We start from the raw sequence: 144,179 nt of genomic DNA, 5'->3' as shown, positions 1-144,179 counted from the left end.
CTCTTAATTCACTCCCTGGTCATCTCTCGCTTTGATTACTGCAACTCCCTTCTCATTGGCTTACCGCTGCATACTCTATCCCCCCTTCAATCCATCATGAATGCTGCGGCCAGACTTATCTACCTTACCAGCCGTTCTGTCTCTGCTGTTCCTCTCTGTCAATCCCTCCACTGGCTTCCTCTCGCCCAACTAATTAAATTCAAAATACTAACTACGACCTACAAAGCCATCCACAATTCTGCCCCCAGCTACATCACTGACCTAGTCTCTAAATACCAACCTAATCATTCTCTTCGTTCTTCTCAAGACCTCCTGCTCTCTAGCTCTCTCATCACTTCCTCCCATGCCCGTCTACAGGACTTTTCCAGAGCCTCTCCAAGCCTATGGAACTCCTTACCCCAAACTATCCGTCTATCTCCTTCTCTATTAGCTTTTAGAGGATCCTCTTCAGAGAAGCCTATCCTACCCACATCTAACTGTATTTTAATTTTGTCCATCTGATCACCCCCCACATCTACTACCCTCTGTTCCACTCGACCCTCCCTTCTAGATTGTAAGCTCTAACGAGCAGGGCCCTCTGATCCTTCCTGCATTGAATTGTATTGTAACTATAATGTCTTCCATGATGTTGTAAAGCGCTGCGTAAACTGTTGGCGCTATATAAATCCTGTATAATAATAATAATAATAATAATAATACAGTCCATTTAAGGTGGTTTCCCATGGGGACACAGTAACATCTATTCTTTTTTCAGCTACTGCATTTTTGGAAAGGGTCAGGGACTTTTTTTAAAAGCAAAACTGCGTGTTTTTGGTTCAATAGACTTCAATGTAGAAGCTGCAAAAAAGCATGTAGTGCGTTTTTGCCGTGCTTTTGCAGCGATTTGCATTTTTTAATCCACCCAACAACAAATTGGCCAAAAAAAACAAAAAAACATAAGAAATGCAAAACACATCAAAAAAAGCACCAAGAATGCAAGATGCATCGCAAAAAAATCACTGCAGAAATGGATCAAAAGCAAACTGCATACGTGTGAACCAAGCCTAATCAAAGTAATGCTGTGCAGAGAATTACAGGAGGATTATATTAGGGCAAATTCAGTTACATACTCTTGTTATATTTTTTTTTACCCACTTGAGGACCGGCTAACGCCGTTATACGTCGGCAGAATGGCACGGCTGGACACAGGCACGTACAGGTACGTTGCCCTTTGAGTGCCCAGCCGTGGGTCACGCGCGCGCCGCCGGCAGCGTGCTCGCAACCCGGTCCGAAGCTCCATGACCACGGGACCTGCGGACCCGATCGCCACCGGTGTCCTGCGATCGGGTCACAGGAGCTGAAGAACGGGGAGAGTTGTTTGTAAACAAACCTTCCCCGTTCTTCTCTGTGGCTTGTCACTGTTATAGGGAACGACAATCGGTGACGTGACACGTCCAGCCATTCCCCTCCTACAGTAAGAATCACTCCCTTAGGGCACTCTTAACCCCTTGGTGCCCCCTAGTGGTTAACCCCTTCACTGCCATTGTCATTTTCACAGTAATCAGTGCATTTTTATAGCACTTTTCACTGTGAAAATGACAATGATCCCAAAAATGTGTCAAAAGTGTCCGATGTGTCCGCCATAATGTCACATTCACAAAAAAATCGCTGGGCGCGACCATTACTAGTAAAAAAAAAAAAAAAAAAAATTATAAAAATGCCATAAAACTATCCCCTATTTTGTAAACGCTATAACTTTTGTGCAAACCAATCAATAAACGCTTATTGAGATATTTTTTTGTTTACCAAAATAATGTAGGAGAATGCGTATTGGCCTAAACTGAGGAAAATGTATTTTTATATATTTTTTGGGGATATTTATTATAGCAAAAAGTAAAAAATATTGAATTTTTTTCGAAATTGTCGCTCTATTTTTGTTTATAGCGCAAAAAATAAAAACCGCAGAGGTGATCAAATACCACCAAAAGAAAGCTCTATTTTGTTTGGGAGCCACGTCGCATGACCGCGCAATTGTCAGTTAAAGCGACGCAGTGCCGAATCGCAAAAAGGGGCCAGGTCCTTTACCTGCATAATGGCCGGGTCTTAAGTGGTTAACAACCAGAATTGGTCTCTCCTGAAAAAATTTCATACACTCAGATTACATGACAAATCAGCACAATGTGATGAGGTAGTAATTAGAAAACAATATCGAACAGGCAAATTACAGGGATGTATATAGCGAACATGAATCCAAAATACAAGCATTTACCAAGGGGGGCCCTCAACAGGAACACTAAACGCAGCCAAGAATCTGCACCAAGGACCCATCATTGCTCTGTCCAAGGCTGCCAAACCCTATCATATATCCTACAGCACCCCCACTGATGTATTACTAGTAAAAAAAAAAAAAAAAAAAATTATAAAAATGCCATAAAACTATCCCCTATTTTGTAAACGCTATAACTTTTGTGCAAACCAATCAATAAACGCTTATTGAGATATTTTTTTGTTTACCAAAATAATGTAGGAGAATGCGTATTGGCCTAAACTGAGGAAAATGTATTTTTATATATTTTTTGGGGATATTTATTATAGCAAAAAGTAAAAAATATTGAATTTTTTTCGAAATTGTCGCTCTATTTTTGTTTATAGCGCAAAAAATAAAAACCGCAGAGGTGATCAAATACCACCAAAAGAAAGCTCTATTTTGTTTGGGAGCCACGTCGCACGACCGCGCAATTGTCAGTTAAAGCGACGCAGTGCCGAATCGCAAAAAGGGGCCAGGTCCTTTACCTGCATAATGGCCGGGTCTTAAGTGGTTAACAACCAGAATTGGTCTCTCCTGAAAAAATTTCATACACTCAGATTACATGACAAATCAGCACAATGTGATGAGGTAGTAATTAGAAAACAATATCGAACAGGCAAATTACAGGGATGTATATAGCGAACATGAATCCAAAATACAAGCATTTACCAAGGGGGGCCCTCAACAGGAACACTAAACGCAGCCAAGAATCTGCACCAAGGACCCATCATTGCTCTGTCCAAGGCTGCCAAACCCTATCATATATCCTACAGCACCCCCACTGATGTATGTCAACTTGTACATGGGTAACACTGCATCAATAGAGGATTCCCACAATGCCACCATGGGGGGGGGGATCCATCTACTAAGTATTTCCTTTTTGACATAATACAATAGGAATGCAAGTCGGAATTTGGTATAATGAGGCCTTTGCTCATCGTCCTTAATGCACAATAATGCTAATTCAGGTGACAACGACAGGGTTAACTGTAGGTGGGCATTAATACACTCAAATACCTTCTCCCAGAACTGTGCCACTCTAGGACGGGACCAAAACATATAATTATAGGTACCTTGAGTGGAATACATCGGGGGAAATCCGAGGAGTGCCCCCATTCTGTGCAGTCTCTGAGGCGTATAATACATTTTATGTAAAAACTTAGTTTGAATCAATTTGTCACAGGACGAAATTACTTTCAAAATAGATTTAATTATTTTAATAAATACATAGCTGCATTAAACATTTTTTTTAATATATATATATATATATATATATATATATATATATATATATATATGTTCGGAGTTTAGCTTGAAAACTAAACTTAAAATTAAAAAATAAATGTTAGCATGTAGATTTGTATGTGTGTATCTCTGCTTCTAAAAAGCTTATTTCCCTTTCTTCTAGCAATTGTATTTTTATTAATACGCCAGACTTGGAAGCAGTGGCGTTGCTAGGGGGTGGCTACTAGGGCTACATCCCCGAATCTGGGGCCCATAGCTCAGAGACTCTTACCTAGGGTTGGCTCTATGCTCCATCTGCTCAGCTGGTGGCCAGGGGAGGAACATAGTTAATGTTATCAGACACGAGTTATTATCTATATTCAGCAGTTCCAACAATTCTGCTGGGCAATGTAATTGTCAGGAACCGCAGCACAAGGATTACTCTGCCGGTAATATTTGATCATTTTCGGGCTCAGGCAGAGTACTCCTTGTGTTGTGGCTCCTGGCAAATACTTTGCCTGGCAGATCGGTATAGAAGTGGACATCAGGACAGTGATTAAATTGTCAGAACTGCTGAATATAGATAACAACTTGTGCCTGATAACATTAACTAGTTATGTTCCTCCCTCAGCCACCAGTTTATTGATGGAGATGGAACACAGAGCCCAGTTCGGTCTGGATCACCACAAGCAGTAAGCACTTGAGCTGAGGGGTTAAACAGTCCTGTTGCTTCCCCTTGCCCCCAGCTAAGCAGACGTTTTTTTTAAATAATTGCTGCAGACAAGGGGAGGCTCTGGGGACTCTGATTTAAAGGGGGAGGTGGGCTTTCTGGAGACCCTGATGTAAAGGGGGCTCTCTGGGGACCCTAAAGTAATGGGAGGCTCTCTGGGGACCCTGATGTAAGGGGGGGGGGGGCTCTCTGGGGACCCTAATGTAAGGGAGGGGCTTTCTGGGAACCCTGATGTAAGGAGAGGCAGAGAGCCTCTCCTTACATCAATTTGGAGATTCTGATGCAAGGGGGAGACTCTCCGGGGGCCCTGATGTATGGAAGGGGCTCTCTGGGGACCCTGGTGTATGGTGAGACTCTCTGGGGACCCTGATGTAAGGGGGGCTCTCTGGGGACCCTGATGTAAAGGGAGGCTCTCTGGGGACCCAAATCGAAGGAGGGGCTCCCTGGGGACCCTAATGTAAGGGAAGGCTCTCTGGGAACCCTGATGTAAAAAAGGGTCTCTCTTGGGACCCTGCTGTAAGGGGAGGCTCTGGGGACCCTGATGTAAGGAAGCGGCTCTCTTGGGACCCTGATGTAAGGGGAGGCTCTCTGGGGACCCCAATGTAAGGAAGAGGCTCTCTGGGGACCCGGATGTATTGTGGTGGGCTCTGGGGACCCTGATGTAAGGGGAGGCTCTCTGGGGACCCTGATGTAAGGGGAGGCTCTCTGGGGACCCTGATGTAAGGGGAGGCTCTCTGGGGACCCTGATGTAAGGGGGGTGCTCTCTGGGGATCCTGATGTAAGGAGGTGCACTCTGGAGACCCCGATATACAGTGATGAAAATAAGTATTTGAACACCCTGCTATTTTGCAAGTTCTCCCACTTGGAAATCATGGAGGGGTCTGAAATTGTTATCGTAGGTGCATGTCCACTGTGAGAGACATAATAAAAAATAAAAAAATCCAGAAATCACAATGTATGATTTTTTTTAACTATTTATTTGTATGATACAGCTGCAAATAAGTATTTGAACACCTGAGAAAATCAATGTTAATATTTGGTACAGTAGCCTTTGTTTGCAATTCCAGAGGTCAAACGTTTCTTGTAGTTTTTCACCAGGTTTGCACACACTGGAGGAGGGATTTTGGCCCACTCCTCCACACAGATCTTCTCTAGATCAGTCAGGTTTCTGGGCTGTCGCTGAGAAACACAGAGTTTGAGCTCCCTCCAAAGATTCTCTATTGGGTTTAGGTCTGGAGACTGGCTAGGCCACGCCAGAACCTTGATATGCTTCTTACAGAGCCACTCCTTGGTTATCCTGGCTGTGTGCTTCGGGTCATTGTCATGTTGGAAGACCCAGCCTCGACCCATCTTCAAAGCTCTAACTGAGGGAAGGAGGTTGTTGCCCAAAATCTTGCAATACATGGCCCCGGTCATACTCTCCTTAATACAGTGCAGTCGCCCTGTCCCATGTGCAGAAAAACACCCCCAAAGCATGATGCTACCACCCCCATGCTTCACAGTAGGGATGGTGTTCTTGGGATGGTACTCATCATTCTTCTTCCTCCAAACACGGTTAGTGGAATTATGACCAAAAAGTTATATTTTGGTCTCATCTGACCACATGACTTTCTCCCATGACTCCTCTGGATCATCCAAATGGTCATTGGCAAACTTAAGACGGGCCTTGACATGTGCTGGTTTAAGCAGGGGAACCTTCCGTGCCATGCATGATTTCAAACCATGACGTCTTAGTGTATTACCAACAGTAACCTTGGAAACGGTGGTCCCAGCTCTTTTCAGGTCATTGACCAGCTCCTCCCGTGTAGTCCTGGGCTGATTTCTCACCTTTCTTAGGATCATTGAGACCCCACGAGGTGAGATTTTGCATGGAGCCCCAGTCCGAGGGAGATTGACAGTCATGTTTAGCTTCTTCCATTTTCTAATGATTGCTCCAACAGTGGACCTTTTTTCACCAAGCTGCTTGGCAATTTCCCCGTAGCCCTTTCCAGCCTTGTTGAGGTGTACAATTTTGTCTCTAGTGTCTTTGGACAGCTCTTTGGTCTTGGCCATGTTAGTAGTTGGATTCTTACTGATTGTATGGGGTGGACAGGTGTCTTTATGCAGCTAATGACCTCAAACAGGTGCATCTAATATAGGATAATAAATGGAGTGGAGGTGGACATTTTAAAGGCAGACTAACAGGTCTTTGAGGGTCAGAATTCTAGCTGATAGACAGGTGTTCAAATACTTATTTGCAGCTGTATCATACAAATAAATAGTTAAAAAATCATAAATTGTGATTTCTCTAATTTTTTTTTTGATTATGTCTCTCACAGTGGACATGCACCTACGATGACAATTTCAGACCCCTCCATGATTTTCAAGTGGGAGAACTTGCAAAATAGCAGGGTGTTCTAATACTTATTTTCCTCACTATATATATATATATATATATATATATATATATATATATATACGCACATATATACACACACACACACACACGTATATGGGTATGCCCACCCAAGCATATGACTTTCTTTACTTTGCTGCTATGGGCTCAAGCCCCAGATCTTTTGTAGACCTAGCAACGCCTCTGCTTGGTAGAAAAACAGGAGATGGCAACGGTGGCATCAGAGCGACCATGAGGAATGCAGACCTTGCATCCAGGGCAGGACTTAGAGCGATGGGGGCCCCTGGGCTTCATAATCGAAGGGGCCCCCTGAAGCAGAGAATCTGGGGGGGGGGGGGGGGTGGGTTGTTACCGCCGACCAATCATAGTTGTTAATGGGGGTGGGGGGCTGGATCCGCCTACCGACCTATTGAAGTTGTTAAGTGGGGGGGCCGCTGGACGGACTAACCTCTTCCCAGGGCCGCCTTCAGTAATTTTGGGGCTCCTTACACAGCTGCAGTGAAGGGACCCCCTGGAGCAGGGGCTCCTTACACAGCTGCAGTGAAGGGACCTCTATCCGCAGAAATTTTTGAGCGGGGGGGGGGGGGCCGAAATAGCCGCGATTGCCGCGAAATTGCGGGAGGGTTTTTTTTTTATATATTTTTATTTTTTTGAGCCCAGTCAAGCCCAATGGTAAGTCCAGCCCTGCTTGCATCACTGATGGAGAACAGACTAGGAGGTAAGTCTGCCATGTTTCCACAATGTGTTAACCCTGTGGACAGTATGCAGATTCAGTTCCTCTTCAATATGTTTTTCTCATTTACACAAGGAATCTTAATTAACTGCTAAATTCACTGCTGTAGGCTTCTACACTGGACGATATTTCCCACGAATATTTAGATAATGTATTTTTTGTTTACTAACATATATTTGCCAAAAAGGCTAAGAACTTAATTTACTTTTATTTTTGGGAGCGCTAGTCTGTGTATTTCATTCAATTACTAGTTAATATAAGAATATTTGCATCTAGAAAATCAAAGATGACATACTGAGGGTACCAACTAAACAGCTTTTCCAAAGTTATTTAGAATATTGTGAAATGCCTGCAGATATTAACTTACAGAAATGTTCATGTTTGGTAGTTGTTGTAAAGTCTATGGGCACTGAGAGACAGACGTAAAGCTTTTGATAGGTGACATGACCAGACGGGTTGGAAGATTTGGTCTAATAATCACTATTATTTTCCTTTTGATAAGCTGGTACTAGAGGTGTCTGCAATGGGCCTCCACCACCTCTCCCCAGGATACTGTATAAAGCATGCAGTTGCAAAATATCTTGTTTAAATGTAGGTAAGCACTAAAGAATTAATATGCCTGAGGTAGGCTAGATCATGACTGCATGTCTGACCACCCTTTAGTGTCTATAGCCACATGCCAAAAGAAGATGTACTATATTTTAGCTTCTGATTTCAGAAAGATCCTGTATCTGGAACTCACAATTTGCAATACACAGTTAAACAAAATACAGTTTAGATAACTCATTTATTAATATGAGAAAATGTATCCTGAAAGCGGCTACAGCATTATTACATTTATTAGGTGATATATACTGTATATATTTATAGGATTAAATATATGGCTTACTCACCTTGATGTCAGACTTGACTTCGTCTCTAGGCTATCTGGTCAAACTCTGTGACTAGAATGCTGCGTATACTTATGCTAACACAGAAATACATTAATCATTTATTATGCTCCCGAGTCCTCCTGAAACCTGCTTAAAGGAAGAGTTTTATTTTTAGCCAATGAAACCATCTGTTTGCTTTGCTCCTTGGCAGAAGGCAGAATGAAGAAATGTATTTCAACAGATCATGGTTTCAAGGCTGGAGAGATTAAACCTGAAGGCATTCAGGGATCACTGTTCCTCACTGATGGTATTTTTTTCTATGCAACATGGCACGACACCAGAAACTGGTTTTAACCTTCATCTATTATAATGTAAAATATAGGAACCTTATTTAACCCCAAAGGTTGATTTACATTCTGTGCAGCTGTAAACAGGTCCACTTTACACTGACTTATACAACGCTACACTATCTAAAAGGGTAAGGCCATTGTCCATGGGTTTGCAATGACGGATGGTGCTCCACTAGTCCATTTGTAAATAGGGGGCTAGTACCCCTTTAAGGGAAGTCCCGCCCATGGGTGTAACTAGTAGGTTGGGCTGCCTTTTTTCCTTATAAATCAGGAGTCAGGTGGGTTGGAGCCAGAAGGTTGATGGGAAATTGTAACCTGCAGGGAGCCATCCTGTAGAATGCAGACTAGTGAAAATGCACACTTTGAGGTAGGCCTGGAGCAAGCAAAGGGAACATACAGAGGAGGGAATGTGAAACAGCTAGTCAGTATCCTTTTTTTAGACTTGAATTTGTAAAGGACAGTGCCACAAGTGTCTCATGAGAAGGAGGTTTTTATGTTTATGTATGTAAAATATTTAAAGTGACCGACTGCATGAACAATCATGCAGTGAAGAAAGTCATGTGACGCAACGCTTCGGGGGGAGTCTGACAGTGCTTGATTGTGCTGGATGTGGAGTGAGGAGGAACTTGCTGTTTGCAACTGACCACTTTATGTGCGTTTGTCTATTGAAACAAATGTGAGTGGAAATAGCCGAACCCTATACAGGCATACCCCACTTGGTATACAATGGGACCGGGGCATGTATGTAAAATGAAAATGTACTTAAAGTGAAGCAATACATTTTTTCACTTCTAGGCTGTAGTGTGGGTGCCAGGGGCTGTAGTGTGGGCACCAGGGGATGTAATGTGGGCGCCAGGGGAACACTCACATGTAAATAAGCTCATTGAATGCATGGGGGGCCGCTCCAATCCATCCCCCGGACATCGGGCTGTGCACAGAGGATAGTGCTATGGAGAGGCTGGATGGCATTCTGTGGCTGACAGGGAAGCCGGAAGAACCACTGAGTGGATGTGATATCACTGGAGGTGGGGACGCAGCCAGGATACAGGAAGAGCACACTGGAACAGGGCAGGCTACGTGCTTAGAGCTTCAGTTCTGTCTAGTGCGGGTGCATGGAGCGGGAATATTTGTACTTGTGAGGCACTTTACGTACACTCGCGGGTATGTCCGTACTCGCCAGTGAACGTAAAGTGAGTGTCCGTAAAGCGGGGTATGCCTGTACTTAATATTACAGTATTATTGCGCAATGATGATTGTTTTTATTTGAGAATCATCCTACATGGAGGATAGCTATATTTGGAAATTGCTCTACGGACTAATTGAAATAAGGATAGGTGTCTCCAGATTGAACGGCATTGATTATTAATTTAGGTGAGCAGGCAACTCACAAAGTGGTTGTGGTTTATACATGATCTATGTCTGCACATTGGAACATTATCACGGTCTAAAGATGTCCTACTAATCTATATATTCACAATTTATTCCAGATTAGATTTTTATAATAATTTCCACATTTATTATACATTGGGTTTGTAATATAGGTTTGTGCAATGTTAGGAGGTTGATTTTAGCGCACTGTTGCTATATTATTACAGTACTATTGGTGATGTATTGGGCGGTTTAGCGTTAAAAATAGCGCCTACATACCGCCTGAAAAACTCCTGCCCTGCAGTCTCAATGTGAAAGCCTGAGGGCTTTCAGACTGAGGTGATGCGCTGGCGGGACCGCTCAAAGTCCTGCCAGCAGCATATTTGGAGCGGTGAGAAGAGCGGTGCGTTTACTGCTCCTTCACCGCTCCCTCCCATTGAAAGCAATTGGAAACCGCAGTAATACCGCCCGCAATGCGCCTCTGCAGAGGCGCATTGCGGGCGGTATTAACCCTTTTTCGGCCGTTAGCAGAGGTTAATACCGCACCGCTAGCGGCCGAATACCGCCGCAATTCCGCAAGAAATTCAGAAGGTATATCGCCGCTAAAAATAGCGGCGCTATACTGCAACCGCACATCCCGCCCCAGTGTGAAAGGGGCCTAAGAGCCCTTTTACACTGAGGCACTGCAAAAACACTTTAAGCGCTATTACCGCGTTTTTAGGGGGCGTGTGGTAAAATTAATGCAGCGCTGCGGGCGTTTTAACAGAGTTTTTCAAGCGTTATTGAAGCATGGGCAATTTCAGTCTTGCTGTTGTAGATTCTCTTTTTTTAGCTTGCATGTTTAAATTTTTGGGAGATCATGTGACTTTTCTACAGCTCAGAGCGGATTATAGGCGCTATTCAGGCATTTTTACAGCGCTTTCAATTCATTTCAATGGAGAGGGGCATTTTTGTTTTTTTTCAGCGCCCAAAAGCTGCTCCAATGATGCTGCTTGCAGGACTTTTCTCAACGCCTCCTGCCAGCGCCACGCCTCAGTGTGAAAGGGTCCATTGAGATGCATGGAGAGCGTTTTAATAGCGCTATTTTTAATGCTAAAACGCTGTTAAAACGATCCAGTATGAAAGGGGTCTAAAAAAAAAAAAATCGACTTTTTCTGAAAAGTTAATTTAAAAAAAAAAAAATATATATATATATATATATATATATATATATATATATATATATATATATATATATATATATATATATATATATATATATATATATATATATATATATATTTCCCATGGCTTTAAAATTTCTGTAAACTTTACATCTCTACTTAGCAGGCAGGGTCTCAGCAGGTTGCGGTGAAGTTGCCTCTTAATGGGGTATTGACTAGGGATGAGCTTTATGTTCGGGTCGAACATGAGTTTGACTCGAACATTGGCTGTTCACCTGTTTGCCGAACAGCGAACAATTTGGGGTGTTCGCAGCAAATTCGAAAAGCCGCAGAACACCCTTTAAAAGTCTATGGGAGAAATCTAAAGTGCTAATTTTAAAGGTTAATATGCAAGTTGTCATAAAAAGTGTTTGGGGACTGCCCCCTCTGACGCAACGCAGGTTTCCCGTTGTATCAGAGGGGGGCGGGGTCACCCGTTCATGTCACTGGGTAACCCCGGTGATTCCCCTTGCGTCTCTGGCCCCACCCTCAGCTATATAAGCGTGGAGGCAGGATCGTCATATCATCGCTGGAGCTCGAGAATGGATTACATGGCTGGAGATCGAGAATGGATTACATCGCTGGAATCTTTTTTTTATTTTTTAATTTTTAATAAAGCCGTCTCCTGTCGTTTTTAACATTTTGATCATTTTTTTTTGTGAAATGGTAGGGGTACCCCTTACCAATTCACATGGGGGGGCGGAATCTGGGGGTCCCCTTTGTTAAAAGGGGCTTCCAGATTCCGATAAGCCCCCCGCTTGCAGACCCCCACAACCACTGTTTAAGGGTTGTGGGGATGAGGCCCTTGTCCCCATCAACATGGGGACATCCCCCCCATGTTGAGGGCATGTGGCCTGGTACGGTTCAGGGGGGCACTCTCTCGTCCCCCCTCTTTTCCTGCGGCCTACCAGGTTGCGTGCTCGGATAAGGGTCTGGTATGGATTTTTGGGGGGAACCCCACGCCATTTTTTTTTTATTTGGCGCAGGGTTCCCCTTAATATCCATACCAGACCTGAAGAGCATTTTTTTTTTCAATGACTTTCAACGACTTTTATCTGTATTGCCGGGACCCGACAAGTCATTATAGCCGATAGTAGTTTTAAATTACTTTTTTTCCTTTAGAAATGTCATTCTTATATAGTTGTAGTTATAAACACGGGAAACATGCGCTACTTTACAGACATACTATAGACACCCCCAGGTACAAAATGTAAAGGAATATTTCACTTTTATTGTTTCACTTTAAGCATTATTAAAATCACTGATGTACCCTGGGGCAGGACTGATTGTTCATGTTTGTTTCCCATAGACTTTAACGGTGTTCGCATGTTTGAACACATTTTTTGCCTGTTCGCTTGTTCTGGTGCGAACCGAACCGGGGGGGTGTTCCGCTCATCCCTAGTTGTGACCCTCCAAGACCACATTGTATACTGGAGCTGGATGAAAGGACTGCTTCTCTACCCGATATGGGGTGGGTTCCCACTTGGGATCCAGCTTACTGCCTCTTTTGATTTTAGTGTTCTTCTCCAACACTCAGCTCCCTGGTCACAACAGCAGTTCCTCTAGGGCGGAATCCTTGGCCAAGTCCTTGTGTCTTTGCCACGACACTTGCTTGGCTCTCTGTAAACAATCCCAGTGTTTCTGCACCCCAGTGCGGTGCATGTGGGATGGAGAGCCCAGTAAGAGACCTGCAGGTAAGTAGCCATAGCATCTGAGGTTCAGGAAGAACGAAGTGTGGCCCGTGGCTCTGTGTACTGTGTTATTGTAGGCCTCCACGTGGTGCCATCGATCTCTATGACCCTGATCAAGAGTCAGCAGCATGCCTAACAGGGTTCAATTAAACCGTTCACTAGCTCCATTGTCCTGTGGGTGGTAAGAGGTGGTATGCGGCTTCCAGGTACAACTAAGGTGCTCAAAAAAAAATTAAAGATTGAACCATGAAAGTGTTCTCCATATCAACATAATGTAGCACGGCCCCCTTGAGGACTGCTGGGAATTACCTGCTCATCTGCACGGCAATGACCAAGTGAACCTTCAAATCCAACTGACACTTTGGGTTTAGACACCTAGTAACACTGTGTGGCAAGAATCAAACAACTCCGTATTGGTTCTGAAATATTTTACTTGAACCAAAAGAAAGGAAAAATTATTTTACAAAAGAGGTAATAAATCTGCTGAGCTAAGTTAACAGCGCCAACCCCGCAGACAAATTCCTCCTAGAGACACAAACAATGATTCAGCAGCAGACAATGTTATTCACATATATGTACACTATATTTACACCCCCTAGTGGATTTTTTAGTTAACTGCATATAAATAGTCTGCCTATGCTATCCCAATAAAGAGCAAGTTCTACAGAAGGGGAGATTATATATATATATAATCAGGCTGATGGGTAATAACGGTAGTGCCCTTTTTTTAGAATGATGGGTAATTACGATAGTGCCCTTTTTTCAGACTGATGGGTAATTACGGTAGTGCCCTTTTTTTAGGCTGATGGGTAATTACGGCAGTGCCCTTTTTTCAGACTGATGGATAATTACGGTAGTGCCCTATTTTTAGGCTGATGAGTAATTACGGTAGTGCCCTTTTTTTAGGCTGATGGGTAATTACGGTAGGGCCCTTTTTTAGGCTGATGAGTAATTACGGTAGTGCCCAATTTTAAGATGATGGGTAATTACGTAGTGCCCTTATTAAAGATGATGGGTAATTACGGTAGTGCCCTTTTTTTAGGCTGATGAGTAATTACGGTAGTGCCCAATTTTAAGATGATGGGTAATTACGTAGTGCCCTTATTAAAGATGATGGGTAATTACTGTAGTGCCCTTTTTTAGGCCGATAAGTAATTATTTCAGTGCCCTTTTTTCAGACTGATGGGTAATTACGGTGGTGCCCTTTTTTCAGACCGATGGGTAATTACGGTAGTGCCCTTTTTTTTAGGCTGATGGGTAATTACGGTAGTGCCCTTTTTTCAGACTGATGGGTAATTACGGTAGTGCCCATTTTTTAGGCTGATGGGTAATTATGGTAGTGCCATTGTGTAGGCTGACAGGAAATTACAGTAGTGCCAATTATTTAAGATATGTAATTATGGTAGTTCCCTTTTTTAGGCTAATGGATAATTATGATGGGTAACTACGGTAGTGCCCTTTTTTTAGGCTGATGGGTAATTACGGTAGTGCCCTTTTTTAGAATGATGCGTAATTACGGTAGTGCCCTTTTTTAGGCTGATGAGTAATTACGGTAGTGCCCTTTTTCAGACTGATGGGTAATTACGGTAGTGCCCTTTTTTTAGGCTGATGAGTAATTACGGTAGTGCCCTTTTTTAGGCTGATGGGTAATTAGGGTAGCGCCCTTTTTTTAGGCTGATGAGTAATTACGGTAGTGCCCTTTTTTCAGACTGATGGGTAATTACGGTAGTGCCCTTTTTTCAGACTGATGGGTAATTACGGTAGTGCCCTTTTTTTAGGCTGATGGGTAATTACGGTAGTGCCCTTTTTTTTAGGCTGATGGGTAATTACGGTAGTGCCCTTTTTTTAGGCTGATGAGTAATTACGGTAGTTCCCTTTTTTAGAATGATGGGTAATTACGATAGTGCCCTTTTTTTAGGCTGATGGGTAATTACGGTAGTGCCCTTTTTTCAGGCTGATGGGTAATTACGGCAGTGCCCTTTTTTTAGGCTGATGAGTAATTACGGTTGTGCCCTTTTTTAGGCTGATGGGTAATTACGGTAGTGCCCTTTTTTTAGGCTGATGAGTAATTACGGTAGTGCCCTTTTTTAGAATGATGGGTAATTACGATAGTGCCCTTTTTTTAGGCTGATAGGTAATTACGGTAGTGCCCTTTTTTCAGACTGATTGGTAATTACGGTAGTGCCCTTTTTTTAGGCTGATGAGTAATTACGGTTGTGCCCTTTTTAGGCTGATGGGTAATTACGGTAGTGCCCTTTTTTAGGCTGATGAGTAATTACGGTAGTGCCCTTTTTTAGAATGATGGGTAATTACGATAGTGCCCTTTTTTTAGGCTGATAGGTAATTACGGTAGTGCCCTTTTTTCAGATTGATTGGTAATTACGGTAGTGCCCTTGTTTAGGCTGACAGGAAATTATGGTAGTGCCAATTATTTAAGATAGGTAATTATGGTAGTTCCCTTTTGTAGGCTAATGGATAATTATGATGGGTAATTATGATGGGTAATTACGGTAGTGCCCTTTTTTAGGCTGATGGGTAATTACGTTAGTGCCCTTTTTTTAGGCTGATGAGTAATTACGGTTGTGCCCTTTTTTAGGCTGATGGGTAATTACGGTAGTGCCCTTTTTTCAGACTGATGGGTAATTACGGTAGTGCCCTTTTTTTAGGCTGATGAGTAATTACGATAGTGCCCTTTTTTCAGACTGATGGGTAATTACAGTAGTGCCCTTTTTTTAGGCTGATGGGTAATTACGGTAGTGCCCTTTTTTCAGACTAATGGGTAATTACGGTAGTGCCCTTTTTTTAGGCTGATGAGTAATTACGCTATTTCCCAATTTTAAGATGATGGGTAATTACGTAGTGCCCTTATTAAAGATGATGGGTAATTACGGTAGTGCCCTTTTTTTTGGCTGATGAGTAATTACGGTAGTGCCCAATTTTAAGATGATAGGTAATTACGTAGTGCCCTTATTAAAGATGATGGGTAATTACGGTAGTGCCCTTTTTTAGGTTGATGAGTAATTACAGTAGTGCCCAATTTTAAGATGATAGGTAATTACGGTAGTGCTCTTATTAAAGATGATGGCTAATTACTGTAGTGCCCTTTTTTAGGCTGATGAGTAATTATGATAGTGCCCTTTTTTCAGACTGATGGGTAATTACGGTAGTGCCCTTTTTTAGGCTGATGGGTAATTACGGTAGTGCCCTTTATTTAGGCTGATGGGTAATTATGATAGTGCCCTTTTTTCAGACTGATGGGTAATTACGGTAGTGCCCTTTTTTAGGCTGATGGGTAATTACGGTAGTGCCCTTTATTTAGGCTGATGGGTAATTATGGTAGTGCCCTTTTTTCAGACTGATGGGTAATTACGGTAATGCCTTTTTTTTAGGCTGATGGGTAATTACGGTAGTGCCCTTTTTTTAGGCTGATGAGTAATTACGGTAGTGCTCTTTTTTTAGGCTGATGAGTAATTACGGTAGTGCCCTTTTTTCAGACTGATGGGTAATTACGGTAGTGCCCTTTTTTTAGGCTGATGAGTAATTACGGTAGTGCCCTTTTTTCAGACTGATGGGTAATTACGGTAGTGCCCTTTTTTCAGACTGATGGGTAATTACGGTAGTGCCCTTTTTTTAGGCTGACTAGTAATTACGGTAGTGCCCTTTTTTTAGGCTGATGGGTAATTACGGTAGTGCCCTTTTTTTAGGCTGATGAGTAATTACGGTAGTTCCCTTTTTTAGAATGATGGGTAATTACGGTAGTGCCCTTTTTTTAGGCTGATGAGTAATTACGGTTGTGCCCTTTTTTAGGCTGATGGGTAATTACGGTAGTGCCCTTTTTTTAGGCTGATGAGTAATTACGGTAGTGCCCTTTTTTAGAATGATGGGTAATTACGATAGTGCCCTTTTTTTAGGCTGATAGGTAATTACGGTAGTGCCCTTTTTTCAGACTGATTGGTAATTACGGTAGTGCCCTTTTTTTAGGCTGATGAGTAATTACGATAGTGCCCTTTTTTCAGACTGATGGGTAATTACGGTAGTGCCCTTTTTTTAGGCTGATGGGTAATTACGGTAGTGCCCTTTTTTCAGACTGATGGGTAATTACGGGAGTGCCCTTTTTTTAGGCTGATGAATAATTACGGTATTGCCCAATTTTAAGATGATGGGTAATTACGCAGTGCCCTTATTAAAGATGATGGGTAATTACGGTAGTGCCCTTTTTTTTGGCTGATGAGTAATTACGGTAGTGCCCAATTTTAAGATGATAGGTAATTACGGTAGTGCTCTTATTAAAGATGATGGGTAATTACTGTAGTGCCCTTTTTTAGGCTGATGAGTAATTACGATAGTGCCCTTTTTTCAGACTGATGGGTAATTACGGTAGTGCCCTTTTTTTAGGCTGATGGGTAATTACGGTAGTGCCCTTTATTTAGGCTGATGGGTAATTATGGTAGTGCCCTTTTTTCAGACTGATGGGTAATTACGATAATGCCCTTTTTTTAGGCTGTTGGGTAATTACGGTAGTGCCCTTTTTTTAGGTTGATGAGTAATTACGGTAGTGCTCTTTTTTTAGGCTGATGAGTAATTACGGTAGTGCACTTTTTTCAGACTGATGGGTAATTACGGTAGTGCCCTTTTTTCAGACTGATGGGTAATTACGGTAGTGCCCTTTTTTCAGACTGATGGGTAATTACGGTAGTGCCCTTTTTTTAGGCTGACTAGTAATTACGGTAGTGCCCTTTTTTTAGGCTGATGGGTAATTACGGTAGTGCCCTTTTTTTAGGCTGATGAGTAATTACGGTAGTTCCCTTTTTTAGAATGATGGGTAATTACGATAGTGCCCTTTTTGTAGGCTGATGGGTAATTACGGTAGTGCCCTTTTTTCAGGCTGATGGGTAATTACGGTAGTGCCCTTTTTTTAGGCTGATGAGTAATTACGGTTGTGCCCTTTTTTAGGCTGATGGGTAATTACGGTAGTGCCCTTTTTTTAGGCTGATGAGTAATTACGGTAGTGCCCTTTTTTAGAATGATGGGTAATTACGATAGTGCCCTTTTTTTAGGCTGATAGGTAATAACGGTAGTGCCCTTTTTTCAGACTGATGGGTAATTATGGTAGTGCCCTTTTTTTAGGCTGATGGGTAATTACGGTAGTGCCCTTTTTTCAGACTGATGGGTAATTACGGTAGTGCCCTTTTTTAGGCTGATGAGTAATTACGGTATTGCCCAATTTTAAGATGATGGGTAATTACGCAGTGCCCTTATTAAAGATGATGGGTAATTACGGTAGTGCCCTTTTTTTTGGCTGATGAGTAATTACGGTAGTGCCCAATTTTAAGATGATAGGTAATTACGTAGTGCCCTTATTAAAGATGATGGGTAATTACGGTAGTGCCCTTTTTAAGGCTGATGAGTAATTACGGTAGTTCCCAATTTTAAGATGATAGGTAATTACGGTAGTGCCCTTTTTCCAGACTGATTGGTAATTACGGTAGTGCCCTTTTTTTAGGCTGATGAGTAATTATGATAGTGCCCTTTTTTCAGACTGATGGGTAATTACGGTAGTGCCCTTTTTTTAGGTTGATGGGTAATTACGGTAGTGCCCTTTATTTAGGCTGATGGGTAATTATGGTAGTGCCCTTTTTTCAGACTGATGGGTAAATACGGTAATGCCCTTTTTTTAGGCTGATTAGTAATTACGGTAGTGCCCTTTTTTTAGGCTGATGGGTAATTACGGTAGTGCATTGTTTACTGTGGAAATTACAGTTGCAGTTTGGGAGTTAACCACAGGGGGCGCTGATGGGGTTATGAGTAACCTAATGTGTGTTTACAAATGTAGGGGGGTGTGGCTGTAAGTGTGACGTCATCGATTGTGGATCCCTATAAAAGAGATCGTACGATCGATGACACCGCCACAGTGAAGAACGGGGAAGCCGTGTTTACACACGGCTCTCCCCGATCTTCAGCTCCGGGGACCGTTCGCGGGACTCCAGCGGCGATCGGGTCCGCTGGTCCTGCGGTCCCGGTCACTGAACTTCGTATTGGGTCGCGGGCCACGGCTGGGCTTAAAGATCAACGTACATATACGTACATGTGCCCTGCCGTGCCATTCTGCTGACGTATATGTGCAGGAGGCGGTCCTTAAGTGGTTAAACTCCCTTTCATAAAAGAGTTGTATCCCTATTGTGGGGTCACCGGTACGGTTTTTTTAAATCTAAATCATATCCCCTCTCAAGCGTCTCTCCCCCAGAGAGAATAAGTTCAGTGCTCGCAACCTTTCCTCATAACGAATATCTTCCAGACCCTTTATTAGCTTTGTTGCCCTTGTACTCGCTCTATTTCCAGTACATCCTTCCTGAGGGGTGGTGCCCAAAACTGGATAGCATACTCTAGGTGTGGTGATACACAGAGATGAAACAAATCCTCATACATAAGCTGTACTTGTTTATCTGCAGTCTTCCGTTCTCTACAGCCAAAGTCCATAATTTATAAAGCTTGTCTGAGCTGTCAGAAAATGGGAAGGAGAGCGGAAGTTACACTGCAGAGCTCAGTAAGAGCTAATTGGACGGAAGGGACATGCCCCCTTCACACAGCACACAGCAACAGAGCCAAGGCTGTCAATCAGCTGGAGATCCCTCCCTGTCACCTTTTTTCTCTTGGTGTCTGGAAAACTTGTCAGAAGTGATTCATGCTGATAGCAGAAGAATGAAGCAGCAAACAAAAATGAAACAGAGTGACCTTATTTGAGACAAGTACACACTTAGGGCCAGATTCAGATAGAATCGCCTATCTTTAGGTGGGCGTAGCGTATCTCAGATACACTACGCCGCCGTAACTTAGTGAGGCAAGTCCCGTATTCATAAAGAACTTGCGCCCTAAGTTACGGCGGCGTAGTGTAAACGGGTCGGCGTAAGTCCGCGTAATTCAAAGTAGGCTGGTAGTGGGCGTGTTGTATGTAAATGACTCGTGACCCCACGTAATTGACGCATGCGCCATCCGTGAACGTATCCCAGTGCGCATGCTCAAAATCACGTCACAAATAGTCAATGCTTTTGACGTGAACGTAACTTATGCACAGCCCTATTCGCGTACGACTTACGCAAACGACGTAAACCACATAAAATTCTACGCTGTTCCGACGTCCATACTTACCATTGGCTACGCCTCATATAGCAGGAGTAACTTTACGCCGACAAAAGTCTTACGTAAACGACGTATATCAATGCGCCGGGCGCACGTACCTTTCTGAATCTGCGTATCTAGCTCATTTGCATATTCTATGCATAAATCTACGGAAGCGCCCCTAGTGGCCAGCGTAAATATGCAACTAAGATACGACAGCGTAGGAGACTTACGCCGGTCGTATCTTAGACAAATTCTGGCGTATCTGATTCTTTGAATCAGGCTCCAAGATACGACGCCTCACACTCAGAGTTACAACGGCGTATCTGGAGATACGCCGTCGTAACTCCTTTCTGAATCTGGCCCTATAGAGGGATATGCTTTGTTCATATTTCATGTCTGAGGTCTACAACCACTTTAAAGGGTTTGTAAACCCTTGTGGGGCAGTGACCGGCCCCCCAGCCCCTCGTTTTACTTACCTGAGCCCCTTAATTCCCTCGGCGGAGACACACTCTCCCTCTCTGCACGGGGTCCCGTCTCTTGATTGGATAGATTGATAGCAGCGCAGCCATTGGCTCCCGCTGCTGTCAATCAAATCCAATGATGCGGGCGCCTGGGGGCGGGGCCGAGTCCGACATTCGTGTCTATGGACGCAAATGCTGGACTCGGGTACACGCCCGCGCGGTAACCCCCTGGGAGAGCGCTTCTCCTAGGGGGTTATCTGATGCGAGGAGGAGCCACGAGAGCCGCAGGGGGGGCCCAAAAGAGGAGGATTGGGGCCACTCTGTACAAAACGAGTTGCACAGTGGAGGTAAGTATGACATGTTTGTTGTTTATGTAGCGCTCACCCCCGAAGAAGCCGCTGATTGATTTGGGATTGGCAAATTAAGTTACCCTGACATGGCTCCAGGGGTGCGGTGGCAGAACAAACAGTGAGCGAAGGTCCAGACAGTAATTGAAGGGTTTTCAATGCTTTATTTCCAGGCCAACACGGCCAACATCAACATCAATTTGGAAGGACAAGGTTGATGAAAGGATAGGAGGAGAGAACCTTGCAGTATCAGGCTTGGATAACAATGGAGCAGTCAGTACTACTCTGTATAGCACCAACTTCTATAACTCGTCGCCACTCTACTCGGAGTGGGTAAAGTGCCCCCAGACAGACCCCTATAATAGGCCTGGCAGCCGAAGTGTCACTCTGAACTGTCTGGGAGGAACAGGTCTGTCTCACAGACCCGGCTCTAGGCCCTCTGCTACAGGCCAATTTCAATAAAGGACTTTGGTGAATAAAGAGAAACTCCTCCCAGCAGACTTTTTCCTAAACAGGTCCCCGGATGACAGCAATCATACCTGCCAGTGATCCGAACACCCGATCCCAGACTGGGATCCTCTCAATAGATCCTGGAATCCAGCGAAACACTGAAGTCCACCTTTTCCTCCCGATGAGGTTTAAGGCAGTATTGAGCCTTGGCTAGGTGGGCCGCGCTGGCGGGGTCCATGGATGCGCGTACCCTGAAGGTGGGTACCGCACCTGGAACGGGGGCCCCGCGAAAGTTTTAGAACACATGACCCCCGTCACAGATATACTCTCCCCCAGCATGCCTTGCAAGGGAAAACTCCTCTAATTGGCTGCTGGGAAAGCTTGCTCTGCCAGAACCCCTCTAGCGCCAACTGCTGGCCAGGGATGGCACTGCATCCCTGGACCACAGACTGACCCAGTGGACAATTCTGGAATGACAGACGTCCGGAATTTGAACAAATCTTGAATGGGAGCAAAGTAACTCTCCCATTCCCCGCTAACTTTAGCGTAGTGCCCATGTTAAAAGCAAAGGGGGCGCTACATTTAAAAAAAATAAAACCCAATAGTTTACAATCACTTTAAATTGAATCTCCCTTCAGCTGTCGCTCGCAATCGACTTGGTAGTATGGATCCAGCCATGCTGCATACCGTACTGCCAAGTTACCTCTGTCAGTAGAGAGGTTGCCCATTTGTGAACAAAGCCTGTTGTTAAATAGGTGCCCTTGAATAAGGTTTGATAAAACCAGGACAATGTACATTTTTGGAAGCATGTTATATTGCAGCTTACCAATTCTTAGATGACATACCGTATTTATCGGCGTATACCGCACACTTTTTTGCCCTGAAAATCAGGGCAAAATTGTGGGTGTGCGCTATATACGCCGATACCCGCTTTCCCGCGCCGAGTTTGAACACACTTTTGAACACCAGGATGTGAGCGCAAGGGGAGCCAAGCCTGCCCGACTATACACGATGCCGACGCAGTGTTCAAACTCGGAGGAGGAAAGCAGGGAACAAGCGGGAGGACACCGCAGGAGGACGCCGGACCCGACGAAGAGGACACCCGAAGCCACAGACGGACGCCGGACCCGACGAGGCCGCCGCGCAAGACACCAAAACTGTAAGTACTAAAATGTTTTTTTTTACAGGAATGCGGGTCCACTTTAGGGGTGCGCGCTATACGCCGGAGCGCGCAATACCCCGATAAATACGGTAACTGAATTCATTTTCGTTTCTTCCCCTTATTTTAATATGTTGATCTGACCAGTAAGTCTGTTGTTTTTCCAAAGAACAAGCTTTCTTGTAGATGTAGCAGTTAGAAGGCTGTGACAAACCATTTACCAATGAAGGGGTGCTTACAATGATTAGCTTTCAACAATTCATGTACAACCTTTATCCCATAAAAACGGTTGATGTGATTAGTTTTAATTTGTTAGTGTATCAAAATCTGCTAGTACTGCTAAACGAACACTCCCCAGATTAACAATGTTGCTGTCCAAAGGTTCCCCCTGTGCTCCTTCATCCAGAGTGGAGGCTTCAATACAGGAGGTGTGTTAATGGTCACATCATCAGGTGAAAACACAGGGGGAAAACCTAAAAAAAGACAATAAATGGAGCCACAACATTTAATGATTGGTAATCTGCAATATATTACATTATTGTTTAATACCGATTTAAAACCTTCGTGTTTTTTCACTTTAATGCATCCTACGCATTAAGGTGAAAAATCACCTTGCAGTGTCTGGCCCCCCAGCCCCTCCGTTTTTCCCTACCTGAGCCCCAAATTTCCGTGGGCGTGTCCCCGCCGTCCCTCTCTCCACAGGTTCCTGGCTATTGATTGATAGCAGCGCAGCCATTGGCTCCCACAATCAAATCCAATGACGCGCCCCCCCTGGCATTTGCCATTGGGCGCCGAATGCTGGACTCGGGAGCACGCCCGCAAGGTAACCCCCTCGGGAGAGCGCTTCCCAGAGGGGGTTATCAAATGCGGGGAGAAGCCGCAGGAGCCGCTGTGGCTTCCAGAAGAGGAGGACCGGGGACACTCTGTGCAAAACAAGCTGCACAGTGAAGGTAAAAATGACATGTTTGTTATTTAAAGCGGATGTGCCATGGGAACAAAATATTAAAAGCCAGCAGCTACAAATACTGCAGCTGCTGACTTTTAATATTAGGACACTTACCTGTCCTGGAGTCCAGCGCCGATCGCAGCAGAGCACGAGCGATCGCTCGTCTCTCTGCTGCTCCCCCCGCCATCCACGCTGAGGGAACCAGGAAGTGAAGCGCTGCGGCTTCACTGCCCGGTTCCCTACGGCGCATGCACGAGTCGCGCTGCGCCCGCCGATTGGCTCACACGCTGTGTGCTGGGAGCCGAGTGTTCCCAGCACACAACGGGCGACAGACGGGATGTGACGGAATGCCCGTCTTTCGCCCGTAGCGTGTGGCCGGAAGTGGGTGCAAATACCTGTCTTTAGACAGGTGTCTGCACCCCCCTCCCCCCTGAAAGGTGTCAAATGTGACACCGGAGGGGGGGAGGGTTCCGATCAGCGGGACTCCACTTTAGGGTGGAGGACCGCTTTAAAAAATAAATAAAAAATTAGACTTTACAACCCTTTTAACTCAGACAGCAGATATATAAAGAACCCACAAGGTGGCAGTGCATTCATATATTTTATTCTGCCTTACTTTGTAGCTGTGCATGACAGTTTATGAGACAATTGATACATACATTGGGCCGGATTCAGATATGAGATACGACGGTGTATCTCCTGATACGCCATCGTATCTCTGAGTCCGGCCGTCGTATCTATGCGCCTGATTCATAGAATCAGTTACGCATAGATATGCCTAAGATCCGACAGGTGTAAGTGTTTTACACCGTCGGATCTTAGGCTGCAATTTCAGTCCGGCCGCTAGGTGGCGCTTCCGTATGTTTTACGCGAGTCACGCCGATTCAGAAACGAACGACCGCCCGGCGCTTTTTTTTTACGTCGTTTGCGTTCGGCTTTTTCCGGCGTATAGTTACCCCTGCTATATGAGGGGTAGCTAATGTTAAGTATGGCCGTCGTTCCCGCGCCGAGTTTGGAAATTTTACGTTGTTTGCGTAAGTCGTTCGCGAATACGGATGGACGTAATTTACGTTCACATCGAAAGCATGCCGATTTGCCGACGTCATTTGGAGCATGCACATTGGGTATCCATCGCGGCCGGCGCATGCGCAGTTCGTTTGGCGCGGGGACACGCTTGATTTAAATGTTACACGCCCCCTACCCGCGGAATTTGAATTCCGCATGGGGGATTTACGCTACGCCGGCTCAACTTTACAGGCAAGTGCTTTGTGAATAAAGCATTTGCCTGAAAAACTTGCGCCAGCGTAATGTAAATGAGATACGTTACGCCAGCGGAAAGATCCGCTGATCTTTCTGAATCTGGCCCATTGTTGATATTTTATTATATTTTATGTGATTCCGTAGACTCAGGAAGCAGTGTATTAGCAAATGCTCAGCTTCATTACAGCACAGATAAAGAACCATGCTACTACATCATATATAATTAGGCGAGATCTATAGAGCTCTTATAAGTAAAGTAAGCTTATCTGTCGCCTGATATCTGGTGGTGGTTCATAGACTGGTTGCTTGTCTGTGGTGCAGTCAGGCAGATGGCTAAAAGTTTGTCATCTGCTAAATGTTTGCCATCTGCTTGTCTGCATTCTGCTTGCTTGTTTGCTTGAAGCCACCTTGTCTGTTGGGTCTGTTCCTGACGCTTTTTCTGAGCTACTGTCTAACACACACTGACAATATGGCTGTTGTGTCCCACCCATAATCACTTATATACGGCATTAAAGTTGGGTGACCAGCAGGGCTCAAGTCCTGTGGGAACGCGTCAGAAAGGAGTTCCTGCACTTTTTTCACAGCAGGAACTCAGGGCCTGATCCACAAAAAGCCGGCGTAACTTAATTTTTCCCGTTTAAGTTACACCACCGCAAAATCTCTACCTAAGTGCCCGATCCACAAAGCACTTACCTAGAAATTTTGAGCGGTGTAACTTAAATCCGTCCGGCGCAAGGCGTTCCTAATCTAATGGGGCGAGTCCCATTTAAATTAGGCGGGCTCCCGCGCCGGACGTACTGCGCATGCTCCCGACGTTCATTGCGCGAAATTACGTTACGCCGAGTTTTGTGAATCGCGCCGGGTCAAAAAAGTTGCGTTGGGAAAAAAAAGAGATGCGGCGGGAAAAAAAAATAAAAAATAAAATTTGACAGCGTCGCGGGAAAGAAGGGTCTACTTTTACATGGTTTACCAACTTTACACTTTGTAAAAGCAGCCCTAATTTTGCGACGGCAAACTAATACTTACGGAGAAAAAACGAAGCGTAAAAGCTTTGTGGATCTCCGTAAGTGCTAATTTGCATACCCGACGCTGGATTTCGACGAGAAATGCCCCCAGCGGCGGCTGCGGTACTGCATCCTAAGATCCGACAGTGTAAGTCCCTTACACATGTCGGATCTTCTGCCTATCTATGAGAAACTGATTCTGTGGATCAGTTCCATAGATAGAAACAGGGATCTTCCTCCGCTCCCACCCAGTAGTAGCCAGGGCCCGGAGAGTAAGACTTAAGAGGCGGGCGGTGGTGGCGTCGGGCAGTGAGTTGCTGATTGCCGCCATTACTAGTAAAAAAAAATATGCCCCCGGATTTCATTTAAAAAAATCTGGTCACCTTATGCCGCGTACACATGATCGGAAATTCCAAAAAGAAAACCTTGGATTTTTTCTGACGGAATGTTGGCTCGAACTTGTGTTGCATACACACGGTCACACAAATCTTGTCGGAAATTTCAAACGTCAAGCCGAGACCAATGAAGTTCAATAGGCAGTTCGGCTCTTCTGCTTGATTCTGAGCATGTGTGTTTTTTTGCACGTTGGAATTGCATACAGAAGAGCGGACTTTCATATAGGAATTTTTTCCGTCGGAAAATTTGAGAACCAACTCTCAATCTTTTGTTGGCAGAAATTCCAACAGCAAAAGTCCGATGGAGCATACACACGGTCGAAATTTCCAACCAAAAGCTCACATCGGACTTTTTCTGTCGGAATTTCCGATCATGTGTACGGGGTATTCGTTTAGAGGATTTTAGAGGCACCTAAGGAAAGGACAAAAAATGCACAAAAACGCCTAAACGCACATTAGCGCTATGCACACTTATGCCCCTTCCTGCCTTAATGCATTCTAATGGCCAGAACATTCAATGTAGCCAATAGAATGCATTAACGTCAGCCATGGGAACGTGTATGATTTACACGTGAACACGCATGCAAAAGGGGTGCTTTTTACTGCGTTTTTCCTGCTGCTAAACTGTAGGAGAAAAAAAAAGTCTAGAAAATACAGTGCAGAACATCTTGGGAGAACACAGGAGGTTAAAGAGTTTGTAAAGGTTTGTTTTTTATTTTCTAAATAGCTTCCTTTAAGCTACTGCATTGTTGGTTCACTTACCTTTTCCTTCCATTTCCCTTCTAAATGTTTTTTTTTCTTTGTCTGAATTTCTCACTTCCTGTTCCTCCTCAGTAAGTTGTTCTGCCTGACTAACCACCGATCGGATGATGGTGGAAAGCTTACTGAGGAGGAACAGGAAATGAGAAATTCAGACAAAGAAAAATAACATTCAGAAGGGAAATCGAAGGAAAAGGTAATGCCCTGTACACACGATCGGTTCATTTAAAACCAGTGGCGGCTGGTGCTCAAAATTTTTGGGGGGGCGCAAAGGAAAAAAAAAATTGCAGTCTCACTGTGCCCAAACGCAGCCACTGTTACATGCCATCAAATGCAGCCACTGTGCCATCAATTCGCACCACTGTGCCATGCCATTAAACGCAGTCACTGTGCCATGCCATCAAATGCAGTCACTGTGCCATCAATTCGCACCACTGTGCCATCAATTCGCACCACTGTGCCATGCCATTAAACGCAGTCACTGTGCCATGCCATCAAATGCAGTCACTGTGCCATGCCATCAAATGCAGTCACTGTGCCATCAATTCGCACCACTGTGCCATCAATTCGCACCACTGTGCCATGCCATTAAACACAGTCACTGTGCCATGCCATCAAATGCAGTCACTGTGCCATCAATTCGCACCACTGTGCCATCAATTCGCACCACTGTGCCATGCCATTAAACGCAGTCACTGTGCCATCCATTGTCACCACTGTGCCATGCCATTAAACGCAGCCACTGTGCCATACATTGTCACCACTGTGCCATGCCATTAAACGCAGCCACTGTGCCATACATTGTCACCACTGTGCCATGCCATTAAACGCAGCCACTGTGCCATACATTGTCACCACTGTGCCATGCCATTAAACGCAGTCACTGTGCCATCCATTGTCACCACTGTGCCATGCCATTAAACGCAGCCACTGTGCCATACATTGTCACCACTGTGCCATGCCATTAAACGCAGCCCCTGTGCCATACATTGTCACCACTGTGCCATGCCATTAAACGCAGCCCCTGTGCCATACATTGTCACCACTGTGCCATGCCATTAAACGCAGCCACTGTGCCATCCATTGTCACCACTGTGCCATGCCATTAAACGCAGCCACTGTGCCCTTTAATGGTCGCCGCTGTGCCAATTGTCCCCACTGTGCCCTGTAAATTGCGTTCTCCCCCCCCCCCCGCCCGGCACTTACCTTTACTGGAGTCAGGCATCCACGTCCCACGATGTCTTCTCCCGCCCTCGATGACTGACAGGCGTCTCAGCCAATCAGGTTACAGGTAGCCAGAACCGGCCAACGTGATTGGCTGAGACGCCTGTCATCTTATTCAAGGGGCGTACAGTCTGTGCGCTCCGAGAATAAGCTTCCGGGACCCGAGGGCTGTATTGGGAAAGCCTATCAGAGCCGTTGGCTTTGATAGACATTTCCCTACAGCCAACTAGCTGGCGTTATTCAGATGGCCGGACATTGAGCGCCGACCATCTGAATAACAGCGGCAGCGGCGAAAATAACATAGATTCGTGCAATGCATGAATCTATGTTATTTCACTCAGTGGCGGTGAGAGCCACAGGGGGCGGCGCTCCAGCGCCCTCTATGGACGAACCGCCACTGTTTAAAACAGGTTCTATTTTTTTTCACCGATGGGAAAAAAAACTATGGGGCCCACACACGATGATAAAAACGGTCCATTGGTCCGTTTTCATCAGACGAACCGATTGTGTGTACAGGGCATAAGTGAATCAACAATGCACTAGCTTAAAGGAACCTATTTAGAAAATAAAAAACTAACCTTTACAACCCATTTAAGCAAGAAGGGGGTTCAGCTGCTGCAGAACATCTTGGGAGAACATGGAAGGGTAAGTAAGGAGGGGGTTCAGCTGCTGCGGAACATCTTGGAATAACATGGGAACATCTCGAGCCCCCTCCTTGGAGAAAAGGACTCTATGGGCTAGATTCACATAGATCAGTGGATCTTTAGATCCGCGTGATCTATGTGATTTAAGATCCACTGCCGCAAGTTTGAGAGGCAAGTGGCAAATTCACTAAACACTTACCTCCAAACTTGCGGCGGCGGATCGTAAATCCCCCGGCGGAATTCAAATTCCGCGGCTAGGGGGAGTGTACTATTTAAATCAGGCGCGTCCCCGCGCCAATTTAAATGAGCATGCGCTGTCCGCAAAATTTTCCGGAGTGCATTGCTCCCACTGACGTCGCTAGGACCTCAGTGGTTTCGGCGTGAGCGTAACTTGCGGCGCGCGGGTTTCTGAATCGGCGTACGCAAACGACGTAAAAAAAAAAAAAAAACTGACCCGGGAACGACGGCTATACTTAACATTGGCTGCGCCTCATAGAAGCAGGGGTAAGTATACGCCGGGAAAACCGCTACGGAAACGTCGTAACAACACTGCATCGGGTCCGCGTACGTTCTGTGAATTGCCGTATCTCTCTGATTTACATATTTCTTAGTGTAAATCAGCGAGAACGCCCCCCGCGGCCATTTTTAAATTGCAGTTAAGATCCGACGGTGTAACACAGTTACACCTGTCGGATCTTAGGCATATCTATGCGTAACTGATTCTATGAATCAGGCGCATAGATACGACCAGCATAAGTCAGAGATACGACAACGTATCAGGAGATACACCGTCGTATCTCTCTGTGAATCTAGCCCTATAACAGAGGAGAAACTGAGCAGCTAAGATTTAGGAAGGGCTCAGCTGCTTCAGCGCCTCTTTTGCTGACAATGCTTGGAAATAGTGAGATTCAGCTACTGTGGAAAACATTGGGAGGAAAAGGCTCTATACCAGAGCTGGAATAGGGAAGGGGTTCAGCTGTTGTCTTGGGCTGACTATCCTTTGTTGTGGAAAATTTTATATATGTGGACATTTTATTCTAGGATGTGTGTTTTATAGATTGTCATCTGTCTCTCTGTGTCTGATGTTTAATCGAGGAGCGCTCTAGTAGAGCGCACTTGGGTTGAATCAAGACCAGCAGTAAAACGGTCAGTATGAAAACCTTCTTATGGGATTGATACGTGTTCTCTGTGTGTGTGGGCATTTATTGGTTTGTAAATATCAAGCGCAATGCGCTGGACTGCTTGCTTTCCAATGACTATACACATTAGAGAAGCGAAGTCTGCATAACGAGAGGAACCTATTATATCTCTCTTGCGGACTTCGTTATCCTTTATGGATACATATCTGTGTGAGAGGACATTAATATCTGCCTTGTTGGTGTACTTGTACCGTATATTGACAACAGCAGTAGCAGTGTCCCCGCAGATTGTCTGAAGCCTATATGAACAATTAGAATGATCTTTATTCAGATATTGTTTTACTTTGAACAGTGTCTGAATAGGTTCCATGCTGACTAAGATGGGGTGTGTGCACTTCCTTTGCCCTGCCTTTCTTTGAGTGCCCTCCCCTTTTTGTTTGTCATTTCCTGCCATGTGATTTTGTATTAAGGGAAGTGATTCGCTGTTGGGGCCATCACTTCCTGCTTTGTTATTCTTTTGTTTGCAATGAATAAAGGATTTGGAGTTTCCTGTGCTCTAGGCAGAAACTTGAGATTCCAGCTAGAAGCAGCATTGTTTTCTGACTCTTCCTGGTGCCATGAAGTGACTTCACATTCCTTGTACAAAGAGCTTGATACAAACGTGCTTTTAAGCACGAAGGAATTGTTTGGTGCTTTGTGCGCATTGAGACGCTGGAAGTTCACAATTTGGCGCGGTGTGGATTTGCGTACAAAGCCCGAGGGAATTCTTCCACGACACCTTGGAAATAGAAGAGTGTTCTAGCTATTAGACAAACTTTTGTAACTTTGTTGACAAAAATAATCAAATAAATTAACACTATTTTAGTCAGCTAAAATATGGCGAAAACTAAAACAATTCAATTTACTAAAATACGACTATAACTAAAATTGCATTTTAGTCAAACGATTATGACTAAAACTTTTTATTTGATGTCAAAATTAACACTGTTGGGAGGAATTCTAATCTTTTAATTTGTATTAAGTTGTTCAGATGCTGCAGAAGCTCTTGGAAACAGAAAAGGGACGTGGCTGCTGCAGAACCTCTGATATCAGGAAACAGGGAAGGAAACTGAACTGCTGTAGAAACATTAAAAAGAAAAGTTAGGGAACACAATGAGCTGCTACACAACCTCTTGCGGAGACATGACTTGCAGTAGGGATTTGGAAGTCATCGCTATGATCCAGGTGTCAAAAAGTTGTAAAGTAAACTGCTGTCGGACTTGAAAGGCAAGACTTACCTGTGGAGATGCCTGAAGATCTGTCCATAAACAAGGACTATTAGATCGACTGCAAGGAGAGAAAATATTCAAAAGTTATTTAAAATTGTATAACAAAAATGTTTTACACAGAGAAGTACAATGAAAATCATGTAAAATGAGGGTACAACATTTCATACTGGGGTATTACAACTTGCCTGTGTGGACAAAAAGTAAATAAATAAAAATACACAAGATTCTTCACTAACAGAGGACGGGTCCAGAAAATGTACATACCTTGTAACATCATGGGGGTTATTTACTAAAGGCAAATCAACTATGCGCTTGAAAGTGCACTGAATGTGCACTTGGAAATAAAGTTGTTGTAGATCCGAGGGGGACATGCAAGGAAGAAAATAATTTTTTTAGCTCGCAAATGATTGGATGATAAAATCAGCAGAGCTTCCCCTCATTTCAGATCTACCCCTTATGGCTCGTACAGACGAGCAAACATGTACGATGAAACCGGTCCGCCGGACCGTTTTCACCGTACATGTCTGCCCGGGGATTTCTGTATGATGGCTGTACTCACCATCATACAGAAATCCGCGCGTAAACAATACGCGGGGCGTGGCCGCGACGATGACGCGGCGACGTGGGCGGCCCTGCCAGTTCAATGCTTCCACGCATGCGTCGAAGTCATTCAACGCATGCGAGGGATGGCGGGCGCTCGGACATGTACGGTAGGTCTGCTCAGACCAGGATTCCCGAGCGGGCAGGATTCCAGCGGGCTGTTTCTAAACAAGTTTGGAAATATTTGCCCGCTGGAAAAAGGCCCGGCGGGCAAATGTACGCTGGAATCCTGTCCGCTCGGGCCTACACACGACCGAACATGTCTGCTGAAACTGGTCCGCGGACCAGTTTCAGCAGACATGTTCGGTCGTCTGTACGGGGCCTTAGATTTAGAGCGACTGCACTTTCAAATGCACTTTTTGTAGTGCAAAGTGCCATTCGTAAATAACCCCCATGTCACATAATGCAAATCAGTAAGGAAATGTATTGGCAGTAAAAATTTACACCCCAAGGAAAAAAAGGGGGGGGAGTGGGAAAGTGGCTCTTATACCTGGGGTAGGGGGCTGAAAGCTAGAGAAAAAAGGAAGGGTTATAGGAGGGGCCACCAACCAGCTTAAGTGGCCTGAGGAGGGAAGGGCGGAGGGGAACCAGGGGGGAAGGGGACTTGCCTGGGGGGAAAGATGAAAATAAAGGAGGGGGGAATATCCAGTGCAGTTCAATCAATCATGCCATCCTAGGACGGGTTGTGAAAATGGTCATATAGTATGGAGCGGTCCAGACCTAATTGGTCATTGAAGGTAATCCAAGGTTCCCAAACCCTCAGGAGCTTGGAATGGGTGTCTGTGAGGCCTCGTACACACGACAGAGTTTCTCGGCAGAATTCGGCGAGAAACTCGGTCAGAGCCGGATTCTGCCGAGAATCTCTGTCGTCTGTACACTTTCGGCCCGTTGGAGCCGCTGAGGAACTCGTCGAGAAAATAGAGAACATGTTCTCTATTTTCTCGTTGTTCTATGGGAGCTCTCGGCCCGCCGAGCTCCTCGGCGGCTTCAGGGCTGAACTCGACGAGGAACTCGACCGTGTGTACGAGGCCTGACAGGCCTTTTTTCCCCACAAATAGACCTTTCTTTTGGTGGTATTTGATCACATCTGCGGTTTTTAGTTTTTGCGCTATAAACAAAAATAGAGCGACAATTTTGAAAAAAATGCAATATTTTTTACTTTTTGCTATAATAAATATCCCCCAAAAACATATATAATTTTTTTTCCCTCAGTTTAGGCCGATACGTATTCTTCTACCTATTTTTGGTAAAAAAAATCGCAATAATCGTTTATCGGTTGGTTTGCGCAAAATTTATAGCGTTTACAAAATAGGGGATAGTTTTATTGCATTTTTTTTTTTACTACTAATGGCGGCGATCAGCGATTTTTTTCGTGACTGCGACATTATGGCGGACACTTCGGACAATTTTGACACATTTTTGGGACCATTGTCATTTTCACAGCAAAAAATGCATTTAAATTGCATTGTTTATTGTGAAAATGACAGTTGCAGTTTGGGAGTTAACCACAGGGGGCGCTGTAGGAGTTAGGGTTCACTGTGTGAGTGTTTACAACTGTAGGGGGGTGTGGCTGTAGGTATGACGTCATCGATCGTGTCTCCCCTATAAAGGGGATGACGCGATCGATACGCCGCCACAGTGAAGCACGGGGAAGCCGTGTTTACACACGGCTCTCCCCGTTCTTCAGCTCCGGGGACCGATCGCCGCACTCGAGCGGCGATCGGGTCCGCGGCACCCGCGGTCCCGGAGCTTCGGACCGGGCCGCGGGCGCGCGCCCGCGACCCACGGCTGGGTACAATTACAGGACGTATATATACGTGCTTGTGCCCAGCCGTGCCATTCTGCCGACGTATATGTGCAGGAGGCGGTCCTTAAGTGGTTAAAGCCCCATCGCCAGAGAGTAAAAAACATGAAATGGTGTCAAAGGTTTCGAGAACAACAAGGGACAGGAGTGTAACGGAATGACCCGGGACAAACAGAGACTTTGGAAGGATGAGGGGTACTCAGGCCCGTTGGAACAGGAGAGGCAATGCAAGCAATTGCTTGGGGCCCCCAGTTGGAAGGGGGCCCCCAACTAGGGTGCCCACGTTCATTGTCCCTGAATAAAAAGAACACTGGGAACATGATTCAGGAAATCATGGGACTGAGCCACCATAGCTTTGGGTCTGGCTCCGCCTCCACCTGACTATACACCAAATCACTGGTTGCTATAGCCGCCTAGCGTCTGGCAACCAGTGACGTCACTGCCCTGCTTGAAGGTGGAGGAGGATTTCACTTCCTCCTCCTCTGCGGCGCGCTAGTGCTTGGTTTTGAATCTGCTCGAGACCCGATCAAATAGTGGCAGCCCTGTAGCACCAATCCTCCTCTCCCTTACTATCAGCTTTCACAGCTTTGACCAATAAGGGAAGGGGGCACATATTTCTCCCCGCCTCCACCCTCCCCCTTGTGCAGAGCCCGGGATCGTTTGTCCACACTTGGTGAAGGGAGAGAAGAAGTTTCAGCAGCATGGAGAACACAGACAGAGGCAGCAGTGACAGCCCAGAGCTGCAGACATCGGAGCTGTGCAGGAATTCTTCCTCCTCATCTTACTGTGAGTCCCCCCCCCCCTCCTCCCCCTCTGGGGCTGCTGTGTGTATAATGACTTTCTGCATCTGTTCACAGTCACACACTATTCACCTTCTGGGGTCTGCAGTCTTCCTGGCCAGTGCTCTTTTTTTCTATTAGAGGGGGTGAGCAGGGTCCTCACATCACCCCCCTGCAGTTCTCCAAGCTGGGGGTCTTTTTTAACTGGTGGGGGAGGGAGGGGAGTTCCTGGATGGGGGTCCCCTAATATCACCCCCTGCAATCCTCATAACTGGAGGGGGAAGAGAGGGGGATTCCTTTATTAGGGACCCCCTTATCACCCCCCCCACACACACACAGTCCTCCTAGCTGGGGGTCTTGTTTATCTAGAGGCAGTGTGTCCATAAGGGCGCCACCCCCTCTCTCCAACCACCCCCTCTATCAGACAGGGGGGGCACAGTAGGAGCATTTGATGGAACAGTGACAGCGTTTGTCAGTGTAGGGATCAGGTAGGTTAGTGTAGGGATCAGGTAGGTTAGTGTAGGGATCAGTGTAGGGATCAGGTTGGTCAGTGTAGGGGTCAGGTAGGTCATGCTGGCATCTTTATGCTTCCCACATTGCTTTTATTTATATTTTACCATTGTGTGATCACTTTTTTTGGCCATATTTACACTGATTTGTAAGATATTTTTATAAATAAAATTCATTGGTTGATCTACACCAGTGTTTCTCAACTCCAGTCCTCAAGGCGCCCCAACAGGTCATGTTTTCAGGCTTTCCATTATTTTTCACAGGTGATTTGATCAGTTTCACTGCCCTAGTAATTACCACAGCCATTTCATCTGAGGGAAAACCTGAAAACATGACCTGTTGGGGCGCCTTGAGGACTGGAGTTGAGAAACCCTGATCTACACCATATGCAGCCCTCTTTTATATGTCATGCTATGCTGGGGCACTAGTGATTCATCTTGCCCCACCATCACCCCTTCCATCCACCCGGCTGTTGGTTTTCTGCTTGCTGTGGTTCTGCGCTGTGTGTGCGGGGGGGGGCCCTCCATGTCCATTTTGCTTGGGGCCCCCTAATTCCTTCAAACGGCCCTGGGGGTACTCCTGTGCCAGCATCATTAATAACTCTTATGTCTAGGGTCACCTTATGCTCGATAGGGCCATAGGGTGACTGAGAAATTATATCCTAAATTACAGGACAGGGGACATTACTGATAGCTCATATTGCAGGAGATTGCAAAGTGTTGGTTTATTCTATGACTCATCTCTCTGTGTAGACTGTTGACATGTTAAATAAGGCTGGCTCTTGAAAGGCCTTTCATTGTGTGATAACACTGTTTAAAGCCTATTGATGCTCAGAGGTGTGAATACCTTTCTGTCGGAGACGGACCGTCTGTCTAAAGATGTGGATTGAGGGGGATTTATTGTGTGATGGTGTTTTGTTTGAATTCTGTTAATGAAGGAATGTGACTTCTCAGGTGCAGTGATAATTATAGCCCGGCGCCAAGATGTCTGGAATGTTTAGCAATTAGCCATCTGAAGGTGTATTGAAGCCCCCCCCCCAGGGTGTGAGGTGTGGGTGGACAGTGTGATTGTTCCTTTCATGCTTAAACTGTATATAACCTTGAGAGCTAACCATTAAAGTTGTCTTGCATTTGAAACCAGAACAGAGCTGTGTGTCTCGTGTCTGGGGGGAATTCTTATGGGTCGTGTTCGTTTGCCTGATTGTGGAGTGTCGATAAGCTGTCGTGGGTTGATGGAAGGTCGTAAACGGTGGTGACCGTTACAAGGAGCATAGCAGGAGCAATTTTTGGTTAAGTGTATGAGCTGTTCCGCCCTACTAATATTGTCACCGGTGCTCCGAAGGGGAACTAACCCTACTTGGTCCTCATGGATCAACCGACCTAGAAAAGAGTTCAAACTAGAGGCCAAAATGTTGGCCAAGATCCTAATTTCTATATTCAGTAACAAGATTAGGCGATAACGTGTGGGGGTCAGTGTTAGGCTTAGGAATCATAACGACCGCTGCCTGCAAAGATTTAGACAATAGCGTCTGGCCACTCTTTACAAGATTACATTTAAAAAGCCACTGACCAGGAAAATCCAACCAGTCTGGGAAAGAAAGGAGCCAACACTAGGAGGGTCAGCTGCTGCAGAACCAGGGGCATACCTATAGGGGTTGCTGGGTTTGCAGTTGCAACCAGGCCCCTATGCTCCAGGTGGCCCATGCAACTCCCCAATACACCTGAATAGGAGGGGCAGTGGCATATAGAGGAACTAATGCCCTCTATTTTCCTCCTGAAGCTGCTGAAACTAAGACTGCTTCTCCTCCTTCTCCCTCCTGCGGGCATTCAGCAGCTGCACAGGGAAAACTGAGAGGATCAGTTCTCTTCCATGTCGCCCCACCACCCCATCTATCTAGGTCCTGCTGTTCCCGGGCCCCTGTATGCTCTTCTGTCCACTCCTTGTCCCCCTGCAGCTCTGCCGGCTTCCCCTCTCCAGGCACATCTAAGTATGCAAGCATCTGGGGTAAAGCTGTTCACATAGACCATCCTCTGCATTGTCATTGATGTCATCCCTTCCACGCTGTGCTCCACGAGCGATTCAAGCCTACCTTTCAAATCGCTCTACTGCAGGGAAGTCTTTCTGGTCACGATTGCAGACTGATAGCGGTGAGAACAGGTGGTGTGAAGATCTATGTGGACATCTTTACCCCAGATGCCTGCATACTTGGATGTGCATCTTTTAATCATAAACTATGTGAGTTGCTAAATGTTGTACCTTCATTACAGTAACTGTAAATGTAACCATATTGCTACACTTAGAGGTGCCTCTTTTATACTCTGTAGCGCCTTCTGGATTTTGCTTCTTCTTTTTTTTTTTTTAAGTATATTTTGTGCGTGTACTCGAGAGAGGAGCCGGACTGCAGGAGTTGGGAGTAGGCAGGCCTCCCCCAGAGGCAATCTGCCACCTTTCTCCATGCCCCGGGTGGCAATGGCGGGTGTGTGAGGGGGTCCTCCCACACAGCCCGCCCTACCTGCTCCGCTTTGAAGCCCAACAGGGCAGAGGGACTCCCTATAAGGGAGTGAGAGGGTTTGCCTGCTCAACCAGCCCAGTTAGTCCTCCGCCCCCTCATCCCGGATCGCTCGGACAGCCACGGGAACCGCCGCATGTACCGGGGGGGGGTCCCGATCGGACCCCCGACCCACGTCTAGGCAGGGACGTACAGGTACGCCAATGTGCCTGTACGTGCCATTCTGCCGACGTAAATGTACATGCGGCGGTCCGGAAGTGGTTAAAGGGTCACTAAAGGAAAAAAATGTTTTTGCTGAAATTACTGTTTACAGGGTATAGAGACATAAAAGTTAACTGATTTATTTTAAAAATGATTAAAAATAGATTAAATTCAATCATATAATGTGCCTGCAGTTTCACTTTCATTTTTAAACTGGTTTCATGTTTCTGTGAAGTAAAGAGACCCACAGAACAAAAACAAACATATCCAGGGCAGTGTTTTGTTTTTAAAATTAATCTGATTGGTTCTGAGGAGTTTTAGACACACAGCTTGGACCACAGTGAAAAGCTGCCATGAGATTTTTCATAAGGAGCCAGACAAGCAGGAAGTGTGGAGATCACAGCAGAATTACAGCAACTTCAAAGCAAAAACGAACAATGAGGACATGAAACCAGTACTGCAGTAAGGTAAAGGAAGCTATTTAGCTAAAAAAAAAAAAATCCTTTAGTGATCCTTTAACTCTATTAGTCCAGGATTATACTACATAGAGAGAAAAGATTTGACATTATAGAGAGAAAAGATTCGACATTATAGAGAGGAAAGATTCGACATAATAGAGAGGAAAGATTCGATATTATAGAGAGGAAAGATTCGACATAGAGAGAAAAGATCGCTGCTGGAATTGGGTGGGGGAAGTAAAATAAAAATAATGATGATGATGATGAATGTTATTGGCTGATTGTAACCAAAGAGGAGGAGCAGTAAAATAGCTAGAACTAACTTGACAATTCAACATGAACGACAAAGATTCGACAAAGCATTGAAAAACTTTGAATCTGTCATTGAAGGCTTATGGTGTCTGTTGATAGTTCTAAGGCCTCGTACACACGACTGAACATGTCCGCTGAAACTGGTCCGGCAGACCAGTTTCCTCGGACATGTTCGGTCGTCTGTACGGCAGACCGGACAATTTTCCGGCGGATCGGACAGGTTTCCAGCGGACAAATGTTTCTTAGCATTTGAGCCTGTACGACTCACCGGACATGTCCGCTCGGCCGAAATCCCTCGCATGCGTCGAAGTGATTCGACGCATGCGTGGAAGCATTGACCTTCCAGGGTCAAGCACGTCACCGCGTCATCGTCGCGGCGACGGCGCGGCCACGTCACCGCGTTCGCTGTCCGCGGGAAATTTGGTCTGATGGTGTGTACAGCCATCAGACCAAAATCCGCCAGCGGACATGTCAGATGAAAACGGTCCGCGGACCGTTTTCATCGGACATGTCCCGTCGTGTGTACGAGGCCTAAGAAGATTCGACGGAGCAGCTAAACTGTACGACGCTGCAATCATACATTTCCGGTCAAATGCTCGGCCCATAGGCTATAGAAAAATTCTATTGTTGGTTGACTAGTAATAATAATTAATAAATATAATTATTACTAGTCATACAACATTAGAATTCTACTACAGCTTCAAGAAAAATCATAATCGTAATAGAGCCAGGGTCATAAACGGGAGATCAGCAGAGGGAGCTGGGAACCAGACAGGACAGGGAGAGGGTAACAGGAGATGGAGTAAGCAGGTAGGAAGGGAGCAGGGTCCAGGAAAAGGAAACAAGTTGCAGGATACAGGTAAAAATGGAACGCAGGTCTGGGGCACATGGAGACAATACCAAGGCAGTGAGGAATAGCAGGTATAGGGTATAAATGCACTTCCTGCAATCAGCATTATATGATGATTGATTGTAGGAGATGATGTCAGCTTCTGACTGCTGAGAGACACCTGCTGGTGGACACCGTAACTGCAGACTATAGATCTGGAAGCCACAGTGCCAACAGCAGGTAATCTCTTTCCTGACAGTACCCCCCCCCCCCCTCTAAGGAGCAGCCTCTGGATGCTCCAAACAGCCATAGTCCATAAACAGTCAGCTGCTTTTACACTAGAGTGGTGGGGGCATCAGCGGTATATATATATTTAGCGACGATTTACCGTAGTTTTTGCGGTGCTATTCAGCCACTAGCTGGTCGATTTTACACCCGCTAGCGACCGGAAAAGGGTTAAAACCGCTGCAGTGGTGCTTTGCCGGAAGTCCGGCGGTGCTGCCCATTGATTTCAGCCTCAAAGATTCAGTTAGCAGGACTTAATTTGTCCTGCCAGTGCACTGCTCGGGCTTTCACATTGGAGTGAAAGGAGAGGCTCTTTCCAGGCACTTTGCAGGCACTATTTTTAGCGCTATATCGCCTGCAAAGAACCTCAGTGTGAAAGCAGCCTAACAGACGACCAGAGTAAAAGTTCCTCATAGAGTGAAGAAGTGCTGGGTTTCAAGAGACAAGATCCAAGATTCAACAATAAGGTAGGTGTCCCACCGCCTGGGTCTGGTGACTGTCTAGGTACCCCACCGCTGGGGATAGGCAACTGACTAGGTATCCTGTTGGCCAGATTCCCAGAGACATATGACATTTGATCCCTCAAACCAGTAGGCCTTCCAACGCTTGTGTACCATGGGCCATCCACAAACTTAGCCATGGGGTCAAGTTACAACACCGGAACTCTGACACCAGAATGTCCGGTAACAACCATGTAGCTTGTCTGGTTTCTAGGACTTGTTGGCCATCTAGGTTTCCCCAAGGCACTTGTTACCCCGAACCGGGTTCCCTAATGCACCTCAGAATCTCAGGCCAAACAGGTAACCCATACAAGGTATGTGAAGACTCAGGCCTCGTACACACGACAGAGTTTCTCGGCAGAATTCAGCGAGAAACTCGGTCAGAGCCGGATTCTGCCGAGAAACTCTGTCGTGTGTACACTTTCAGCCCGATGGAGCCACCGAGGAACTCGTCAAGAAAATAGAGAACATGTTCTCTATTTTCTCGTTGTTCTATGGGAGAACTCGGCCCACCGAGCTCCTCGGCGGCTTCAGGGCTGAACGTCGAGTTCCTCGGCCATGTGTACGAGGCCTCAGAGGTGCCAGACTAGCTGGGCAGAAGGTACAAAGTCAGTAGAACCCAGCTGGGGGGTAAGTAGAGGATCATTAAGATCAGGCCACTCCTAAAGCGTCCTCAAAGAAGCTGCTTGCAGGACTTTTTTTGACGTCCTGCCAGCGCACCGCTCCAGTGCGAAAGCCCTTGGGCTTTCACATTGGACTGACAGAAGAAGCGCTTTACAGGCGCTTTGCAGGTGCTATTTTTATAGTGCCTGGAAAGCACCTCAGTGTGAAAAGTGTCTTACTCACTGCATCATACTGAATTCTTTTGGATGAGTTCTCTCTTGATGCTCTCCCAGCCACCTCATGGATGCCCAGTCCATGAAGAGTGACCTCTGGTACTTCTCTAGAACTCCATTCCTCTCAGAATTTTTTCTGGATATTGAGCAGGCTTTTTTCTGTTGTTCTTGAACACCCAGATAAGCCTAGCAGCCAGGAGAACACCTGGATAGGAATCATGCTTCATGCCTAGCAGCCAAGAGCTGTTTCACACACATGTCACCCAGACCCCAGCCTGGGTGGGGAAGACCCTGATTACCTGACTCCTTCTAAATAAAAACCCCCTCCTAGGCATTCATAGCAGTGAATGTGATTGGCTGAGAAAGGTATGTTTATTCATAACCTGAACTCACTATAGCTCATCATATTAATGTCAAAGGCAACAACGCCATCTACTGACAAAAAAAGAGAAGCCACAGCTAAACAGGATTAGGAAGAAAGCCATTTGACCACTAAACACTACAAATTAGCCAGGCTGGCTACCACCCATCACAACTAAATTGTCAGGATCACTAAAGTCGTGTACACACGATCGATTTGTCCGATGAAAACAGAACGATGGACTGTTTTCATCGGACAAACCGATCATGTGTGGGCCCCATAGTTTTTTTTTCCCATCGGTGCAAAAAAATTGAACACGTTTTAAATTTTTCGTATGGATAAAAAAACAATAGAAAAATCTGATCTTCTGTGTGGAACTCCATCGGACAAAAATCCATGCATGCTCAAAATCAAGTCGACGCATGCTCGGAAGCATTGAACTTCATTTTTTTCGGCTCGCCGTAGTGTTGGATATCCGACAAAAAAATCCATCGGATTAGATTCCATCAGATATCCGATCGTGTGTACAAGGCTTTAGTGCTCCTGCTCCTCATTCCAGCATCCGGGTGTTGGCTGTTGCATTCTCCTTGTCTGTGTTCACCTGCAAGGTAATTGATCTGGTCAGTCACTTGATATAAGCAAACCGAACACTCTATCCCTTGCTTGTGATCGAGACAGAGTTACCTGCATCATTCCTGATCAAGCCTCCGGTTTGTCTGCCCTGCTTTGCTGTTGAATTTCCCTGTGTATGACCCAGATCAGATACTGGACTATTTCCTGAACTCAGCTTGCCTTTACCTGTCCTAGACTGTCATTGGATCGGATATTGGACTATTGCCTTTTACCTGGACTGTCATAGAACCATGCTATCTGTCTGCTAAACTGCAAGTAGTCTGTTGTTTGCTCTGTTCGCGTCTGCCCTGGTGTGGTGGCCAGGCACTATAGCATTGTGTATAAGTCCAGGGGGCAACCAAGTACCGGTAGGCCTGCTTGCCTTAAGGGAAAGGGGGCTGCTATAGGAGAAGCACACAGTAGCTAGCTATAGTGTCTGACCACCTGCATTGAGGTAGATGTGACATTTGTGACATAAATTTACCTGTAACCCTATTTGGGACAAGGGTGCTTCACCAATTTGGCTTCAAAACTGGAATTACATTTTAAGTAGCCTGAATGCGAAGAAACTTTTAAGTGAATTGGGTTTTTCCCAACAGAGACACAGACAGCAATACAACCTGACTAAGGTTCTAACCCTTCCACTTCATCCTAATAAAAAATAATAAATTTGACTGGAGTTCTATATTAAGTAACATGTTAATAAAGGGACAAATCTAAATAGATGTATTCAAATAATATCTAACATTTATGCTACTGAGAAAGGCTGCAGCTGTCAGTCTCTTTTCATCATTCAGCAAATAATAAAACATGAACCAATTAGCTGACAGCATTGTTTCCACCCTAGGTAGCCCGTGGATGGTTAATTGAGGGAATGTAGCAAGAGATATCACCAAGTATCACCAAGCTGTCACCCACTGAAATTACACACACAATGGCTTCAAGTCAATAAAACAGAGAAAAAAAATTAGGCTGACATTTTATAGCACTGATTACAGGACACTAACCTATATATAGAAATACAGAATATAAAAAGGGCATTGTTTTCATGATAGTGGTTCACTTATCTCAAGTCATAAAATTGTTGCATCCTACTTCCACTGGACAATTAGTGCATTTTACTGATGCATTTTAAAACAGCTCAAAACTAAATAGGTCCAAAGACACTGTAGCTAGTAATCCAACCCAAGGGAAATGAAGCAGGCAGGACACTTCAACCCATATTCTGCTATTAGGTCATCCACTTCAACAACATCCCTGAAGTGAATATTAGATCAATCAGCGGTCCAATGAGTGTTAATGTATATGAACTTGGGATGCTAGTTACATAGTTACATAGTAGGTGAGGTTGAAAAAAGACGCCAACCTATGTGTGTGATTATATGTCAGTATTACATTGTATATCCCTGTATGTTGTGGTCGCTCAGGTGCTTATCTAATAATTTTTTTAAACTATCGATCCCCCCTGCTGAGACTACCACCTGTGGAAGGGAATTCCACATCCTTGTCGCTTTTACAGTAAAAAACCCTCTACGTAGTTTAAAGTTAGACCTCTTTTCTTCTAATTTTAACGAGTGGCCACGTGTCTTGTTAAACTCCCTTCTGCAAAAAAAAAAAAAATCCCTATTGTGGGGTCACCACCAGTATGGTATTTGTAAATTGAAATCAAATCCCCTCTCAAGCGTCTCTTCTCCAGAGACTATTGGTGCTACATTGGCTTTTCTCCAATCCGCTGGTACCATTGCAGTAAGTAGACTGTCAGTAAAAATTAGGAACAACTTTCTGGCAATTACTTGACTGAGATCCCTAAGTACCCTCGGGTGCAAGCCATCCGGTCCTGGGAAATTATTAATGTGAAGCTTCCCAAGTTAAATTCTAATTCTGTCCTCTGTTAGCCATGAGGATAAATTCTGCAGTTTTGGTTACTAAAGCCCCCGATTCCCTTGTGAAGACTAAGGAGAAGAATAAATTGAACAACTTCGCCATCTTCCGAGTCCCCATTCTTTGTAACCAGATGTACTTCCTCTTTCTTTATGGGGCCAATATGGTCTGTCCTCACTTTGTTTTGTTTTTTCACAATCCAAGGTTTATTAAAGCGAGTATAAAATTGTACAGTAAACAGTATGTAACAATATAAACCAGATACATGAATTTGATTACATAGTAGAATAACTGAAATAAGAATATTATCTTAAAGAGTTTAGATAAATCACATTGAGAAGGCCTATTAGGATTATTGAGTGGGTAATAGGGGAATGATAGTGGGGGAGAGATAATGAAGGTAAGTATACAGGTTATTGAAGGGATGGGGGGGGGGGTCTAATTATTAAGGGACGGGGGGATATATAAATATTCTGCCTAGGAAGTCCGAGAGGAGAGGATAGACATTGGGACAACCAATTAATCTCGGGAGAGAATGAGGTTACACAAAAGGATTATGCAACATGAGAGGCTTAGATACAAGGTCAAGAAGCTAAGGACCTGGGGGGGGAGTATACTAGCGAGTGGAGAGAGACTCAAATTCTTTTGAGTAAGTGAAAGTTACCCAGGGTGACCAACTTTCAATAAAGCTGGTACTACTTTCATTTTTCATAGCTATGAGTTCTTCCATTCTGTATATATATCGTACCCTTTGCAGCCAATCTCTGACACCCGGAGTGCTATCTGTTTTCCAATGGAATGGAATCAATGATTTTGCTGCTGTAAGCAGGTGCCTTGTTAAGGACTTTTTTTTTTTTTTGTATGGAAAAAGAATTTATGTGCAGTAAGCAAGCCGTGGCGTCTAGGTCAATTTTAGTTTCAGTAATGTGCTTGATCCAGGTGGAAACCTCTTCCCAGAAACTATGGATCTGGGGACAATCCCACCAGATATGTAGGAAGGTGTTAGCAGTTTATATGAAGTTTCTTGATGCTTGGTGCTCAATGAACATTTGTGTGCAAATATACATGCCCTTTCCCATTGGCGCTCGGTAAACTGCCGTCCCAGATCCCTCTCCCATTTCTCTTTGTGTTTGGTAGCCTCTTCAGAGTCGTGTGAGATCTGCCAAGTGTAGGCTAAGGAGGTTGTCTTTAGGACCTGAGTTCTTTTATGGCAAATGTCTTCAAGTGGCGTCAATCTATGAAAATACAAGGATTTGTATTTGCTATTTACCAGGAAACTCATGAGTTGCAGGTAGAACCAGGGATTTGGTGACGAGTCTCCAAATTCTGTTTTAAGGGTTGAGAATGGTTTAACCGCGTTACCAGTCATACAGTGGGTGACTAAAATTTTTTGTGAGGGGCTAGGGTTCGGAAGGGATTTTTGGTTCATTCCAGGAAGAAAGTCAGGGTTCCCTGCAATCGGTGTCAACGGGCCCGGGATTGTAGCTAGTTTATACGGCGAAGCTAGTTTGTGCCATATTTGAAGCGTGTTAGCTATGAGAGGGTTGAAGGAGCTTTTTGAGGATTTAGAGTGGAGGGTCCAGGGGTAATAGGAGGGATTGTGAAGAATAGTCCAATTCTAGTTGTACCCAATCTTTATTAGGACCGTGGCAGTGCCAATAGATCACCCTTGTAATGTGGGAGGCAAAATAGTATTTTTGGTAGTCTGGTAGGCCCAGACCTCCTCTGTTTTTAGGAAGCTTAAGAATTTCCATTGAGATCCTAGATTTTTTGTTTGACCAAAGAAATCCCCTTTGGGCCGACTGAAGTTTGGCGAAGAAGGAGTTTGGTATGTGGACTTGAAGGGCGTTGAAAAAGTAGAGCAGTCTCGGAAGTACCACCATTTTCAGAATGGCGGCCCTTCCGAACCATGAGAAGAACTTGGAGTTCCATCTCTTCAGGTCCCCTGAGATTGAATTTATTAGAGGTATAAAGTTGGTTTTATACAGTGAGTTTATGTTAGGTGTGAGTTTGACCCCCAAGTACTTAAGGGATTCTTTTTCCCATCTAAATTTAAAGTTCTTTTTAATCGAATTTATCCGGGGGGAGGGTGAGATTAAATGCCTCAGATTTGGACGGGTTGATCTTGAAGTTTGAAATGAAGCCAAACGTTTTAAATATTTTGGATAAGTTTGGCATAGAAATGTGGGGTTGAGTGATAAAAAATAGGAGATCGTCAGTGTAAGCCGCTAATTTAAATTCCCTGTCCTTAACCGTGAAGCCTTTAATGTCAGGTGATAAGTTTATGGACCTAATGAGTGGTTCTAATGACAGTATAAAAAGCAGGGGTGACAGGGGGCAACCCTAGCGAGTGCCATTACGAATATTTATAAGGTCAGAGAGGGTAGAGTTAATTTTAACCCGCGCCGTCGGGTTCTGATAGAGGGCCTTGATCCAATTTATCATATGTCCTTTCAGTCCGATATGGGAGCACATTGCAAACATGTATTTCCAAGAAATCCTGTCGAAGGCCTTCTCTGCGTCAGTGGACAGGAGAAGGCCTTAAATTTTTGAGACGTCTGCGTGGTGGATTAAGTTCAGTGATTTGGTTATGTTGTCCCTAGCCTCCCCTCCAGGCATAAAGCCTACCTGCTCAGGGCCAATTATTGTTGATAGAAGGGGTTTGATCCTGTTGGCTAGAATTTTTGCTAAGATTTTTATGTCCAGATTTAGAAGTGATATGGGCCTATAGTTTGCGCTTTCTGTGTGGTCTTTGTCAGGCTTAGGGACTACGGCTATGTGGGCAGAGAGTAAGGAACTGGAGTTGTGTGGGTGTAGTGCTAGGTGGTTAAGGGCTTTGAGTAGCGGTTCAGTGAGGATGAGGGAGAAGGTTTTGTAATATTGGGACGTGTAACAGTCCGGACCTGGACTCTTTATTGATTTTAATCTTTAATTATTGATTGAAGTTTAGTGGCGGTAATGGGCTCGTTCAGAGTGGAGACATCCTCATCAGAGAGTGATGGGAGCTTGCTATCAGTTAAAAAATTGAGGATCATTTCTTCCTTAGATGATTGTATGTGACTTGGTTTGTGTTGTGGTGGAAGGTCATATAGGCCTGCATAAAAATCATGAAAGATTCCAGCTATTTTCTCTGAAGAGTGCTCTAGATTGCCTGAACTGTTACGAATCGAGAAAATTTTATTTGCTAAGGTGGCATCCTTTAAGGCCCTAGCAAGTTGTTTCCCCCTTTATCACCCTGTTCATAAAAGATATTTCTCTTAAAAAATAGAGATTTTTGAGTCTGAAAGGTTAAAATCTGTTTAAGAGATGACCTATGTCTAATCAGATCATCCATTACTCTATCGGAGAGTGATTTTTTGTGCAATGTCTCAAGTTTGGCTATGGTATCGGATGGTGAGGTGATTTCCTCAGCCCTTTCTCTTTTCCTTCTCACGCCCCATCTTATGAGCTCGCCCCTTATGACGCTCTTGTGTGCTTCCCAGTTGTTGAGTGGGTTAGTGTCCGAGTCCTTGTTCAACCTGAAGTATGTTTCGATGGAATCTCTAATGCTGTCATGTATATTTGGATCTGTTAGTAAGGAAGCATTGAGCCTCCAATTGAAAGGGGATCTCTATTTGGGTCCTAGGGACAGTGTTACAGCCACTGGGGCATGGTCGGAAAATGCGATAATGCCTATTTCTGCTTTTGAAAGTGTGTTTAAATTCCTCTGGGAAATAAAGATCAGGTCCAGTCTGAAATATTTTTTATGGGGAGGCAAAAAGAAAGAAAAATCTTTGTCTGTGGGGTGTAGAAGTCTTCATGTGTCCACTAACTTAAGTGAATGCAATAAGCTCTTGATGCGTTTCAGGATCTTATAGGAGACGTGGGTATGACCATTGGAGGTATCTTGAGAAGGGGAGAGAGGGATGTAAAAATCCCCTCCAAGAATGATACAACCCTCTGCAAACCATTTTAGTTCTGAAACAATTTTGGTACAAAATGTGATGTGTGCTGAGTTTGGGAAATACACATTTGCCAACGTAACCGGTGTTCCCCCCCCCCCAGGTACCTTTGAGAAAAATGTATCGGCCCTTTGGATCAGATAATTGGTCAGATAACTCAAATGGGGAGTGTTTACTTAAAAGAATAGAAACACCTTTGGTTTTTGCCAGGGGGTTTGTGGCGTGATATGCCTTAGTGAAAAATTTATCGGTGAGTTTGGGGATGTTTTGGCCTTTGAAATGCGTCTCCTGTAGGAAAGTTACAGAGGGATTCGCCTTCTTCAGTTCTTTCAATAGTTTTGTTCGCTTTTCGGGGATGTTAAGGCCATTGACATTATGTGAGATAATTGTGGGCGATTTGCCTAGGTGTGAATAAGACATTTTGGGGGTGGGAGATAGAGCGGATGAAGCAGGTGATTAGCAGAGAAAGAGGGAGGGCAGGAATGGGAAAGGGGAAAAGAGAGGGGGGTAGGAGAGAGGGGGAGGGGAGGGTGGGGGGGTTATGGGAAGAAAGGTTATATATAAAAATAGGTAAAAAGGGGTAGCGCACTAAGAGCGAGACTATACTCTGGATGTCGCTTGTGTAAGCGCAGAGTTAATAGGTGTCACACAGTGAACACCCCAAATGCCTCTTGGGGGAAAATGGGAGGAGCCAGAGCAGATATGTGAAAGTAACGATTGTGATATTCTACTTCAAGGAACATGGGGCCCAGGGAGACTTTTGTGATAAGTGAATAATAAGCATACATATATTACAACCCGTAACTACAATATCATATGTAGCTTTGCATGTTATAAAACGAAAAAGCAATCAAACTGAAACCATAATAACATTTCCCCAAGGATGACAAGACAAAAAGATACCTCATGCCTATGGCTTGGGGGGATGAGCTAGTGAATACAGGTTCTTAATCAGCCCCAGATTTTTATTTTTTTTTGTCCTTGGGGTCAACTAATGTTGAACAACGCTGGCTGTTACCTCTGAAGGTGACCAGGGGGAACCCATTAACAACTCCAATACAGGTTTAGTGTCAGCTAAAAATAACATATAGCTCTGCTTGCGCAGACAAAAATAAAATTAATGGTAAATAAAATGAGAACAGTCGAGATGATCGGTCAGCCAAAATTTCTTTAGGGATGAATGTAAATCTAGTATTAAGATTATATGGTGACTCTGAACCTTCATTAATCAGCTGCCATCCAGTGGGGAAAGACTGTACTGCAACCTGAACATGTTAAATAGATCCAGCACGCTGCTCACCAACACATGTTATTCAGTAAAAATGGAGAGAAACTGAAAAAAAAAAGAAAAAACAACCAAAAAGAGTCAGTAACAACCCACCACAGTGAGGAACACCATTGCTAAACAGGGAAAGAAGCGATATTGTCCCCTGAACGAGGAATCCACACTTCTCTCACATAGGACTTTTGGCAGCTGGGGAGTTGAAGTCGTTCCAGCCTGCATTCCTTCTTGGGTTGCCCTGCCTGTAAGGGGACTTGGCGGGAGACGGGCCTTGCTTAGGCGGGTGGTTCAGACTTTGTCAGAATTTGTCAGAATTTGTGTTTTTTTGGTTTACCCGCTTCTAGAGGATTGAACACAAGTTTTCAATGGGAATAAGATCTGGGGAGTTTCCTGACCATAGATCCAAATTTCAATGTTTTGTTTCCCAAACCACTTAGTTATCACTTTTGCCTTATAACAAGGTGCTTGATCATGCTGGAAAAGGCATTGTTCCTCACCAAATTGTTCTTGGATGGTTGGGAGAAGTTGCTCTCGGAGGATGTTTTTGTACCATTCTTTTTTCCTGGCTGTGTTCTTAGGCAAAATTGTGAGTGAGGCCCACTCCCTTGGCTGAGAAGCAAACCCACACATGGTCTCAGGATGCTTTACTGTTGGCATGACACAGGACTGATGGTAGCGCTAACCTTTTCTTCTCCATATAAGATTTCTTCCAGATGATCCAAACATACGGAAAGGGGATTAATCAGAGAAAATTACTTTACCCCAGTCCTTAGCATTCCAATCCCTGTACCTTTTTCAGAATATCAGTCTGCCCCTAATGTTTTTCTGGAGAGAAGTGGTTTCTTTACTGCTCTTCTTGACACCAGGCCATCCTCCTGAGTCTTCTCTTCGCTGTGCCTGCAGATGCACTCACATTTGCCTTCTGCCATTCCTGAGCAAGCTCTGCACTGGTGGTGCCCTGATCCCACAGCCGAATCAACTGTAGTTACATAGTTGCATAGTTAGTCAGGTTGGAAAATAACATAAGTCCATCCAGTTCAACCAAAAAAATTTAATAAAATACAATCTTTCACCAACAGTTGATCCAGAGGAAGGCAAAAAACCCAGCAAAGCATGCTCCGATTTGCTACAGCAGGGGAAAAAATTCTTTCTTGATCCCATGAGAGGCAATTAGATTTTCCCTGGATCAACTTTACCTATAAATGTCAGTACCCAGTTATATTATATACATTTGGGAAAGAATCCAGGTCTTTTTTAAAGCAATCTACTGCGCTGGCCAGAACCACCTCTGGAGGGAGTCTATTCCACATTTTCACAGCTCTTACTGCAAAGAAACCTTTCCGTATTTGGAGATTAAATATTTTTTCCTCTAGATGTAAAGAGTGCCCCTTGTTCTTTTGTGTTGACCGTAAAGTGAATAACTCAACACCAAGTTCACTATATGGACCACTTATGTATTTTTACACGTTGATCATACCCCCCTCCCTTAATCTCCTTGTCTCAAGAGAGAATACATTTAGTTCCTCTAAACTTTCCTTATTGCTGAGCTCCTCCATGCCTCTTATCAGTTTCTCTGAGAACTGGTGCCCAAAACTGAACTGCATATTCCAGATGAGGTCATACTAATGATTTGTACAGGGGCAAATGATTAGCATGATATTGCTCTCTGGAGTCCATACCTCTCTTGATACAAGAAAGGACTTTGCTCGCTTTGGAAACTGCAGCTTGGCATTGCATGCTATTATTGAGCTTATGATCTACCAAAAACTCCAGGACCTTCTCCACTTTGGATTCCCCTAGTTGTACTCCCCTTAGTATGTATGATGCATGCCTATTCTTAGCCCCCAAGTGCATAACTTTACATTTATCAACATTAAGCCTCATTTTCAACTTAGTTGTCCAATTAGACAGAGCATTGAGGTTGGCTTGTAAATTGGCGACATCCTGTAAAGACGTTATTCCACTGCATAGCTTGGTGTCATCTGCAAAGACAGAAATGTTACTTTTGATCTCAGACCCAATATTATTTAAAAAGATATTAAAAAGTAAGGGTCCCAACACTGAACCTTGGGGTACACCACTGATAACCTTAGACCATTCAGAGTAAGAATCATTAACCACTACTCTCTGAATTCGTTTTTTTTAGCCAGTTTTCTATCCATTTACAAATTGATATTTCCAATCCTGTAAACTTTACCTTACACATGAGCCGTGTGTGCGGAACTGTGTCAAATACTTTTGCAAAATCCATGTATACCACGTCCATCGCCACCCCTCTGTCCAAGGTTTCACTTACCTCCTTATAAAAATAAATCAGGTTTGTCTGACAACTTCTGACTTTCATGAATCCATGCTGTCTGTTGCTTAAAATATTTTTTTTCCAGCAAGAACTCGTCTATGTGGTCTTTTATTTAACTCTCCAGTATGTTCCTGACTATAACATTTAAACTAGGGTTGTCCCGATACCACTTTTTTGAGACCGAGTACAAGTACCGATACTTTTTTTCAAGTACTCACCGATACCGAATACCGATACTTTTTTTTTTTTTTTATGTCATGTGAAAGTGGCAGTATTTTTTTTTTTTTTTTTACAGTGATTTTTTTTTTTTAGGGGGATTGTCAGTGTGTTTTTTTTTTTTTTTTTTTACATTTTTTTTTTTTTTTTTTTTTTGCAATTTTTTTATTTATTTTTTAATCAGCCCTGTTGGGGGGTCTTTGGAGAGATATCAGGGGTCTTAACAGACCTCTGACATCTCCCCTTTAAGACAGAGAAAGGGACTAGGGAAACAGATTCCCCAGTCCCTTTCTCAGCTGCACTGGAAATGAATGGACAGGAGACAGAGGCTCCTATCCATTCATAAACTGAAGCATCGTAAACACAGTTTACGATGCTCAGTTTTATGAATGGACAGAGTCAGTGATCACTGACTCTGTTCATTCTAAAAAGGTAGGAGCCGGGTTTAGCGGCTCCTACCTCCGCTCTCCCCCTGACAGATTGAGGGGGGAGAGCGGCACGGAGCGGGGGAAGAGAAGCCGCTCACGGAGCGGGGGGAGAGAAGCCGCTCACGGAGCGGGGGGGGGAAGAGAAGCCGCTCACGGAGCGGGAGAGGAAGAGAAGCCGCTCACGGAGCGGGGGGGAAGAGAAGCCGCTCACGGAGCGGGGGGAAGAGAAGCCGCTCACGGAGCGGGGGGGGAAGAGAAGCCGCTCACGGAGCGGGGGGGGGGAAGAGAAGCCGCTCACGGAGCGGGGGGGGAAGAGAAGCCGCTCACGGAGCGGGGGGGAAGAGAAGCCGCTCACGGAGCGGGGGGGGGGAGAGAAGCCGCTCACGGAGCGGGGGGAAGAGAAGCCGCTCACGGAGGGGGGGGGAAGAGAAGCTGCTCACGGAGCGGGGGGAAGAGAAGCCGCTCACGGAGCGGGGGGGAAGAGAAGACGAGCATGGGGGAAAGATGGCTGCCCAAGTATCGGTATCGGGACATCCCTAATTTAAACTAAGAGGTTTATAGTTACCTGGTAAAGACTTAGAGTGCTTTTTAAATTTGGACACCACATTGGCCCTACGCCAATCCAGTGGTACCATTCCAGTCATTAACGAGTCCCTAAAAATGGGAAACAATGGCTTTGAAATGACAGAACTCAATTATTTTAGGATCTGTGGGTGGATACCATCTGGCCCAGGTGGTTTATCCACCTTTATTCTGTCCAAATATTTCTGGACCATATCACTTTTGAGCCATTGTGGATCATTTGGGGCTGTGTCTATACCATTCCCATTATGGACATGAGCTCCCCCATGTTCTTTTATATACACATAGCTGAAGAAAGTATTTAATACATTTGCCTTCTCCTTGTCCCCCACGCTAGATTATTTTGTAAAGGGCCTACATGCTCAGACCTGACCTTTTTACTATTGATATATTTTAAGAATTTTTGGGGGTTTGTTCTACTGTATTTTGCAATCTGCCGTTCGTTTTGAATTTTTGCATCCTTGATTTCCTTTTGACATATTCTGTTATATTCTTTGTAGCATTTAAACGATGATAGTGTGCCTTCATTTTTATATTTTTTTAAAGTAGTTTTCTTATTATTTATAGCGATTTTAACTTTGGCCGTGAGCCACATAGGTTTTATTTTTAGCCTTTTAAACTTATTGCTCATGGGAATATATTTTGCAGTGATTTCGCATACAGTCTTTTTGAAGAATACTTGTTCTGTGTCCATTGATGCCAATATTCCCTCCCAGTCTAAGTCTTGGAGAGCAGCTCTCTTAAAGGCAAGTGTTTTTGTCTTTCCCGTATGTGTTTGTTACTTACAGCTAACATTAGATTAAATCACGTTATGGTCACTGCTACCCAGATATTCTTTAATATGAATATTGGTAAAAAGCTTTGCATGGTTTGAGATTACCAGGTCCAGCAGAGCATCATTCCTAGTCGGGGCCTAAATAAACTGGACCATAAAATTGTCTTGTTATAGGTTTATACATTTTTGCCCTTTAACTGTCCCAGCAGTGCCATTACTCCAGTCAATTTCCAAGGTCTGGCGCTTGCTGGACTTTCTTGAGCGCCATGAAGCCTTCTTCACAAATGCACTGGAAATGTTTTTTGGGGATTAAGTTAATTTTCATGGCAAATTCATCTGATCACTCTTCATACATTCTGGAGTATATGAAAACTGCCATCTGAAGCAGTCGGCACTACTACAGTGATGGTCACAATCTTCCTGCTGGGGTTCTGTGCGAGTGGCTTCCCCCCTGCACACTGACCCCAAAGAAACCTTCGCTCAGCACTGCACTAATTTTAGAATGCCTTGTATTTTTTCAGTAAATTCAAGGCATTATTACCTGGTTGGATGCAGTGGAGAGGAAGGTTGTGCACATAACAATCCCCACCTTGTCCAATAAGAGAGTGCCTTGTATTAACTGAATAAATACAAGGCATTCTATGAACGGCAGCAGTATTGATGCCCTGTGGTCAGTGTGCAGACAGGAAGAGTCTTGAACAGGACCCAGAAGATTGCAGCTATTCTGTAGCAGCACCCACCAACTGCCGTGACTGCCAGCTTCTCTAATGGCATAAGCACAGGCCCGGACTGGGACAAAAAATAGGCCCGGGCATTTTGGATTAAGCAGCCCATGACATACTAACCGACACCTCCGGCAGAGAACATGGGGGGGGGGGGTGGAGAGCACAGGGAGGGTGGTGAAGAGCACAGGGAGGGTGGTGGAGAGCACTGGGAGGGGGTGGCAGAAATCACTGGGAGGGGGTGGCAGAGAGCACTGGGAGGGGGTGGCAGAAATCCCTGGGGGGGGGTGGCAGAGAGCACTGGGAGGGGGTGGCAGAAATCACTGGGGGTCGGTGGCAGAGAGCACTGGGAGGGGGTGGCAGAAATCACTGGGGGGGGGGGGTGGCAGAGAGCACTGGGAGGGGGTGGCAGAGAGCACTGGGGGGGTGTGGCAGAGAGCACTGGGAGGGGGTGGCAGAAATCACTGGGAGGGGGTGGCAGAGAGCACTGGGAGGGGGTGGCAGAAATCCCTGGGGGGGGTGGCAGAGAGCACTGGGAGGGGGTGGCAGAAATCACTGGGAGGGGGTGGCAGAAATCACTGGGAGGGGGTGGCAGAGAGCACTGGGGGGGGTGGCAGAGAGCACTGGGAGGGGGTGGCAGAAATCACTGGGGGGGTGTGGCAGAGAGCACTGGGAGGGGGTGGCATAGAGCACTGGGAGGGGGTGGCATAGAGCACTGGGAGGGGGTGGCAGAAATCCCTGGGGGGGTTGGCAGAGAGCACTGGGAGGGGGTGGCAGAAATCACTGGGGGGGGGGGGTGGCAGAGAGCACTGGGGAGATCACGAGGAGGCAAAGTGTATGAGAGGTGTAGAAGGAGCAGTGGGGGCGGCTGCATATAAAAAATCATTTTCTCCATCTCCCTTCTGCAGTATTGGAATGCCTGCTTCTCCTCTACCTCCCGCAGCCTTAGGCATTCCAATACAGCAGAAGGGAGACAGAGAAAAAGATTTTTTTATATGCAGCCACCCCCACTGCTCCTCCTATCCAGGTTACAGGAGGGGGGGGGGGCTGCACTCACGTTTTCTGCTATATCCGGGCCGGTGTAAGGAGCAACAGGTGTCCGCTCTGGCTCCTCCCCCTCGCAGTCACGCCCCCCGGCCGTGGAGAGACCGAAGGCTTCTCATCTAGCTCCTCCCCCCTGTGTTTACGTCCACCCGGGAGGCCGCGGAGAGGCTTGATGAGCGGCGCGGGTTTAAAGAGACTTGTGCCCCGCGACTTGCAGCCTGGCGGCCTCTCGGTGGCCGCGGCCCACCGGGCGAATGCCCGGTTTGCCCGATGGCCAGTCCGGGCCTGCATAAGCATACTTGGTTCAAGCAGGACCAGTGTAAGTATGCAATAAAAACGAATTCTGAAGTTCAGTTTGGGCATTTTGAACCATAGTACTCAATAAAGTTCTACTGCCCACAAGCATATTTTTGCATTATTAATTGTGCCAAAAGCTTCTGTGTGTATAAATTTGTGTCAGCACAATAACCATGTTGCATTGCAGGAAACCAAGAAGAAAAGTCTGGATTGCTGCTAGCTCTTGCACCTCAGGGAATGCTGTACAGTCAAAAAAAGATCCATCATGTGTGCAATACACCTAACATAATCATGCGTTTATCATACAAGTAGGGTTGTATATACAATGCATGTTTTTCCTGTCAAAGGGACATAGACTTCAACATGGAGTGCTGCCAAAAAGTTACAAAAAGCATCCATCAGTTACTGACGCTCCCTGTCATATACACTGTGCAAGTCATTTTTATGCACTGAATGGAAAAATGTATTCTGTATGGTCACCTTAATGTCATACAATAAAGAACTGGGGATAATGGAAAGACAGTAATTTAAGTTGATTGTACAGGTTTTAATGCAGAGGGGTGACGTAAGTCTAATGTGCTAGGATGACACATTTCCTTCTATGCACACCTCACTTTCAAGGCTATAGGATGCTTATTGATTCTGAAGCTCTGTGCTGTTGCTATAGAAATTCACCCCAATGGCAATGATCTTTCAGGATCATTAGCTGTATAATGATGCCAATTGGTTTGTTCTCATTTCTCATTACCTTTGCCTTCTTCAAGTTCATATACTTTGAGAACAAGATCCTACAACTGTGAAACATTAGAGCTATGGTTCACTAAAGTATGGGCCATTTGCGGCGTCGTAAGTCCTACTCTGGTCCAGGGTATCTATGCGACTGATTCTTAGAATCAGTTACGCATAGATATCCCTTAGATCTGACAGGCGTAAGGCTCTTACGCTGTCAGATCTTAAATGCAATTTTTTTTCCCGCCGCTAGGTGTCGCATCGTCGTTTTCCCCGTCGTCTATGCAAATTAACTAGTTACGCGAGATTCCCGAACGTACGCGCGGACGACGCAGTGATTTTACGACGTTTCCGTAAGCGTAAACTTGCCCCTGCTATAATGAGGGGCAAGTTTACGTAGGTCCGTCGTATGCCATGTTAAGTATGGCTTTGGGTCAGCGTCGGCTTTTTCCGTTGTTTCCGTCGTTTTCATAAGTCGTTCGCAAATACGACTTTACGTCAATGACGCTCACGTCGGCGTCATTGACGTTTTCCGTCGTGAGCTGGAGCATGCGCACTGGGCTATTTTTCCGCCCGGCGCATGCGCAGTTCGATTGGCACGGGGGCGCGCTTAATTTAAATACAAGCCACCCCCTTTGATTTACGCGGCCTTACGCCGGGCCAATTACACTACGCCAACGCAAATTACGGAGCAAGTGCTTGGAGAATACGGCACTTGCTCCAGTAATTTGCGGCAGCGTAGTGTAAATGGCTTACGCTACGCCGCCGCAGATTCTACAGGAATCTGGCCCTATATCTTTAGTCTGCTCCCAATGACATCTGCACTCCAGCACACACAGCTTATATGCCATTATCCATGGTGCCATGCCACCAGTGTGATGTCTCATCCAACTTTGTTATACACAGTTCCTTGTGCCTATTACACACATGGTCTTAGTCCCCTTTCACATGGGTGGACTGATAAGGTCTGCCTGTCAGTTTTTCAGGACCAATCATGGCCCTCTATGGGGCGTCTGTTGACACCTGCCGACATCCAATCTGATCCTGTCCGCTAAAAACAGAAGGATGGTGGTGATCCATTCCCCATCCGTCTGGTGGATCGGATGTCCGTTGAGTGTAAACAGGTGGTCTGTTTATATCCAACCATCCATAGAGCAGAGCAAGCTGTGTCTGTGTCCACTCTGCATAATCGGAGTGGACACGGACCAGACATCCGCCTACTCAGCGGGGATAAGTAGACAGATTCCCCGCTGAGCAGGTGGACTGCAACAGAGCCCTCCCCGTGTGAAAGAGACCTTATTCTTTTTTATTACATGCAGTGACATCTGCCTGCAAACTGGAGAAAGGTAAGTATACCCAGGGGCGGACTGACCATTCGGGCACTGCCGGAGGGCCCCATTCCACTAGGGGGCCCCATCAGGGTTGCCAGCCTCAGTAAAACCAGGGACAGTATGTAAAAATGTGTGTTTTTTTTACAGCTGTCCCTGAAATGTCCCTTACCGACATCCTTTTGGTCTAAAAATCCCAAGATTATAGCTGCCCCGCCTCTCCAGTACCTTTTCAGTATTCTGTGTGTATGTATACTGTGTGTGTATACTGTGTATGTATACTGTTTGTGTGTGTTTACTGTGTGGCCCCATAATCTATTGCCTGGGGGCCCCATAATCTCCTATTGCCTGGGGGCCCCATGAGTTGTCAGTCCGCCCCTGAGTATACCCATCTTTTTTTACACAGGGGAGGCAGGATAGGTAGCATGAGCAGGGAATAGTTAGGGTTAGGAAGAAATTCCACTTTAAATATAAATAGGAACATTAGGAACTCATTGCAAAATGGTACATACTGCTAAAAGGGTAAACTGGCCATCTAAAGGTAGCATAATATTCATTGTAATAAAAGGCAGTTAAATTCATTGTTGCAATATGGCTTTCCTGTGACCTAACTGTTCCGCTACTCAATAATTCAAATATTTTCCACTGAGGAGTACATTTACATTTTCTGGGAGATTAGTCAGAACAAACATTTGGTATGTTTTAGTGACATATGATTGTCTAACACTATAACCATCTATGTCATACAAGTCTGCAAACTTGACTATCAGTTAAAAAAATGCCATGCCTAGAGTCAGAGTAGAGTCACTAGCACATTCACTGCTTCTACTTTAATTACTGCTACACAGAATAGATACAGTATCTCACAAACGTGAGTACACACCTCACATTTTTGTAAATATTTTATTCTATCTTTTCATGTGACAACACTGAAGAAATTACACTTTGCTACAATGTAAAGTAGTAAGTGTACAGCTTGTATACCAGTGTAAATTTGCTGTCCCCTCAAAATAACTCAACACACAGCCAATAATGTCTAAAACGCTGGCAACAAAAGTGAGTACACCCCTAAGTGAAAATGTCTAAATTGGGCCCAATATGTCATTATTTTGTGTGGCCACCATTATTTTCCAGCACTGTCTTAATCCTCTTGGGCATGGAGTTCACCAGAGCATCACAGGTTGCCACTGGAGTCCTCTTCCACTCCTCCATGACGACATCACAGAGCTGGTGGATGTTAGAGACCTTGCGCTCCTCCACCTTCCGTTTGAGGATGCCCCACAGATGCTCAATAGGGTTTAGGTCTGGAGACATGCTTGGCCATTCCATCACATTTACCCTCAGCTTTTTAGCAAGGCAGTGGTCATCTTGGAGGCATGTAGCGCCCTCTACCTTAGGTAGGTAGGTTGCTAGAGTAGTGTGTATTTTTGTTACAGCCAGTGCAGGTAAATTTAGGAAGGCTTAGCTTAGCTTAGCTAGGCCTGTTTGTTTTTGTTCTGGGGGCTGGGGAGTGGTTTAGTGTAGCAGCAGGTGACTGACATGTACTTTATCTCTCTGGCGCCTCCTTTGTTTCCAGAGGATTCTGAAAAAGAGTGTCACGAACTACGGTGAACGGGAGTAAACCACAACTGCGGTTAAGGAAAGATTTCAATGCACCTCTCTATGTTATGTGAAATTTCAGTACTGGACCCCAGGCGTCACTCCAATCAGAGAACAGGAGTTTGGGGGTTCACTACATCATCTCTCTCACATGTAGGAATGCGTTGAGCTATTAAGGATGGAGGTATTACAACATGCCTCCAACCCCTAGTGTTGAAAGATTACAGTGAACGTGAATGAGCACAACTGCAATAAAGATTCCAATGCACGTCTCTATGCAAGTGATTATCAGTACCGGACCCCAGGCGTCACTCCAATCTGACCTGACTACACTGACCTGACCTGACTGCACTGACCTGACTACACTGACCTGCTTACACTGACCTGCCTACACTCACCTGACTACACTCACCTGACTACACTCACCAGACTTCACTCACCTGACCTGCCTACACTGACCTGACTACACTGACCTGACCTGACTACACTGACCTGACCTGACTACATTGACCTGTCCTGCCTACACTGACCTGTCCTGACTACACTCACCTGTCCTGACTACACTGACCTGACTTGACTACACTGACCTGACCTGACCACACTGACCTGACTATACTGACCTGACTACACTGACCTGACCTAACTACACTGACCTGACTACACTGACCTGACCTGCCTACACTGACCTGACCTGCCTACACTGACCTGACTATACTGACCTGACCTGACTACACTGACCTGACTACACTGACCTGACTTCACTGACCTGACTTCACTGACCTGACCTGACTACACTGACCTGACTTGACCTGCATACACTGACCTGTCCTGACTACACTGACCTGACCTGACTACACTGACCTGACTACACTGACCTGACCTGACTACACTGACCTGACCTGCATACACTGACCTGACCTACATACACAATCTCTGACCTGACCTACATACACAATCACTGACCTACATACACTAACACTGAGTGACCTACCTCAGCCGTGGTAGAGATGCAGCCAGAGGACTCAGGAGCTGAGGAGGAGAGCTGCTGATCCAAGCGGAGCGGGGATATAACATCATGGCACACCGGGCGGCATTGTAATTCCCACCTTCTGAGCTTGCAGCGCCTTTGATAGACGTCACATGTCCCCCAGTCCCGGATTGGACCAGTGGGACGTTCTTCATAGGCGCTGCAGGTTCCAGAAGGCGGGACCTGCTGTGTCTTCGGGCACACTCGGAAAAAGAATCATCCCTGCTCGGCAGGGCTCAGGGCTACTAATTAACTTCGGCATGCCCGAGACTCTGGGCTTTTTGGCTACCCATTCGGGGGTCCAGCATCCTCAGCCCACCCCTAATACCGCCCCTGGTTTAATCCCTTAAATAAATTAACAAAAACAAGCTAAAGGACTGTTCATTGACTGGCAAAGTGTGTCTGAAGTGAATGCCTGGCCAAGCAGGGTGATGTGTGAAAGTAAAACACGCAGTGACCCCACCGGGGCACTGCTACAGGTATGTTTAGAGTCCTTATCATGTTTGAATACTGCCCTGCAGCTCAGTCTCCAAAGACAGGGAATCATGCTCTGCTTCAGTATGTCACAGTGCATGTTGACATTCATGGTTCCCTAGATTGAACTGTAGCTCCCCAGTACCAGCAGCACTCATGCAGCCCCAGACCATGACACTCGCACCACTATGCTTGACTGTAGGCAAGACACACTTCTCTTTGTATTCCTCACCTGGTTGCCACCACACACTCTTGACACCATCTGAACCAAATACTGTATTTGCTGGCGTATAAGACTACCTTTTACACTTAAAAAAACTGGCCAAAAAGCAAGGGCCGTCTTATACGCCGGATCAGCTGCTCGGATTCCTGCTAGATATACAATATATACCGCTTAGCCAATCCCAGTGAGCGATGTATTCAAATGAATACAGAGCCTGCTAGGATTGGAGTAACAACCTCTGCCAATCCCAGAAGGCTACATACAGTAGCCTGCTCGGATTGGCTTTGAGAGTCAGAGAGGCGTGGGCTGATGATGTTACTGCCTCTGCCAATCCAAGCAGGCTTTGTATTCCTTAATAGAATACATTGCTCGCCGTGATTGGCTCCAATGCCAGCAAGAAGGAAGAAGAATATGGCTCCAGAAGGAAGAAATATGAAGCATCGGAAGCTTCGGAAGGGGGGTCGTCATATATGGGGTGAGTACAGGCAAAAAATCTTAAAAAAATGTAAAATTAGGGGGTCGTCTTATGCGCCCGGTCGCCTTATACACCGGCAAATGCGGTAGGTTTATCTTGGTCTCATCAGACCACAGGACATAGTTCCAGTAATCCATGTCCTTAGTCTGCTTGTCTTCAGAAAAGGTTTTGCTGGCTTTCTTGTGCATAATCTTTAGACGAGGCTTCCTTTTGGGATGACAGCCATGCAGACCAATTTGATACAGTGTGCAGTGTATGGTCTGAGCACTGACAGGCTGACCCCCCACCCCTTCAACCTCTGCAGCAATGCTGGCAGCACTCATACGTCTATTTCCCAAAGACAACCTCTGGATATGACGCTGAGAACTCAACTCTTTGGTCGACCATGACCTATCCTATTAAACCGCTGTATGGTCTTGGCCACCGTGCTGCAGCTCAGTTTCGGGGTCTTGGCAAACATCTTATAGCCTATGCCATCTTTATGTAGAGCAAAAAAAAATTTTTTTAGATCCCCCAGAGAGTTCTTTGCCATCAGGTGCCATGTTGAACTTCCAGTGACCAGTATGAGAGAAAGAGAGCGATAACACCAAATTTAATACACCTGCTCCCCAATCACACCTAAGACCTTGTAACACTAACGAGTCACGTGACACTGGGGAGAGGAAAATGGCTAATTGTGCCCAATTTGGACACTCACTTTTGTTGCCAGTGGTTTAGACATTAATGGCTGTGTGTTGAGTTATTTTCAGGGGACAGTGTTATACAATCCATACACTCACTACTTTACATTACAGCAAAGTGTAATTTCTTCAGTGTTGTCACATGAAAAGATATGATAAAAGATTTACAAAAATGTGAGGGGTGTACTCACTTTTGTAAGATACTATAATGTATACTCATGTTTATAGGGCATTTTCATCTAAAACTGATATGACACACTTTTTGGTAGATGTGGGATAGTAAATATTACTGGCTGAACACAATTACAAATTCTTTGGCAGCATATGCTGCTTACAAATGCATGTTGTTACAATGAATACCTTTGCATTGCCCTAAATGCTCAGAGCACTGTGCATGTTATTTTATTGGCCCCATCCCTTGTTGGTACATGTGCTTTGCTACCTTGTTGAGCAGTCGTGACAATTGTTACAGTATCTTTTTTTGTGTTTTTTTTTTTCATACAGAACCTCAGCATGTACATTATTCAATTCACCATATTTGCAAAGGGTGCAGAAGTAGCATTATTTCAACGTTTTAATGCACACTGCCAAACGGAACTGCAATGCATGTATTGAACATAAGTGTCTACTTTAGCAGATCATTTAACGGATCACATTCACTGTGTATGTGGATATCTGCATGTTAATTCAGACCCAAGACACAAATGTACTAATTGTTTTTATAGTCATTTCTACCTGCTCTTTTGCATTTTCTTAAAAAAAATCTGTATCTTTGTGTCCTGTGAAGGATCCCTCTCACAAATTGTAAAGCTTAAACTAAAACAGCTCATAGATAATACAAATTTATTTCCTTTCACCACTGGTGGAAAGAAAGAAAATGGCTTAATTCCCCCACCAACACAGTCAGTGTTGATGGCGGAATCCCTCCCACAGCGCTATTGTGTTCAGCCAGCAGTGATCACTAGCAAAAATAAGACAGGCTGGTTGTACTGAAGTTGATCGATGGATCAGCTTTAATTGCAGGACCTGCCCTCTGTTACCAGAGGGAGTCACTGCCAAACAGGAGTGTGAAGACAATGCCAAATTTATTATTAAGCCCTCCTCCACTTAAGGAAGGTTCTGGCCCTCCTAATTACCTGCAGGTTTAATGCCACCGCCGGTTTCGGGAAGAACATTTCCCATAACATCCCTCAAAAGATGGCTAAACAGAGTAACCAAGTTTTAATTAATTGGGTTTCTAAAAAATTCTATAATAAACAGGAAGCAGAGCAGTAAGAATGCACTTATTTTTCATTTTTCACAGCAGAAGGCAAAATGAGAAATAGCATACTACAGAAAAGCCCACAGAAAAGACTTTCAGTCTTTTAATTGATGATATTGTGGGTGTCTTCGAGTGCCACTTAATGGAAATCCTGAAAAAGGAATGGATCTGTCTGTTAGCCAAACTGCTTGATGCAATAACTGCCGAGGCCTTTTAGACTATGAAAATATATGTACAGGACCAAAACTACAAGCGATAAGGGAATTACAACTGGAATAGTTTGAATAGTTTGCAAGTATGAGGCAGCTGCTTTGGGCCCCACAACAATTATGGGGCCCAGGACAGCTTCCCCTATTGCCCTGCCTTAAAAACTGTCCTGCATGGTGAGCTAGCTGTTCCATCTGTTCAATTTCCGTGATTCTAGCCTGCCGCTGCTCAATAGTGGGGGGCATGCTTTGTTGGCTGGTATACAGGTCTTTGCAGAATTATGGAGATGTATAAGTAACAATCTCTTGTATCACTTAACAGAAAGAGGGTTAACATGCAGCAAATAAGTCACCAACATTCTTTCCAGAGGCATCTGTAAGAGACTTAATAGTAACCTCTACCGCATCCCAAAACTCATGCAACTTAGGGCACTCCCAAAAAAATGTAAGAGGGTGCATTTTACTTCCAAGCATCTCCAACAAGAGTTGGATACTTGTGAAAACATTTGATGGAGTACACTGGAGGTCTTATACCATCTGATGAACAATTTGTAGTTACTTTCTCAATATTTACAGGCAACAGATACCTTATGTTCGAAGAGAGTTACACAATCCTTTTGTGCTTGGGAGAACTTCAGTCCCAGGTCTGCTTCCCATCACTTGAAACTGAGGTTTGCTCTGTATCTTGTTATCAGTCAAGAAAGAGTAGAAGAATGATAGGGAGTGTCTTATGGGGCATCCGTCAAGGCAAAGTTGTTCAAAATGTGTGGGGGGTACGTATGTTCTTGCACAACTCTGAAAGGTCATAGAAGCTATTTAATTGGCCAGTTGTAAGAGGTCTTGTTGGGGTGAGAAATTAGTGTCTAAATCCGTTTTAGGAAAGGCGCGAATGCCGACTGAAGCCTCGTACACATGACCGGTTTTCCCGGCAGGAAAACTGCCAGGAGAGCATTTGGCCTGGGAATCCCGGCTGTGTGTATGCTCCCTAGCAGTTTTCCCATCAGGAAAACAGCCAGGAATCCCAACAGGAAAATAGAGAACCTGGCTCTCTATTTTCTCGTCGGGATTCCCGGCAGAGTGTTTCCTGCCGAGAACACCGGTCGTCTGTATGCTTACCTGTCCATGGTAAACCTGCGCATGCTCGATACGACTTTGACGCATGCGTGGTAGCATACAACGATAGTGTGGGGTGTAGCAAGATGGCGGTGACGGCATCTGTGATGCATTTGCCTATATGTCTCAGTTTAATTCTCCCTGCTTGCCCTGTCTGTAGAGGTAGAAAGGAATTTCATGTGTGATTCATTCCTCTAACAGGTTATTGAAGTGCTAATGTCCCCTCACTATTCTAAACGTTAATTGATCTATTGTGTTGTGTGAAGAAGATCTGTGTTTACCCTTAAAAGATGTGTATTGTATCATCAGGCTAAATGATTAGAGAAGTGGTATGTTAATTATTCTGATTGCTTCAGTGTGGTAATTAACTCCACTGATGTCTTTATCTAAAGAAATGTGTCTGCATGGTCGGCTCCGACTTGTCTCCTATAATCTGTATGGGAAACCCCACTGTGTGAGGGGGGGCGTTCCTAACAGGTTGTAACCACATATAAGCTGAGTTTTTGTGTCATTAAAGTCTCTTGTTCCAGCATTAAGCCTTGGCATGTGTGGCTTATTATGGCGATCCCAGGAGGGGATGTTCTTGTATGGGGAGAAGGGAATGCTTGACGGGGATATCATTTTAATACCGTCACAGCATCAAATGTGACAAGTGCAGGCTTATCGTAGTCAATGATGTCACTGCGTTCTTGCCATTCAAAAGAATGCAATGAATGGCCGTCTGTATGAACTGCTTGCCAGGAATCCCGTCAGGAAAACCAACGGTAGAAGAGTCCCAGCTGTGCAAGGGCGGTGAATTGTAGGTCCTAATTCCTTGTATCCTAGAATAAGAAGCACAGGGCTAGAAGTAGGTGACAGTGATGGAGAACAAATATCGCACATAGGGTTCAAAGTGTTTCAGGGATTAAGGGATGTTTAGTAATTGACGGAAGGTCTGGCAGGTTGGGGAGCCATGGAAGTCCTGCCAGTTGGGAGTCTATCATAGATTGTTCCAATGTGACCCAGGGTTTGTGCTCCAATTGAGTGTGCCAGTTAAGCAGTCTCGTTACATGCGTTGTTTCATGATATTTGATGGGATCAGGAAAACCCATGCCTCCTCTTCTTTTTGGTAGAGTTAGAATGGTATGTTTTTTATGCAAGCTTACATGCCCATATACAGTAAATTGAAGAAACTTGGTTCTCAAGCCTCCTAAATAGTGGGGTGGTAGTGGAATCGGGAGGGCTTGCAACAAATTGAAAGGACGTGGGAGAACGTTAATTTTAATTGCTTTGTTCACTTTTAATTTCAGAGCCTGTTAAAAGTGTAAGAACCTATTGGTGCTTGCATTATGCCAGTGTCAGAATTTCCTTAAGTTTACTGGCTGTGCAGTATGGCAAAGGCATGTAAATCACAACTCTGACTGAACAGTAGACTGTGTATTTATTTGTTTTACTAGAGTGCTACTTTAAGCATAGCATTTGCCAATTAAAAAAAACAAAACCGTCAGTTTACATATGTACTCATTTAGCAGCTACTCGGTTAATGACAGACTCAACACAATGAAAGACATTTCTTATACAAAATATGGTAACAGGAGGCTCTGCCAGACTGAAGAAAATGTACAAGGGAATAAAATGTTTAATGAGTAACATGCCTTATTTGTGCCAGGTCCTTAGCAACTAACATAATTAATTTGGGGCAGAAAATATCATGCAAGTCTGTCTTAAATCCAATTATATAATAACATGATGCTCAGCTCTAAACAAGCAAGCAAGCAAGCGTGAAAGCAGCTCATAATGATTGTAAATGACATAAAATGTTAATAACAATACTAATAGTAATAATAATAAAAAATATAATAATATAAAGAAACTACACAAAAACATCCATTAAAGAGACCCTGTCACCAACCTAAAAAAAACTACAGACAAAAGCACAGCAAATCAAGTATTTTAAATGCTTACGTACATTGTTTTTCTTTTCTTAAAATTATTGTTTATTCCCTTGGAATCTACCTCTGAACTTTGTAGAAATTTTAGTACTTGAGAGGGGACAATTCTCTAGAAAAGCCCCCCATCTTCTAACATGTCATAGTCACCCCTCTTCTGAGTATCTAATTACTCCCTCTGTTGGCCCAGCTCCTCCACCCTTCCCCTCGCTTCCCTCTGTCCCTCTTTCCTCCTCACTTCTCCCTCATTTTGCTCCGATCTATATAGCTGTATATAAAATGCACTATTTTCGTTTTCAAAAAGTGTTTCCGAGTGCTAAACCTTTCATCCAATTTCTAAATTGCTGCATTTTTAAATTTCAAAAGTCAACACGAAGGAATAGTAGGGTAAAAAAAAGCACTTGTGGGTATAACTAATCTTTTTTTTTTGTATAATTCTCCTTTAAGAGAGTGTGGCATGAGGTTGCGTCCTATGCCTACATATTTTTGCTAAAAGGTGTCCCTCGTTCTCATCTCAAAATGTTGGGAGATATGATAAATATGCTCTTATATTTTCCCTTAAAACAAACACAAAAAAAGCACAAAGATGTGAAGCAGCCACTGTGGCAGGGTGAGGCCATGCCACTGTAAAATGGCAGTCTAGGCCAGGATTCACAGAAAACAGGCACATTAAGAGTCAGTGGCCCGGATTCAGAAAGATCAGCGGATCTTTCTGCTGGCGTAACGCATGTCATTTACGTTACGCCGCCGCAAGTTTTTCAGGCAAGTGCTTTATTCACAAAGCACTTGCCTGAAAAGTTGAGCCAGCGTAGCGTAAATCACCCGGCGGAATTCAAATTCGGCTGGTAGGGGGCGTGTAACATTTAAATTAAGTGCGTCCCCGCGCCGAACGAACTGCGCATGCGCCGGCCGCGACTGAATCCCAGTGCGCATGCTCCAAATCACGTCGCTAATTGTCAATGAAAGCGACGTGAGCGTAACTTACGCCCAGCTCAATTGTGAATCGACTTACGCAAACTACGTAAAAATGTAAAACTCGGCGCGGGAACGACGGCCATACTAACATTAGCTACGCCTCATATAGCAGGGCTAACTATACGCCAAAAAAAGCCGAACGTAAACTACGTAAAAAAATGCGCCGGCGGATCGTACGTTTCTGAATCGCCGTATCTACCTAATTAGCATATTCCTTGCGGAAATATACGGAAGTGCCACCTAGCGGCCAGCCTGAAATTGCAGCCTAAGATACGACGGTGTAAGACACTTACACCTGTCAGATCTTAGGCATATCTATGCGTAACTGATTCTCTGAATCAGACGCATAGATACGACGGCCGGACTCAGAGATACGACGGCGTATCAGGAGATATGCCATCGTATCTCCTATCTGAATCCGGGTCCGTGTGTATGCAAGGGAGAAGACCGGTGCATGTCTGCACTGTGCTGTCTAGGACAGGACAGACAGAGGCCTGAGTCTGAAAGAGAAAGAGACAGAGCAGCAGGGAGCTGCAGGAAAAGGAAAGAGACAAGCTGATAGAAGTACAGCATTTGTGCATGAGCACTGGACATTGTATTAGACAGTCCAATATTCCTTGAGCAGTAGAGCTGCAAAGAGAGCTAGAAGGGTGAATATTATTGTGTTTGTTTTGATGGTGGAAACCCCTGCATGGGCAACTGATGTCTTTTGTTGAACTTTTCTTTGCTGTTTTAAAAAGAAGTGGGCAGAAAAAGCCCTGAAAAGAGTTGTTGAATTGGACCGGAAATAATTGTTATATACTACCATTGAGTTAAACAACCCCTAACTTGTCACACCACATATAATTTGATTTCTACTTCAAATGCATTTCAGTCCAGTAAAATTCATGTATGGGCCAAATCCTCAAAATCGTAGCCTAACTTAATTTTTCCCATTTAAGTTACACTGGCGGGAAATTTCTACCTAAGTGCCCGATCCACAAAGCACTTACCTAGAAATTTCACGCAGTGTAACCTAAATTCTCCCGGCGCAAGGCGGTCCTGTTATCCAGGGGGCGATGACAATTTAAATGAGGCGCGCTCCCGCGCCGGCCGTACTGCGCATGCTCGTGACGTCATTTTCCCGACGTGCATCGCGTGAAATTACGTTACGACGGGCTTTGTGGATTGCGACGGGACAATAAAGTTGCGACGGGTTAAAAAAAAGATACGGCGAAAAAAAAAAAATCAAATTTTAAAAAAAATCGCGGCGATCGAAAAAAAGGTCTGTTTTTACAAGGTGTAAACAGTTTACACCTTGTAAAAGCATCCCTAATTTTACGCATGCAAACGTAAACTTACGGAGAAAAAACAAAGCTGAAAAGCTTTGTGGATCTCCGTAAGTCCTCATTTGCATACGCGAAGCAGCATTTCGACGCGAAATGCCCCCAGCGGCGGATGCGGTACTGCATCCTAAGATCCGACAGTGTAAGGCCCCGTACACACGATAGAATCCATCCGCAGATAAATCCCAGCAAATGGGTTTCTGCGGATAGATCCTATGGTGTGTACACGCCAGCGGATCTGTTTCCGCAGAGAAATCTCCTCTGGGATGGATTCCAGCAGATCGGATATTTGCTGTGATGCACAACAAATCCATCTGCTGGAATCCATTCCAACGGATGGATCCGCTCGTCTGTACAGACTTACCGGATCCATTCGTCCAAAGGGATTCCCCGCACGCGTCGTAATGATTTGACGCATGCGTGGAATTCCTTATATGACAGTGTCGCGCCCGTCGCCGCGTCATAATCGCGGCGACGGCGCGACACGTCATCGGCAGAGGATTTCCGCGCGGATTTCAATGCGATGGTGTGTACACTCCATCGCATAGAAATCTGCGGAAATCTTTGAGAGGAGTTATCCGTGGAAACGGTCCGCTGGACCGTATCTGCGGATAAATCCTCTCGTGTGTATGGGGCCTAAGTCTCTTACAGATGTCGGATCTTCTGCCTATCTTTGGAAAACTGCTTCTGAGGATCAGTTCCAAAGATAGGCACAGGGATACGCAGGCAGAACAGCAGATCCGCCTGCGTATCCCTTTTGAGGATTTGGCCCATGTATTTTACTGCAGGAAAGTTGATAAGTATTCATAAGCCTTGAAGGGTTACCTGCAAACGGAGTCACCCACTGGCTTCTTATTATCTAATAATCACCTGAGATCAAATGATTTCCCACCTATCCACCTTTTTCTTTATATTTTTATTCCCATGGGAGAAGTCAAAGGTCTCATGCATACTGGGCATTTAGCTCCTGTGCATGAGATACCAAGGTTTCCATGTGGGTGAAAGGTACAGGTGCACTATCCAGCCTTACTTCTTGAAGCCTGTACAACTCCATGAGCAGTTCCAAGTTCCTGCACCAAGTGATGCTAATGTTTATGGCCAGGGGGGCCCCATCAGGGTTGCCAGCTCAGTAAAACCAGGGACAGTATGTAAAAATCTGTGTTTTTTTTTACATCTGTCCCTGATATGTCTGAAACTGACATGCTTTTGATGTGAAAATCCAGAGATTTTAGCTGCCCGCCTCTGCACTGCCTCCTGGCGTGGTGGCCATCTGTAAGCCCAGGGGCCCCATAATCTTCTATTGCCCGGGGCCCCTATGAGTTGTCAGTCCGCCCCTGTTTATGGCAGTATGCACCCAGGGTCAATTGCCCAGAGCACAAGATGTCTGCATTCTAGCCATTCTTTCCTGGGTACATGCTGCTCTAAATCATACCTCCAAACTTTTTGAGATGGGAACGAGGACACCTTTTAGCAAAAGTATGTAGGTATTGGACACACCCCTGCCACGCCCCCCAAAGAAGAATTATAATTAAATTTTTATTTATTTTTTACCATTACTATTTCTTTATACTGTCATTTGACATTTACAAAAGCAGACATTTAGAAATTGGATGAAAGGTTAAGCACTGTAAACACTTTTTGAAGAAAAATAGTGCATTTTATATACAACTTTTATATCAGTTGAAAATGAGGGACACATGAGGGTGAAGAGGGACAGAGGGACTAATCAGGGACAGTCCCTCAAAATCAGGGACAGTTGGGAGCTAAACCAAAATGTTAGTACCACTCGGTGCACTGTCCAGCCCTGCCATGCCGCAGCAGCTTTCAGCCTCCCATAGCGTTTTACAGGCCGCCAGCATTGGGGCTGAATGGTTCACCTGTGCCTTCTGTCCTTACAAAAATGCCAGAATCCTATGCACATAAGCTAAACACCCAGTGTGCATGAGGCCGTACCTTTAGTGTTGTAGAATAAATAAAACATCTACCAAGGAGAGTGGGAACCCTAATACGGCAAGGGCAAGTGGGTAGGCCTGGGGAAAAGACTGCAACCCCAGTCCTGAGCAATAAAAGAAGAGTTTGTGACTTGGCATGCCAACAGACCAAGAAGTATATTTTCAATACAAGGGGGCTGTGCTGTGCTTTCAGTAACCAAAACACATGTGCAGTGTTGGCAGGAATATACCAGTTTCATTATTAATAAACCATTCAAGTTTTGCAGCCAACCCGCATTTATCTTCTCTAAAATATTAAGGTTTATTTGATTTGTTTTCCTGTTGTATCATGGATGGTACCTGCATTTGCAGTGTTATCATATCTTATTAAAGCTTGTAATATACCAGTCCAAGTCTAAATATCATTATCATCCTATCTCAGTTTTTATGATACTGGGATTATTGTCAAAGCATGTTCCTACTCAGTAATATGATCTAGGCCTATCAAAAATACAGGTTATAAAATGGTTTATACATGATATTCCAGGCGCTTACTCTGATACTGGAACATTTATCTTTCCAATCATACAGCTGAGAGCCACTGTGAATTGGGTAAGTGCCAGACCGACCAGCAAACAGCAGCCGCCACTGATCAGGTGTTAAAATAAAATGTTATTTTAAGATAAAATGCACATATAGACTTTCGATCTAAAAAATAGTATACGAAAAACCAAATAGCGAAACTCTTGTATTAAAGTAATTTCAAGTCATTTAAGAATAATTTAAATGTAAAGTATTACAAGTAATTTCAAGAGTATTTTTTAAATCTCTAGCTTTTAATAAAATAATACCTGGTTTTAGTACAGCACTAAAAAACAGCAAAGTATAATATATATATATATATATATATATATATATATATATATATATATATATATATATATATAAATATAAAGAGAGAGATTTTATATATACTTATATATATATATATATATATATATATATATATATATATATATATATATATATATATATATATATATATATATATATATATAAAATCTCTCTCTTTATATTTATATATATATATATATATATATATCTATATATATATATATATATATATATATATATATAGAAGTATATATAAAATCTCTCTCTTTATATTTTTATATATATATATATATATATATATATATATATATATATATATATATATATATAAGTATTTCTGAAAAGAAAAAAGTAAGCTAAATGTAATCCAGTTTGCATATACTTTAATCTTTTACATATAGCTAAGTCCCGAGGCCCCTGAGGCCTAATGGTGACCCCCAGAGTTAGGGACAGCTGACATCCTTCAGTGTAGGGTGGGTTACCAGGCATGGTTACATAGTTACATAGTTAGTCAGGTTAAAAAAAAGGCACAAGTCCATCCAGTTCAACCATAAAAAAAAAAAAAATAATATCAAACAATCCCATATACCCAATCTACACCCACAGTTGATCCAGAGGAAGGCGAAAAACTCCAGCAGAGCATGATCCAATTTGCTACAGCAAGGGAAAACATTTCTTCCTGATACCCTGAGAGGCAATCGGATTTTCCCCGCATCAACTTTACCTATAAATGTTAGTACCCAGTTATATTATGGACATTTAGGAAAGAATCCAGACCTTTCTTAAACAAATCTATTGAGCTGGCCAGAACCACCTCTGCAGGGAGTCTATTCCACATTTTCACAGCTCTTACTGTGAAGAAACCTTTACATATTTGGAGATGAAATCTCTTTTCCTCCAGATGTAAAAATGTGGATGTAATGCAAGATGAACAGGTGGGCGCCAGACACTTTATGAATGCAAAAATATTTATTGTCACTTAAATAGAACTGTGGGAGAGAGTGTTAGGGCCAGGACACCCTTAGGTATATGCAAAGATAATTGGCAGACCCTGAGACTTCACTGTCTCCTTAGCTATCAAAATCATGCTTTTTCGGGCTGGGGGGCCCTTTGTGATTTCTTGCACCGGGGGGCCTGAAGTTTCTAGTTATGCCTCTGCTCAGCTGGTATGGGCACAATGCACATGGGGGGCAGGCAACCAGACTGGGGGGCAGAACTGAAATCTAGGGGTGGAGACCACCCCAGCACCCCCCTAGATCTGGCCATCCTGACAACACAGACACAGACACAGTCTAGGGGATGTCTTTTGTAGATTTATTGCAGAAAACCTGAACAGGAGAGGGGTAGGGATGCAGAATACTCCATGGCTAGCAAGAACAGGAGGACAGTTTCTTGTCAGGAAACCTTTAGTAGCAGCCTTTTGCTGAGAGTGGAAGGAATCTCCAGTTAATTGAGAACTCTGTATGAGCAGCTCCAGTCCTGATAGCAGCTTCTGGCACTCACTTCCTCAAGCACATGCACACCCTGGATCTTCAATTAACAGCGTTACTCTCAATGTCCTACGACAGCTGCTGCTCACTACAGCTTACACTCTTCCCTGACGGAAAAATAAAAGGTCCTTCTCCAGACCAGTGTTTCAAGGTAATTTTTTCATCTGTAGCGCTACCCCTGAAAGAGCCGCGGTTACTTAGATGGTTCTCTCTCTGCAAATTAGTGCAGAGCGTAGAGGCAGCCAAGCAAACAGCATTTTGTTCTCTCTCTGGCTCATTAATATGGGATGTCTTTTATGCTTTTTATTGCTGAAGAAATTTGGATAGGGTGAAGTGTGGCATGGGATACCCCAGGGACACTAGATAACAAGAGGACACTTCTCCTTCGCTAAACAGTTTTGGTGCAAAGGGCAGGAGAGGTCGCTGAAATCAAGTTTTAGTAAAGCCCACCACTAACAGAGCAATTACATGGGCCTCCTGAAGAAAAGAGAAACTTCACATAATCAACAAGGCTCTGAGTTTAGGTTGGCACGCACAATGCCACAGGATCGCTGGCTACCTCCTTCAGATATCCAACAGGCACTCTGCAGTGAGGGAGAAAACAAGGCTCACAATGCCACAGCTGGACATCCCCTTCCAACTTCAGCTGGGCACTCTTCAGCGAGCCCTCCAGACCAGGTACTCAGACAAAACCCTTTTAAATAAGCCATTCCATGCCAAAGGTGGGACCTTGTTGAACATATGGCGGACAAAGCCCCCCACAGGCTAGGGACACCTCCTGCAGGACTGGACCCAGGGCTCTCCCATGCTGCTCCAGGACTAGACGTGTGCAATTTGTTTTGTTCCAAATTAGTTTCTCAACGAAATGCATTCATTTGCAAATATTCAAATTAACGAAAACCAGTTTAACATTTTTTTGCGAATATTCGAAAATCCGAAAGTAAGAATGAAAATCCAAAAATTCAAAAGAACGAAAATCTAAAAGTAAGAAGGAAAATTCGAAAATTCAAAAACACGAAAATTCTAAATAATAACAAATTAATAATAATAACTATTACTAACTATTAAATTATAGGTATTATATTTATTTTTTTAATTACTATTTGTTTGTGAAGCGCACATATACCACCATTCGGTGGTGCCAAAGCGCTTTGTGACAGATAGCCCGGATGTTCTGGCGAGGTATTGGAAATTCCTTTCAAATTTGGCTGTTAGTGATCGTAACGAATATGAAATTACGAATTAAAAATGAATGCCGCATCTAAACGAATGGAACTTAATGAATTAATAATAATAATAAATAATAATAATAAAAACTCTTTATTATTATTAATTTGTTACGTTCCATTCATTAAGATGCAGCATTCGTTATTTCGGATAATTTATAACTTTGGATACATTTGTATTCATTACATTCATAAACAGACAAATTTGAAAGGAAATTCCAATATCTATAATTTAGTAGTTAGTTATTATTATTAGTTAGTTCGGAGTTTAGAATTTTCGGATTTTAGAATGTCCGATTTTTCGAAAGTCTGAATTTACGAATACCGCATCTAAATGAATGGAACATAACCAATTCAATTTTTTTTGAAGCTATGAATTTATTCGAAATAACGAATTTCGATCATAACGAATGACCCGATAAACTAAAACAAAAAGGGAATAAAACAACAAAAAAAGATCGTTAGTGCACATGTCTATCCAGGACTCAGACTATTTATAGGCTCTCCGACCACCTACTGGGCACACCTCAAAAAAATTGACTGAAACCCCATAAATATTCAGACTGGCAACCTGTCTCTCCCCCTATTGTGATTCTAGATCACCACTCCATCAAACTACATCATTTACATAATATAATTTACAAATGTAACATTTTACCAGTCACATAAATTGAGATTAAGTTATTTTCACTTGACCTTTCCTTCTCTTTAGGTAGACATGTGTGTTCTGTATAGACTGCTTGGTTCTTTGTACTCTATTTGACTGATTCATTTGTGATGAGAGCTACAGCACAGCTATTCCCTTGGTAATAATCAATCCTCAAGGCTGTGACATACTGTATTTAGGTGATTCATTGAACAAATCAGTTCTGCCTAACCATTTATATACACATGGATGATAAGGAATACAACTGACATATAAGTCATACATAGTGTATTTTTGCCCACTGAGTCATTGGGAGTCATTGCCAGTGGGGGATGGGGCACTGAAATGCTGGGGCTACTGTTAGTTAAAGCCTGCATTGCATGAGAACTTAGCAACTCAAGTGAATGTATGAGACAGACTGAGTTACGTGCCACTCATGTCTGAGAAAGGAAAGCTTAGCTCAGTCTGTTTCTCGCAATGTTGGCTGTCAATACAAACACTTTAACTGCTATGTTCTGCGAGGTACTACTGAGTGTAGAGTATTGTATCCACTGGTTACACCTTGTAGAGGACACCATGCCTTGCAAAGAGAATTGGAGCCATCATTTAGAGAGATGACTCACCCCAACATGTGGAAATGAGACCGGTTTAGCTCCACCCCCAACCCGGGTCATAGTGAAATTATTTAGTTAGGGGATTTCATCAACAGTAAGCTGTGTAAACACTTACTGTAGATGAAATCTCCCTATAAAACGAATCTCTCTGCCAACCAGGTTGAGGGAAGGACTAAAATGGAGAATGTCACATGTCCTGTGATGTCCCTCCCTTTTTAAGGCCCTCCCCTCAGGCTGTACAAAGTTGACGGGAGATGTCAATCAAGGAACTGATCCACCCACCAGTCTTTTGTAAATTGTGGTGATCTCTGTGAAAGTATAGCAAAATATATAGAATTTTTATTAAAAATTGGTGTAAAAAAATCTCTGGTCTAAGACTGTAGCTAAAGCTGGCCATAGATGGATTGAAATTTGGGTGGTTCAGAAGGCCAAATTTCAATCCATCTATGGCAGGGGTGTCAAACTCGGTTTCATCGCAGGCCGCATCAGCATTATGGTTGCCCTTAAAGGGCATGTTGTATCTGTTAGGCTGCTTTCACACTTTTACCGTTGTTTTTGCGGTGCTTTTAACCCCCACTAGTGGCCGAAAAAGGGTTAAAAGCGCCCGCAAAGCACTGCTGTAGTGGCACTTTGCTGGCGGCTCGGCGGTGCTGCTCATTGATTTCAATGGGCAAAGGGTGCTTTAGGAGCGGTGAGTTCACCGCTCCTAAAGCGCTGCAAAGAAGCTGCTGGCAGGACTTTTCTTGATGCCCTGCCAGAGCAGTGCCTCAGTGTGAAAGCACTCGGGCTTTCACACTGGGTTTGCAGCTGAGGTTTTTTTCAGGTACTTTAGAGGGGCTATGTTTATCGCTAAAGTGCCTGAAAAACGCCTCCAGTGTGAAAGACGTCTCAGGCCCCGTACACACGACAGAGTTTCTCGGCAGAATTCACCGAGAAACTCGGTCAAAACCCGGATTCTGCCGAGAAACTCTGTCGTCTGTACAGTTTTGGCTCGATGGAGCCGCCGAGGAGCTCGACGAGAAAATAGAGAACATGTTCTCTATTTTCTCGTTGTTCTATGGGAGAAGGCGGCCCGCCGAGCTCCTCGGCGGCTTCATCCCAGAACTCGACGAGGAACTCGACGTGCTTGGCACGTCGAGTTCCTCGGCCGTGTGTACGGGGCCTCAGACTATATATATTATCATATTAAACAATTGCCTCTGCATTCAATTATTACTGGTTCTAGTAATGACTTAAGACTTAAGCTGTGAAGGACAAGGGAAGAGCGGCACAGAGCCCACTCACACTCCTGTACCAGGTGATGCAAGTGTGAAAAGGAGGGTCGCACTCCGCTTTATTGGAGACTGCTCAGACAGAACGCAGTTAAACAGAGAGGTGTAGGACCTGTAGGAAGCGGTCTGTTCAATCTGCTCCCAAATGCTGAGATAAGATAGGGGGAAGGGGGGATGTGCAGAGACAAGCCTCTTCACGGCTGTACAGAGAAGAGCAGGCTCTGGCAGAGGAGATCTGGCAGGAGTTCTGTCCTCCTCTCTGTCCTCGCTGCTGCAGACTGCTGGGACAAGGTGCAGGCAGAGTCGAGACAGGTACCCCTGCTTCAGGAGAGGTGCAAAAGCCACATTAAAATGGCCTGGAAGGCCAAATTCAGTCCGTGGGCCTTGTATTTGACACATGCGATCTATGGGCAGGCTGGTTTTACTCAAGTCAATCTATTAATCAATACCACTACAACCAGTCTATTGTTTTTTTTCAGTTAGTTCACTGGAGAGATTACCCCATCAACACTGACTGACTGACTGACTAACCCATGGTTAAAGAAAAAAAATTGCTTAACTTATTTTTTAAGGAAGGGTGGGCTCCCTCCAGGCTGTCAGGGCATGGATTTGAACCTGGAACCTCTATATGAGGCAATGTCTCTTTTTGCTGAGCCACCTGGATTGCTGTACAGTTTCCTGGACAATTCCTTAATTGATCCTGCCTTGAACATTGTTTGTCCTGAACCTTGAACTCTTTGCTCCTCCCATGAACTTCTGATTTAAGACATGTCTGTGCACTTCCTGTTGCCAGATTATTGTGCTCTGTCCAGCCAGTATCTTGCTTTGGTCGTTCCTGCTGCCGTCCATATTTTTACTACCACTCGTTACTGACCCTTGACTTGTTCCTCGACTGTGTTTCAGCTTGATTCCAATCTGCGACTACTTGTAACCGTCTTTTGGCTTGTTTACTGACTACACTTCTGTTTAAGCCTTACCTGCTATATCCGCTACTGGATTCCGGCTTTCTCATCTTCTGGTGGGGCAATCCTGGGGACCCTGACCTGGTACTAACACACAGATAAACTCATCTCCACCATCAGGAGTTCTGGTGAACACTGGTTAGTACTTAGACCCCACACCTACTGCTCCAATTAGGGAGACTCTCAAAATTATAGAGTTAGAACCGCAGTACACTGGAGTGCCTTGACGTGGCCACTGCAGCTTGCAGATATATTTGCAAATGTGTCCAACAAAACTCCTTGTTTTTAATGTGCACTGTAAGACAGGGTCAATTTGGTTTTGTTGCAGGATGGCTGGTAAGTGCAGGGTGGCTGGTAAGTGAGCTGGAAATATTTGTTTGTTTTTGATGTACAGTACGTTGCCCTTCCATGTGCTTTTTGTTGCAAAGGCTAGTTATAGGTTGGGGTGGTTGCTATTTGTTTGTGTAGTTGGTGACCTGGTGTTGTAGTGCTATCCCCTTAGGGGTCACTGGATGATGCTTGTCCCCAGTAATTTTCCTGACCTTGCAAGCTTTAAAGGTTAATTTCTCACATTTGTGGCTTTTTAAATCACAATTAGTGTCTGTATATAAATAGTCAATGAGTTTGTTATCTCTAACATGAATGCACTAAGCAGGCTAGACACTGCGCCACGGAAAAGTAGAAAAGAACAGTCAAAATACCTGCAAAACAAGGTAATGAAACTTTACAAAGATGAAAAGGGATATATAAAGATATCCAAAGCCGTAAATATGCCAGTCAGTACTGTTCAATCATTTAATAAGAAGTGGAAAATTTGAGGATCTCTTGATACCAAGCCAAGGTCGGGTAGATCAAGAAAGATTTCAGTCACAACTACCACAGAAATTGTTTGGGATACGAATAAAAACCCACAGGTAACCTCAGGAGAAATACAGACTGCTCTGGAAAAAAGATGGTGTGGTTGTTTTTAAGGAGCACAATACGATTATACTTAAACAAAAAAGAGCTGCATGGTCAAGTTGCCAGAAAGAAGCCTTCACTGCACAAATTCCACAAAAAAGCCTGGTTATATATGCCTAACACCTTGACATGTCTCATCATTGGGCTTTTTTGTAGCATTGGCCCAGTAAAGGCTTCCTTCTGGTACCATGCAGCTCTTTTTTGTTCAAGTATCATTGAATTATGCTCCTTAACCACTTAAGACCCGGACCATTACGCAGGTAAAGGACCTGGGCAGTTTTTGCAATTCGGCACTGCGTCGCTTCAACTGACAATTGCGCGGTCGTGCGATGTGGCTCTCAAACAAAATTGGCGTCCTTTTTTCCCCACAAATAGAGCTTTATTTTGGTGGTATTCGATCACCTCTGTGGTTTTTATTTTTTGCGCTATAAACAAAAATAGAGCGACAATTTTGAAAAAAAAACAATATTTTTTACTTTCTGCTATAATAAATACCCCCCCAAAAAAATATAAAAACACGTTTTTTTCTCAGTTTAGGCCGATACGTATTCTTGTACATATTTTTGGTAAAAAAAATCTTAATAAGCGTTTATGGATTGGTTTGCGCAAAATTTATAGCGTTTACAAAATAGGGGATAGTTTTATTGCATTTTTATTAATAATTTTTTTTTACTACTAATGGCGGCGATCAGCGATTTTTTTCGTGACTGTGGCATTATGGCGGATACATCGGACGATTTTGACACATTTTTGGGACCATTGTCATTTTCACAACAAAAAATGCTATAAAAATGCATTGTTTACTGTGAAAATGACAATTGCAGTTTAGGAGCTAACCACTAGGGGGCGCTGAAGGGGTTAAGTGTGACCTCATATGTGCTTCTAACTGTAGGGGGTGGGGCTGGACGTGTGACATCATTGATCGCCTTTCCCTATATCGGAACAGATGATCAATGACAGCGCCACAGTGAAGAACGAGGAAGCTGTGTTTACACACAGCTCTCCCTGTTCTTCAGCTCCCGGGGCCGATTGCGGGACTCTGGCGGCGATCGGGTCCGCGGGTCCCGCGGCCGCGGTCACGGAGCTTCGGACCAGGTCGCGGGTGTGCGCCACGGGCACGCGCCCACGACATACGACTGGGCACTTAAAGAGGACGTACTGGTATGTGCTTGTGCCCAGCCGTGACATTCTGCCGGCGTATATGTGCAGGAGGCGGTCCTTAAGTGGTTAAAAACAACCACACCTTCTTTTTGGAGAGCAGCCTGTATTTCTCCTGAGGTTACCTGTGGGCTTTTCTTTGTATCCTGGGCAATTATTCTGTCAGTTGTGGCTGCAATCTTTCTTGGTGTCCCTGACCTTGGCTTGGTATCAAGAGCCCTGAATTTTCCACTTCTTAACCTCTTCCATACAGGGCAGTTATACACACTTCCATACCAGGCCTATTCTGGCACTTCTCTCCTACATGTACAAATCATAATTTTTTTGCTAGAAAATTACGCAGAACCCCCAAACATTATATATGTTTTTTTTAGCAGACACCCTAGGGAATAAAACGACGGTCATTGAAACCTTTTATCTTGCACGGTATTTGCGCAATAATTTTTCAAACGCCTTTTTTTTGGAAAAAAATTGTTTCATGAATTAAAAAAATAAAAAAACAGTAAAGTTAGCCCAATTTTTTTGTAAAATAGGAAATATGATGTTACACCGAGTAAATAGATACCTAACATGTACCGCTTTAAAATTGCGCACACTCATGGAATGGCGCCAAACTTCGGTACTTAAAAATCTCCATAGGCAACGATTTGAAAATTTTTACAGATTACCAGTTTAGATTTACAGAGGAGATCTAGTGCTAGAATTGTTGCTGGCACTCTAACGCACGCGGCGATACCTCACATATGTGGTTTAAACGGCGTTTACATATGTCGGCGGGACTTGCGTGTGCGTTCGCTTCTGCGCGCAAGCTACCGGGGACAGGGGCGTTAAAAAAATACATTTTATTTCTTTTTTTTTTTTATATATATTTATTTCTTTACACTTTTTTTTTAATTTTTTTTTTTTTTTTTGATCACTTTTATTCCTATTACAAGGAATGTAAAAATCCCTTGTAATAGGAATGTGTGTGACAGGTACTCTTTATGGAGAGATGCGGGGTCAATAAGACCCCACATCTCTCCTCCAGGCTGGAAAGCATGAAATCGGTGAAAAAAAATTCACCGATCTCATGCTTGCTGTTGCTTAGCAGCCGCAATCGCGGCTTTGTTTACTTACGGGGAGCCGGGCGTGACGTCATCACATCGCGCCCGGGTCCTCCGACGGTCATAGAGATGACTGGTGACCATCTGGTCACCAGTCATCTCTATGCTTCCTGCGAGCGCCGGACGATTCGTTCTCCGGGCCCCCGATGGCACGGGAGAGCCCGGAGAAGCACCGGATGGCGGCGGGAGGGGGGGGGATGTCCCCTCCCGCCGCCTGTAAGAACGATCTAGCGGCGGAACCGCCGTTATAATCGTTCTTACGTTGTGAAGAATCGCCGGCACAAGAGAAGGATATCTGAATGATGCCTCTAGCTGCAGGCATCATTCAGATATCCCCCCCACAAAGCCCAGGACGTCATATGACGTCCACTCTGAACGGCAGAGGTTCTTTGTGGACGTCATTTTACTATGGGCCGGTAGGGAAGTGGTTAATAAGGGATTAAACAATACTGACTGGCATATTCAAGGCTCTGGGTATCTTTTTATATACTTTTCACCAATTTGATTTAAAAAGCCACAAACGTGAGAAATTAACCTTTAATTGCCATTTTAACCTGTGTGTGCCACCTTCTGTGTCTGTACCAAGGCCAAACATTCCAAGGTATGTAAACTTTTTATCAGGGCCATTTGGGTGATTTCTGTTATCAAAAACTATGTGATAATAAATGGCTTCATGTGATCACTATTCTAAAATAAAAGACAGTTTTTTGGCTTGATCAGTCATAATTTTAATATTAATGCCCAAATTTCTCAATTTCTGCCAGGGTATGCAAACTTTGGAGCTCAACTGTTTTTAAAGTAACCTTCAACCATTTAAATGCAACACTGGCAGTAAGAGGGGGAATAGAAGGATTGTAAGCTTGTCAGCTTCCCCTGGCCACCGCCTTAAAGCGGGAGTTCACCCGAAAAAAATGTTTTAGCATTAGATTGAGGCTAATTAAGGGGAGCAGAAACGGGTATTTTTTTTAAAAACAATGCCGTACTTACCGTTTTCGAGATAGTTGTTCTCCTGACGCTTCCGGGTATGATCTTCGGGACTGGGCGTTCCTATTTGATTGACAGCCTTCCAACGGTCGCATACAGCGCGTCACCAGTTGCCGAAAGAAGCCGAACGTCGGTGCGGCTCTATACGGCGCCTGCGCACCAACGTTCAGCTACTTTCGGAAACTCGTGACACGCTGTATGCGACGGTCGGAAGGCTGTCAATCAAATAGAGACGCCCAGTCCCGCAGCCCATACCCGGAAGCGGCGGGAGAACATCTATCTTGAAAACGGTAACTACGGCATTGATTTAAAAAAAAAATACCCTTTTCTGCTCCCCTTAATTAGCCTCAATCTAATGTTAAAAATAGATTTTTTGGGTAAACCTCCATTTTTAAAAAGGAAGAAGTTGTCAGCATGCAGCGGCTCTAGAGGGATGATGGAAATAGGTTGGGCATCTGTTTGCTCACCAATCCTGTTGATAGCACAATCTCCTAGGAACAAAGAGTTCTTGCACAGGCTCTTGAATGTCTGCAGAGATGTGTAGAGTAACCACCTGACAGCCTGTCAGCGCAGTGAACATCAATGGCTGCGTGGAGATGGATAGTGGCAGTCCCAGTGCAGAGAAGAAGAAATGCAATCCTGGTGTCAAGATCGGCATCCCAGCAATGCAAATCCACTGCCAAAGGTACCGCAGTTAGATTTAAAACCAGTTTCATGAATTGTATCAGGCAGTGATTGCGATTGGTGGCCAGAAGTTGCAGTGTATCATTACTGCACACTAACTGGCTGCTAGAGGTTACAGCACACATTATGACTCACTGATTATTTGATAGAGGTTACAGCACATGACTTCTGCTTGGTTGATTGATTGCTAGAGATTACTGCACATCAATACTGCTCACTGATTGGTTGCTAGAGGCTACTGGACATCGTTACCACTCACTAATTGATTTCTAGAGGTTAGTGCACATTATTACTGCTCACTTATTGGTTGCTAGAGGTTACTGCATATCCTTACCACTCAATGATTGGTTGCAAGAGGTTAGTGCACGTTATTACTGCTCACTGAATGGTTACTAAAGGTTATAACACATAATCTCCTCGCTGCCTGCACACCACGGACTGAGGAGGTAAGGGGACCCATCAATAGACAGAAAACTTCTAGGGATCGTAGGGCTCCTGGGATCAGTGGCAATTCTGGGGGAGGGGGGTGATCAGTGGCAATGCTGAGGGGTTGATGGGATCATTAGAAGTGGTGGGATATGTGAAAAAGGAGGGCGCTAGAAAGTGATTATAAGAAACACTCAAAGATATTAAATATACTAAAGTGAGAAAAATACAAATCATAAAATTCTCCCAAGTGGATAAACCAGTGATATACAATTAGTGGTAATAAATCTTTAAATAAATCACCAAAAAGTATTGCACACATAATATAAGTCCATAAAGAAAGTGTTTGACTCTTTCTAAGGAAAAATATACAAAGCAAAAAAAATATATAAAAAATTGTCCCAATTGAAAAACAAACAAATAATGTGCCTGCTTGAAGACGTTATTTTTACGAAACGTACGTCGCGGCGCAGCCTGGTCACGTGTACTCTCTACGTCACATCCAAAAATCTGTCTTGAGCTTCCAACTGGTGGAACGCACGCCGTCGAGGAAGTGGAGGAACCACAAGTGCTTTTCCTTACGAGTCTGCAGCACCAGTGCTGGGTTGGGCACCTTTTAATGTAAGCGGCCATATGGCCATTTTTGTTCTGTCGTTTTATTATTTTATTTAATGGTTTGCACTATGGAAGTTTTGGATTTTTCATTCCATGTTCCATCTCTGCAATGGAGGTCTTGAGCCAATACCCACATCTCCCGTTTATGGCCAAGTGTGCAGGCATGCTCCTGCTAAGCGCATGAGATCTTTTTCTAATCAAAAAGATCCATTGAGTCTGGTAAGCACATTCCCCTTCTGTGCACTTTGGGTGTCTTATCCTTGCGTATGGTGAAGGAACAAGTTTGCACTGTCTGGACAACAATCCTTTTACAGCAAGATTTTGTTTTTTGTTGGTGGATGGATTTTGGAAATGAATCACATTATTTGTTTTTTTTTTCAATTGGGACAATTTTTTATATATTTTTTGCTTTGTATATTTTTCCTTAGAAAGCGTCAAACACTTTCTTTATGGACTTATATTATGTGTGCAATACTTTTTGGTGATTTATTTTAAAGATTTATTACCACTATTTGTATATCACTGGTAATTTTATGATTTGTATTTTTATCACTTTAGTATATTTAATATTTATGAGTGTTTCTTATAATCACTTTCTAGAGCCCTCCTTTTTCACATATCACTTCGTAGTAAGAATTCTATTTTTTACTATTAGAGGAGCAGCTTAATAATTTAATTGAATTAATCACTTTTAGATACAGTCCTGATCAAAAGTTTAAGACCACTTTAAAAATGGCAAAAAATCATATTTTACATTGTTGGATCTTAACAAGGTTCCAAGTAGAGCTTCAACATGCAACAAGAAGAAATGAGAGTGAGACAAAACATTTTTTGAGCATTCAATAAATTTAAAATAACGATTAAACTGAAACAGGCTGTTTTTCAGCTGATCAAAAGTTTAGGACCACATGCCTTTCAAAGGCCAAATCTGTGCAAAGATGTGGATTGATTGTCATTTTCTGTCAGGTAGTCACACGTTGTGATGGCAAAGGCAAAAAAACTCTCCCTTTTTGAACGTGGTCGGGTTGCTGAACTGCATAAGCAGGGTCTCTCACAGCGCGCCATCGCTGCTGAGGTGGGACGCAGTAAGACAGTCATTTGGAATTTCTTAAATGATCCTGAGGGTTATGGAACAAAAAAGTCAAGTGGAAGACCCAAACAAATTTCACCAGCACTGAGCCTGAAGGATCCGATTGGCTGTCGGTCAAGACACTGGACGATCCTCGACCCAAATTAAGGCCATTACTGGTGCTGACTGCAGCCCCATAACCATCAGACGGCATCTGAGACTGAAGGGCTTCAAAAACAAAAAACTTCTTCAAAAACCTCGTCACCATGATTGCCACAGAACTGCTCGTTTGGACTTTGCAAGAGAGCACCAAACATGGGACATTCAAAGGTGGAAGAAAGTTTTATTTTCTGATGAGAAAAACTTTAACCTTGATGGTTCTGATGGTTTCCAACGTTACTGGCATGACAAGCAGATCCCACCAGAGATGTTTTCTACGTGCCACAGTGGAGGGGGCGCCATAATGGTCTGGGGTGCTTTTTCGTTCAGTGGAACAATGGAGCTTCAGGAAGTTCAGGGGCGTCAAACTGCCGCTGGCTATGTCCAGATGTTGCAGAGAGCATTCCTCATGACTGAGGGCCCTCGTCTGTGTGGTAACGACTGGGTTTTTCAACAGGACAACGCTACAGTACACAATGCCCGCAGGACAAGGGACTTCTTCCAGGAGAATAACATCACTCTTTTGGCCCATCCTGCGTGTTCCCCTGATCTAAATCCAATTGAGAACCTTTGGGGATGGATGGCAAGGGAAGTTTACAAAAATGGACAACAGTTCCAGACAGTAGATGGCCTTCGTGTGGCTGTCTTCACCACTTGGAGAAATGTTCCCACTCACCTCATGGAAACACTTGCATCAAGCATGCCGAAACAAATTTTTGAAGTGATCAACAATAACGGCAGAGCTACTCATTACTGAGTTCATGTTTGGAAGTTGGATTTCTGTTTTGGGGGGGTATAGTTTTTTTTTTGGAGGTGTAAAACAGCCTGTTTCAGTTTATTTGTTGTTTTCATTAAATTGAATGCTCAAAACATTTTTTGTCTCACTCTCATTTCTTCTTGTTGCATGTTGAAGCTCTACTTGGAACCTTGTTAAGATCAAACAATTTAAAATATGACTTTTTGCCATTTTTCAAGTGGTCTTAAACTTTTTATCAGGACTGTAATTGGCGCAGATTTATTCTTTTTAAAGCAGTGGTGGGATGATGGGATTAGTTAGGAGGCAGTACACTGTGGCAAATTCTGAATCATGTAGACAAAGCTGGAAATCTTTGGCAAGTATATAGTGGGAAATTCTATACTGACCACCAATGTAATGGGGAATTTACAATTACCCCCAGTGTGAGGGGGGGTTTACACTAACCACCAATGTGAGGGGGAATTTTCACTGACCACCATGTGATGGGTATTTTATGCCACCAACCAATATAAAGAGTGATTTCTACACTGGCGCCAATGTAATAGGAGCATTTACACCAAGGGGGAATTTACACTGACAACCATTGTCAGGGAGATTTATACTGATCACCAATGTAATGTGACACTTCTACACTGACCACCAATGTTTTGGGGATTTACACTGATCACCAATGTTAGGAGGGATTTACACTGACCACCATTATAAAGGGGGATTTACACTGACCACCAGTGTAAGGGCAATTCTGCACTTACCACCAATGTAAAAGGAAATGTACACTAATCACCAATGTAAAGGGGGATTTTACATCAACAACCAATACAGGGGTATTTCTACACTGGCCACCAATGTAACGGGAGATTTAAACTCATCAACAATTTAAAGGGGGCTTCTACATGGACCACCAATATAAGTCAGGATTCGAAACAGACCACGAATGCAAGTTTGGATTTTTTCCCTGATTACCTAATATAAATAGGCGTTTCTACACTGGCCACCAATGTAATGTGGATTTACATTGACCACTAATATAATGGGGATTTACACTGACCACTAATGTAATATGAGAATTCACAGTAACAACCAATGTAAGGAGGGATTTACACTGACCACCAATGTAAGGGGGGCCTAGTCTGGCCACTAGTGTGAATGGAAGGATTGTACACCAAGCCCCAATGTAATGAGAAGATTTACACTGACCACCAATGTAACTGAGACATTTAGCCTGTGTTCATATTTGTGTGTGTTGGGAATGCATGCAAAATCGCTTTCCTGACACCACAGAAACATGCTGCCCTTTAGCAGATACACAGCAGTGCCATTAATTTTTAATGACACCCTCCTGCATCTGCTGAGATGTACTGTATGTATTCACATGCACCAAAATTCAGAGTGCTATGGCATCATGTTGTTCCACCTCCAATTTGCTTACTTTGCAGAACAGGCTGATGTTAGGCTTAATGACCATAGGTGAAAGCAGGACTTTCAAGTATGCCTCTTTACCTCCCCAGTGGGCAGCATTCAGCAGATATGATGGTGAACGATTTCAGGGGGGCATGATATACATATAAATGCCCCCTCTATTTACACATGAATGCAGCTGGTCCACCACTATTTACATAGTACTGCTGCCGCTATTTAAATGGATGTCAGGATGGGATAAACAGCTCAATCTCTGGATTTGCGGACAATACTAAGCTAAGCATAACTTCTCCGCAGGATGTGGAAACCTTGCAAGAAGATCTAAACAAATTAATGAGATGGGCGACTACATGGCAAATGAGGTTTATTGTAGAAAAGGGTAAAATAATGCATTTAGGTGGCAAAAATATGAATTCAATCTACTCACTGGGGGAGACCCTCTGGGGGAATCTAGGATGGAAAAGGACCTGGGGGTCCTAGTAGATGGGTTCAGAAATGGCTTGCTGCTGCTAACAAAGCAGAATATTGGCATGCATTAAAAGGGGGATTAACTCCAGAGATAAAACAATAATTCTCCCACTCTACAAGACTCTGGTCCGGCCACACCTGGAGTATGCCATCCAGTTCTGGGCACCAGCCGTCAGGAAGGATGTGCTGGAACTGGATAGAGTCCAGAGAAGGGCAACAAAACTAATAAAGGGTCTAGAGGACATTAGATATGAGGAAAGGTTACAGGCACTGAACTTGTTCTCTCTGGAGAAGAGACGCTTGAGAGGGGATATAATTTCAATTTACAAATAATGTACTGGTGACCCCACAATAGGAATAAAACTTTTCCCATGAAAGGGAATTTATTAAAGACACGTGGTCATTTACTAAAATTAGAAGAGAAGCGGTTTAACCTTAAATTGCGTAGATAGTTCTTTACTGTAAGAGCGGTAAGGCAGTTGTTTTAGCAGGGAGCATAGATAATTTCAAAAAACTATTAGATAAGCACCTGAATGACCACAAAATACAGGGATATACAATGTAATACTAGCATAAAATTACACACATAGGTTGGACTTGATGTGTCTTTTTTCAACCTTGTCTACTATGTAACTATGTAATGCAGCCGGCGCTTTTTTCATATCAATTCAGGTTATTTACATGTAAACACAGGGTCTGCAGATGAGTTATCCTTTCATGGCAATAGGGCAGAGCTGGGCAGCTTTAGTAGCAGAACTTCACACTGAGATATCGGGACACAGCACAGGACAAAAACTTCAAAGGACAAGGGAATTTAAACTGGGATAGTTGGCAAGTATGAGGCAGCTGCTTTGGGCCCCACAACAATGATGGGGCCTAGGGCAGCTTCCCCTTTTGCCCTGCCTTAAAGATGGCCCTGGACGCAGGACTTTGCTTGCTCATATCTGAGCTGTCCCCCTGATGAATGATGATCTGATAATTGGTGGGTTAATATTAAAGCTGCAGGGGAGAAACACAGTTCCACAGAATGGAGAAAGCAGAAGCATGGAGATGCATGCAGCGTTGGTCCTCAGATAAAGGTTCCTGTCCAGCAAAAAATTGTGAAATCAATAAATCTCACTCCAAATCCAATCTGAGACTAGCTCACATTGCAGATATACCGCACTGAGGTTGTAGGCAAAAGAGTGCTTGGGCACACTCACATGCCAAAATTGCACTGTATTTTTTAGGAGGAATTTTAAGGTAAAAGGTAAATTGTTCAGGGTACTGATTAGGCACAATGAACACGTCATAAATGGTTCCTTTTAGGATAGCAATCACTCTCTTTTTGAGAATATTCTATATTTATTTATTTTTATAACAAACATGTTATATGTACATGCCTTGTGCAATGGGTTAATGACTTGCCAGAATGCAGTGTCCTTGTCACTTCCTGTAAGCTGAAAAGCATGAAGAACCATATATTTTTTTGTGTACACTACTAGTCCCATCAATCAACCATATAATGTAGTATGTAATCAGGAGTCTCCAAACTTTTTAAACAAGGGGCCAGTTTGTTGTCTTTCAGTCTTTAAGAGGGCCTAGTTGTGGCCAGCGGGGGAGAACATGCCCTGGGCCCAGCATCAGTGAGAATAAATATGGCCTCAGGGTTGGTGGTCAGTAGGAGGAGTAGTGCCCCTAATAGTAAGAGGAATAATATCCCATCATTCGTATTGGTGAGAAATATTGCCCCATTGTTGATGTCAGTGGGAGGAATAGTGCCCCAAGGGCCCAATACCAGCTAGCAAAGGGCCACATCTGGCCCTCGGGTTGCAGTTTGGAGACCCTGATGTAGATGAACAAAGGCAGACATGTTATAAGGCCCAGTCCGTGTGGCAAACCTTGCTGATCCCATTGATACAATTGCATTTTTTGCAGCATCACTAGGTGAAAATAAAGAGAGGAGAGCCTGTAAAATGAAAACAAATGCAGACATCATATCTAAAGGCTGATAAGCTGCAATACATACAATTTAGTTTGTTGGTTTAGCTATGCTTTAAATCCCACATTGCTCCTGAGAAAAATAAGCAAATTTATAGGGGATCATCATTCTAAAAACCACATTATTGTATTTTTTAAGAAGGACATATAACGTCAATTGCAAGCAGCAGAAATGTTTAATACTCAACCTTATTCAATTGACCAAGATAAAAATATCACATTCCCTCCTTCATTTCTTATACTGATAGTGCTGCCATAGATACAAGATGAGTCATCCATGAAAAAAACATAGCAAGGACATTTCTGTCACTACCTACACTGTCCAAGGATTAACGTCATTTCACATTTATAATGAAGCACATAGGATTATTAAGACATTTCTATAATAACAAGGCGCTAAGCAAGTGCATAGGTTAGGGCTAATCAAGCAAATGCTTTCTATTTACTTTTAACCCTTCTACGTCTGCCCGCCATGTATTATTATCACACAGTTGAGGGTTTTATTATTCACACCATATTTATTGCAGCTAGTCCTCTGCCAGCAACCGCATGACTGCTGGCCAGATAAATCCTAATTGTACCTGAAACAGCCACAATTAGCCAAATCCCTTTTTTACACATCCACTGTTCAAGGAATGTTAGGAGCGCTTCCTTTACCCAGCGAATCATAGGGCTAAGAGATTCATGAGATAATCTCCAATTTCTTCTGGGCTGATGTGATTACTAGAATTGCCCCAGTCTTCCTGCAGTGAACTGTATGTAGCAAGGTGGCTTGCAAGAGGAAAGTAAAAAAATAGAATGGGCCACTTTCAAATTGTTTTAATAAGCTTGCAGCGCATGAGGACTATGTAGGCTGCACCTGCTGTGAAAGGGTTACATGATGTGTTTGTGGGCGTGGCCGACCCAATGCCCGGGAACAGACGGGCCGCGTTCATGGGGCATCAACATTATGGCAATACCCCAACTTAGAAGCAAGCCTCGGTGTCTCTGTATCATAACCTGAAGATGTATAAATGCCTCCCGGCCCCACAATAATTATACCTGCTCAGGATGTGACATTTTGAAGGAGACACCACATTGCAGTGTCCTGTTCCACCAGTTCAGATAGACTCTGCTATCCATCTCCTAGTGACAGGGCTGGTCCCTTTAGGAACCAGCGCAGACCCCATGCACGAGCATAATTAACGCTTCTCTACCATATGGCTATAGGATGACCACGTGTCCCAGTTTCGCCCGGGACAGTCCCGCATTTTGCAGGTCTGTCCCGTGCACATTCATTCCAGGACAGTACAATGTCCCGGGAAGGAAACTGACACAGACCCCCCCCCCCCCCGGGCCAATCTGATGCCCCAAAAAAAGGCCACCACATCACCGAGAAGGGAAGTCATGGCTACAACTTGGTGGCTGTGAACCACTGTACTAGACAGTAGCTGAACTTATCTGAAAGTTAGGTGTCCATGGTATGTAATCATCCAACACACTATTCCCCATGCACAGGTTCCTGTAGAAATGGCTGTGCCTATATGTGGGTGCTGAAGCGACCACCGGCTGAAACCTTGTCAAGTCAGAGCAAAAGAATGTCAGCAGCACACCAAGGATCTCCTAAATTGCTCCTAAGCTTTAATCAGCGATCACATCGTTGCAGCAGATTGCAACATTTCTGAGCCATGCAGGACCCCTTCATCAGGCATGTGATCACCTTCATAATGCCTGATGAATGCAGGCCTGCGTGGCTCAAAAGCATTACAATCTGCTGTAACAATGTGATCGCTGATTAAAGCTTAAGACCCATTTCGGAGATCCTTGGTATGCTGGTGACATTCTTTTGTTCTGACGTGGTATGTAATCAGGCACATCTGGGTACTTAAATGGCATTGTGATTGATAGCCTGGCACTAGCCCTTTTGTTCCTTACTACTGGCCAATAGGGCAGCCAGTCACAGTGATATTTCAACAGTGAGACAATGAAGATGGGCTGGTGTGTGGGCAGGTTCCAAACTATGGGTGCTGATTTAAATTTGTATATCAGCAACTTTTGGATTTGTTGCTCCCAAGGCATACAACAAAAAAGCTGAGCTGATATTCCTATTTTTACATTCCAAAGCGGCTATACTGACTTTTAACTGCTTGATCTAATTGCTGTGGTTCATATTCATCTGGTGAAGAATAGAGCTCAAAAATTCTGGTAATCTGAATATAGCATGCCATCTGTTTACTTTATCTCTGCCTTTATGAGCTTGACACTGCTCTAATAATGTCTTCTGCTGTCATATGTACATTTAATATAATTAAAGCATAATTCAGTTAAATAAAACAAACACACATGGCTATTAAAGCAGGAACACACATGTTGGACATAAGGAATATTTAAGTAATTTATAATTTGGCGTCTGAGCTATTTCAGTAAAAACGTAGCTTGTTATTTCTTCCCTTGTTCATGATCTGTGCAGTCCTGTTACTATAGAAAATTCCAGGAAGCAGAGTGCTGAAGTCATACTGATCAAATCTAATTAGCTGCTTTTATTTAGCAGGCTAGAATGGTTCATATAATTGGTGTGCTAACAATTTTTCCTGTCAACATGTTATCATAAGCTGGGGTGTTTACAACATTAATAATGACCTTTTTTTACAAGTATTATGGTAAGATTTAGATAATATTCCTAAAATAAATATAATAGAAAATATGATTTTAAGGTTTTGTATCGGTTTATTTAAATCCCCTTGACCACTGGGCACTTAAACCCCCTTCCTAACCAGACCAATTTTCAGCTTTCAGTGCTCTCACATTTTGAATGACAATTACTCAGTCATACAACATTGTACCCATATTCAATTTTTGTCCTTTTTTCACACAAATAGAGCTTTCTTTTGGTGGTATTTAATCACTTCTGGGTTTTTTATTTTTGGCGCTATAAAAAGGAAAAAAAAACTGAAAATCCAGTTTTCTTTGTTTCTGTTATAAAGTTTTGCAAATTGGTAATTTTCCTTCATAAATTTTGGCCGAAATTTATACTGCTACACATACTTGGTAAAAATAACCCAAATTGGTGTATATTTTTTGGTCCTGGTGAAAGTTATAGAGTAGCTATTGTGCCAATCTGCCATATGGTGAAAATTGATCACACCTGACGGTCTATCTCATTTCTTGAGTCCCTAACAAGCCAGGAAAGTACAAATACCCCCTAAATGACCTAAATGGTGAGTTTTTTTAAGTTGTAATTTTTTCCCCAAATTCTTTGCAAAATAAAGATTTATTTTATTTTATTTTTTTCCACAAAATTGTCATATTAGCCGGTTACTTCTGCCACACAGCATATGCATACCACAAATTACACCCCAAAACACATCCTGCTACTCCTCCTGAGTATGGTGATACCACATGTGTGAGACTTTTACACAGCGTGACCACATATAGAGGCCCAACATGCAGGGAGCACCATCAGTTGTTCTAGGAGCATAAATTACACATCTAGGCCTGGATTCACAAAGCACTTGCGCTGACGTATCTCAAGATACGCCGCGTAAGTGCAAATGTGCGCCGTCATATATGGCGATTCACAAATGTAAGTGCACCCGACGCAAGCTACGCGATGTGCGTGTAAGTTGTCCGTCCGGCGTAAAGTTAAGCCCCATAAAGGAGGTGTAACCCAGCAGCAGACATGCAAAGGTCTGCACCAGGGGACACAAGCCGGCGTATTTTACGGAGTTTACGTTGGACGTGTGTGTGGCTGGGCGTAGGTTACGTTCACACCGTAGGCAGTGATCCGGCGTATTTTAGGCAGTTGTTCCGACGTGGTTATGAGCATGCGCAGAGGGATGGGTCCTCGTCTCTGCGCATGCGCAGTTGGTGATACGTATCTGTGTGGCGCTCGGCCCATCATTTGCATGGGGCCACACCTCATTTGCATGGCTCACGCCCACTTCCACCTACGCCGACTTATGCCTTCGAAACCCAGCGCAGTTTTGGCAGCACTGGCTTTGTGAATTGCATGCTTGCCTCTCTGCGCTGCATCGGCGTAGCGTATATTATTTGCGCTTCGGCGGCGTAATATGCGCCCGCTCTCTGTGAATCTGGGCCCTAATTTCTTGACTACCTCTTGCATTTTTTAAGGCCCTGGAGCACCAGGTCAATGTAAACGCCCCAAAAATTACCCCATTTTGGAAAGAAAACACCCCAACGTATAATCTATGAGGCATAATGAGTCTTTTGAACATGTCGTCATTTTTTTTCTACACGTTTTTGAAAAATGTGGAAGGAAAATTAAAACACATTTCTTTTACACAAAGTTGTTCATTTATACAATATTTCTAACACATAGCATGTACATACCCAAAATTACACCAGGAAATAGATTCTCCTACTCCTCCTGAGTGCAGCGTCCCACTCAGGACATGTGGGAACTGCAAAAGTATTACTTCTTTGTCATTGCTATATTGCATGTCATTTTGCATTGTATACCTGTGGTATCCCTGTTCATAGGCTGGTCAGGTGTGCTTCATACTTCCCACCACAAGATGGGGATAGCACCACTCTGGGAAATCTATCCCAGCTCAGGCTTATCTGTGGTTCAGTTGGTCAGGACAGGAAGCAGTGTACAGGAAGCAGCATGGAGAGAGAAGGGTGAGAGAAAGTCAGTCCAGAGAAGGGACACATTTAAACTGCTAAAATCAAAGGATAAAAGCCATTAATCGGCAGCCAAGACCTTTGAGTATACAGGTGAAGGATTTATTAGCCTCTGGCAACCTCACCCATGTCACTGGATTCAAAAAGGACCAGACACAAGTAAGCATTATTACTGAACCACACCCTGAGTCCAGGCCTCCTAAAGTCTATTAGCAGTGGATCAGCAGAACTCCTCTATTTATCCAGAGACTGTATTCTAACTGGATGTTTGTACTGCAACCAAAACCAGACACAGTAAAAGTTGTGAGTTGTATTATGCCACTGTCTATCTCATTCTTTAACATTGCTACTACAACTGGTTGTACCACCATTAACGGTACTGGCGTCACGACAAATATCATCAAGGGACCCAGCCGCCACAAGCACTCTAAACACCCCTGTCATCACGGGCACCTCAACCACCATCTTGGCTGGCGTTTCCCTATCGCAGAGCGTGCCCCGGAGGATCCTGTGCTGTCTTCCCTTTCACTGTGCGACCGGCCCAGGGAGGCTTTCTGCTAACCGTGAGTAAACCGATGAACTGTATTATTGCTGTCTCTCATCGGCCCACCGTGCACCTCATGTGTTCCCCTGCGGTTCTGGCTTGTCGCATAAGAAAAATTGGCGTCACGAACAGGATAATTACCCCTGCGCCCTATCTAAAAGACTGTTGCATCAGAATAAGCCCCTTTGCTTTATTGAGAGACTGTTTACTTATTGCATGCTGTGTGGGGCCACAGAACTGTTTAAACTGTTTAAAAATTGCATGGAAGCGTTATCCCAGTTATCAGCATAAAAATCGCAGCATCCAATTTGTGTGTTAACAAAACTGCATGCAGTATTTGAATTGACTATTTCCATTCACTTAAAATGGCTGCCAGAGACCTTCTTGTCCAAAAATTCCTGCGCCATCACTGTGGATAGGTTAGTGACACCCCCTGAAGAGCGGGAAAGTTTGGTGCCACCTATTTATGCAAAATTGTCTGGCCAGCCCGCCTTACCTTTGCTGTGTCAATCCTGGGAGGAAAGTGTGACAAACGCACGCCCCAGAAGTCGCGAGACTTTGCATGCGAGCAAAAGGAGAGAAAATAATCGCATTGCTTGCCGTCCGAGCAGTAATCGCAACCTGTCAGTTGCCTCTACTAACTATAAGGGCACAGATACCTGAAACTCTGCCAGAGACCCAAAATCAACATTGCTGCAGCATTGTATTCAGCTGGCATTAAATTCTTAAAGGGCCATACACCCGCAAGACAGCGGTTGCCCATAGCAACACCGCACAAAAAGTGTCTAAAAACGCATTTGACTTACCTAACTAGAACTCACCTGCTGTTACCATGTCTGTGCAAGGAAATGACGTGCAGCCCGACCTCAGAGGACCCCCTGCATCAGCCGCAGTCGGTCCCAATGCAATACCAACTGCTGCAGCACCAAGTTTAATGCCTTTAACCATGCCTTATTATTTTGGGGCCCCCTGGTTCCCACGATATTCTGGGGAAATTCATACTTTAGGGGACTTTAAAGAAAAAATTCTGGCTATGTTCAGATTGTACCCTGTATCCTCAGAGCAACAGATGGAGATTCTTCTTGCGCAATTGGAAGGAGCTGCGCTCAGAGAAGTGAAATCTTGGCCGAGCTCAGAGAGAAAGACCATGGAGCAGATTTTTCAACGTCTCTACACCACCTTTGAACCCAGTACCGTGTCAGAGGTCAAGATGAGGTTCTTCAGCAAGAGACAGCAATCTGGTGAGTCACTCAGAGACTTTGCATTATCTTTGCAGGAAGCCCTTAGAGCTGTTGTCCAAGTAGACCCCCGTGAGGCAGAAAATCAGGACAAAACCCTGAAAGAACAATTTATTGAAGGCGTCCATACAGACAATCTAAAGAGCCAACTAAGAATGTTAGCCGCCCAACATCCAAGCGCTACCTTCTTAGATTTTAAAGAACTAGCTATCAGCATCCTGGGAAAAAGCCCACCAACAGAACCTGTTAGATCTGTTGACGTGCCTGTATCACAGCTGGTTACCCCTGTAAAGTCTTTACCTATAGTCAGTCAGGCAACCCAAGCTCCAGTTCCTGACGCAGTTGCTGCCTTGACGGAGCAAGTCCGTTTTCTGACTAAAAGTCTGGAGAAAGTCCACCAAAAATTGGAACAATGGGAGAAACCATTAATGCTAGAGGATGAGAAACCTGTGTCCAGAAGACTCTTCCCCTCTAATTCTAGAGAGACTTATTCCAGAAATTCTGGCGGACGCCCCCCTGACCACACTAGTACCCCTAAGCGGCCTATCTGCACGTACTGTCACAAACCAGGCCATACAGAAGCAACCTGCTGGCAGTTAAACGGGAAACCCCCGAGGCCAAGGACCACCCCTCGGGAGGTAAACCAATAGGTCCAGAAGATCCCCACTGGATGCCAAGATACGTTGGATCCCGTCCTGAAGTGGCACTTCAAATAAATGGAGTTCCTTTTGTTGCCCTAGTTGACACCGGATCCCAAGTCACCACCATCCAACAAGCAGCCTTTGAAAAATACTGGGATCAAAATCAGCTTACCCAGCCTCCAGAATCCTGGCTGAGTCTCATAGCCAGTAACGGCAAACCCATACCAGTCCATGGTTATTGGGAACCTACCATTCAAGTAGGAGGAACTACACTACCTCGACAAGGCCTTATTGTGGTACAAGTCAGAGACAATAACCCTAACCCTCCAATAGTCCTAGGAATGAATGTCCTCAGGAACTGTTATGTTGAGATGCTAGAAGCCTTGCACCAGTTAGTGCCTACTGCCCCTCCTGATTCTAAGAAGGTGATCCAACAAACCATCCGTGTACTAAATGCGCAACAGAGATTCACCAACGAAAAAGGAGAAATTTGCTGTGCCCGCATCCGGGATAAGCAACCTGTGATCCTCAAACCCAACACCGAAACTCTCTTGTGGTGCCGAGCTGTAGTCGGAATCCAAGGTCAAGATTACCAAGCCCTGGTAGAGCCTGTTGTTTTGGAAGACTATCCTCTAGTGAGAGCTGCAAGGAGCCTAGTAACCGTCTCTGAAGGTAAAGTGCCTATACGACTCCTAAACTTGAGTGATAGCAGCGTAACACTATCAAAACACCTTCCTATTGCACAGCTAATCCAAGTCACTTTTCAAGATGTCATCAGTGTGGCTACAGCTACCACAGAGCAAATTCCCAAGAGACAGAACCCCCAGGACCAAGATGTAAACACATCCTGGTGGAAAGAACTTCATGTGGGAGATGCTTCCACACCAGCAAACCAAATGGAGGGAGTACTAAAAATTGTGAAGGAGCTTCACCTTGCCTTCAGTAAGCATCCCACCGACTATGGAGAAGTGGATATTATCAAGCACTCCATTCCTACAGGTTCACACCCACCGATCAAGGAAAGATATCGGCCTATACCACCAACTATGTACCAATCCGTAAAGCAAATGATCCAAGAGATGAAGGACTCCAATGTCATTAGAGACAGCCATAGTCCATGGGCTGCACCTCTAGTTCTTGTCCGTAAGAAGGATGGTAACATCAGATTCTGTGTGGATTACAGAAAAATTAACCAAATCACCCACAAGGATGCTTACCCTTTACCACGCATAGAGGAATCTTTGACAGCTTTAGGATCTTCAGCCTACTTCTCTACCCTTGATTTAACCAGTGGATACTGGCAAGTACACATGGCACCTGAAGATCGTGAGAAGACTGCATTTACCACCCCGATGGGCCTATTTGAGTTCAACCGCATGCCTTTTGGACTTTGCAATGCGCCCGGAACCTTTCAAAGATTAATGGAGCATTTTTTAGGACACAAAAATTTTGAAACCGTCCTGTTGTACTTAGATGATGTCATCATCTACTCCAAATCGTATGAAGATCACTTGAAACATTTGGCTGAAGTTTTTCAAATCCTCATTAAACATGGACTCAAAGTCAAACCATCTAAGTGCTATCTACTGAAGACAGAAGTCAAATACTTAGGGCATATTGTAAGCTCTGAAGGTGTTAAACCGGATCCAGAGAAGATAGCCGCAGTCCGAAATTGGCCTACTCCTACTACAGTGAAAGAAGTGAGGAGCTTTCTCAGTTTCGCAGGATACTACAGACGCTTTATTCCTCACTTTGCCCAAATTGCGGGGCCAATATTAGAACTTCTGAGAGGACATCCTAAGAGGTACCAAAAGTCTCCAATACCAGTTGAATGGAACACAGAAAGAGAAATTGCCTTCCAGCTCCTAAAGAAGAAGTTAACAGAACCACCAATCCTAGGCTATCCAGATTACCAGCAACCATTTCATCTTTACACAGATGCTAGTAAGAAAGGTCTGGGAGCTGTCCTATCGCAGGTACAGGAAGGAAAAGAAAGAGTTATTTCCTACGCTAGTAGATCTCTTAAAGGTACTGAAAGAAACGACCAAAACTATAGTTCCTTCAAATTGGAATTCCTAGCACTCGTGTGGGCTGTTACAGAAAAATTTAAAGATTACCTTGCCGCAACACCATTTGTAGCCTTCACAGATAACAACCCGCTAGCACATCTGAATACCGCCAAGTTGGGAGCATTGGAACAAAGATGGGCCTCACGCTTAGCTAACTACGATTTCACCATAAAATACAGAACAGGAAAAGCAAATGAAAATGCGGATGCATTATCCCGTCTGCCTACCCAAGAAGACCCTACTACGCAGGAAGATGTTTGGGAAGAGGTAGAAATGCCAGCTTTTTACAAAAATTTTGCCCAACAAGACATTATCACCATCAAAGGAAGAAAAGTCCTTAATCTTCAACAACAAGTGGATCCAAGATCCCAAGTGGACAAAGAAAGGTGGATCAAGCTGCAAAATGAAAGCAGAGTGTTGGGAGAACTGCAAGATTTCTTCACCAGCGGAAGAACACCTGAAAGAATTCGCAGAAGAAATGCTGATCCAGAATTGTCAAAACTTTGGAGACACAGAAAACATCTCTTCCTACAGAAGGGCCTACTATTAAGAAGAACTTTAGACCCAATTACCTCGGATTGTCTATACCAAATCTTAATACCACGCCGAGATGCAAGAATCATTCTTGAGATGTATCATGATCAATCAGGACACTTTGGCGTGCAGAAGACAGAAGCCACCATCCGTAGAAGATTCTACTGGATCGGGATGAGAGGAGACATTGAAAAGTGGTGTCGAGAGTGTTCCACCTGTGCTGTTGGAAGAAATGAAAAACATGACCAAAAAGCACCCTTACATCCCATTGTAAGCCAAACACCGCTAGAAATAGTTGCGATTGACCATGTGAAGCTGGAACCAAGTCGCTCAGGTTACACATACGCCATGACCATCATTGATCATTATACCAAATTTGTTGTAGCCGTACCTGTCAAGGACCTGACCGCTAGAACAACTGCAGATGCCTTCTGGAAACATTTCCTACTGCCATATGGATGCCCAGAAAGAATCCTTACAGATCAGGGATCTGCCTTTGAGTCGCAACTCTTCAAAGAACTGTGTACACTTCACAATTGCCAGAAAATCAGGACCACAGCCTACCACCCTCAAGGGAATGGACTTTGCGAGAAAATGAACCAAACTTTAATTGAGATGTTAAGAGCAGTACCACCTGCTACAAGAAGTGATTGGCCTACTCTATTGCCTCAGTTGATGTACACCTACAATAACACGATTCACTGTTCTACTGGGTATACACCTTACTATCTCATGTTTGGCCGACAAGGTAAACTACCTGCTGACCATACTTTGGGCGTACAAGTGCCTGATGCAATCAACCCTCTACCAAAGACTGATTGGGTGAGTGAGCACCAAAGACGTCTAATTGATGCACAAGAAATTGTTCAACATCGCATGGAACGTGCTCATGAAAAGCAACAAAAAGATTATAACCAATCTGCCAAAGCAGAACCTCTCAAAATTGGTGACCATGTTTGGTTAAAAAACAACCATCGCACCAGCAAGTTAGATAGCAAATGGGAGAGAGAACCTTACACCATTACAGCTATTCTCAATCCAGAGACTGATACTTACGAGATCACTAAAGAAAACAAATCACGTGTAGTACATCGCAATCGCCTTAAGTTATGTCTCAAGGAAAGTACTCAAGAAGAAACTCTTCAAGAAGAAGCTATCCAAGAGGAAACACAATCCATAGAACCAGAGCCTACAAAATCATCTGATTCAGAGAATCCACTACAATCTTTTGGAAAAGCATTATTAGACTCTGATCCTTTACAATGGTTCCTTACACCATGGCTCAATATCTTAGTGCCTGCCAAGAACAATACAACCGCACTTCAACCAGAGGAGCTATCTCAAGAAGTGTCTACTACAGCTCAAGAGACACCAAGTTCCCTTGAAACAAGGCCTGTAGAAACTCAGCCGCTAAGAAGATCTGACAGAACTACAAGAGGACGACCACCTGTCCGTTTGGAAGATTACCTGCACCAGCAGCCGAGAAGTCGACTACCAACTCTGTCATCTCATCGTTGAGTGCATCCTTACATCGTCTGAAGTTCCAGAGTGAGAAGAAGACTTACTTGGGATATTATGTTTATTTCCTTTAAAGGACTTTTCAAAAGGACTACATACCTACTGTTTTGCAACGTTCAAGCCTGCACCCGGAGATAGACTTTCACGTACCTGAGCCTCCGTGATATTCATCTGTTGACATTTTCCTGTGCCCAGGGAACGGACTCATACCCTGTGAGCCTCCTGAGATGTTATTTTTGTTTTGTTTTCCTTTTTCCATCTCATCGTGGACTATTCTGGTTTTGCCATACATACCAGTCTTCAGAGGAAAAACTACACCCCTTTTTGTCACCTTTTGTCACATTTCGTTGTTGCCTGAGATATGTTTGCCTAACCCATTTTACTTGCAGATACAAGAAGTACAAGAATGGGGTTATATTGTCATTTCCTATGCATGCATGCTTTTCCCTTTCTCTTATATCTTACAGGAAGACACAACATCGAGTCAAAAGTGTGCCGAGGTCGACACACGTTTTACCATGGGGGTATGCAGCGTCCCACTCAGGACATGTGGGAACTGCAAAAGTATTACTTCTTTGTCATTGCTATATTGCATGTCATTTTGCATTGTATACCTGTGGTATCCCTGTTCATAGGCTGGTCAGGTGTGCTTCATACTTCCCACCACAAGATGGGGATAGCACCACTCTGGGAAATCTATCCCAGCTCAGGCTTATCTGTGGTTCAGTTGGTCAGGACAGGAAGCAGTGTACAGGAAGCAGCATGGAGAGAGAAGGGTGAGAGAAAGTCAGTCCAGAGAAGGGACACATTTAAACTGCTAAAATCAAAGGATAAAAGCCATTAATCGGCAGCCAAGACCTTTGAGTATACAGGTGAAGGATTTATTAGCCTCTGGCAACCTCACCCATGTCACTGGATTCAAAAAGGACCAGACACAAGTAAGCATTATTACTGAACCACACCCTGAGTCCAGGCCTCCTAAAGTCTATTAGCAGTGGATCAGCAGAACTCCTCTATTTACCCAGAGACTGTATTCTAACTGGATGTTTGTACTGCAACCAAAACCAGACACAGTAAAAGTTGTGAGTTGTATTATGCCACTGTCTATCTCATTCTTTAACATTGCTACTACAACTGGTTGTACCACCATTAACGGTACTGGCGTCACGACAAATATCATCAAGGGACCCAGCCGCCACAAGCACTCTAAACACCCCTGTCATCACGGGCACCTCAACCACCATCTTGGCTGGCGTTTCCCTATCGCAGAGCGTGCCCCGGAGGATCCTGTGCTGTCTTCCCTTTCACTGTGCGACCGGCCCAGGGAGGCTTTCTGCTAACCGTGAGTAAACCGATGAACTGTATTATTGCTGTCTCTCATCGGCCCACCGTGCACCTCATGTGTTCCCCTGCGGTTCTGGCTTGTCGCATGAGTATGGTGATGCCACATGCGGGAAACTTTTCTACAGCCTGACTACATACAGAGGCCCAACATGCAGGGAGCACCATCAGATGTGCTAGGGGCATACATTTCTCAAATATAATTTGACTACCAATTACACTTTTGTGAGGCACTGTAGTGGCATAGATGAACATGAATGCGGATGGATGAGCCATGGATGGGGATGGCTGAGCATGGATGGATGAATGAGCATGGATGAACGGATGAGTATGACAGAGGGATGGCTGAGCATGGATGGATGGATATTGCTTATTAGGGATGGCTGAGCATGGATGGATGAGTATGACAGAGGGATGGCTGAGCATGAATGGATGGATGAGTATGACAGAGGGATGGCTGAGCATGAATGGATGGATGGATGAGTATGACAGATGGATTGCTGAGAATGGATGGATGAATGAGTATTGCTGAGTATGGATGGCTGAGCATGGATGGATGAGTATGACAGAGGGATGGCTAAGCATGGATGGATGAGTATGACAGAGGGATGGCTGAGCATGAATGGATGGATGAGTATGACAGAGGGATGGCTGAGCATGAATGGATGGATGGATGAGTATGACAGATGGATTGCTGAGAATGGATGGATGAATGAGTATTGCTGAGTATGGATGGCTGAGCATGGATGGATGAGTATGACAGAGGGATGGCTAAGCATGGATGGATGAGTATGACAGAGGGATGGCTGAGCATGAATGGATGGATGAGTATGACAGAGGGAGGGCTGAGCATGAATGGATGGATGAGTATGACAGAGGGATGGCTGAGCATGGATGGATGGATGAGTATGACAGAGGGAGGGCTGAGCATGAATGGATGGATGAGTATGACAGAGGGATGGCTGAGCATGAATGGATGGATGAGTATGACAGAGGGAGGGCTGAGCATGAATGGATGGATGAGTATGACAGAGGGATGGCTGAGCATGGATGGATGGATGAGTATGACAGAGGGAGGGCTGAGCATGAATGGATGGATGAGTATGACAGAGGGATGGCTGAGCATGAATGGATGGATGAGTATGACAGAGGGATGGCTGAGCATGAGTGAATGGATGAGTATGACAGAGGGATTTCTGAGCATGGATGGATGGATGAGTATTGCTGAGTATGGATGGCTGAGCATGGATGGATGAGTATGACAGAGGGATGGCTAAGCATGGATGGATGGATGAGTATGACAGAGGGATGGCTGAGCATGGATAGATGAGTATGACAGAGGGAGGGCTGAGCATGAATGGATGGATGAGTATGACAGAGGCAGTGCCGGCCCAAGACATTGTGCTGCCTGGTACTAAGAATCAAATGCTGCCACCCCCAAAAAAAATTACGCCCACCAAAATGCCCCCACATCCATTATTTTATATCATGATAACTAAAGTGGACCTACCATGGCTCTATACATGTATATAGGAGTATAAAAAGGACCTGTTATGGTTCTATTCATGCAATTAACCTCACAGTGGAGCGGAGAGCGGAATGGGAGGAGCGGTCGGGCTGCAATTAGCCCCACAGTGGAGTGGAGAGTGGAGCTGGTGGAATGGGATGGCTTGCAGGCAGGAAATTTGCTGCCCCCCTGAAAGTGCTGCCTGGTACAATGGTACCATCGGGTCCCATGGTAGGGCCGGCCCTGGACAGAGGGATGGCTGAGCATGTATGATGTGGAAATGGGCAAAGAGCAGCGCTGTGGGTACCTAAACATCCAGCCCACAGCGCTGTTGCAACCAATCTCTCCCCTCTCTGCTCACACTGTACTGATTGGTACAGAGAGGGGAGAGAGGAAGTGGACATGACGCCGATTTGCATACAAGTGATCGCTCCGTCACATGGTAAACGACCTCAGTGGCCATTTACTGTGATCCGTGATGCGGTCACGGATATTCCCATGTGCGCGCCCCAGGGGGTGCGCGGGAGCGCGATTCTGGGAGGACATCAATGTATGCCCTCCCAGAATTATCGAGCCACGCTGTAGCCGTCATTCGGTGGTTAAGTGGTTAAAACATAATTTGACTCAACTGCTAAGCAAGGAAAATTAGAAAAGTTATAATTTTAAAGTTCCAAAAATTAGATATTTATCAAATCTGATGTAGCATGTAAAGAAATAAACCTCCCAGTAATGCTATTACTAGGCTGTAGCTAGAGGGAGCTTTAATGATTTGTAGTGTGCCTTCAGGAGACTAAAACCAACAAGTTCACATTAACCACTTCTGGACCAAACCTATTTCTGACACTTGTTGTTTACAAGTTAAAATCATTTATTTTTTCTTGAAAAACGTCAAAAAGACCTCGGATCTTACATTTACACTTAAAAGCAATAAAAAAAAATTGTCCTGGACTGGAGGGCAGAAGTGACATTTGACGTCTTGCCCTCACTCGACTTCCTGCCCATTCATCCTGGGGATTGGATAGTTTCCGCTGCTACCCACGGCTCTGGTAAGCGGTGGAGATTACCGGGAAATGGCCAGAAGGGCGACCTCTCCCTCCGCCCATAAAAGTGACCACACGCAGGGCCGGTTCAAGGTTTTTTATTAAACTAAGGCAAAGGTGCATTTTGCTCCCCCCCCCCCCCGATGCGCACACATGCACACCACACATAATATCTGTGCTCCATTAAGCTTTAATGGTTATGATGCTTAAAGTGATCGTTTAACTTATTTATCTTTTACAGAGAAAGATAGCATAGATGGCGTTATTCTGCATTGCACTGTATAATGTACTATTGCTGGGATTTGTAGTCCTCTGTAACTGCTGGTATTCTGCATTGCGTTGTATATAATGTACTATTGCTGAGATTTGTAGTCCTCTATAGCTGGTGGTATTCTCCATTGCTTTGTATAATGATTATACTGCGCAATGCAGATTACCACTGACCAGTTATAGAGGAACAACAAATCCCAGCAATACATTATATAAAACGCAATGCAGAAAACCTGCAGTTACAGAGGACTACAAATCCCAGCAATAATACATTATATAAAACCCAATGCAGAATACCAGCAGTTACAGAGGACTACAAGTCCCAGCAATAATACATTATATAAAACGCAATGCAGAATACCAGCAGTTAAAGAGCACTACAAATCCCAGCAATAATACATCATACAGGCTGCTTAATATATTATTACAGGGATTTGGTGTTTTTTTCAACAGGAAACTTTAAAACAGGTCCCCATTACCTGTTTCTGAAGCCTTGTAAGTCGCGGTGGCTCTGCAGGCATGTGTCCGGCCTGTGTGGTAAGCGCGGCGTGGACTCGTCCTTCAGATCCCGCCCGCAGCGGCAGCCCACACACACTGCTGCCCCCCAGAACAAACCACCCCCCTCCATTAGTACAGACCCCCCCTCAGGACAAACCTCCCGCCTCCATTAGTACAGACCCCCCCATAAACCATCCCCCATTAGTAGAGACCCCCCCATCCATTAGTACAGACCCCCGGACAAACCACCCCCTCCATTTGTACAGACCCCCCCAAAAGCCATCCCCCATTAGTACAGACCCCCCACAAGCCATCCCCCACAATTAGTACAGAGCCCCCCACAAGCCATCCCCCACAATTAGTACAGACCCCCCCACAATTAGTACAGACCCCCCCACAAGCCATCCCCCACAATTAGTACAGACCCCCCACAAACCACGCCCCATTAGTACAGACCCCTCCACAAACCACCCCCTTCCATTAGTACAGCCCCCCCCCAGGACAAACCCCACCCGGGCAGCAGCTGGAGAGTAGAGGACAGTGTGCAGCTGCGCCGCCCGCGTGGAGAAGATGAAGATTGTGACACAGGAGGGAGGACTTGGAGAAGGAAATACCGCGGAGGTGGAGAGCGTGGCCTCAGACAAGGAGAGGAGGAGGGAGAGGAGCACTCTGGCGCTTGAGTGCCTCCACCTCTGTGGCGCCTGGTTGAGCTGCACCTCAGCCGCGACTGATTTTTCCGCCCTGGCTGGCGCCGTAACGCAAGTGCCAATGTTGCCTTGCGCTGGCGCCAGCCCTGACCATGCAGTGGATCCACCGCTGAGACTACATTTATGTTAACGTGACCGTACAGCGGTTCCTCACACCACAGATTTAAGTGAGCTGGAGATCTTTGAGTACATCATGAAACACGTGCAGGGAGAAGAAGTATGCAATGGCCTACCTTCTCCAGGTAAAAGAACAGGGTTTGTCTTTAATAAGTGAAAACGGCTATGAAAATCCTACTATAAGTGAGGTGAGAGATTGTGGACCATCTCTCAGAGAGGACAGACCATTGCAACTGACAAAAGTTAGGCTCACATTAAAGGACATAACAGTGCACCTGCCAAGAAAGGAGTTTAAAATTGATGGTGGGCAAATATCAGACTGGGACTGTAAACAGATAGATAAAGGCGTGAAGGAAAAATATCAGTCAGAAATCACCAGAATAGTGCTAAAAATCATAAAACCTGGAACCTTTAAAGAGATGCTAATTAATAAGGAGGACCTTTCTGCAGCAGAGCTAAACATGTTTTTACGTTTACACCTTCAGGATCAAAGTACAGTAAAACCTTAGATTGCGAGCATAATTCGTTCCAGAAGCATGCTTGTAATCCAAAGCACTTGTATATCAAAGCGAATTTCCCCATAAGAAATGAAGCACAGCATGGAAAGGATGACATCAATGGCGGTGAGTAGGATGGTTTATGTGGACAGCTTTACCCCGGATGCCTGCATACTTAGATGTGCCTGTTTTTATCATTAACCATGTACGTTTTTTAATGTTTTACCTTCATTAAATGTAACCATATTGCTACACTTAGAGGTGACTCTCTTCTCTTTTATACTCAGTTGTGACATGACACTACTCTTATATCAAGACATCGCTTGTATATCAAGTCAAAATGTATTAAAAAATGTTGCTAGTCTTGCAAAACGCTCTCAAACCAAGTTACTCTCAAACCAAGGTTTTACTGTAGCACTGATCTGTTTCAGGAACTGATGAATTCAAATTCTTGAGAAAGTTACCAAAGCAGCCCGAGTAGAAGCAGAGAGGCAAGTCAGACTGAGTGGCACTGCTTGGTCCAAATTATCCATGACACATGTCACACAGGCATTCATGCTTCTCTTGTAGAATTAATTGCGCGTGTTGTTGATATGGCAAAAAATGTACAATCTTTAATGCAGGCAAGTACAGTGAGAAAGTGTGAAGATGGTTCGGCAAGGTTGTCAGAACATAAAAGCAGGAATATGCAGAGATGTAAACCATGTGTGAACCAAGGAAAATAAAAATGTAGGCATTGCTTTAACTGTGGACAAGAAGGTCATATGGCATGAGGTGCATAATGCCCTGTACACATGACCGTTTTTTCCGTTGGAATAAACTCGGATGGTTTTTAAGATGGAATTCCGCTCAAGCGGTTTTGCATACACAACCATCAAGAACGCAGTGACTAACAACACTACGACGAGCCGAGAAAAATTAAGTTCCATGCTTCAGAGCATGCGTCGAATTGTTTCCGAGCATGTGCGTTTTTTTCCCGTCGGAAAAGCATACAGGCGGTTTTCCTGTTAGCGATGAGAGCTTTTGGCCGGGAATTCCGACCGTGTGTATGCTCTATCGCAGTTTTTCCGACAGGAAAACCAACGGAAAAAAACGGTCGTGTGTACGGGGCATGAGGGTCTAGAAACATTCCCAGCACTTGTGAATTTACAAATTGGGCATACACAGGGGATAAAGATTCCTGTCAAGAACAGTTTACATTTTCACCACCACCAAACAGACAGCCTCTTACCGAATCAGAAGACCCCAAATTATAGGTGGTCTAGTATGGCATGAAGCTGTATAAGTCTTTCTGCGTAGATTCCTTAGCATAGAGGACATCTGCTACACATCTCCTGCATGCTCCGCTTGCATCTCTTCCTTCTAGCTTTGTTATAAAGATCGGACGAGAAGATGAGACTCCAGATAGTGTAATACCACCAAAAAATTTTATATGAGCAAAAAATAAAATAATTCTACTTACAAACATCCAAAAATCTAAGCATGTATCTCTTTTATCAAACTCTTTTTATTTTACCATTTCTCATGTAATACATATATATATATATATATATATATATATATATATATATATATATATATATATACACACGTTTCGACATCCCATAAAATTCATTTGGTATACATATAAATTCTTATAATATAACAATGTCCGTACCTATAGCCTTTCCCCCCCCCTTAATTTTAACCCCAACCCCCCCCCCCCCGGTTTCCTCTGTTCTCTACATAAGAAGTCTATCTATCACCAGTTTTGGTGGTGCAAGGCTTGGATCTCCCAACCAATGTTGCCATATATCGTCAAATTTACCCACTGCCTTTCTACATTTATAGGCCAGATGTTCTCTGCACAATAGGGAATTGACATACGCAATCCATTGCTTCCCTGTGAGGACCGCAGACGCCATCCAATAACGCGCGATAAGCTTTCGAGCCAGATACAACAATCTTGTTAACATATAATACTTTCCCTTTGTATCTTTTTCAGCATCAATAGCTCCGAGCAGATATACCAGAGGGTCCAGTGGAACTGGTACCTGGGCCACTCTGGTAATACACTGAGAGACTTCCTCCCAGTACCTATGCAACTTTGGGCATCTCCATATTAAATGTATGAAGTCCCCTTGATGTACTTTGCACTTTGGACAAATGGGGGTGTCCCTTCTTCCCCATCTGTATAGTTGCTCTGCTGTTCTATAGGCCCTGTGTAGAATAAAAAGTTGTGTTAATTTATGAGACGCGGAGACGGACACCACTGGAACAGATTCAAGAGCCCTTTCCCACTGGTCTCCGTCTATCTCCCCAATATCTTCCACCCATTTGCTACGGCATCTAAAAGAGGCATGGTTCTGTACTGTTGTCAGCAATCCCTCATATATTTTTGTTATTAGTCCTCTCCGGACGTCTGCTTGCAGAACTGCCGTCATCAAAGGTGACGCTGCTGAAGCTACCATCAAACATGTTTGTTGCTGTACCTGCAGAGCATGCTCCGGCAGGCACAGCTGGAGATATTGATAGAAGCCCCTAGGGGCTAGCTGGAATTCCTTGCACAGCATGTATCTCTAAGAACGTCGCTGGTGCCGGTTCCAGCAAGGGCGTGGGTGACATCAGCACAAGCCGTATCCCACCCTGACATACATTGGGTTCACTTGTCATCAGATTTTGTGGAATTCACAGCCATGCTTTTTAGAAGTTGAGAGGCAATTTTTGGACATTCAATATATTTATATGTTACTTCTATGGATTTCACCTAATCATTAGGGGAGTCTTGGAGACTGTTTAACCACTTGACAACCAAGCCAATTCTGACACTTCGCTCCTACATGTAAAAATCATAATTTTTTTGCTAGAAAATTACATAGAACCCCCAAACATTATATATGTTTTTTTTAAAAGAGACCCTAGAGAAAACAATGGCGGTCATTGCAACTTTTTATCTCGCACGGTATTTGCACAGCAATTCTTCAAATGCGTTTTGTTTTTTTGAAAAAAAAGTTTCATGCTTAAAAAAAACAAAACAGTAAAGTTAGCCCAATTGTTTTGCATAATGTGAAAGATGAAGTTATGCCGAGTAAATAGATACCTAACATGTCACGCTTCAAAACTGCACACGCTCGTGGAATGGCGCCAAACTTAGGTACTTAAAAATCCCCATAGGCGACGCTTTAAATTTTTTTACTGGTTACATGTTTTAAGTTACAGAGGAGGTCTAAGGCTAGAATTATTGCTCTCGCTCTAACGTTCGTGGCGACACCTAACATGTGTTGTTTGAACACCGTTTTCATATGTGAGCGGGACTTGCGTATGCGCTCGCTTACGGGCAGTTTAAAAAAAAATATGTTATTGTTCATTTTACTTAAATTTATTTATTTTGATACTTTTTACATTCCTTGTAATAAGAATATGGCATGACAGGTCCTCTTTACAGTGAGATATTGGGTCAATAAGACCACACATCTCACCTCTAGGCTGGGAAGCCCAAAAAAACGATCCTGGCTTCCCAGCTGTCACAAACTACTGGTGAACGGGACTGAACCACAACTGCGGTTAGCAAGGATGTCAATGAACGCCTCTATGTGAGATTTCAGTACTAGGCCCCAGGCGTCACTCCAATCAGAGAACAGGAGTTTGGGGGGTTACTACATTATCTCTCCCACATATATGAATGCGTTGAGCCTCTAAAGGCGGAGGTAATACAACATGCGTCCAACCCCTTGCATTAAAAGATTTCAATGCACGTGAAGATTCCAATTCACTTCTGTATGCAAGTGATTATCAGTATCGGACCCCAGGCGTCACTCCAATCAGGGAACAGGAGTTTGGGGGTTCTCTACATCATATCACTTTAACATAAAGAATGCATTAGGTCACTAAGGGAGCAGGTATGAAATACCTTCAAACCCTAGCATAGAAAAGTTAAACAACCAGGGATGGAGGTGGTTTACTAACCACCTCATTCAAAGTCCCAAATTTGAACCCCCCCCCCTTATTCCAAAATAATGAGGGATGGAAGCATGTGAGTTGTGGGACTCGATTGTTTAAATCAGGTGTCTGCATTGATTTTATCTACAGTATTGCTGCAGTTTCTTTTTGTGGTTTTGTTTTTTCATTTCTTACCAGGCATAGGTGCAGGTGGGGACACACCCCCCAATCACCTGTCCTTCATCTACCCATCAGTTTGTACATGCCTCCATTGAGGAGACTTTAAAAAATGTGTAGTTAGGACTGCAGAATCGCAGGGAGCCTTGGCGATGGCTCTGCAGCTTAAAACATATATTTGCAAATGTGTGCGACTAATCCTCTGCTTTTAATATGTATAGTTAGACCGTTGAACTTGGCTTGCTGATTGGATGGTAAGGAGGAACCTGGTTAGAAATGTTTATTGCTTCACCTGTATTTGAGTTTGTCATCTAATTTATAGCCCCCCCAAAAAAAAACCTTTTTTCTATATTAAATACCCCAGCTTTTTCTGTCAAGTATATATATATGTTTACCAAATTTCTTTAATAATGCAATATAGTCATGGACGGTGCATTATTTGAAAGTCTTGAAATTAATAACTTATTCCAGATTTATTATTTTCCCCCTATCCATTGTAATCTGATCCCTGCACATGCTTCATTTAAAGTCCCGCTCTCTCTTTCTTTTTTATTATACAACCAGGGATGGAGGTGGTTTACTAACCACCTCATTCAAAGTCCCAAATTTGAACCCCCCCCCTTATTCCTTAAGGCGAACATGTTCAGTAACTTAGGGCATGGGCCCATAAACAAGTAAACAACTTATGTCAAGCGCGTAGTAATTAGGCAAGGTGTAGGCAACTGGTAGTTGTGTAAGAGAGGCAAATACAGCTCAGGTAATTTGAGATTGTATGTCCCTTTACGATACTCCAGAACAAGTAGCCGAGAACACAACAGACAATCTCAAGCAGTATGCTAGTACTTAATAAGCCAGAGTTCAATACAGCAACTGATTAGAAGCAATATATGTAGTAGATCTAAAGGCACTACAAGTGAAACAATGGCTACTTATCCATTTGCAGAGGATGAGTCTGGTTGTAGTTTAGCAGCAATGGAATTCCATAGTGTAGGGATCCAAGAAAGAAGGTATCTTTAGGGTGTCCCCAGTAATGCCAGTACGAACAGCAGCGTGGATCCAGTTAGGTGATTAGCATAAATGTAGCAAGGATCCAGCATGGCATGCTCTTCAGCTTAGGGACAGATGGTACCTGTATCTTGGTAGCCAAGCCGGCTACGGCCGACAATAATAGAACCCTGTTTCTATGAACTCTGAATGCCTTTATAGGCAGGGGACAGGTGCAGTGCATGAGCACTGATTCCAGCGTAGTGGTGATGCGCGGCGCACTTCTGCGTTCCAAGATGAAACGCATGTGGCGGCTTTCGGCCGCCTAAAATTATCAGGTGAAAATAGGATGTGCTGGGAAAAAAGCCTGCGGTTGCAATTTTACAGTGATTTTACCTTGATTATGGTGTGTTTTTCATAGGTCATGTGATACAAAAAAAATGCAACAAAATATTATATTTTTAATGCATTTAAATGTGGAGGTGTGTTTTTGATGCGTTTTTTTTTAACTGACCAAATATGCCCCAAAAATGCAGTAGGATTTTTAACACTGCTACAAAAGGAGCCAATAATGGCTGACAATAAATTTATATTAATTTAAATTAATGATATCAATTAAAAAGTTGAATATAATATAACTATTTATAAAAATATTTATATTTTTGAAAAACTGACAATTTTGGTTTCAGTTTAGGCCAAGTGCATCCCGAATTTTTGGTTTCCGTACCAAAATTTTGATTTTGGTGCACCACTATGTCAGAGAAAGGCAAGCGTGTTTGAGCTTTGGGGTGCACACCTTAATGCAATAGGCTGCACACACCTATGACTACTACACTGCAAATGCTTGGCATGCAGCACAATCCCTTTGACTTCAATAAGTGAGCTTGGCAAATGGCACTGCTTGCCAATCACGGGGTGCCATTTTATAATTGCTGCACTGCAAAATGAAGCATCCCCTACCTGAAAAAGCATCAGAGAGCAAAAGAACATGACACATAAGTTGCACTGAATGTTGTGGATTTCCACTGTTAAAGTGGTATTAACCACTTCCTTACTGGGCACATATATCCCTTCCTGACCAGGTGAAATTTCAGCTTGTGGCACTGCGTCACTTTAACTCACAATTGCGCGGTCGTGCGACATGGCTCCCAAACAAAATTGACGTCCTTTTGTCCCCAAAAAAAGAGCTTTCTTTTGGTGGTATTTGATCGCATCTGCGGTTTTTATTTTTTGCGCTATAAACAAAAATAGAGCGACAATTTTGAAAAAAAACAATATTTTTTACTTGTTGCTGTAATAAATAGCCCAATTTTTAAAAAAAAACATTTTTTTTCTGAGTCTAGGTGATACGTATTCTTCTACATATTTTTGGTAAAAAAAAATAAAATAAAAAAAAAAAAATCGCAAGAAGCGTCTGGTTTGCGCAAAAGTTATTAGGGGACAGAATTATTATTATTTTTTATTATTTTTTTTTACTACTAATGGCGGCGATCAGCATTTTTTTTGTGACTGCGACATTATGGCGGTACATCGGACACTTTTGACACATTTTTGGCGCCATTCACATTTATACAGCGATCAGTGCTATAAATATGCACTAATTACTGTATACCCTGCGGCCGTATAAAGTCGTACGGCCGTCGGGTAGTGGTTAAAGTAGAAGTCTACCCTAACACTAAAATCCCTGCATCTACATACATCCACAATCTAAGGCCCCGTACACACGAGAGGATCCATCCGCTGAAAAATCTCAGCGGATCGGTTTCAGCGGATAGACCCCCTGGTGTGTACGTTCCAGCGGATATTTCCGATTTCCAGCAGATAAAAATTTGTAGACATGCTAACAAATCTATCCGCTGGAATCGGCTCCAGCGGATCGATCCGGTGGTCTGTACAGACTCACCGGATCGATCCATCCGAACCCGTCCCTCGCATGCGTCGTAATGATTCGACGCATGCGTGGATTTCCTTATATGACAGCGTCGCGCACGTTGCCGCGTCATCATCGCGGCGACGGCGCGACACGTCACCGCGGTTGAATTCTGCGCAGATTTGGATCCGATGGTGAGTACATGCCCACGGATCCAAATCCGCCAGAGGATTTATCCGCGGATACGGTCCGGCGGACCGTATCCGCGGATCAATCCTATCGTGTGTACCAGGCCTAACACTAACCGATCTAACCCTGTTAGGCTCCATTCACACTAATGCAATTTTTGATGCATTTTGCAGAAATGCAGGGAAATTTTTTAACATGGTTTTCTATGGAACATGTTCTCATCAATGCTTTTTTGTGCTTTTGGAAAGGGTCGGGGACTTTTTTCCGCAAAAAGTAGCGTCTTGCATGTAATAGAATTCAATGGACCTGCATTCAAAACGCAAGTACTGTTTTTTTACCGCGATTTTGCCGCTATTTGCATTTTTTTTAAACCTGTTTATAGCTGGTTGTTAAATGAAATGTACAAAAAAAAATTGTCGTCTAAAGAGAAAAAAACGCAAATCACGTTAAAATAGCGCGCCGAAAAAAGCAACAAGCACCGCAAAAACACTCAAAAGCAACATGCATAGGTGTGAATCGAGCCTAAAGAAGAAATCAGCAGAGGACACAGTTGACAATGGAAGACCCATAGTAAGTCTATGGGTGACGTCACTCACCATTCATTTTACAGCTGTTGTCGGCTGTGTCCTCTGCAGAGCTAACGCCGCTGTAGACCGGACCAAATCGGCTTCAAAAATGATATGTCTAATGATTTCTTCTTTATAGGGCTAGATAGGTTAGTGTTAGATTGTGGATGTCTGCAGATGCAAGGATTTTAGTGTTAGGGTGGACTTACACTTTAACCACTTTAGCCCTGGACCATTATGCAGCTAAAGGACCAAGCCCCTTTTTGCGATTCGGCACTGCGTCGCTTTAACTGACAATTGCGCGGTCGTGCGACTTGGGTCCCAAACAAAATTGGCGTCCTTTTTTCCCCACAAATAGAGCTTTCTTTTGGTGGTATTTGATCACCTCTGCGGTTTTTATTTTTTGCGCTACGAACAAAAATAGAGCGTCAATTTAGGCCGGTACGTATTCTTCTACATATTTTTGGTAAAAAAAACGCAATAAGCGTTTATTGATCGGTTTGCGCAAAAGTAATAGGATCTACAAAATAGGGGATAGTTTTATGGCATTTTTATTTTATTTTTTTTACTAGTAATGGCGACGATCAGCGATTTGTATCGTGACTGCGACATTATGGCAGACACATCGGACACTTTTGACGCCATTTTGGGACCATTGTCGTTTTGACAGTAATTAGTGCTATAAAAATGCACTGATTACTGTGAAAATTACACTGACAGTGAAGGGGTTAACCACGAGGGGGCGCTGAAGGGGTTAAGTGTTCCCTAGGAAGTGATTCTTACTGTGTGGGGGCGTGGCCTGGCGTGACATGTCACTGATCGTCTGTTCCGCTGACAGGGAACAGACGATCAATGACACTGCCATTAGGAAGAACGGGGAAAGGTTTGTTTATACTTACCTCTCCTTCAGCTCTGTGACCCGATCGCGCGACCCATGGCTGGGCATCTTAAAGGAGATATACAGGTAGGTGAATATGCCCAACCGTGCCACTCTGCCGACATATATCGGCGTGAGGTGTTCCCTAAGTGGTTAAAGTCTTCTTCTTTTTTTTTTTACCTACATGGGCCCCCAGGTGGGTTATGCCATAATGTGCTAGCATGCACCATATATTAGCACATGATAACAGTCTTATCTGACATGCTATGCCCTCCAGCGCTGTTCTGTCATCAGTCCTAGAGGACCTGGGCGCTTCCGTCTTCACCTGGTCTTTCTTCCTGGTTTCCAGCTGTTTGGCTGCTTAAATTGGCTGGGCCATTATAACATCACTCCCGGGCACATTGGGTGCTGTAAATGTAAGCTGAGCTGCGCATGCGCGGCTCAGAGTACATTACAGCTGAAAGACAGGGGGAAGCATTGTGACAGAAGAGACTGATAGGGTCAACAATTTTTTAAAAAGTCAGTTTAATACCACTTTAACAATGCCTGAAGTAACTTCTGAATTTTTCCAGTCACCTTCAGACAGTGTGATCTTGTCTCCCATGTGACAGATTCTGTGTAAACACAAATATTTACAAAAGATAACAAATATTACATTTAATTAGAATTATATATCAGACAGGAGGCTCATATCTTATGCATTATCTTTCTTTTATTAATGCTCACAGCAGAAATGTGTTTCTAAAAATCTTCAGTGTAAAAAAAACTAAAAACACTACCACCCCCAGCAGTCCGTACAGTCACTAACCACGCCCCAACGGGGGTCTCCATAAAAGGGGGCTGCTTGTGGTGGTTCCCCCTCTTTCTTTCTGCTCACAGGATCAGATAAGTACTTTTATTGTTATCATCAGTTTGATGTCAGTTTTTTTTACTAGGGAATTTCAGGGATCCTTCCATCCCTGTTCCTTTTTCTTCCCTCTGTGTACTCTTTTCATCATTGTACTATATACCAGTTTATGTGCTTTTGCCAATTTATTTCCAGTGTGATATTCTATCACTGTCATGTCCCCCTAGATGGCTATTCTGACAGGAAATTTCCCTTTAAGATCGCGTTGTTCCCGATTTTTATAAACAGCAGCGTCATTGCAATACCCCGCTGACTTCCCCGCTGCGTACCTGGCATTTCACCGCCATTCTGAGGGAGAACACGTCTCCCTCAACTCTTACTGCGGACAGCGCGCGTTCGGGGGGGCGGAGCGTCTTCCCCGATCGCTCCTCCAATCAGCGCCCAGCGGCCGAAGTCTCGCGAGACTTCGTTCCCGGGCCGCTGGGACAGCCCAAGCTCCTCTCCCCTCCGTCGCCATTCGGCGCCTACGGAAGGGAGGACAAGTTGGAGCCTGAGGCAGTAGATTTTTCCCTGCTCTTCACCGGGTAATAGCGTTACCGCTCACACCCCCTTCTAATAACATCCCTAGCAGGATATATCACTTCAGGAGTTATAGCCCATAACATCCCTAACAGGATATTTCACTGCAGGATTTATAGTCCATAACTGTCCCTGAGAGAGCCATACTGGTTGTATACAGTAGATTCATAATATAGAGATACTGTACAGCGCATCAGTATAGAACTTTATACATAATTTAAAGATACATTCAGTGCTAATCCTGCACTATTTGATTCTCATAATACAGACTAGATATTTATATTGAAATGTCTGAGATTAACTCTCAATCGCTTAATGGAGAAGGTAATCCCAATAGCACTTCACATACCTTAAGTGCTTCGCAACTGCAGGATATTATCCAAATGTCCATCCAAGCAGCCCTGGCCTCCACTGCCCCGTCCGCTTGGTCTCTACAGCCCACTGTGGTACCTACACCACCGCCTCAGAGCGGCGAACCACCTTTAAAAAAGGGTAAAGTCTTACACAAAAGAAAGCACACCCTGGTGGTACTTGACTCCCCGGCAGGGGAAGACAATAACGTGCAACAGGTAGCCCCTACCACGGGCCACCGTCCCCAGCATCTATCTGACTCTGCTCGACCCCTGGACCCCAGGGAGACTCAAAAGGGGTATAGGTCCGCTAGAAGGACTAAGCCGGACTCCTACGAGGATTCCTCCGCGGAGGAATCAGCCGACTTTTCTGACGAATCAGAGTTATCAGATTCCCAATCTATCAGTCACGATGCTGGGGCCATGGCGACTGACACAATCGCCAATCCTGTTACGCAGGACGATGTCCTCCTGGACGCTTTGGGGGAACCATTATTCCACCCGGACGCGATTACGCACCCGCGTTCCGGGGACTGGACACCCCTGCCACATGTGGCACAGTATGTAGAGCTATGGGCCAGGAAATCCCTGGACAGAACAGCTCGCAACAAATTGAGGGCTGAGTGCCCCAGACCCTCGTTGCCCAAGAAAGTGGTGGCTACCCCGGAGGTAGACCCAGTCCTTACAAAATACCTGATCAAAACAGGTAAATTTCAAAAGAAGGGCATAGAGAGGTCCTTTCGGTCAATACAAGATCGCGTCCTGGATCTTATGGGACCATTGACCAAAATCCTCAACTTGTCCGAACAAGCAGTAACCTCGGGACAAGCAGTTGATTTACCACAACTGAGAGGTTGGGCGCAAAGAGCCCTATGTTTAGCAGGCACCGCCAATACGGCATGTTCTGTAGAACGGCGCAGGTCCATCCTGATGCGCCTGGATCCCCAACTCTCACACCTGGCAGAGTCTGAACCCGGCCCATCGGCCGAGGGCATGCTATTTGGGGATTCGGTCATAAAGGACATTAACAAATTTGTCGGCTTGTTTTCCAGCTTAGACAAAGCGCAAAGCTCTTTGAGACGCACGGGAGCCAATAAGGTTTTCAACAGGGCCGGCAGAAGTAGAGGCCGTTCTGCCGGCCGCGCTAACTTTTACAGGCCACAGGGTAGAAATTCCGCCCAATACCAGTACCAGGCTCCAACCTACTCCGCCCCGGTGGCTCAACCAGCACCGTTCTTCCCTCCCAGAGGCAGACCCTGGCGCGGACGTGGGGGACGCGGCTACCCTCGATCCAGACCCTATACCGGTGAGTATACACTACACCACACTCGATCACATTCCAGTGGGAGGTCGGCTGAGGTATTTTACCCACGCCTGGTCTGCGATTACGGCAGACGCGTGGATCTTAAATTCTGTAGAGGGGTTCGGGATAGAATTACTTACCCTGCCACTCCTCAATATCATTCCCCCTCCCATTCGTTTCGCAAAACGAAACAGCATGCTCATAGACAGGGAGGTGCAGGACCTGCTTACCAAGCAGGCCATCATGGAGGTAGACCCTTCTTCCCCGGGTTACATGAGCAACCTATTTCTGGTACACAAAAAAGGGGGGGGCTACCGCCCAGTGATCAACCTCAGAAATTTAAATCAACACGTCCAGTATCGACACTTCAAAATGGAAGGGATTCACTTCCTACGAGACCTTCTCCAACCCAGAGACTGGCTGGTGAAAGTAGATCTCAAAGACGCATATCTGACGGTCCCCATACATCCGGACTCCCAGCATTTGCTGCGGTTCCCGTGGAAGGGCAAGATGTGGCAGTTCACTTGCCTCCCCTTCGGCCTATCATCCGCCCCATGGTGTTTCACCAAAATCATGAAACCCGTGGTGGCAGCTCTAAGGAGCAGAGGAGTGCGTCTGATCATTTATCTGGACGACATCCTCATTATGGCCCATTCAAAACCCCAAGCTCTTCTCCACATGTCATGGACCATGTCACTCATACAGAGGCTAGGATTCATAATCAACCACGACAAGTCGGTTCTAATCCCATCCAGACAGATGGAGTTTTTAGGGTTTACAGTGGACACCATCCAGTCTACCCTCAGCCTCCCCAAGACCAAACTTACGCTCATCCGCAAGGAGATTCGTGCTGCCCTCCGCAAGGGATGCCTCTCCCTACGTACTCTGGCCCGACTGGTGGGCCTGCTGGCGGCCTCTATCCAAGCCATATTTCCAGCCCCTCTGCATTACAGAGCCCTTCAGAGGCTCAAGATCATGCACCTAAGACAGGGCCTCGGGTACTCGGACGAGATACCTCTTTGTCAGGAAACCACCGAGGAATTGAAATGGTGGCTTCACCATGCCGTCGAGTGGAACGGCAGAACCATATTCAGTCCCAATCCGGATGTGATCATAGAGTCGGATGCCAGCCGCTTGGGCTGGGGCGCCCGGTGCGGCGTAGCCTCTACAGGAGGGACCTGGTCGCAAGCAGAGACATCCCTCCATATCAATGCACTAGAACTACTGGCAGCTCTGTTTGCTCTCAAGAGCTTCATGCCTCATTCTCCCGCACGCTGTATTCTTTTTCGCATGGACAACGTTGCAGCGGTGCAATATGTCAACCGCCTGGGAGGCACCAGATCCAAAACCTTGGCGTATATCGCGAAGGATTTCTGGCACTTTTGTCTGGCCCACAACATCACTCCTATAGCGGAGTACATCCCGGGTACACTCAACTCCGTGGCCGACTGGAACTCTCGATATCTTCGGGATTCCAGCGATTGGAGACTAGATCGATCAATCTTTCTCCTCTTGCAAGAGCTTTGGGGTCCGCTATCCTTCGATCTATTCGCCTCTCGACTCAACCGTCAACTGCCTCGCTTCTTCAGCTGGAGGCCAGACCCGGAGGCTTATGCAGTGGACGCTCTCCGCCAACCTTGGCCGGAGGGAACACACTACGCTTTTCCCCCCTTTCAAATAATATCCAGACTTCTCCTCCGGATAACCAACCTGGGAGCGACTGTGGTGCTGTTAACACCATGGTGGCCTACCCAACCTTGGTTCCCACGGTTGTTAGCAATATCGATAGATTTTCCCAGACTTCTTCCACAATTTCCTCACCTCCTCACCAACCCGACCGGGGATCCTCACCCCCTAGTTCTCGAGAACAACCTTCCGCTTCTCGCGTGGTTAGTATCGGGATCCCTACCCCTGATAGAGTGCTTTCAGAGTCGGCTCGGAACCTCCTCGCCATGGCCTGGGCCCCCGGGACTAGATCGGCATATCGATCAGCCTGGAGACGATGGGTTTGTTGGTGTGATCAACGGCAAGTTGATCCCGTTCAAGCCCCTGTGTCACTAGTGGTTAACTATCTGGCTGACTCCTTTGATTCCGGTAGCTCCTATAGCTCCATTAATATCTACCGGTCAGCTATCTCAGCATATCATCATCCCGTAGATTCCCTACCCATTGGCAGACACCCTTTGGTGTGTCGACTTTTGAGAGGCGCAAAATTCCAACGTCCCCCCAGGCCTAGATACCAAGCGACCTGGGATGTTTCCAAGGTGCTGGATATGTTCGCCAGTTGGGGGGACAATTCAGATCTCTCCCTTAAAATGTTATCCATTAAACTAACAGTACTTCTATGCCTCATCTCCGTTAAGAGAGTGTCAGACGTTAGAGCTCTGGACATTGCCAGACGACAATTCTCACCACAGGGAGTTGAATTTTCCATTACACGCAGGACGAAAACCGGCATCACCTCGGTTTTCTACCCCTCATTTCCGGATCATCCACTTCTCTGCGTCGTTCGTTGTCTACAGACATACGAATCCCAGACCTCTGCTCTGCGCCCCGCGGGCTCTTCGCAGCTCCTTCTGTCCTATGTGAAACCCCATCTACCGGTCTCGTCTGCCTCATTGGCGCGATGGGTTAGGACCGCCATGGACATGGCGGGGATTGACGTCACCCTTTTCGGGGCCCACTCCACCAGAGGTGCCATGGCCACCAAGGTGATCGTCTCAGGAGGCTCTCTTTACGATTTATTGAAAGCAGCGGACTGGTCCTCGGAGACCACGTTCCGCCAATTTTATTTCAGACCTAGGGATCACATTTCTAGGTCAGTTCTCTCTTAAGGTTATCGTATATTATGTCATTGATATGTTTGTTACATGAGCTTTGAACTTGCATAAGATATGAGCCTCCTGTCTGATATATAATGGGAGATTTTCCTAGCTTGTGACGGAAAATATTAATTATATGAAGACAGGAGGCGAGTATCTTCCCTCCCTACCCTCCCTATTACGGTTGTTTTCTCTTCCTCACAGGTTACTGACGGACAACCTGCGCGTTGCAGACGGAGTATCCAGTTTAAAGGATGACGAAATCCCGTCCATGGGTTGAAACATAGACCTGCTTCGTTTTTTCCCCGTTGGGATCGTTCGTTTCCTGGATCCATGTTGGGTCACAGTGGAGGATTGCCTCTTCTTCACAGAAGACTCTGGACGTCGACCGGCCGGTCTAGTTTCCAGGATTACACCTCTACAATTCGTTTGGGGCCGTTCTACCCAAGAGAGTGTCGCAGCAAGAAAGAGGAGGAACCACCACAAGCAGCCCCCTTTTATGGAGACCCCCGTTGGGGCGTGGTTAGTGACTGTACGGACTGCTGGGGGTGGTAGTGTTTTTAGTTTTTTTTACACTGAAGATTTTTAGAAACACATTTCTGCTGTGAGCATTAATAAAAGAAAGATAATGCATAAGATACTCGCCTCCTGTCTTCATATAATTAATATTTTCCGTCACAAGCTAGGAAAATCTCCCATTATAAATAAGGTAACTTGCAGGTATATTACAGGAAAGAAAATTTCCCTGAGAACTTAAAGCGGTGGTTCACCCTGCAGAACAACATTTTAGTATAAAATTCGGCATAGTAGCGCGAGCTACAGTATGCCGGTCTTAATTTTTTTATCGCCGTACTCACAGTGTAATCGTACATAGTAGATTCTGACTGCCCGCGGGGAATGGGCGTTCCTTTCAAGAGGGAGGGTGATTGACGGCTGGCTCTGGCACGTCACGCTCCCCCAAGACAGCCGGAGTAGGTCTCGGCTCTTCACGGCGCCTGCGCACAGACTATGCGCAGGCGCCGTGAAGAGCCAAGCCTATTTCGGCTATTTCCGGAGAAGCGTGACGCGCCAGAGCCGGCCGTCAATCACCTTCCGTCTGGATTGGAACGCCCATTCCCCGTGGGCAGTCGGAATCTACTATGTACGATTACACTGTGAGTACGGCGATAAAAAAAATTAAGACCGGCATACTGTAGCTCGCGCTACAATGCCGAATTTTAGGCTAGAAGAAAAAAAAAATTTTTTTTTATTTTATAGGGTGAACCCCCGCTTTAACTTAGGGGGCAATAAATATATTTTACAATTATGACATAACACACAGTTAAAGAATATATAAACTGTTGCCTTGTAAAACAACCCTTTTTAAAACAGAAATGAAAGGCAAAACATTTGTGTATATATTTAAAAAAAAAAAAAAAACACATTATAAATACCCTTTTCTTTCCTTTTTTATAGGTGATCACATACCCTCTGTTCACAGCTGCATAAGGAGCTCAGAGCTAGGGGAGGAGAAGCGTGAGCACACTGGTCTTCCCTGTAAATGGCTGCACAAGAGCATGTCAGCACTTGCCTGATCATTGGATTAGCTCCCACGTGTGGTCAGCCTTTAATAGGAAAGCAGAGACACTGGCAGGAACACCAGGAACTTCACACAAAGATCAGGATGCTTTTTCATACAAGTACATGGTATATCAGGCACATATGAAATGTTGGGTTGACCACTTAACCACTTCCCGACCTCCTCATGTACATATACGTCAGCAGAATGGCACGGACAGGCACATGTACGTACCTGTACGTCCTCTGCTAGACGTGGGTGGGGGGTCCGATCGGGACCCCCCCCGGTACATGCGGAGGTCGGGTCCGCTCGGGGAGCGATCCGGGACGACGGCGCGGCTATTTGTTTTTAGCCGCGCCGTCGCGATCGCTCCCCGGAGCTGAAGAACGGGGAGAGCCGCGTGTACACGCGGCTTCCGCGTGCTTCACTGTGTCGGCGCATCGATCGCGTCATTCCTTTTATAGGGAAGACACGATCGATGACGTCATTCCTACAGCCACACCCCCCTACACTAGTAAACACACACAAAGTAAACCCTAACTCCTACAGCGCCCCCTGTGGTTAACTCCCAAACTGCAACTGTCATTTTCACAATAAAGAATGCAATTTAAATGCATTTTTTGCTGTGAAAATGACAATTGTCCCAAAAATGTGTCAAAATTGTCCGAAGTGTCCGCCATAATGTCGCAGTCACGAAAAAAATCGCTGATCGCCGCCATTAGTAGTAAAAAAAAAAAAAAAAAAAAAAAATGCAAAAAAACTATCCCCTATTTTGTAAACGCTATAATTTTTGCGCAAACCAACCGATAAACGATTATTGCGATTTTTTTTACCAAAAATAGGTAGAAGAATACGTATCGGCCTAAACTGAGGAAAAAAAAAATTTTTATATATGTTTTTGGGGGATATTTATTACAGCAAAAAGTAAAAAATATTGCATTTTTTTCAAAATTGTCGCTCTATTTTTGTTTATAGTGCAAAAAATAAAAACCGCAGAGGTGATCAAATACCACCAAAAGAAAGCTCTATTTGTGGGGAAAAAAGGACGCCAATTTTGTTTGGGAGCCACGTCGCACGACCGCGCAATTGTCTGTTAAAGCGACGCAGTCCCGAACTGTAAAAACCCCTTGGGTCTTTAAGCAGCAATATGGTCCGGGGCTTAAGTGGTTAAGGACCGCCTCCTGCAGATATACGTCGGCAGAATGGCACGGCTGGGCACAAGCACGTACCTGTATGTCCTCTTTAATGGGTCGCGGGCGTGTGCACGTGACCCGGTCCGAAGCTCCATGACTGCGGCCGCGAGGCCCGTGGACCCGATTGCCGCCGGAGTCCCGCGATCGGTTCCCGGAGCTAAAAAACGGGGAGAGCGGTGTGTAAACACCGCTTCACCTGTTCTTCACAGTGGCAGCTTCATTGATCGTGTTTCCCTAATATAGGGAAACACGATCAATGATGTCACACGTCCACCCCCGCCCCCCTACAGTTAGAAAAACATATGAGGTCACGCATAACCCCTACAGCGCCCCATAGTGGTTAACTCCTAAACTGCACTGTCATTTTCACAGTAAACAATGCATTTTTTTATAGCATTTTTTGCTGTGAAAATGACAATGGTCCCAAAAATGTGTCAAAATTGTCTGATGTGTCCGCCATAATGTCACAGTCACAAAGAAAAACGCTGATCGCCGCCATTAGTAGTAAAAAAAAAAAAAATAATAAAAATGCAATAAAACTATCTCCTATTTTGTAAACGCTATAAATTTTGCGGAAACCAAATCGATAAACGCTTATTGCGATTTTTTTTATAACAAAAATAGGTAGAAGAATACGTATCGGCCTAAACTGAGGAAAAATACGTTTTTTTATATCTTTTTGGGGGATATTTATTATAGCAAAATGGAAAAAATATTCAATTTTTTTTAAAACTGTCGCTCTATTTTTGTTTATAGCGCAAAAAATAAAAACCGCAGAGGTGATTAAATACCACCAAAAGAAAGCTCTATTTGTTGGAAAAAAAGGACGTCAATTTTGTTTGGGAGCCACGTCACACGACCGTGCAATTGTCAGTTAAGGCGACGCAGTGCCGAATCGCAAAAACTGGCCAGGTCCTTTACCTGCATAAAGGTCTGGGTGTTAAGTGGTTAAAATACATTTTGCCAATTTTTTTTTTTTTTCAGGTCAATGATGTGCATTGTAAGGATTTGGGCTTACTACTGGAGAAAGCAGGTGAGCCAATCACAGTCTAACATCTCTGGGAATATTCTGGGCATCTAAAAAAAAAAGTCATAGTGGTTTGCAATCAAAATGTAACTTTCATTATATGAAATTACAAAATGTCCTGTGTAGTATTGATATACGTTATTTTTTTTACGCATACTGTAAATGGAGTTGTTATTTAAGTGTTAAAGCTGCAGTGGTGGTTAACTTAAAAAATATATAAAGGGCTGCAAGTACAACTCTTGACACTCTCAGGGGGCCATAAAATTGCAGCAAGTTTTGTGTGCCGAGTTGCATTGTGTTAAATTAGTCAGCTTATTCAAAATTAATGGGCTGTAATGCCCTGAAAATTTTGGTCCAACTGCAATTCATGAAGTGTACTGCAATGCACATTTAAGTAAAAAAGTGAGTAAAAAAAAGCCCTAGCTATGGTGTCAGTGATTGCAATAATAACCTCAGCACTGTTGTCAGTGGGCCACAATACTAACCTGTAGCATCAGCATCAGTAACCGCAGTAATCATTTTCAGCATTGGTGTCAGTGGCTGCAATAACAAACCCCAACAATGGTGTCAATGGCTGCAATAATAACTGCCCGCATTGGTATGAGTGGTCACAATAGTAACTACAAATATTGGTGTCAGTGGCAATAACTATAGCTACAAGCATTAGTGCTAAAGGCCTCAATAATAATTACCAGCATTGATGTCAATGGACACAGTATAACATTTGTTTCAGTACATACAGTAATGACCCCCAGAACTGGTGTCTGTGGCTGATAAAATAACCCCCAGCAAAGTTGCCAGTGAATGCAATAATAGCCACTTGCATTGATATCAGTAGCCACAATTTTAACCCCCAGCAATGTTGTCAGAGAATGCAATAATAACCACTAGCATTGGTGTCAGTGGCCATAATAACTACCTCCAGCGTGTCCCTTTCCTGTCCCTACTCATCTGGAACCTTTCCCTAGCGCTATTTACTTTTCCTGACAGATGGGTAACCTGTCCCTACCCTCTTCACTCGTGAAAAATGCAAAGCCTAGGAGCCAGGGTCTTAAATAGACCTTGCCTGACTCAAGATAGCCTACAGAGTCACATGGGGTGGCAGCATCCAACCGGATCGCTTCCCTAGTGACCCAGGAAACCATAAAGGAATATGTTCTTCCTTACTTCCTCACCCTCTGCAATGTGACTGCGGTTGAGCACCTCCTGCCATGCCCAGGCCCGGACTGGCCATAGGGCATACCGGGCATTTGCCCGGTAGGCCGCCTGGCTGTCAGGCCGATTGTTCTAAATTCGATCTCCCGGCCTTCTATCGTCTTCTTCCAACTCCTGGGGGGACGAGTCAATCGTGAGCGAGCAGCGCCGGCCGGCCGTGGTTGCTCAGTGACAGGCCCACCCCCAGGGGTGGACTGACCATTCAGGCTCTTTGGCTGAGTACCTGTGGGCCGAGGCAAGCAGAGAGGCTCCAGCCGTGGGATGGATGGCGTGAACGGGCTGTGAGGAGAGAGAGAGGGACCGAGAGAGCCCGGGAAGGAGGAGGACACTTCCTGGACTGAAGTGTTACTTGCTGTCTTCCCTGTCAGGCGTAGCGATCTCCGCCCGACAGGAGCTTCCTAGTCCCGGCCAGCGTGATGTCATTCACAGGCTGGGGGGCTGGATGAGCCGAGGAGAGGCTGCTGCAAAGACCCTCGAAGAGCCAGTGAAGCATCGTGCCTGTGCAAGTAAGTTAGCAGAGGTTAAAAAGTGATTAACTCTTTTTTTTTTTGGGGGGGGGGGGGGGTTAATTTACAATAGGATTTTTAATATGCAGCATGGAGGGGGTTAATGTACTGCCACTGGTCACTGATGCATTGGTGACCAGTGGCAGTTAATTAACCCCTTTGTGCTGCATTAGTGACACCAGTGTCAGTGTGTATTAACCCCTATGTTGTGCAGCATGAAAGGGTTAATAAACACTGACACTGGTGTCACCAATGCAGCACAAAGGGGTTAATTAACTGCCACTGACCACCAATGCATCAGTGGCCAGTGGTGTATTTGATACTGCCCACCCCATACACCCCACAACCCTCTCATGTACATTCCACCCACCGCCATACACTCCGCACCCCTCTCATGTACATACTACCCCCCAACATACACTCCGCACCCCTCTCATGTACATACCACCCACCCCCATACACTTCGCACCCCTCTCATGTACATACCACCCAACGTCATGCACCCCACACCCCTCTCATGTAAATACCTCCCACCTCCATACACTCCGCCCCCCTCTCATGTACATACTACCCCCCACCATACACTCCGCACCCCTCTCATGTACATACTACCCCCCACCATACACTCCGCATCCCTCTCATGTACATACTACCCCCCACCATACACTCCGCACCCCTCTCATGTACATACTACTTACCTCCATACACTCCACACTCCTCTCATGTACATACCTCCTACCTCCATACACTCCGCACCCCTCTCATGTACATACTACCCCCCACCATACACTCCGCACCCCTCTCATGTATATACTACCCCCCACCATACACTCCGCACCCCTCTCATGTACATACTACCCCCCACCATATACTCCGCACCCCTCTCATGTACATACCTCCCACCTCCATACACTCTGCACCCCTCTCATGTACATACTACCCCCCACCATATACTCCGCACCCCTCTCATGTACATACTACCCCCCACCATATACTCCGCACCCCTCTCATGTACATACCTCCCACCTCCATACACTCCGCACCCCTTTCATGTACATACCACCCAACGCCATTCACTCCGCACCCCTCTCATGTACATACTACCCCCCACCATACACTCCGCACCCCTCTCATGTATATACTACCCCCCACCATACACTCCGCACCCCTCTCATGTACATACTACCCCCCACCATATACTCCGCACCCCTCTCATGTACATACCTCCCACCTCCATACACTCCGCACCCCTTTCATGTACATACCACCCAACGCCATTCACTCCGCACCCCTCTCATGTACATACCACCCATCGCCATACACTCCGCACCCCTCTCATGTACATACCACCCAGCACCATACACTCCGCACCCCTCTCATGTACATACCTCCTACCTCCATACACTCCGCACCCCTCTCATGTACATACCACCCAACGCCATACACTCCGCACCCCTCTCATGTACATACCACCCAACGCCATACACTCCTCACCCATCTCATGTACATACCACCCCCACTATTCACTCCGCACCCCTCTCATGTACATACCACCCATCGCCATACACTCCGCACCCCTCATGTACATACCACCCATCGCAATACACTCCGCACCCCTCTCATGTACATACCACCCAACGCCATACACTCCGCACCCCTCTCATGTACATACCACCCAACGCCATACACTCCGTACCCCTCTCATGCACATACCACCCAAAGCCATACACTCCGCACCCCTCTCATGTACATACTACCCCCCAACATACACTCCGCACCCCTCTCATGTACTGTACATACCACCCATCGCCATACACTCCGCACCCCTCTCGTGTACATACCACCCAACGCCATACACTCCACACCCCTCTCATGTACAAACCACCCACCTCCATACACTCCACACCCCTCCGTACCGATCACTCACTGTGTTCTTTTAGTAAAGATATGGGCTGTTAAATTACATTTAGGCTATGCTGCAGTTAATATTTAAATGTCCGCTCTATGCAGCTTAGCTGCAATATGTAGTTGGAGATTTCTGTAGCTGTGGCTTGAGTGTGGGCGGGGACAAAGGGGGCCCCATGATCTCCTATTGCCCCAGGGCCCCATGAGTTGTCAGTCCATGACTGTATGGGCTGCTCAATCTAAAATGCCCGGGCTTATTATTTGTCCCAGTCCGGGCCTGGCCATGCCTACACTGTGGTGGAAGGAAATACAGACAGCTGGCAGGTAACATGTCTGTAAGAGGTACTGGGATTAGGCAGGAGTTGCCGCCAAACTGTTCAAGTCCCTCTGCCACTTTTTTTGGATAGGACAGCTGCCCATGTGCAGTTATATTAGCTTCTGTCATACTCTTGGCCATAGGCCTTAGTGTTTGTGAATATTTTGAGAATAAAGAAAGTAAAAAAATAGACTTTCTGCACTCTACTGTAATTTCACTAAGACTTCCATGTCATCTGACGTCACATTTGACATACTATAATAATTATTTGGAGTGAAATGCCATACACAGGAGTAGATATTTTGTAGACCTTATATCGGAGAAGAATGCAAGCACATATCTTTTAAGTCATCTTCCACTTAAATCTCAACTCCTCTCCATGGGAGCACCACAGACTCAGGACCGCTTCTCCAAACATACTAAATTCACAGCATCAGTTATGTCCTTTATTTCATCACAGGAGCTGTAGCTGAGGGTCAGAGGGGATAAAGGTGATCTATTTATTATACCATTCTCTCTCTCACTGCCCCTTTTATGGCCCTGCCCAGCCAGGCACGTTCTCAGACGCAACACTCATTCACAGGCTTCCACCTTTAGAGTCGGTTCACACTAGGGCGACACGACTTCCAGCGCGACTTACAGAGGCGACTCCGACACGACTTAAACATGAACCACAGGGCGATCTGGGGCGATTTACAACACAACTTGAAGTCGTCTCCAGGACAGGAGACTTTCCAGCGGCCAATAAAACAACAATCAGCTCTAGGGGAGGGAGGGAGAGGTTTGGCTGAGAAATGTATGTTATCTTCCTGGAAAGTCACTTCAGTTAAGACAGTGATCCGACTTCTGAGGCGACTTCCATTGAAATCAATGGGTACAAATCGCCTACAAGTCGGATTGAAGTAGTACAGGAACCTTTTCTGAAGTCGGATCGCCTTGAGTCGTGTGTATCAACACTGCTCCCATTCACTTCCATTGTTTTTCTCTACAGCGCGACTTGGGACGACTTGAGGCGACATGAAGTCGGATCGCAAGTCGCCCCAGTGTGAACCGGCTCTTACTTACATAAGAGGACTTTGCCCAGGCCTCCCATAGTCTGTATCACCTTGCCTAGGACTTCAGCCCTGCAAAGATTCCTTTACATTAGGACTGCAAGAGACTGCATCTTAGCAACTCTGTGGTGTCTGGCTTTCATGCCTCATCTATCTGGGAAACGCACATATCATTTTTTTATGGGCACTTACTCCACACATTACAGTACTAGAGGAGGAATTTATCTAAAAGGGGAGCTAACACCTAATCAGAACAGAGCCATCAAGTGGCACATAAGCCAACTGCACTTGTCAACATGCAGCCCTGGGGCCATGTCTTGGGAACCAGGATCATATCCAAACATGGCTGACAGTGAAAATCACATGTATCTGTGGATTCTTATACCCCTTGTATACGTGAGGATGCTGGGCGGGAAATGCTCTGGTGTAGATGAACATAACTCACAACTTTTTGAGATGGGGAATGAGGGACACATATTAGCAAAAGTATGCTGGCATGGGACACACCCCTTGCCACACCCCCTTAAAGGAAAAACAAGTGATTTTTTTTTACCACTACTATTCCTTTATATTGGCTTTTGGAACTTACAAATGCAGAAATTTAGAAACCAGATGAAAGGTTTAGCAGTGGTAAACACTTTTTGATAGATAAAAAGTGCACTTTTTATACAACTATATAGATCAGACCAAAATGAGGGACAAATGAGGAGGAATGAGGGACAGAGGGACATTGCTCCAAATCAGGGACAGTTGGGAGCTATGGATGAATGGCCTATACAGGTGACACCTCCCTGGTGGGATCACACACATGGGTTTGGATCTTAGTCCTCAACACAGGTTGGAAAACATGTTGGAAGACCAACCAAAGTTATAAGCTGACTGAACAATCTGCTAAATAAAATGAAATACTACACACATAAAAATGTCTGACAATTCTAAAGTAACACAACGGCTTAAAAAATAGATTGGTCCTGCAGTACACATCAATGACATGCAGGAAACTGTGAGAGTTGAAGGGGACCCAGGAGATCATCACTTGTTTGCCAATGCACTACAAAAAGTTCCTGAACATTTTTCAGAACACACTGAGCGTAGGGTAATACAGGATATTGGGCACCAGCACTACAGTACTAACTCAGAGAACAGTAACGTCTTAGACCCCTTTCACACTGGGGCGTTTTTCAGGTACTTTTGGGCTAAAAATAGCAGCTGTAAAGCGCCTGAAAAACACCTCCACTGCAGTTTCAGTGAGGCGATGCGCTGGCAGGATATTATAAAACTCCTGCGAGTAGTATCTTTGGAACGGTAAAGGAGCGGTGTATACACCGCTCCTCCACCACCCCTGCTCATTGAAATCAATGGGCAGCTTGGCCGAACCGCCGGCAAATCGCCTTTTTTGGATTAAAAGCGTCCCGCTAGCGGCCAAAAACCTCAGCAAAAAAATAGCGGCGCTTTACCGCCAACCCCGCCCCAGTGTGAATGGGGCCTTATTCACATTTGTACAGTACATTTTGGGTGCTTTAACCATGGTGACCAGTTGGTTACAAACTTTTTCATCTGCAGAGTTTTCCTAGAAACCATTTTTTCCATATCACATTGAGTGTTTAAGTCAGCAATTGTAATATAGATGGAGGGGGTATTGGAGGATTTACACAGTCTGATTACATTTAATTTGGCTGTGAAAAGTAAGTGAATGATTGGACATCGAGACCCATAAGGGTATTTTTCTATACCTAGATGGAGCAGGGCTAGTGTGAGGCTTGGAGTGGAAGACACTCTGGAGATCAAGGAGATCAGCACAAAGATTTGTTTCCAGAAGGAGGTTATGGATTTACAAAACCACACAATGTGGGCAAGGAAGTCTATACTGCCACAATTTCTCCAGCAGTTAGATGAACTTAGGTTAAACACTCCATCAACACATCCAGACTGAGGATAGCATACTTGCAAACAAATAATTTAGGTAGTCAAACAACTATATCTAACACCTTAGAAGCCAATCAATGTAGAAGGCATCAGCACAAAATCTCCTTACAGCCTAGGCCAGGGGTGGCCAACCAGTGGCCCAGGGGAATGGTGGGTTGGCAAGCCCAGATCGCAGGTTGCGACCCGCCATACCACAGCATCAGTGTTGTAAATGAAGCTGGTGGTAGAGGAAGAAATCGGCTGCAGAGCAGAGCCCCATAATCCGATGCTTCCTCTACAGCGTCGGCTTTTGCCACAGGCGGAGTCTATGGCAAAGTTCAGCTAACCCGCAGGATAGACACAGGTGCACTACGTTGCACCCACGGTGTGGGTAAATCACAGCACATCAGTGTGAAAGCAGCCTTAGGCCCTTTTTCACACGACCCGCCCAACCAAATGGGACCCTCAATTCACCTCTACAGAGCGACAGATGTCCGTTTACCCCGCCTACCTCCAATCTGAAAAACAGAAGGGAATTCGTCCCCTTCCATCTGGGCGGATCGGAGGGCCTATAGAGTATCCGTGATCTGTCATCCGCCCGCTCCGCTCATTGTGGCCCTCGACTGGTTACCAAGTTGCTTAAGTGGCCCTCGCTCTTCAAAAGGTTGGGCACCCCTGGCCTAGACAAATTATGTCATACATCCCAGGAGTCTTCAGGAGGGTTTTTCTCAGCTAACTACACCCTCCTGACTGTACACCTGAACTAAGGTCAGATGAATTCTAGTAAGCAAACATACCTTCCAACTTTCTGAGATGGGAATAAGGGACTCCTATTAGCCAAAAGTATGTAGGCATAAGGGACGCCACCTTAAAGGAGAATTGCACAACCCACAAGTGCCTTTTTACCACTGCTATTCCTTTATATTGGCTTTTGGAATTTCCAAATGCAGCAATTTAGAAATTGGATGAAAGGTTTAGCACTGTAAAATACTTTTTTGATAGATAAGTAGTGCATTTTATATACAACTATATTGGTCAGACCAAAATGAGGAGGAAAGAGGGACAGAGCGACATTTTTCCGAATGAGGGCAGTCCCTCGAAATCAAGGAGAGTTGGGAGCTATGAATAAATACTAAATGAATCTTTTTTACCCTTACTCAAGATGGCCATTGCCAGAAATGCTAGGGGTGTTTTTCGAAGTTTGCTTTGAATATTAAAAATTAAATAAATAGCATTTTAGTTTGTGGTGCTCAGATGCTGTGTAGTCCCTCATTAGGGAATTTAAAGAGCTTTTATACAGCTGGGTTGAAGCCACCACAAATAATTGCTGCATGTTTGACCACAAGCATCTCAACATCATGAACACCTTATGCAGGTGTGTCAACAGAGACAATAGACATTCCAGCCAAACCGGTTCTCTTATGGCAAGTTCCTCCAGCACTACCAAAGGGCTAAGCACTCCTTGCTTCAGGTGATTTTTCAGGAAAGCAGGAGCATATTTTTAGCACTGATCACTGTATTTGTATCACTGGTCCCCAAAAAAGTGTCAAAAGTGTCAGTTAGGTGTCCGATATGTCCGCCGCAATGTCACAGTCCCGCTAAAAATTGCTGATTGCCACCATTACTAGTAAAAAAATATATATAAATACATAAAAATGCCATAAAAATAATCCCATAGTTTTTAGACGTGATAACTTTTGCACAAACCAATCAATATACGCTTATTGGGATTTTTTTACGAAAAATATGTAGCATATTGGCCTAAATCGATGAAGAAATTACATTTTTGAAATTGTGTTTTTTAGCAGAAATGGAAAAAATATATATATATTTTTTTAATTGTCACTCTTCTTTTGTTAATAGCGCAACAAAATAAAATCGCGGAGGTGCTCAAATATCTCCAAAAGTAAGCTCTATTTGTGGGGGGGAAAAAGAACAACCATGTTTTTGGGTACAGCGTCGCACGACCACACAATTATCAGTTAAAGTAACGCAGTGCCGTATAGCAAAAATGACCTGGTCATTAAGGGGGTAAAACCTTCCAGGGCTGAAGTGGTTAAGCTTCCCCCTGGTAGAAAGGTATTGGTCCATTATATGCATGCTGCCATGTTGACACCAGCAAAATGGAAAATTGTATGATATACCTAGCATAATTTATTTTCCTGGCACCAATCCATGGCAGCATACTAAACCCACCCAGTTCATTTCTAGTGTTGCACAAGGAATAGGCTATATTGTATGAGTGTCAAGTCAACACTTTATTGTTATGCAATGGTCCTATGGGTTGAAGTAGGCTGGTAGGGCTACTACAACACACATGCTGCAATGGATTGGTGGAGGGAAATTACAATTGTTCTGTTATGTTTGTGTATTTGATTGTTATTTGTGTATTGTTGCTTTAAATGTTTCATTTAATTTTTTCATTTTTTTTTTTTGCTCAATGTCTGGTTTTTCTTTCTTTAAAAAAAAAAAAAAAACATAAAAAAATGAGGCTAATAAGGGGCATTTTTTGGTATAAGAGGGTCCAGGTTAGTTGAAAGGGGCCATAAAACACCCATAGCACCCGAATTTCACCTTTCCTGTTAAGCCCTGTACACACGATTGGTTCGTCTGATGAAAACGGACCGATGGACCGTTTTCATCGGATAAACTGATCGTGTGTGGGCCCCATCGGTGAAAAAAAATAGAACCTGTTTTAAATTTTTCTTATGGTTAAAAAAACGATAGAAAAAAAAACGATCGTCTGTGGGGAAAACCATCGGTCAAAAATCCATGCATGCTCAGAATCAAGTTGACGCATGCTCGGAAGCATTGAACTTAATTTTTCTGAGGAAGTCGTAGTGTTTTACGTCACCGCGTTGGACACGATCGGATTTTTAACCGATGGTGTGTAGGCAAGACTGATGAAAGTCAGCTTCATCGGATATCTGACGAAAAAAATCCATCGGATTAGATTCCATCAGATATCCGATCGTGTGTACAGGGCTTCAACCTCAATGCATTTTATCAAAATGGTGAAACTTCTCAGAGATCTCCCAATTCTCTGTTTTTAAACTAGCGTAGGCCAAATATTATTGCTATTCATACATTTAAATCTAGATGCAAAGTAGCAGTAATTTGATCAGTTGATTAGACAGAAGCACGCTAATGGCAATTAGTCATTTATTGGGACTCCCTTATAACAATTCAGAATGTTAAATGAGCTAAAGATAAGTAATTCAATAATAGGGAAAGCACTTGTCTCAAGAGAAAAAAAAAAAACGAAATCAATATGCAAGTCTTGCATAGAGGAATGGAATGGACATGTCAATTTACATGTGACAGTAAGCGGATAGATTTCACTAAAGGAAGTGAAATGAAGATTACTAACAAGGTTGCTGTTTATGCATGGGCACACACAGGTTAGCTCATTCCATTTATACATGACAAGAGAGGAATTAACTTGATACTAGTCACTATGGCTTGATGCATGAGTCATTTTCCTTAATTATCCTTCCATGGAATAATCAAGGTTATTAAAAGAAAGTCTTATAAAGTTCAGAACATCTTGTTTGGGAAACACTTTTGTTAAACCAATCATTTCTACATCGATCACTTTAGATTGCGGAAACTGTGATAACTATTTGCCTGGGTGACAGAGGTACATTTTATTTTCCTGGTTATCACATATACAAGTTCATCAATAAGGCTGTCTGTGCATATATCTATTTGTATCTGTTGTTTCTATTATAAGGCTCTATTCACGCCATGGTGGTGTGACCGAATACATGCTTTTTTGCACATTCTTGCACCATGTCATGTTTAAGGCAGCTCATTAAAGTGATTGTAAAGGGTCTTTTTTCTTTTTTTTTCTTTTTAATAGCAAACTTGTTATACTTTTCTATTATTGTGATTCATAGTACAAACTAAGTTACATTTTATTGTCATTAGCTGTGCTTTCTGAATGGTCCCGCTGTCTTTTAGGACCTGTGTGTCTCCCAGAAGGCAGCCGGGGGGCTGGAAATTGCTTAGATTGCCACACAACGATTGCAGCGATCTTACACGGAAGTGGGAGTGGGCACCTAGTTTTGACAGGTATTCGCCCCCCTCCCCCCAAAAGGTGAAAATATGACAGCAGAGGGGGGGAGGAAGCAAACAAGCAGAGCTTCCCCTTTTGGGTGGAGCTCCACTTTAACTATCTGGGCAGAAATTAAAGTTTCCATTAGAAAAAGATTCCATCTCTCATTTTTGGTCAGAAGATGGCAAGCCTGCCCACCACAGACAAGTAGACTCTTCTAGGGCAGGACCCACACTAAACTACACTAACCTAACCTACTCACTGCTAGTCATCTATTGTCATTTTCTTTTGTTGGATGTATGTTTGTATAAGACCTCACCTTATAAGCTGTATGTGATCTACTCTTCACTATAGGGGTTGTTTGTCTGTGTGGACCTTACTAGTGTACACATCAGTCAGTTAACATGTATGTATATACGTCTGTCTGTGTTGGTGCAGGTTAGTAAATGACAATCATTTTATGTAAGTCAATGCATGTTTGTCAGTTAATATATATTATGAAGAAGTGAAAATGCTGAGGTGTACATTTAATGAATTGAGATAAGCTATGATAGTGACTATCACAGCTTATCTCCACTATGCAGCTTCCATCGTGGCCGTTAACCAGTTTCAGCTGAGAAAAGAAGTGAAAATGCTAATATATATTGACTCTCTGCTAAGGGCTATATATGCTGTGAAAGGGCCATGATGTGTAAATGTAGAAAACATCAGTTTCATAAATGTACACCTAAGCAATTATGGCAGGAGTAAGAGCTTATTCACTTACTAAGAACGACAGAGGTGAGACCTTGTCCACGGGTCCACCATGGCGAAGGTGGGGCCTGATCTATGTATCCACCGCAGCAAGGTGGGGGCCGATCCACATGCATTGTACTCCGCAGCAGGGTGGGGCTGATCCACATCCATTCTCCCCCACAACAGGGAGGTAGCTGATCCAATTGCCAACCGCAGCAGGGGGGAACCAATCCACATACCTACAAAAGCAGGGGTGGGGGCTTATCCACTGACCTGCAACGGAAGGGGTTGGGGCCTGATCCAAGTACCTCCAACAGAATGGGTGGGAGCCGATTCACTTACCACTAATGGAGTGGGCAGGTGCTGATCCACTTACCTCCAACAGAAAGTTGGGGACCTGATCCACAAACCACCAATAGATGGGGTGTGGGGCTGACACAGCTACCACCAATGGAAGGAGTGAGGGCCTCATCGCTGACTAAAGGAAAATAATAGATCTCATGCGCTGCCACAAGATGGTGGTAAAGAAAACACAACAGCTTAAGCTGCTGCAAACATTTCCCCATAAACAAAATTAATACATAAACAATAGTGCTGTGCTGCTTATCCCTCAAATAAATAAATATGTCTAAAACATATCCTATATTTTAACAAGGATGAAAATCATTCAATAATACATTTAAAATGTATAAATCAAAATAAGCACCATACAGCCCTACTAACACATATAGGGTAAAAAGTACTAATCAATAAAACACACGAACATCAAACAAGTGAATCCCAATAGTGAATCAATGATCAATGTATACACAAAACATAAATTCAAAATCAACTTCACATAAACACCAGCCAGCTTTATTTGAACATATGTAGTGTAATAAATGCTAAACAATAAATAAAAAAAATGAGCATCAAAATAATAGGTGTAACAAAGCACATGATAAATCAAATACACCAAAAAAGTTAATAAAATAAATAATAATATAATAATAAACATCCTGCTGCCCTGCTAACACATATACAATGTATATCACAGAGGAGTGAAGATTAACTATGAAGAAAGATAGTTCACTCCAATGGTGCTAAATCCATTTGTGACAAATAGTTCCACTTATCAAGAATATTAAAATCTTCAGATCAAAATACACCTGTGGATCTTCAAACACGCCAATGTGATCAGTCACCGACAGGCATGCATGCTCATCTTATCCTCTGCAACTTATAATATACAGGTCAACATGCACTCAATACTATCAACATCAATAGATCATCTTCCAAATGTATGTCCCCTTTAAGACCTCACTCCAACTGGTAAGTGCTCATAAAATAGAAGAAGGGATTCTCATATTGCAGTAATTATTTATGAAATGGCATAAAGGGCATTAAAATAACACTCATAGAAGGCCAATAAACAGCAATAAAAGGGTGTACCAATATGGCAACTTCCAGATATGGCTCCGAACCAGAAGTGACATCACTGTGCTTGTGTCCTATGTGTTGCGTCATGTACCACTTGACTTCATCAGGAGTCCATTGTTTTTTATGTAGGCATCACTGACTAACCATGGAATGGTTGGTTTACTTTTCCTTTCTCTACTTTACAGAACTGCGACAGATGGGGTAAATACGGCTTCACTGGCCTCTAAAGAAAGGATTGTGGACCTTTTCACTGGCCTGGTACAAATGGGATGAGGACCGCTTCACTGGCCTCTCAGGCATTCCAGCTGTTGTTGAATTGTTCTCTCCTCTTTCTTGTATCGCTGCATTATTGTGTTCAACTCATCGGCATTTCATTATCGAGAGCATTGATCAATAGATCTCCACTTGTCCCGATCTGCTCAGCTGATTGCTTGTCTCCGGGTCAGATGCTGGTCCCCGAGCCTCCTCTTCCCATGCTCCCCGTCCTTGTACTCACTTTTACATTTGCATGAAATACCCCAAGCCCCATGACGCGCACCTGACCAGTGGATCACCTCCCTGCCCAAGCTCAAGCCCAGCTGATTACTGGGCTCAGCTTGAGCAGGAAGGGGCACTGGTCAGGTGCACAATGACGTTGTGGCACTTGGGGCCTCCCGTAAATTTAAAAGCGACTGCAAGGAAGGGGCGCAGGAGGAGAGGAGGACCAAAAGACTAAGCCTGTCGGCAATTACAGCAGGTCAGTGTGTGACAGCTCCAGGCCACACAGAGCCTGTGGGGCAGTTAGTCAGTCACTCTGTGGGAGGGTAATTGATATAAGTGGGAGTGGAGACTCTAAGGCCTCGTACACACGACCGGATCTGTCCATTGGGATTTATCCGCGGATCAGTTCCAACAGACAAATCCGGTCGTGTGTACGGCCTAGCGGACATTTTTCGGCGGAGATTTCTCCAGCCGACGGTTTTCAAGCGGATACAAATTTTTTAGCATGCTAAGAAATCTATCCGCTGGAAACCTGTCCGTTGGACTGATCTGGTCGTCTGTACAGACTCACCGGATAAGTCCAAGTGATCCCCATCCCTCGCATGCATAGTAGTGATTCGATGCGTGGAAGTATTTACCTTCCAGGGTCGCGCACGTCGCCGCGTCATTGTCGCGGCGACGGCGCGGCCACATCACCGCGTATGTTTTCCGCGGGGATTTTGATCTGATGGTGTGTACAGCCATCAGATCAAAATCGGGAGCAGAAATGTCCGCTGGAAACGGTCCGGCGGACCGTTTCCAACGGATATCCTCTAGTTTGTACGGGGCCTAAGGTAAGAGGGGACACTGATATGAAGGTCCCCCGTTATATGAGTGTCCTCACTCCCCTCCTACATCACTAAACCCCTGTACCTTAGTATATTCACTCTTTAGACTGGTGTAAATGGGAATTCTGATAGAAGGGGTCTCTGATGTAAGGAGGAACTCTAATGTAGGGGGAACTCTGTGGACTCTGATGTAAAGAGGAACTCTGTGGACTTTGATGTAGGGGGTACTCTGTGAACTCTGATGTAAGGGGGAACTCTGGGAAGATGCCCTGGGCATAGAGGGAAGGGTCCTGGGCTCGGAGGCAGGAGACCCGGGCTTGGGTCAGAGGTCAGAGGGCCCTTCATAATTTCTTCCTCCAGGGCCCTGAAGGTTCTAGTTATGCCTCTGGCTTCAGTGGCCTATATTGAAAGGATTGTGGGCCTCTTCATTAGCCTGCAATAGATGTGGTGAGGATTGCCTCACTGGCCTCTCAGGCATTCCAGCCATTGTGCTGTTACTCTCTTCTCATCCTTGTATCTTTGCATTATAGCTGTCAAATCACCAGTATCTCATATCAAGAGTATTAACCATTCTTCAAACTATTATTTCTGATCTTTATTTTTGGGTATGAACTTGGATAGGGTGAGGAGGAACCTAGGGATACTCCAGTAACTGTTGAACGTGTAAATGAGGACACTAACACTGCACCAATGCTTTAGGGTGGAGGCACACCCACTGGAATGCAGAGGAGCAGTAGAAAACAGGCACTTCTTAACAGGGATACAGTTCCGAATGTACAAGAGCTACATTGCTAGTCTGCCAAAAAAATAAAGGTCTTTAGGTCCAGAAGGCTGATATTCACTGTTTCGTGATCACTGTGCAGCTATGGGCAAGGTCAGTCAACTTCTGTATTCCAGTAGCCTGTGTCCTGGGTTCTGTAAATGCTCAAATAGGCTAGAACAGAGGAGTCCCAGCCAAGCAGTAGCTGGGACGCCATAAAAGATACTGAAGTTCCAGGTCGATCTCCCAGGGGTGTCACAGCCACAGTTCTTCCGATACTCCCACAGTTTATATATAAAAAAGCCCCCACATTATGAGATTATTTAGCGCCTGGAGTAGTTGATCTACCCAAACAGACTGACAGTAAGTTGTTTTCTTTTTTCTTATCAGAATTTGATGCATGTGGTCGTTGTACTGCCCGTAGGCATTCGAAGAAAAATGTCAAAAAGCAAAAGGAGTTTACAGCCCAGGCCACTCATAAACAATATTCCATAAAGGACCTTATCACATGCTCCACAACAGGTGTTGTTTACATGCTAGAGTGTGATTGTGGTCTACAATATGTGGGGAGGACATCCAGGCCCCTCCATGTCCGTATAGGTGAGCATGTAAACAATATCAAAAAGGGATTGAAAACTCATAGGCCGGGATTCACGTACGACTTACGCCGACGTATCTTCTGATACGCCGCGTAAGTTCTCGGATGCGCCGTCGTATCTGTGCGCCTAATTCTCAATACAAGATACGCCTGAATTTTGGCTTCATCCGACCGATGTAAGTCTCCTACGCCATCGTATCTTGGGCGCATATTTACGCTGGCTGCAAGGGACGCTTCCATTGATTTACGCGTCGAATATGTAAATGACCTAGATACGCCGATTCACGAACATACTTACCCCCGTCGCTGTAATCTACGCCGTTTACGTAAGGCGTACATCCGGCGTAACGTTAAGCCTCATAAAGCAGGGGTAAGTCATGTTAAGGTATGGACGTCGGAAACATCAGAACAGCCGTCGTATTTCACGTTGTTTACGTAAGTCGTACGTGAATGGGGCTGGGCGTAGGTTACGTTCACGTCGTAGGCATTGAGCCGGCGTATCTTAGGGAGGATATGCGATGTGATTCTGAGCATGCACGCATGCGCCGTTCGTTAGGCCCTTCATTTGCATGGGGTCACGGTTAATTTACATGTAGCACGCCCACTACCTTCCTACTTCGAATTAGGCGGGCTTACGCCGGCCAATTTACGTTACGCTGGCGCAAATATGGGAGCGAGTGCTTTGTGAATACTCAGCTTGCCTCTCAATGTTACGTCGGCGCAGCGCATATGAGATGCGCTACGCCGGCACAAAGATGCGCCGATGTATGTGAATCCCGGCCATGTTGTTTCCAAACATTTTCGTCTCTTTCACAAGTATCCAAGAGGATTGAAATTTTGGGGTATTGAAAGAGTAAGGAAACATTAGAGGGGTGGGAATTTTATAAGGCAGCTCAGTCATAGATAATCTTTCTGGATTTATGAAACTAGAGTATCTGTGCCATCAGGTTTGAATGTAGAATTAGATCTAAACTGTTTTATATCCGATCGTTGATTTTACATGTTCTTAATTGATTTTCTATTTTTTATTTATTATATGTTGTTGTAATGTACGAATAACATTATGGCCACCGATGATTTTAAATATATCTTTTTATACTTTTTGAGTATATATAACTAATTGCTGCAATGTCACAGGATCGTAGTTTTAGGTTTTTCAAGTTTTTTCTTTATACAGAGTTCTTTGTGTGTTTTAATGCAAGCTTAATGATGCTTTCTGGTTAAGCTAGGAGAGTGAGATGTTCCCATGGTGACGCCTATGCAAAGGAAGCATTTCCTCTGGATGTGCTGGAAGGGGAAGACTGAGCTTGAGCCACTATGAGCGTGACGCACTGTGTAACGCGTACAGAATAGAAGGAATCGCGTCACGTTTAATAAAGCTGTGCTATACAGAGAGCATTATATATCTCATTTCATTTGCATGTATCTGTCAATTTGTAGTTTGGTACATTATACTGAGGAGAGTGGGATCATCTGACCAATGCTTTATACAACCGCTGATGGTGTGCACACTGATTGACATAGAATCCATGTATATTGACCCTTTATCGGAAGGAGCATTTGACCCACCTGTTAAGTCAGGTGTCCACTGAGTGAGTTGAGCTGCTAGTGTTACCAGTGATGGAGGCTTTGCACGTTGTCACATGAAATGTTATCACGAGTGGGCACTCTTTGTGGGAATCTTTCATGTGCTGTCTACTGACCTGTACATTACACACCTGACCCCTGTTAGACTGTTGGTTGTGGTAAAGTAATTAGAGATATTTTGGGGTATAAGGACAGTGTACCATATTACTGTGTACACAGTGAGTAGGCTCATTTTTTAAGCTCCACTGCCTGATCTGTTCATCTTACAACATTAGTTGTCTGCACTGGGGCAAATCAGAGGGCAAAAACCTGGGAAACGCTTTACCTAAATCCCTTCCATGTCTTCAAGTGACACGAAGGTAAATTCCGGATGTTCCTTGAAACTATGCCTCGGGGAAGCTGAAATGCATTGCTTGTGACATACATGGGTTCACACTATATACATGATACTTTTTGGTAAAAAGCTGATTAGCAGTGTGTGCCAAAGTTTTAGGCTTTGGGTGAAGTATTATTTGCAGAACTGTGCAGAGAAACTTATAATTAAGTACTGGGTCAAATCTCCCTTTTTTATTTACAAAGGCATTTACATGACTTGATGAAATAGTATCACATCTAAAAATGTATTGTATAAAACACTTCAGCCCCCAAGTGCGCATGTGCGGGAGCTCGGGAGCAGACGCGCTCTAGCTGAGCTCCGCTCGCTCTGGCCCTTCTTAGCCAATATTCAGCACAGACAGCGGGGACCGAGCGCCACTGACACCGCCGCTGGGACCCCGGGACGGGGATGAATAGACGGGCGCGAGGGCAGCCAAAGAGGGGCCAATTTAGAGCGTCTAGGATGTCCGGTGGAGCGGGGACTTCCCCTGATACTAGGCCGCAATCCAAGATGGCGCCGGGCCGGAACGACACACGAGGCAGTGCGGCCTCCAAACAGGAATCACAAGCCCAGGGACCCCATAAGCCAAGTCTTCTGGAGCAGTCCTTGGGGGATGCAGATGCCGATCGGAGGGGTGATTCCTGTTCCCAACCCCCATCCCCAGGCCTCTATAAGGCACAGCAAGGCCCAATGGATTCCCCTGTATCCTCTATGGATGGTAACATTGCTAAATTGACTGAGGCACTGTTCAGCCAGCCCAGCCAGGACATAGCAGCTTTGCAAATGCCACATTATTCGCCAGATGCGGTTCTATTGGCACGTTTTTCTACTATGCTGCAGCAGGAATTGTCTAAAGCCTGTACCCTGATTACAACGGATCTTAAGAAGGATATTCACAGTTTTGGGGAACGTTTTGACTGTATTGAAGCTAAGGTGGACAGTACTGTGAAAAAGGTCAACCAGAATGCTAATATGATCACTGACCTTCAAAATCGGTTAGAGGAGGCCAACAATAAAATTGAGGATTTGGAGAATCGCTCACGAAGATATAATGTGCGCATACGGGGCCTCCCTGAAACGTGTACTGATTTGGAAGAGGTCATGCGAGAGCTTATGAAGGAACGGTTACCTGGCATTGCTGACCACCACATGGAGATTGATCATGTCCACAGTGCCTTGACGGCCCAGTGGTCGGATGGTTTGCCACGTGATGTGATAGCCAAACCGCACTTTTATCGCATCAAAGAAAAACTGATGCTGGCGGCTCGCAATAGGCCGGACCTGTCGCTGCATGGATCCCCGATACAGCTCTTCACTGATCTGGCTCCGTCTACGGTACAAAAACGCAGAAGCCTGAAGCCATTACTGCAGCATCTGATCAATAAACAGATAAAATACAGATGGGCATTTCCGTTTAAACTGTCTTTTACCTATAAGGGCCGTTCTCACTCTTTCACAACGTTTCAGGCGGGCGAAGAACTTCTGCTAGAACTGGGAATCATCACTCAGGACTCTCTGTCTTCATCACCTCGGCCTGCTGACGATCGTCCTCTTTCCCCTCTATGGCAAGAGAATAAACAACGCCATACCAGAAAGTCACACCGGAAGACCTGATCGGCTTTTATTTTAACTTCCTTGCTTGACCTCCCTTTTTGGGGCCATAGGCGTCCTGTTGTGGGGGACAGAGTCCGGCCCTCTTTTTGGTTGGATCCCCTCCGTGACTACCCCTACTGCACCTTTTTGTGTGGGGGGGGAGCCTTTTGTTTTATTTTTATTTTTTATTTTGCT

This window comes from Rana temporaria, chromosome 1, assembly GCF_905171775.1.
Source record: "Rana temporaria chromosome 1, aRanTem1.1, whole genome shotgun sequence".
NCBI lineage: Eukaryota > Metazoa > Chordata > Amphibia > Anura > Ranidae > Rana > Rana temporaria.
Note: the sequence above shows the minus strand (reverse complement) of the source record.